Source organism: Canis lupus, chromosome 5, assembly GCF_048164855.1.
Source record: "Canis lupus baileyi chromosome 5, mCanLup2.hap1, whole genome shotgun sequence".
Lineage (NCBI taxonomy): Eukaryota > Metazoa > Chordata > Mammalia > Carnivora > Canidae > Canis > Canis lupus.
In genome coordinates, this window is record NC_132842.1 from 76637462 (window position 1) to 76743296 (window position 105835).

A 105835-nucleotide genomic window follows, 5' to 3' on the forward strand; every position below is an offset into this window, starting at 1 on the left:
GAGAAGCGCCTCTTTGCATCCACTTTCCCTTGGTGATCCTCATTGTTCACTCCTTCTAGTCTCTGGTCTCATCTCTCCCCATGACCTGAAACGTGAATTTTCCACTCCCTGGAACTCAGCCTCAACTCTCCAGAAGGTAGACAGATCAGAGAGCAGTGGAAGAAGCAAGAACTTTGACATTAGATAAGCTTGGATTCTAAGTCTGCTTGCCACTCACTAGTCATGTAACTTTGGGCATCAGTAAAATGGGAATAATGACACCTACTTGATCCAGCAAATATTTACAACATTCCTACTATGGACCAGATGTGGAGACAATAACTAACATTTAATGAGCTAAGACGTACTATGTGCCAGGCACTATTGCCAAATCCTTTGTATCCATCACCTCATTTAACCCATTTCTATAACATTATGAGGGAGGTGCCATCCCCCCCCCATTTTACAGATGAGGAAACTGAGGCCCACAGAGATTAGGCTATTTATCCAAGGTAGATAGCAAAGCCAGGATTCAAACCCAGGTGGTCTGGCTCCAAAGTCTGGATACATAACCTGGCTTCCCACCAAGTCCTAGTAAGGACAGAGAAGTCCCTGCTCTCACAGAACTTATGTTTCTTTTTTTTTTTTTAAGATTTTATTTATTTATTCATGATAGTCACAGAGAGAGAGAGAGAGGCAGAGACACAGGCAGAGGGAGAAGCAGGCTCCATGCAGGGACCCCGACGTGGGATTCGATCCCGAGTCCCCAGGATTGCGCCCTGGGCCAAAGGCAGGCACCAAACCGCTGTGCCACCCAGGGATCCCAGAACTTATGTTTCAATTAGAGGGAATAAATAATAAAACATAGGTAAATTAAAAAAAAACATAGGTAAATAAGAAAAGCAGCATGTTAAAAGGTATAAGAGCTAAATAGAAAACAGATTGAGCAGAGTAAGGGTGATAGAGAGTATGTGGAGAGACAGGTGACTACAGTTTTAAATGAGACAGAATCAGCATGTGGAGACAGTTGAGCTAAGTCTGGAAAAAAGCTGACGGAGTGGATCATGTGGATGTCTGTGGAAAAAGCATTCTAGGAATCAGCAGCAGCCAGTGTAAAGGTCCTGTGGTGAGTGTGTGCCTAGTACATTTAAGGAACAAGGAAGTCAGTGTGAATGGAACAGAGGTGGAGAACAAAGGGAAGAGTAAGAATAGATGATATCAGAGAGAGGCAGATGATGTAGGGACTTTCAGTCCATGTAGAAACTTGGCTTTTAGTCTGAGTGAAATGAGGAACTATTAGAGGCTTTATAGAAAAGATTTATTTATTTATTAGAGAGAGCAGGGGAGAGGGAGAGAGAGAATCTTAAGCAGATTCCCCGCTAAGCACAGAACCCAATGTGGGGCTCGATCTCATGACTCTGAGATCATGACCCAAGACGAAATCAAGACTTGGATGCTTGACTGAACCACCCAGGTGCCTCTCAGAGGGACCTGAAGCCCCTTAGAGGCTTTTAAGGAGTGAAATTACATGATCTGACATGATATTTTAAAGAATCCTTTGCTTCTCTGTTGAGAGTAGACTATAGCGGAGCAAGGGTAGAAGCCAAGAGACCAATTAGAAGGCTCCTGAAGTAATCCAGGCAAGAGATAATATGGCTTAAATCAGGCTGGGAGCAGTGAAGTGATGAGGAGTGGTGGATTTGGGATCTATTTTGGGTGTTTAGATGCAACAGATATCTCACTGTGGGGAAGCTTTGGGGAGGGAAATCTAAAGTTCAGCTTTGGATTCGGTAAGTTCAAGATGCCCCAGTTGTGTTCCAGGAGCACCAAGGAGGCGATGTAGGATGTAGGAGGCTGAAGTTCAGGAGACAGGTCCAGGGTGCAGTTAGGAGCTTGGGAATCATTAGGATCCAAATGATATTTAAACTAGTGGGACTGGGTGAGATCATCAAGGGACTGAACACACATCGGGCAGGAGATGACCGAGGACTGAGGTCCTCGGTGTTACAAAGCCAGAGAAACAATAAGAACTGACATGGGAGATTGAGAAGAAGCCACGAGGGAGGGAGGAAGAAAATCAAGACAGTGTGGTGTCCCAGAGGCCAAGAGAAGCACACATAGCACAGAGGAAGGCACCAGGAAGGGAGGCCAAGCAGGGGAGGACGTTGCACTGACTGCTAGGTCCAGCAACGTGAAGCACACCACTTACTGCGAACAGTTGCAGTGGCTGGTGGGAGCAAAAGCCCCAACAGAGGGAATTAAAGAGAATATTGCACTTCAGGTCTCTTTGAGGGACTCCTGTTGTCCCTCGTGGCTCCATGGAACCTGCTTCCAGGTCCCTCTGAGCTCATTTTCATCCTCCCCAGCAGTCAATCCCAGTGACATCCTGGGTTCTCCTCCTGACAGATGCATTTTGCCTGTAATCCCAAATCAAGCACAGTAATCCAATGATGCCACTGAATGATGTCGAAGCAGCTGCTCCCGACTCTAAACTACTGGGTGCATGCAGAAATGAAGAGAAGCTATCTTAAGAGGTTCTATTTAGAAGGTGATGACACTGAAAGAAAGCATTTGCATTGGGTACATCCTTACTTTTTTCTCCTCTATTTTGTTCCAGTATAAACATAATCTTGGGCACAACATGATACCCTGATACCCAACACCTATCGATTACCTCAGTGAGTTCCCTAAGCATGGAAACTTAGGGAAAATTGCAGTTTAATTGAGTTGCTCACATAATATTTCAACAAAAGCAAAAGGTTATTTTGCTGAAAAGAAAAATAATGGGGGAGAGGAATTGGATATGGTGAAGACAGCAGTGACTCTCGAGGACTCTACCTGCGAAGGGGAGCAGACAAATGGGGCAATAGCTGGAGGGAGAAGTGAGATCAAGAGGATTTGCTTTAGAGGCTCCTGGGTGGCTCAGCCGTTAAGAGGTTAGGCATCTGCCTTTGGCTCAGGTCATGATCTCAGGGTCCTGGGATGGAGCCCCATGTTTGCTCCCTGCTCAGGGAGGAGCCTGACGTCAGCTCCCTCTCCCTCTCTCTCTGTCCCGCTCATGCTCTCTCTCTCTTGCTCACTCTCAAATAAATGAATAAATACAATTTTAAAGATTTTATTTATTTATTCATGAGAGACAGAGAGAGAGGCAGAGACACAGGCAGAGGGAGAAGCAGGCGCCATGCAGAGAGTCCGATGTGGGACTCGATCCCGGGACCACAGGATCATGCCCTGGGCCGAAGGCAGGTGCTAAACCGCTGAGCCACCCAGGGATCCCCAATAAATAAAATCTTAAAAAAAAAAAGAAAGAGGTGATTGCTATATTATGAGAGCTGTTATGGCATGCATCTGTGCCGATGGGAGTGGATTTTCTGAATCGTCTTTTCTCCCTGCTTGGGCTCATTCTGGCCCCAGCTCCCTCACATTCTTCAGGGCTCAGCTCAGCTGTCCTTCCTTCTCTGAAACCTCTCCAGCTTCTCTGAGCCACACACCCAAAGGGCTCTCTCTTCCCCTCCCCACCCCTCATTCCCATAGCACCTCTTCAAGGGCATTTACAGTCTGGATCTTATGATTATTTGAGTGCAAGTTCCTTGAGAACCTCCCTATATCGTGCCAATCTTTATATCCACAGCTTCCCCCACTGCTCATTTGCCACTTAGGAATCCACCTGTAACAACCTGGTGAATGTTTGTTGAGTGAATAAGTAAATTTCCAGGAGTCAGATTTGTACAGATTGGTCTAGGGGCCTTGAAGCAGCTATTTTATAAGCAGAGTGTCTCCAAGTCTTCCCTTGAAATAGCCCTGGTAAAGTCTGAATGGTTTTGTAGGGTGGCCCGGGGAAATAATAACTTGAAAGAACTGGAAGTTTCCTTGAAGGCACATATTTTCTCTGAAAATTCCCCCAAATTTTGTAACCTACACTGATATAGTGCCGGGTTTATCTGATTTCCCTGAAATACTATAATTTATTTATGACTTATTTAATTTCCTCCCCAAAATGTTGAAATTAAACTTTGGTTCAGAAAGGGGCCCACCGTACTAGCACATGTCTCTCAGTCCGAGCACCTGACATAAGACTTGACATTGAAGTAGCTGCTTTACAAAATAGGAAGGAATTTGTTAGCCTGCAAGATATTACAACAGTATTTTGCCTCTGGTAGGTGGCACTTCTTAATGACAGGAGAGAATATATGGAACATTTAGATCTACTTCACTTGCAAGAGATGATATTTTCAAGTTAGGTAGCATAGCTTGGTGATTAATAATAATACAAAACGAGAACGGGCTTCCAAGTCAGGCAGACCCAGGTTGGGATCTTGGTTATATTGCTTGTTCATCCTGATTTTACATAAATTAATCTCTCTAAGCTTTAGTTTTCCCACCCATGACACAGAGATGGGCAAGAATAGTGTTACCTGCTTCACTGGGTTGTTGGGGGTGGGGAGTATTGAGTGAACCATTGCTTGTATAGCCCTTGGCATTGTGACAGGTACATAGTAAGTGCTCAGTAAATAAATAAGTGGGCCAGAGACCCAGATCAGCAAACAGGGCAGTACAGTGCACACTGAGAAGTGCTGTGGCAAGGTATACCAGGTCCTGGAGAAATCTCTAGGACGTTGGGGAAGGCTTCCTAGGGTTGAGACATTAAATGTGGGCATCTGAAAGGAGGTCGGGGAGTATTACAGGCAGCAGGCAGGATACTGAGAGGGCTCAGATCATGTCAGGGATGGGCAGTGGGATGAGAGATAAGGCTGCAATTGGCAGGAGCAACAAGATTGTGCAGGACCAGCTAGCCATGAAAAAAAAGTTCATCTTTCACCCAGAGAGCAAATGCAGACCATTGAAGAGTTCTAAGCAGGACAGTATCAGATCAGACATGCAGGGCTGGGGGCAGGGAGACCTGTGAGGAGGTGAGAGGTGGCGTGGCCTGGACTGGGGTTGGGCTGGAGAAGAAGGTGGCCATACTGGTGAGACCTTAGGAGACAGTGATTAAGACTCGATTGAGTGAAAGTTGGTGGAAGGAGATGGGGGAGGATGACCCCGAGGGGGTACATGGTGGTACCTTTGACCAAGACAGGGACAGGGAAGGAGCCAGGTCCAGGGGGCAGGGTACAAGATGGTGAGTTCAGTTTTAGACTTGCAGAGTTTGAGAGGTCCGTCTGTGAGATAAGCATGGGAAACCATACCATGGGCCATTGGATATACCGATCTTAAGCCAAAGAAGGGTCCGAGCTGGAGCTAGAGCCTTGGAAAATGGGGTTGGCTCAATCACAGCCCTCAAAGAGATGCAGGTCCTAATTCCTGGAACCTATAGACATTATCTCATATACCAAAAGGAATTTTGCAGATGTGATTAATTTAAGGATCCTGAGATGGGGAGATTATCCTGGATTATCTGGGCGGGTCCTAAACGTAATCACAAACGTGTTTATAAAATGGAGACTGAGGGAAATTTGACCACAGAAATGAAAGCGGTATGATATGACACAGAAGCAAGATGCCCTTGAAGATGGAGGAAGTTGACTATAGGGCAAAGAATGTGAGAAATGCAGTTCTAGAAGCTGGGAAAGGTAAGGAGAGATGGATGCCCACTTACTGTCTCCAGAGGGAATGCAGCCTTGCTGGTACTTTGATTTCAGCGCAGTGAAGCTCATTTCAGACTTCTGATCTCCAGAACTGTAAGAGAATAAATGTGTGTTACTTGCAGTCCCCACATTTGCAATAATTTGCTACAGCAGTTATAGGAAACTAACATAAGAAGCTTCAATGTCGGGCAGTCCGGGTGGCTCAGCGGTTTAGCACCCCATTCAGCCCAGGGCCTGATCCTGGAGACCTGGGATCGAGTCCCACGTTGGGCTTCGTGCATGGAGCCTGCTTCTCCCTCTGCCTGTGTCTCTGCCTCTCTCTGTTTCTGTCATGAATAATAAATATAAATAAATTTTTTTTTTAAAAAAGAAGCTTCAATATTAATGGTGTGAAGGAAGCTGGTGGGGATAGATCCAAGTCTCCAGGAAACCTGGGTAGAGAGAAAAGACTAAAGGGTGTAGCAGCTCCCAGTGATTCCAGCACTTAAGATACGTGCAGAGGAAGAACCCAGGGAGCAGCCACAGAGGGAGGAAGACCACCAAGGAAAAGGAAAACAATTGTCTCAGAATTCAAAGGAAAGACTGTTTCAAGAAGGAAGGAATGGTTAACCTTGCAAAATGCTCCTAGAAGTCAAGCGAGAGAAATGACTGTTGCATTTTAAGAGAGAAATCCTAGTTGACCTTGAAATAACACTAAAGGAATTCCAGCTGGAAACAGACTAGAGTGAGTTTAATTAAGGGTGACTGAGTTCTATTTCACAGCATATTTGCCCTGTTCCCTCCAACAGTCTATACACAGTTTTTCAACTATTAACTCTATTACACAAGTAGTATATGCTCCTTACAGAGAAGTCAGGGTATAGAAATTAGCCAAGAGAAAAAAATTACTATTCATAATATCCTCAGCAGGTAATATCTTAGTGTTTATTTTTTTGGTGTGTGTGTGTGTGTGTGTGTGTGTGTGTGTGTGTGTTTTCTGTCAAGTATGTAATACTCTTAATCACCTTATGGAGTAAAATACTATTAGGCCACTTTAAGAGTTGAACATTCAGGTTTGGGGCAGCCTGGGACTCTTGATTTTGGTTCAGGATCTTGGGGTTGGGCTCCCTGCTGGGCATGGAGTCTGCTTAAAATTCTCTCTCCCCCTGCCACACTAAAAAAAAAAAAAAATGAAGAAGAAAGAAAAAGAAAATTCAAGTTTAGAGAAGCTAGCAATCTGCTCAGGTGCGTGCAGCTGGTCAACAGCAGCAAACAGGATTGCAACTTAGACCTATCAGATTTCAAAGCCAATAGTCTTCACCGCAGTGCTTCCCTGATTTTTTTTTTTAAGATTTATTTACTTATTCACGAGAGACAGAGAGAGATGAAGCAGAGACATAGACAGAGGGAGAAGCAGGCTCCTCGCCGGAGCCTGATGCGGGTCTCCATCCCGCATCCCGGGATCACGACCTGAGCTGAAGGCAGCCCCCCAACCACTGAGCCACCCAGGCTCCCCATCTTCCCTGATTTTTTTACTAAAGGAATCCTTTCCATAGGGCTTCAGGCTCCAGAGCAAAACCTAAGTGGATTTCTATCCGGAACCCGAAACTTCATCCACCCAAGGATATACGTGGTTCCCGAGAGGCAAGGGTTAATAGTGGGAGGGAGTGGCAGTCTTCAGCCCCGTCGGGACGGTGAGCCGGTTTGAGGAATGAAAGGCACCATACTGAGCCCTAGAAGAAAGAGGGCAGGGTGAGAGGGTCCGCAGAGGGGGAGCGGGTTGCTCAGCGCTTATTCGGTACATGCACGTGTTAGGTTCTTTCCCTACAACATCACAATTTAGTGGGCATCATACTTCTCACTTTGCAGAGAAGGAAAGTGAGGTTCCAACAAGAAGGAATGTACTTTCCCCCAAATCCCACAACTACCCAAGGGCACCGAGCCAGACGGAACCCGCAGGGGCCGAAGCCAAGGGGCGAGTGGGAGGCTCCGGTGGAGCGCAGAGCCGAGGCCGAGGGCGGGGTGCGCGGAGCAAGGGAATGGTGCAATTGGGAGCGAAGGGGGGTGCCGAGACCGGGTGGGCTTGGTGGAGAGATGGGGGCCGGAGTCGGGGTGAGGCTGAAGGGGAGAGATCACGGGGGCTGGGAACGATTCCGTAGAAGACGCAGGGCGCAGGCAGGAGGCGCGCGGAGGTGGAGCACCCGGGCGGTGGGAGCGGGGCGGACTTGGGAGGCCCGGGACGAGGAAGAGAGGGGGCGTGGCCGTGGAGGGGCCGCGAGCGCGACCGGGAGGAGAAGCTTCCCGGGAGGCCGGGGGCGGGGCAGTGAGTCAGGGCCGGAGCTCTCAGGGGCTGGGCGAGCTGGGGGCGGGGCCGGAGCTCTCAGGGGCTGGGAGCGCTGGGGGCGGGGCCGGAGCTCCCCGGGGCTGGGCGAGCTGGGGGCGGGGCCGAGGGGCCGGGGGCGGGGCCGGGGGGTGGGACAGCGAGTCAGGGCCGGAGCTCTCGGGGGCGGGGCGAGCTGGGGGCGGGGCCGGGGGCGGAGCTGAGTCAGGGGGCGGAGCTCTCGGGCCGGTCGTCCTGGGGGTGGGGCTGGGGAGCCCGGCGAGGGTCCAGGGGCGGAGCTCCGGGGGCGGGGCCGGGAGCCCAGCGCGGGGCCGGGGCCCGGCTGACCCGGCTAAGGGGGCAGTGGGGGGAGAAGCTGCAAGGCCGGGGGCGGGGCCTAGGGGCGGGAGGGGTGGGGAAGCTCCGGGCTCCGGGGAAGAGGCGGCCGTGCGGGAGGCGGGCAGTCGGGGCGGGGCGAGCGGCGCGGAGGAGGCGGGGCGTGCAGAGGCCCCGACGGCGCTGGCGGCGGGGCTGTGAGGCCGCCCAGCTCCGTGCAGCGAGCGCCCCCCGCGCCCCGCTCCAGCAGTCCCGGCGCCCCCGCCCCGCGCCCGCCATGCCCGAGCAGCTCAGCGTCGCCGAGTTTCTGGCCGTCACCGCGGAGGACCTCAGCTCCCCGGCTGGGGCCGCCGCCTTTGCCGCCAAGATGCCCCGGTGCCGGGGGGCGGCCCTGGCGCGGGAGGAGGTGAGGGGGCCGAGGCGGGAAGGGTCGGGGGTCCCGGCAGGGCCTCTCCTCGACCTTCACGGGCGTGACCGGAGCTGCGATGGCCCTTACCGCGCCCCGGAAACCTGACCCCTCTCTAGATCCGTGAGAACCGAGTGCATCTCCAACATCGGCGCCCGCGCTGTGCGCTGTCGAGTCCGGGGGAGGGTCCGAGGGACCTGGGGGTGGGGGGGTGGCTTAGGTCCTCTCGATAAGGGACTTCACAGGTCGGGGTCATCACCCCAGCGCCCTTGTTCACCTGCCCGGTCGCACGCGAGTTTGTGCAGCGCCTCTCTGCATCTGTTTGGGGTTTCATCTTTGGAGCCCCACGAGTTTGCTCCCCGAGTCCCTCCCCTGCTGGGAAACAGGCCTTCCCGCCTCGGTCCTGAACTTACTTCTCCTCGGCTGCAGGGAGGCCCCCTCCCCCTGGCTGCTGGTTCTGAGATTTGGCCGGCGCCTGTGGAATGAATGCGAATGAGAAGGCGCCAGGAGCCGGGGTTCACCTTGGCCAGGCTGTTGGCAAGTTTGTAGTCTCCCTCCCCTCCCCTTCCCTCTTTGTCTTTCCCAGAAACGCGTCCCAGGCCTTCGCCCTTGCGGGCTGCCGCACCCCATTCCCGGCTGTACTGGAGTCCGGTCCTCCTCTGCCGACCTGCTGCGCTCTCCCGGGCCTCTGCAGGGGCAGTTGTAGGGCAGACACCCTGCCGCTTTGGGCCCGGGGAGAATAATGTGCTTGTGCAGCTCCCTTTCAGGGGATGCCCCAAACTGGGTGGCATTTTGGACCTTAGCAGGGACTCTCCTCTTCCATCTTTCACCATAGGGGTATTGAGTGCCTACTGTGTGGCAAATGCAAAGCTCAACGGTTCAAAATACCCCGGGCAATGTCTTGAGGAATGTCTCCTTCTCCGCCCCTCCCTGGCAGGCTGAATCCCCCATCCCAGAGTCTATGTGCATCTCTCTGTAGGGGGGATAGAGGATTGTGGAAAGAGCATTCACTTTGCCAGAGGCAGAGCTGTGTTCAAATTCTGGCCTTGTCGTTTGCCAGCTGTGTGAGCTTAGGTATGTGACCCGATCTGTTTGAGCCTCATTTTTGGCATCTGTAAAATGGGATAATAATGTTTACCTCACAGGGCTATGGTATTAGGGTGAGTCAGTGTGTATAAAGCATGCATCTTGATAAATGGAATGATTACCGGGTTAATTGATGGATATTTTTAGACAACGACTGAGCTTCTTTTGTCCTCCTTTCTCTCACAGAGCCTCGCCTAGTGCATTGCACCTAGTAGGGTTACAGGCTTTCGTTAAAGTAAGAAGCAGCCAATGACGTTTTGGCTGCTTTCCTTGGAGTCTACCACCTAGGAATGTGGATTCTGTTTTTCTGGGAGATTCACAGGGAAACTGTCATCCTGGTTGGGAGAGTGCTTTCTGAGGTTTGTCTTCATAGCCTCACGTTTCATGACCTGGAAGAGTTCAGTGCCATTTGCATCCCTAGGTCTTTCACAGTTCACTCTCCTCTCTGGGTTGTTCATTAAAATGTTAAATCAGAGCAGGAGCAGGAGCAGGAGAAGGGGCTGTACTATGAACGTTTCTCCAGGGACAGAAATGCCCATTTATGCCTGTGCATCTGGCCTTGCCTGGCTTAGTGTGTGTCAGCACTTGTGTGTGATGGTGGTGGGGTGCAGGGGGGGAAATTTCAGGGGGAGCCCTTGGAACTGGTCTGGAGGCTGTAGTAGACTCTGGCCAGGGCTCAGCTTTGTCCCAGTTCAGGCTAGACAAAAATCTAGCCTCCTTTGCCTTCAGGACTTTGGTTTGGTGCATGTAAGGGTTTGTTTTTGCAGCAGGAAAGTCTGTGACACCCAAACACAGCTTTTCTCTTCAGCATTTCAGTGTCAGAAAAGTTAGAATCTGACCTTTGGATTGGACTTTCCTGAGGTTTCCTGTTTGATTTTGCATTCATGTTTATATTTACATGCAGTTTGATGCTGGCATCCGCCTACCCCCCACCCCCCAGCTCCCCCACTCCATCCCTACCCCCATTCTGGTCATGACTAACCCACCCCCAGGCCTGAAGCTCCATTTGGCTGAATTAAAATACAACAAATTCTTAAAGCAAGTCTTCCAGTCCCTGCTGTCTTCCTGGGAGTTACTAGAGACTCTGTCCTGGGACTTGCAGCCCTTTTTTATTTTTGTAGTCCTACTAAGAAGGACCCTTGGCAGGCCACTGAAAACTAGAATGTCAGCATTGAGCAACCCTATAAGATAGAGATCACCTATCTTAAAGAGATCACAAACTCTCATTTAAGTTGGGGAAATTGATGTCCAGAGAGCACAAGAGACTTGTCCAAGCTCTACCTCTGAGTAATAGAAGAATTGGCATTGCTACCCAAATATTCTAATCCCTGGTCCTATTCTATTTCTTTCTGAAGTCCAACTGCCTATTCTCCCTATGTAGTGTCTCTGAACCTCAGTTATTCCACTCTTAAAATGGGTCTAATAATCCCTCCTTGATTGCCTCTTCTAGGTTGTTAAAGACTTTTGTTTTTCATTGTGAGACACTATACGAATGTGAGAGAGTATTAAAACAAATAATTCTGTCAACCACTCTTTCCTGTTCTGGGCCCCTTTACAGTCTTCATCTTATTGGCATTCACAAGAACACAGGTAAAAATGGGCCCAAGAAGGTTAAGGCAATCTCCTCGTGTCACATAGTGGGTCTGTCCAGTTCTCCATGCCATCTCTGGGCTAGGCACCAAGGACGTAAACATGCTGCTCTGGTTTGCTGGCTGTTTGGGGAGATGTGGCCTATCTTAGGGAGATAAGTAGGAATCCCAAGAATCTGTCCTGAGTGCCTAGAAAGAAGTACAGAAAGGTCTCATAAGAGGCCAGTGGGGTGGGGGAGTTAGAGAACAGTGAGGACTGGTGCAGTCAGGGAGAACTTTCTGGAGGAGGTGACTTCCAGATGGGTCTTGAAGGCTGGAGGAACTCCATCATTCAGTGGAGAGGGTGAGTGAATTTGGAAACTGGTGGGAAGAGAATATATTCAGGAAGCAAGTAAGCCATTTTGACCAGTGCTGAGAATTGATGCTATATTATGCATCTCAACTTGTGAACTTATATCTCCTACTAGATTTAGATAAAGTAGTCTTCCACAAATAGGAGATCTTCCAAGGCTTGTGTTTCATATATTTATCTGAAGGTTAATGAAGTTTTAATTGCACAAAGGGCAAGATAATTTTTTATTAAGTTTTAAATTTGGGCTACTGTGACTCAGGTGGTTAAGCATCTGCCTTTGGCTCAAGTCATGATCCTGGGATCAAGCCCCATGTTGAGCTCCCTGCTCAGTAGGGAGCCTGCTTCACCCTCTGCCTCTGCCCCTTTCCCTGCTTGGGCAAATGAGCATGCTCTCTTTTTCTCTTACTGTCTCTCAAATAAATAAATCTTTTACAAAGTTTTAAATTTTATTTATTTATTTATTTATTTATTTTTTAATTTTTATTTATTTATGATAGTCACACAGAAAGAGAGAGAGGCAGAGACATAGGCAGAGGGAGAAGCAGGCTCCATGCACCGGGAGCCCGACGTGGGATTCCATCCCGGGTCTCCAGGATCGTGCCCTGGGCCAAAGGCAGGCGCTAAACCGCTGCGCCACCCAGGAATCCCGAAAGTTTTATTTATTTTTTTATTTTTTATTTTTTTTTAAATATTTTATTTATTTATTATAGTCACAGACAGAGAGAGAGAGAGGCAGAGACACAGGCAGAGAGAGAAGCAGGCTCCATGCACCGGGAGCCTGACGTGGGATTTGATCCCGGGTCTCCAGGATCGCGCCCTGGGCCAAAGGCAGGCGCCAAACCGCTGCGCCACCCAGGGATCCCGGAATCCCGAAAGTTTTAAATTTTAATTCCAGTATAGTTAACATATAGTGTTATAAGGACATGATCATTTATAATTTAAAAATTTAAAAACATAACAGAAAAAGCAAAAGTCACCTCTGACCGAGCCTCACAACCCTTATACTCTCCCCAGAGGTAATTGCTGTGGAAGTGTGTGAGCTTCCCAGTGAATGTCCTCAGAGAAGATACATTATCGTAAGAGGGTGGTGCTTAGGAGGAATGTTTACTTCGGTTAGTACCGTGTCTTATATTACATAGTTCATACTTTATTGGAGTCAGATTTGTCTCTTCCATTGTGGCTTTTTTTTTTTTTTGGAATCTCGTTTTTACAAAGAATTTCGTCATTAATACTCTTGTGTATTTTATGTTCTGTTTCATCCTCTGTCTTTGTTTTATAAAAAATAATAAAAATCGTGTAATCTTAGAGACTGTTTGCAAGAAACATAAGCCTTCTCAAGCTGTTTCTGTTGAAGGGAAACTCGTTTTGAGGAATTAGAGGTGCCTCGTGGGACTGAAGCGTGGGAAGGAGGAGCAGAGCGCACCAGGGCCTCGCTTGAGGTGGGGAAGTAGTCAGGAACAAGGCAGCTGCTTCATCATTCTGGCTGCCTTGCCTCTGCTTCTTTCTGCACCTCTGAACAGCGCCTTTGCTCACTTGTCATCACAGGACCCAAAAGGTATCACCCAGTCTTCTTGGGAGGACAGGTGGCTTCAGCCCTCCAATTAATGTGACCTCGTGAGTCTAGTGTCTATAGGTAACCAAGCCAGTCTTGTGTCCCACTTTCCGGTTCCTGGCAGAGAGCTCGATCCAGCTTCTGGATTGGTTCTAGGAGTGGCTTTTCACCCCTGGTTTCATCAGCAGAGGCCATGGAAGGGCAGACTTGGGCAGGGGAAGCGTGGCTACAGACCTGTGCTTGGGAGGGAGCGCTGCTCAGAGAAGAGAGGCAGAGCCTGGAGAGCCCCTACTCCCCATGTGTCCATGGCAGTTGTGCTTTGTGTGGCACAGCCTTAGATCCAGGGAGAGGCACTGTGCTCATCCTGTTTTCTGCCTACTTGGTTATCCAGGTGTAGATGGACCTGTCTGGAAAGCTCAGGTTTAGTGGGATTAAAAAGATGGAGAGCTAAGGGCACCTAGGTGGGTCAGTTGGTTGGGCATCCAATTCTTGATCTCTGGGTCATGAGTTCAGGCCCTGCGTTGGGCTCTGCGTTGGGTGTGGAGCCTACTTTAAAAACAAAACAAAACAAAAGGACAGCTAGAGGGTGTAGCATGACTTGGAAGGCTGCGATTGCCAATTCATCACTTGGGCTTTTTGCTGGACAGTGAACCCAATCATAGTGTCCAAGGAATGGATGAAGCCAGTCCTGCTGAGGGACACAGCAGTCAGCATAGTGCCTGGGGACTGCTCCGTGCCAGGCCCTATATTACCTACTGGGTAGATACACTGCTTTTTCAGAGAAATACAGGCCTAAGCTCCAAGAGCTTACAAGTCTTCTGGGGAAGACAGCTAGTAAACAGATTAACAAACAAGGAAGTAATTTCATGTTGTGATAAATGGCATGAAGCCTCATCCTCCTGGTCAAGGCCTTCCCTGGGGTTTGGCCCTGGGTCCTCATTTCTTTGCATGCTAGCCTCTGCCCAGGCACTCTCACCCATACCCATGGCCACGGTCCTCTCTCATCTTTAAGTGACTCACTTACATTTATATATCCAGCCCAGACCTTCATGTTTAGCTGCTCACTTGGCTATTTCACTTAGACATCTCAGCGTGTCCAAAACCATACTCGTGACTTCCCCCAAAGGCTGGCCCTTCCAGTATCTCCTTCTCCATGAGTGGTACGTCCCTCTATTCTGTTACACCAGCCAGAAACCTTCTACCTCCTCATGCATCCTTCATCACCGGGGGGGGGGGGGGGGGGGGGGGGGCAACAGTTCTATAAACATCTCCACAGCCTACCCACTTCTCTACATCCTGACCCTGGTCCAAACCAGTATCACCTCTCCCCTGGCGCACTACAGTAGCCTCCTAACTTCTGTCTCCGCTTTTATTCTAGGTCAGTTCTCCATGATAGCTCTATATCTCTCCTTTGCAGCACACATCATGAATATATTTTGTATTTATTTGTATAATGATTTTATTAAAATTTGATTTCTTTTTTTTTAAAGATTTTTATTTATTTATTCATGAGAGACAGAGAGAGAGGCAGAGACACAGGCAGAAGGAGAAGCATGCTCTCTGTGGGGAGCCCAATGCGGGACTCAATCCCCGGACGCCAGGATTACACCCGGGGCTGAAGGCAGGCGCTCAACTGCTGAGTCACCCGGGCATCCCTAAAATTTGATTTTTCACTAGATTTTGACTTTCATGAGAATAGAACTTAATCTCACCACTGTACCCCTGGTATTTAGGAGTATTAATAGAGAATAATGATGTGAGGGTGCTCCGGATAGAGGGAACAGCTTAAGTAAAGGCCCTAAGGCAGTAAAGAATCTAAAGTATCTGTGACACTTAAAGGAGGCCAGAGAGGCAGAAGTGTAGTGATGAGTAGATGGAAGAGCATGACCAGATGAGTTTGGGAAGGCAGGCAGGGGCTAGGTCATATTCAAGCTTGTAGGCCCTGATAGCAGTTTGGGATTTTATCTATTTTGCAGGCAAGCAGCATGATCCAATTTCTGTTCTAGAAGGATCATATCAGGTGCTGTGTGGAGATTAGATTGGAGGGAGCAGGAGAAGACCCAAGGAGAAGACCTAAGACCCAGCTGCTGTTGTAGCTGCAACAGGTGTTCATAGAAGAGATGATGGAAGTGTAGATAGGGCCATGATTGGTGTAGGAGAGAGGTGGACAGATTCTAGAAGTATTTTATAAGTGGTAACATCAAAATTTGTTGATGGAGTGCATGTAGAGGGTGGTAAAAAAAACCAACCCCAGATTCCTAAGGAAGAGTGCCATTTACTCTTCCCTTGGAGGGGGAAATCTGGCAGAGAAATAGGTTTTGGGGGAAAGTCAGGAATTCTGTTGGTACAATCTTGTAGGTCTTTGAGACATCCAAGTGGAGATGTCAAGAAGGCATTTGGAGTTTGTGTGTTTATTTGTTTCGGATATATGAGTTCTGGAGATGAAAGGAGTGGGCTGGAGACATGCATTGGAGAGTTGTCAGAGTTGAGATAGTGGGTTTCAAACTTGCATCTATGTAAGAATCTCCTGATATCATTCCCAGCTGTATCTTTCTTAGGCTTCTTATTGCAAGCAACAGAAACCACCCTGAGCTGCTTTGCACAAAAAAAGGAGTTCATTGAAAGGGAATATTCAGTAGGTCACAGAATTTCTGGGAAGCTGGAGAACTGCAATGAGGTGGCTGGCAGGATCTCAGCCAAAATCATTCCACTGAGCCAGTTTGGTGAGGACACTGCTGCCATGCGCTAAATGCCACAACTTGTTATTATCCCTGTCCTTGGAGACTGGGCTTCTTCATTGCTGTTGCCACCGGCGTGAGAATGGGTCTTCCCCTCTCCACTCCTGATTCAGAGTCTGCTGTGAGTGCCTGATTGGCCGAGCCTGGCTCACACCCCTGTACCCTAGCAGCAAGGGAGTCTGGAAAAGCAAGAATTTGGTCTTGTCAGCTTTTGTAGGAGGTGAGCTCTGCCAGGACTTTCACAGCAAGTCATTTCCCAGATGGAGGACAGAGATTCAGATGCCAGATTGGCAAAAAATGACAAACGTCCTTGGCCAGTTTGCCAGCCTGCAGGGGGTTGCCTGGGAATCTGCATTTTAACCAGCACCCCAGGAGATGCTCATGCAGGCAATCCATGGACCACATATTCATGCATTGCATTAGCTGGTGTTTAAAGCTGAGGGAATGGATGTGATCACCCAGGGAGAGGAATGAACGAGGCCTGGGTCCAAGCTCTGGAGAGCTCCAGGGCCGAGAGATTAGGAGGGGAAGACAAGTTAATAAAGGAGGCTGAGAGGCGCCTGGGTAGCTCAGTGGGTTAATCATCTGCCTTCAGCTCTTGGTCATGATCTCAGGGTCCTGGGATCGAGCCCTGCATTGGGATCCCTGCTCAGCAGGGAGTCTGTTTCTCCCTCTGCCCGCCCCCCCACCCCTGGCTTGCGTGCACTCTCTCTCAAGTAAAGAAAATCTTAAAAAAAAAAAAAAATAGGGCAGCCTGGGTGGCTCAGCGGTTTAGCGCTGCCTTCGGCCCAAGGTGTGATCCTGGAGACCTGGGATCGAGTCCCACATCGGGCTCTCTGCATGGAGCCTGCTTCTCCCTCTGCCTGTGTCTCTGCCTCTCTCTCTCTCTCTCTCTCTCTCTGCATCTCTCATGAATAAATAAATAAAACCTTAAAAAACAAACAAACAAAAACTGAGGCTGAGAAGGAGATGTCAGTGGGGAAGGAGGGAACTGGAGAGAGTATAGTGCTGCAGGAGCCAGGAGAGGAATGTTTCGAGGAGGGAGCAGTGCTCAGCTCGGTCAGGTGCTGCCTAGATGTCCAGAGGCAAGATACGAAAATGGCAAACACAACCCCTGAGCATGGCCACGCGGATGACCAGGTTCCGAGCAGGGCCGGTGCTGGCTTCCCCTCTGTGCCGGCCTGGCCTGATGCGAGGAGTGGGCAGCTGGGCAGTTGTCCTGGGACGGGGAACAGAGGCAGGGGGTGATGGCTGCAGACCTGAGCCGAGAGGCTTTTCCAGGATGAGCTTAGACCACAGCCCTGTCTGAACCTCACCTCGTCCTGTTACCTGCCTCTGCACGAGGGCAACAGGTAGAGCCTCCTCCCCTCTGTAAACATCAGTCTTCATTGTTCGCTTCCTTGCTTGATGTTCAGCTGTTTTTGGCCACCGGGATGATGCAAGCGGGTTTGAGAACAGAAACTGGAACTTTAGGTCATGGCAGAAAGAAATGCTTTCCCCTAAGGCAGTTTGGTAGTCTAGCCCTCAGGCAGACGTTGTCTTGCTGGAAGATCCTTTGTTTGTTTAGATATTTATTTATTTACTGGAGGGGGAGGGATGGGGAGTGAGGGGGAAGGAGAGAGAACCTCAAGCAGACTCCCTGCTGAGCATGAGCCTGACATGGGACTCTATCTCATGACCCCAAGATCATGACCTGAGCTGAAACCAAGAACCGGGCACTCAACCAACTGAGCCACCCGGACACCCTGCTAGAAGATCCTTTCCATGGGCCTAGTGCCTGGGCCCAGAGCACATGAGGCAGTGAGGCCCATGGAGGCACCGTGAGTTCCCCAGACTCCAGGGCAGAGCCCTGGGCGCCCTCTGTCCTAGGAACATTGTGCCTGGGCCTCACTGGGGTCAGTGAGTGGGCCTCACTGTGGAGGGTACAGGAGGCTGACCTGGGAAGGGTTCTCGAACTCAGCTGGCTTTTGACCTTGACTGAGCTTTTAAGAACTTCAGATGCCATAGGCTCCACCCAGACCCACTTTTTGAGACTCTCCCAGGAGTGAGGCCTGCACAAGTGAGCAGTTCAGAAGTTCCCCAGGCGACTGCTGAGCAGTCAGGGTGAAAATGATTGTGGTAAGCTATGGCCTGCCCACGTAAGGTCATTGAACTTATCGAACACCTGCTGTGTGCAAAGCGGATTTTAGGTTCTGAGGGCACACAGATGAGAAGACAACGCCCCCATCTGGAAAGGATAAGGACTTACGCCCATGAAAAGCTGACAATCCACAGCATCTAAAGATGTGGCTGAGGTCTATGGAGAGGATCCAGTGGCTGATGTCAGACAAACCTGGGTTTGGATTCCTATTGGCCATGTGACCCCAGGCAAATGACTTCACCTTTCCGAGTCTCAGTTTCCCCATCTGTAAATCAGGGGCCATACAAACTATCTGGTGGGGTTGTTTAAGGCGATAACCTATAGAGTGTCTAGCATATCCCTGGCACATAACAGACACTTAACTTTCTAAAAGTCCCTTTTACTAAGAACACAATTACACCTGCACAAGGGATGACTAAAGAGATCAGGAACTGCAAACAGAAAATGAGATCATTGCAACAGGGATGAAGCCATTACTACGAGTGAATGCTAAAATTGTCCCAGTGGTGCTGGCACCAAAGCAGAAAGAGGAATCTTGTGTCCCCTGCGGGCGTCTAGGAGTGAAGAGCTGAGCCCAGTTCTGCACAAGGCAGATTCTTCCCTCAACTCTACCTTTTGCTGCCTCTCAACCGTTCATTTCTTCCTCAAATGGTGGTTTTTAAAAAAAAAAATTTTTTTTTTTTAATTTATTTGACAGAGAGAGAGCACAAACAGGGGAGGGGCAGAGGGAGAAGCAGGCTCCCTACTGAGCAGGGAGGCGTTTGGACGTGGGGCTGGGTCCTAGGATCCTGAGATCATCCAGGATCCCAAGATTATGACCTGAGCCGAAGGCAGACGCTTAACCGGCTGAGCCACCCAGGCGCCTCTCATCAAACATTTATTGAGAGCCTCCCGGAGTCTTAGTCCTGACTGTGCATTACAGTCTTCTGGGTTGCTGTTAAGTAGATTTCTTAAAATTAAGAGAAAATTCACTATTTTAACCATGTCAAAGCATGCAGGTCAGTGGTCATTATTCACAGTGCTGGACAGTCCCCACCACTTACCCCAGAACATCTCACCCCCAAAAAGAAATGCTGTGCTCCTTAGTAGTCATTTCCCACGGGCCCTCCCCCAGCCTCCTCTTCCCTCGGGATTTGCCTATTCTGAGTATTTCATATCAGTGGAATCCTACGATATGTGCCCTTTTGTGTCTGGCTTCTTTCACTTAGCGTAATGTTTGCAGGGTTCCTCCTTCATGTCCATCTGGGATGCTTTAAAAGCAATAAAAATAGGAACAGCAAACACACCAGGCAGTGCTGTAAGCATTTCCCAAATCTAAGCCCTGTAATCCCATAAGGAAATAAGGCACAGAGAGACAGACAGCTTAGTAAACAGGATCACCAAGTAACTTACAGGATGCCCATGCAAGATCTTTTACATATTTATCCTAAAAAAATTATTCCTTGATGATCTGAAATTCAAATATAACAGCATGTATTTTATTTATTTTTTGCTAAATCTGGCAACTCTACTAGCAGTAAGTAGCAAAGCCAGGATTGGGACTTGGGAGTGCTTGACCTCTCACTCCATGGGTCGTGCCTGACTGATTTTAACAGGTCTCAAGTGAGGCTCTGGTATCCTTACCTTTTTTTTTTTTTTTTTTTAAGATTTTATTTATTTATTCATGACAGAGAAAGAGAGAGAGACAGAGAGAGAAACAGGCAGAGGGAGAAGCAGGCTCCGTGCAGGGAGCCCGATGTGGGACTCGATCCCGGGTCTCCAGGATCACAACCCTGGGCTGAAGGCAGCGCTAAACCGCTGGGCCACTGGGGCTGCCCATGGTATCCTTACTCTTTGAAGTGCTCCAGGTGATTCCCCTGGCAGCCTGGGGATGTGGGTCACAGGGCCTGGGAGGACAGAGAAGATGTTCACTGGGCAGGAGAGCTACCCTGCTGCCCTCCCCGTCCGCTGGGCCCTGGGCTACTTGCTGAATGCCTGACTGCACTCGGTCCTGTGAGATTGATGCTGTTATTATCCCATTTGATGGATGGAGAAATAGAGGGTCTGAGAAACTAAGTCACTCGCTCCAGGTCACCTCAATAAGACTATCAAAAACAGAATTCGGATCTCAGAACAGTGTGATTGATGGAAGAGCTGGAGTCCTTAACCGCTGCTGCTGCTTCTCTGTTCCCATAGGGCCTTGGTCATAGTCATTCATTCGTTTACCCATTTATTCATTCTACAAATGCTTGCTGCTGCCCACGTGCCGGGCCCCGTGCTGGGTGCTGTCCATGCAAAGGCAAATGAGCTGATCCCTGCCCTTTGAGTCTTCAGCTCTAGAGGGAAGTCAGACATGTGTGGTACGTAAGAGCCACGAATGCCCTGATAAAAGCCTGTAGTGCACACAGGGTGGCACAAAGGCGGGTGGGATGAGTTCTGGAGGGGTCAGTTCTGTTGAGGGAGGGAGGTGGTGACCTAAGCTCAGTCCAGAAAGATGAAGTGCCTACTAGGTAGGATCGGGGAGGAACTCTCTGGCAGTGGGAACAGCATGAGCAGAGGTGTGGCGGCTGGCAACAGCCTGGCATGTTGAGGAAATGGCAGTTTGGTAGGACTGGAGTTTATGGGATCAGTGATGGATATCCAGTTGGGTGCAGGGAGGGGAGGCAGGTGACCCTTTGCTCCCCTATCCAGGGAGGCCAGGCCAGGCTGTCTGTCTGCAGAGTTGGGTGGAATTCAGGGCTTGGGGCCAGGAGCCAGACGGGAATCTAAGGCGATCGGGCCGGCAGAGTTCTTGCTCTCTTAGCTCATCACTGCCTAGCAGTCTCCCGAGAAAAATCCCAGCCAGGAAACTTGGGGTTTGCAGAGGCCTCAGCTTATGTTGAGGGTGCGGCTCCCTTCCTGAAACCCCTCTTCCTGCCCGCTTCCCACCACCCTACAAGGGGCAGCCCGTGAGGCCAAGCAGCTTCCCTGGCCGGGGAGACCTCTGCAGGGGCCCACAGAGGGGGCCCACGGCCAGTCACCGGCTCCAGCAGCAGGAAGGAAAACAGCGAGAGGCCGAGGGACCCTGAAATAATAAATGTCAGAGCTGGCAGGAGCCTTCCGATTCCCGCCCAGCCGCTCTGTTCCAGACTCCAGATGGGAGCTGAGGAGTCCGCCTGGGAGGGAAGAAGACCAAACCAGGTCACAGCAGGGGCTGTGTAGACCTGGGGCTGACCCTAGGTCCTGGCTCCCGGGCTCTGCAGTTTGGCCCATGCAGGGGCAGCAGGCAGGCAGGGCATGGGCATGGGAATGGGCCTCCCCAAGGTGGGTGATGCAGAGCTTAGCTGGCAAGGGCCCTGCCCTGCTCTCTGGCGCCTCCTTCTGACTGCCCCAACCTGGACTCTCGGACCCTGGGGGGCTGGGGCCTTGCCCATCCAGATGAAAACCATATGGAGACCTGCTCTTGTGGTTGGCTGAGTTTGGACCAGCCCTGCAGTATACAGGAACAGGACTCTGAGTCCCAGAGCATTGACCTAGAAGGGGATTTAGCACTCACGTCCATCAGCTCTAAGGTGTACAGATGGGGAAACAGAGGCACAAGAGGAAGGAACTTACTCAGACGGACACAGAGGGGCTAGTGGCAGAGGCACACCTAAAATCCAGTCGCTCTCTCTTCCCTCAAAATGTTTCTGCACTATCTCTCAAGATGCCTGGCATCCACCATTAGAAAAAATACGGCCTAATTTAATCTTCACGGTAGCGCTAACAGAGATAACAGGCTCAGCCGGGAGGGATTTACCTCGTGGTTTGCTGTCACATGATAGTGAGACAAGGCTCTGGAAGCTAAGGGCTCTACCCTTCTGGAGCTACCTACGTGACCTTGAGCCAGTTGCATCATCTACCCCAGCCTCGGTTTCCTCATCTGTAAAATGGGAAGGGTAATAGCTATCTCAGTGTCTCTGGGAGGAATAAATGAGGTCAACATAAAGTGCCTGCCCCAAAGCGATCACTCAGTAAGAAGGGGGGTGATTGGATTCGTGTTAGTAAGTAGACTCACTCTGGGACCTCGGAATCATTCCTTCCTGTTGTGTGAACTGCTTTGGGTTGGGCCAGTCTCTGTTCCACCCCCCTCGTGCCTGGGGGATGAGTCTACACCCTTTTCTCCCACTCGGCCATGGGTCTGCAGCCAGATCCTAGAGCTGATCATTCTACCACCAGAATTTACCACGTCACTCCTCTCTTGTCCAGAGCCCTGCGGGTGTTCCCCGTCACTCGTGGGGTAAAACCTAGGAGTCTGGTTCAAAGTATGGACTCTGGGGCAGCCCTGGTGGCGCAGCGGTTTAGCGCCGCCTGCAGCCCAGGGCGTGATCCTGGAGACCCTGGATCGAGTCCCACATCAGGCTCTCTGCATGGAGCCTGCTTCTCCCTCTGCCTGTGTCTCTGCCTCTCTCTCTCTCTCTCCCTCTCCCTTTCTCTCTCTCTCCCCCTCTCTGTGTCTCTATGAATAAATAAATAAATGATTTAAAAAAAAAAAAAGTATGGACTCTGGAGCCTGACAGCCCGGGTTGAGGTTCCACCACTTACTAGTTGTACGAGCCTGGGCAAATGCCGAAACTTCTCTGGACCTCAGTTTCCTTATCTGTAAGACCTCCTGGGGTTATTGACAGGGTTACATGAAATGGTACAAAGTAGGTCACACGTGGTAGAGCATGTGACTCTTGATCTCGGGAATGTGAGTTCAAGCCCCATGTTGGGGGTGGAGATTACTTAATAAATAAAAGTAAAAAAAAAAAAAAAAAAAGAAAAGAAAAGTATGTCACATGCTTACAACACAGCCTGGCACGTGGTAGTGATAGAAGCATCTGGTCAGCTCTCACTGCGAGCTTGGTCTCCCAGGGGGTCGTTCTGGGCCCTGCTTGGCCCTGACGGCTCACTGTAGGCCCTGCTAAGGTGCTGCTCCAGGAAGCTCCAGGCTGGTCCTCAAATGTGGGAAGCATTCCTGCCCAGGAATTTGCCAGGCACCTCTCCTCTCTTGGAGTCGTCTCTCCATGTCTCACTGTGCTCCACCAATGTCTCCTCGTTTTTTCAAGGCCTTGGAGAAGCATCACTTTATCTCAGTGTGGGGCGCTCACTCCTCATCTGTGTCCTCCCACAGCCTTCTCTCCTGTTCTGGGCTCCCCAAGGGCCTCCTCAGCTGTTTGCTTTTTGTCCTGTCTCCCAACACCAATCGTGTCCTGTCTCCAACCCCCTTGAGTTCAGGACCCGAGCTGACATCCCTCTTTCCCCAGCACCCGTGCAGGGCCTTGGTACAGCGAGGTGCTCAGTATGTGTGACTGAGCGCCTACTGTGTGCCGGGGACTCATTAGAGCCCTTAGCCAGGCTCCTTCCTCTGCCTCACTGGGTGGAGGTCAGGTTTGCAGATTTGAGCTTCCCAAGCAGACACTATTGAAGGCATGGAGCAAGCTGGGATCGCCCTAGAGGTGGGATGCTGGAAATACTTCTCAGTCCCACCCTTGCCCTTCCTTGCTGGCCACCCAGGAAGGGCCCAGGGGGGTTCCCTGCCTTTCTCTGGATCTGGTGGTCAGGCAGGTTGGACGAGAAACAGCCAACTTTAGAGCCTGATATGACCAGGACAGCTCACATTTGCGTGGGCTACAGGCTTCCCAGTCTTTTTTTTTTTTTTTTTAAGATTTTTATTTTATTTATTCATGAGAGACAAAGAGAGAGGGAGGCAGAGACATAGACAGAGGGAGAAGCAGGCTCTCTGTGGGGAACCCGATGGGGGACTCAATCCCAGAACCCCAGGATCACGCCCTGAGCCGAAGGCAGATGCTCAACTGCTGAGCCACCCAGGGGTCCCTGCCCCGGTCTTTAGATGAGTCTGTTCTCAGCGGAAAGTGATGAGCAAAGGGGACCATCCTTCCCATTTTGCAGGTAAAGAGCCTCCTGTTGGCCAAGAGATGCTGGGGACTTGCCCAGAGTCTCAGAGCGAGTGAGAAACTGGGTCTGGAATAGACCTGCCTCCACATCCTGTGTTCTTTCCACCATGTGCCCTTTTGTCACTAGGCTGCAGAGCCTGGAGGCTGCCTCTAGCCCAAAGGTCAGCCTTTACTCCTTCCTGCCCCTTGGAGACCCTTCCAGCTGATCCTTGCCCTCCATGGGCCCTGCACCCCCAGGCCCTTGGCCCCCCTCGGGCCAACTTCTCCAAACCCACTCTTCCATCCCATTCCCTTTGTTGAAAGCTGTGCCCAGACAGCTGTCATCAAAAGGTTCCACATACTAAGGGGGCCTGGGTGGCTCAGTCAGTTGAGAGTCTGGCTCTTGACCTTAGCTTGGGTCTTGATCTCAGGGTCTTGGTCTCAGGGTCATGAGTTCGGGCCCCACATTGGGCTCCACACTGGGCGTGGAGTCTACCTAAAAAGAAAGAAAGGAAGGAAGGAAGAAAGGATCCCTTGTCTTCTTGTTATTAACTCTGTACTGTAGAAATTTTCAAACACACAAGAGTAGACTCGCCCAGCTTCAACAACTATTAATATTTTCCCAATCTTATTTTTTTCATCTACTAGCCCTTACTTTTTTCTGATTATGGAGAATTTGGAATTGTCACAGAGACAGAACAAAATGATGAACTACCTCCATTTACACGTAACCCAGTCCTCCCCTCCCCACACCCCCACCTGTTTTCCTGACTCTTGTCTTATTTTGAAGCAAACGCCAAAAATTTGCTTAAATTCCAAACAGTTTTTTAAAAAGCGAAGTGAGGTCCATACGTTGCCATTTGTCAGTGTGTGTGTTTTGAGCCTCTTAACGATTTCTCCTCCATCATTTTGGTTTCGTTTTTTGCAATCCCCTTGTTAAAGAAATCAGTGACTTGTTCTGTAGTTTCACATGGTCTGTGCTCACTGTTGCATTCCCCAGGCGTGGCTTCACGAATTTCTCCATCTGCATTTCCTGTACGTTGGTAGTTGGATGCAGAAATGAGAATCCCTAGGGTTTTGTGTGTGTGTGTGTGGGGGGGCAGGGATGTTACATATTTTATATTATATCATTTCATTAAATGTTTTAAGTGTAACTTGGCTTGCTCATTAAAACGTAGTATTTTAACTTTCACATTTAATATGTAGTACATGGGGGATGCCTGGGTGGCTCAGTGGTTGGGCACCTGCCTTCGGCTCAGGTCATGATCCCAGGATCCAGGATCGAGTCCCACATCGGGCTCCCTGCGAGGAGCCTGCTTCTCCCTCTGCCTGTGTCTCTGCCTCTCTCTCTCAGTCTGTGTGTCTCTCATGAATAAATAAATCTTTAAAATAATAATAAAATGCAGTACATATAATTTAGCCATCTTTGTGGACGTCAAAGCTCAGAAGAGCCAAGATTCTGGCCCTTACAGGGTGGATCCCTTCTTAATGTCAGAGTTTCATTGACCTTCCCACGGAGTCATACTTTTAGTGTTGCTTGAGAAGTTTGTAAACGGACAAAAAGTTACCATGAATTCAAGAATGTTTTTTGTTTGTTTTGTTTCGTTTAAGATTTTATTTATTTAACAGAGAGAGAGAGAGAGAACATGCACAAGCAGGGGGAACAGCAGGCAGAGGGAGAGGGAGAAGCAGACCCCCTCCGGAGTAGGGAGCCCTACGTAGGGCTCCGTCCAGGACCCCGGGATCATGACCTGAGCCAAAGGCAGACACTTAACTGACTGAGCCACCCAGGCGTCCCTCAAGAATGTTTTTAAAGACTTTTTGTGGCTTTTTTAAAAATTTTTTTTTTAATTTATTTGAGATAGAAAGAGGAGCAGGAGAGAGAGAGCATGAGCAGGGGGAGGAACAGAGAAGAGAGGGAGAAGCAGACTCCCCGCTGAGCAGGGAGCCTGATTCAGGGCTTGAACCCAGGACCCTGGGATCATGATCTGAGCCGAAGGCAGATGCTTAACTAACTGAGCCACCTGGGTGCTCTGGGTTTTGTATCTTGTTGATCCTAACGCTGCATACAGGTTTGGAATGTGGTCATGCTAATCTGTGAGACTTGTTTTTTGGTCTCTAATGCTTTGTGTGAGTGTGGCTTCATGGGGCCTGGGGAGTAACTCTGTGGACATCTGGGGTCTGGGCAACTCGAAATGACAAGGGGGTTAGAGTCTCATGGTTCTGGTCCCAGGTGCATCTCTGTTACTTTGTGACCGTGAGCTCAGGCAACCTCTTTCACCTCCCTGAGCCTCACTGACTTTTCAGCCAGATGGGAACAAAGGCAGCCACTGCCTTGTTGGGGTGCTGTGGGTCTTACAGGATGGATGTGAAACTGCTTTGTAAACTGTAGAGTCTGTAAAAGTGTTGGTTTGTATTCTTTCCTTAGTTTGTTTACATTTCTGAGATCTGAGGCAAGAAACTCATCTGAGCCTTTGGTCTGCAGTCTGTAAGATGAGGAGGTAATGTTAGATTATCTCTAATATTCTGTGATTGAGTACTGTGGAGGTGGGCCAAAGCAAAGAAAGTGGTTTTTATCTCCTGTGCCAATTCTAGTTTAACCGGTAGAGGCTACCTGGGAGAATATTAGCAGAATGATGAACTAAGTCCAGGGTCAGTGGGAAAAATACTGAGATTGATTAATGATGCCACAAAAGTGGTGCCTATGCTCCATATTATACTAATCCAAAGGAGTGAATGTCTAATGGTGAAATTTAATCAGCAGCTCCCAACGCCCTAGCTTTTGCTGCTCTGCTCCCTTGCCTGAGTCGCCATGGTTACCACAGCTGGCTCTGGGAAATTACAGGAATGAAGAATGGGTCCTATTGATGAATCCTAACCCAGGAGGGGGGTATGCAGAAGGCCCTTCCAAGCAGGGCAGCTGGGCATGGCCCTAGTGCTGCCATCTGTAGTCTTTTGCTTGTGGAGAACACGAATCAGAGAGCCAGACACAGTGTGGGGAGGGGGGCCGGCTGGGGGAGGTAGGGGCACAAAGGGGCAGTGCCACCAGCTGGAATTCAGCCTTTGTCTAGGGCCAGCCAGGCTGAGGCTGCCCAAAGGACTCCAGCTGGTTTTCCAAGTTTAGGCACGTCCCTGACGGTCTTGTGTCTGCCCTGCCTCTGCCTGACGCCTGCCCAGGCTCCTGCATGGAGCCGCTGACCCTTAGCTTTGAGAGAAATCTAAATGGCCATCGCTACTAATCCCAATGCCAGTGCCTGAGTCATGGTCTACTCCCTGAAGTCCTTGAATACTTCAAGTGGGGGGGAGCTCACTCTCTCCAAGGGTCGCTTACTCTTCCTTAGGAACCTCTTCCTAAGCAGAAATTTGTTTTTTCTCCCTAAATTCCACCTCTCAGCCCTGAGAATCCTCCTCAGGCCCAACATGCACAAGTTGGGATAGCCCTCGGAGTATTTGCAGTTGGGGCATCATGGTCCACCCTCTTTTTTTGTCACAAGTCTCTACCTGCCCCGTCCCTGTTTGAGGGATGCTGAGGGGATATAGTAGAGGCGCTTGAGTTGGGGTTCAGATTCAGAGGTAGACCCAGTCCCTAGATCAAAGAAGCCATGCCCCTTAACCTCTGTGGGGCAGCTTTGGTGGTCGGGAAGGAGCATCAGCCCTGGATTTGGCCAGACCTGGGTTTCAGTTACAACTCTGCCAGTGTTCGGCATTATGTGACCTGACCATACCTAGACATGTTCTTTCCCCCAGCAGCTTCCTCTATAAAATGCCAGTGGTGATGCCTACCTCAGAGGGTGGCTGGAAGGATGACAAGAAACGTGCCTGGCACAGCACAGACGTTCACAACATGTACCATCTTGTTCTGTGTGACTGCCAGTGGCCCCTCTGCACCTGTCATTCACACAACTTGCTGAGCAGGATCATTGGCGGGTGGGGAGAGGATCTTTAATTAGCTCGAGAAAGGTTGAGAAATTCCTAACCAAATTCAGTTTAATTTTGGAATAGGTAACATTATTAGCTATCAAATAATGGTGTTCTAAGCATTTTGCCTATGGAATTCATTTCATCTCCCTAACAACCCTGTGTAGTAGAAACTATTATCATCCTCATTTCATGAATGGGGACATTGAGGCAAGAGCAGTCACAGAGCAAGTCCCTAATGGAGCTGAAATTCACAGCCAGGTAGTTTGGGGCCAGTCCCATACTTTCAGCTGTGATGATTTATTGCATCTCAAGGGTAGAATTAACCAGTGATTCGCAAACTTTAGCGGGCATTGGAGTCACCTGGAGGGCTTGTTAAAACAAATTGCTGGGCCTCAGCCCTAGATTTCCTGATTCAGCTGAAGAATTTGCATTTCTAACAAGGTCCAGATCATGCTGATGGTTCAGCGGCCCCACTTTGAGGATTTAAGAGACTTCCCTGAATCCAGAGACTGATTTTGTTTGTTTGTTTGTTTGTTTCTAACCTATCCAGTCTCAGACATGGGGAATGAGGGCTGACCTCATACAGAGGCAGAAAGCAAACCACAGTAAGATTCACACTCATTAATTTTTTCCAAATGCCTCAAGCCTTGGCACAGGCTGCCATGCCTGAGATCTCATGTAAGCCTCACCAGTAACCCTGAGGGTTCAGTGGAGAATATACAAATATTATATTATGTTTCTCCTATTTTAAAGAAGAGGATATTTGGAGATTGCTGTGCTAACATGGCCAGGAGAGGTAGTTTTGAGGAGACTGGGGCTAGAATCTCAGCCTGTGACTCATTGTGCTACAGTAACGTCATTACAGGAGTTCTGGAAACCACTGTGCCTTTCCCCAGATACCTTCCCATCCCCAGACTATGAGCAGAATTTTCTCCTTAAAGCTGTATTTCTTTGGCTTTAGCATTATATCATAGAGGGTGGATATTATCAGTCATTTATGCCCCAGTGTGAGTAGTATTCAGATATTCTCTTGAGAAAAGGGTGATTAGAATTCTCTTCTCTTGGGGCACCTGGGTGGCTCAGTGATTGAGTGTGTCTGCCTTTGGCCCAGGGCGTGTTCCCAGGGTCCTGGGATCAAGTTCTGCATCGGGCTCCCCATAGGGAACCTGCTTCTCCCTCTGCCTGTGTCTCTGCCTCTCTCTGTGTCTCTCATGAATAAATAAATAAGATCTAAAAAAAAAAAAAAAGAAAAAATTCTCTTTGAACACTTCTATATTTATACATCTGGGAGCCTCTTGTAAAAAGAGCCATGCCTGGTTAAAATGGGCACCAGTAGATGCTTGTTGGAGTGAACCAACGAATGGATGAATGAATGAACGAACAAATGAATGACGTTCCTCCCTTTTCCCATTCTTCCCAGAGCAAGCCCCCTTGTCTAGCAATCCTACCATTTATACCAAGTGCTCCCCACACCACCTCACAGTGTACCCTTAGTCTCTTTCCTGCCTGTCCCCTGCCTACAATCAAGATCACAGCTTAATAGCTTTTCCCTATTTCTCCTAAGGGCTATTCCCTATTTCCCCTGGGCTCCCGGATGCCTTGTCCACCTTCTATTATAGCTCTAATCACATTGCAGGTATCTACTTATATGGCTCTTTCTCCCCCTAGATAGTGATGTCCCTGGAGAGTTGAGACTGTGTCTTTTACAGAGTGCGAATGCATAGCAGACACTCAATAACCAGTTGAATGAATGAATGAATGAATGAATAGATGTGAACCTTGGTTGCTCAGAGCAGTAGGGGCAGGAATGGTATCTTGCCAAGAAGTCATTTCCTGATATATGTCTGACAAGGTCATCAAGTGGTAATTTGTTGGAAATTAAGGTGACTTGCTTGCCTGTACCAGCTAGAGCTAGCTTCAGTCACAAATGATAGGGCACCTAGCATAATGTGACTCATATAGATAGACATTTATTTCTCTTCCATATGAAAGAAGTCTTCAGATAAGTGGTCCAGGGCTGATAGAGTGGCTCCCCAATCACCAGGGACAAGGCTACCACTTTGTTGCTCCACCATCCACAACACATGGCTTCTTCCTCATGGTCCAAGATGGCTCTAGACATCACAAATGCATTCTAGCCAGGAGAAAGGTATGACAGAGGGTGCCCTTCCCTTTCTTCCTTTCTTTCTTCTCCTTTATTTTTTTTTAAGAGAAAGAGAGAGAGAGAGTGCAGGTAGAAGGGAGGGGCAGAGGGAGAGAGAATCTCAAGCAGGCTCCACACTCATTGTGGAACCTGATGTGGGACTTGATCTCATGACCCTGAGATCATGACCTGAGCAGAAATCAAGAATTAGATGCTTAACAGACTGAGCCACCAGGCACCCGACATCCCTCCTCTTTAAAAAATACTTAATTTTTTAGAGCACTGTTAGGTTCATAGCAAAATTGAGTAGAAAGTATAAAGAGTTCCCATATACCTCCTACTCCACAAACAACCTCCCGCACTGTCCCTGCCCCACACCAGAGGGGTACATTTGTTAGAATCAGTGAACTTACACTGACACATCATTATCACCCCAGATCCATAGTTAGGGTTCACTCCTGCTGTTGTACATTTCCTGAGTTTTGACAAAGTCATAGTGATATGTATCTGCCATCAGTGTCGTGCAGAATAGTTTCACTGCTCTAAAAATCCAGGTGCTCCACCTGTTTATCCTTCCCTCCACTGGCAACCACTAATCTTTTTATTGTGTCCATTCTTTTGCCTCTTCCAGAACGTCACATAGTTGGAATCAGACAATATGCAACCTTTTCAGATTGACTTCTTTCACTCAATAATATACATTTTCTTAAAGATTTATTTTTAAGGAAACTTTGTATAGCCAACCCGGGGCTTGAACTTACAACCCCAAGATCAAGAGTCACATGCTCCACCAACTGAGGTACCCCTCAGAAATATACCTTTAAGATTTCTCCATGTGTTTTGTGACTCGATAGCTCACTTCTTTTTAGTGCTATTTCATTGTCTTCCAAGTTTTAGCAGTTATGAGTAAAACTACAATAAACATCCACGTGCAAGTTTTTATGTGGAAATAGGTCTTCAGTTCATTTGGGTAAATACCAAGGAGCGCAGTTGCTGTATCATATGGTAAGAGTATGTTTAGTTTTGTGACAAACTGCCAAGCCGTCTAGCAATGTGGCTGCAGCATTTTGCATTCCCACCAGCAGTGTATGAGAGTGCCTGTTGCTCCACAGCCTCGTCAGCATTTGATGTTGTCAGTATTTTGGATTTTGGCCATTTTAATAGGTGTGTAGTCCCTCCCTTCCTTTTAAGAATACTTCTGAAAGCTAACAAATGAAATATCCACAACATGACATAGGTCAGCATTTAGTCATATGACTACATTCAGCTGCAAGGTAAGCTGGGAAATGTAGTCTATCTTGTGAGTGACCAAGTGGCCATCTGAAAAGTCAGGGATCTTATTGCTAAGGAAGAAGAAAGAATGGAGACTGGAAGCCAACCAGCAGTCTCTGCCACCCTGCAGGGAAGAGAGATTCTCTTAAAACAGCTTAAGCACAAAGACCCAAGGACAGGAAGTGTGGAGGAGCCTCTCAGGGTGTGGGGTCTGGAGATTTGCCAGAAACCAGAGCAGCCTTTTTCTTCTGCTTTTCTGCGGCAGCATGGGTCTCATTTGCTTCTTTCTATACATCTGCTTTGTTCTCTTCTCTTTGCGCATGGTGGGAAGGATGTCCCAGCTAAGTACTTCAGGTCAGTTAGCCAGCTTCCCAGAGCCCAATTCCAAATTCCTTGGAGAGAGAAGCTGTTTGGGCTAGCTTGGGTCAGGTGTCCAATCTGGTCCAGTCAACTCTGGGTAGAACAAACAAGGTAACAAGGACCCACCTCTGGGGGGGGGGGGGGGACAGTGTTCCGAGAATAGGTGTCATGGGATGGGAGACTCCCCGAAAAGAATCTAGAGCGTGGACATAGACTTCTCAGGTCCATGTCCTAGGACTTTGCAAGATGTCGTTCATTTAGGTAAACAATTATTGGGTATTTTCTGTATGCTAGGGACATGGATCTGCCTTTTAGGGAGCTTTCTTTTTTTAAAAAAAAAAATTTATTTATTTATTTATTTATTTGAGAGAGAGAGAGAGAGAGAGAGAGAGTGTGTGTGTGTGTGTGTGTGTGTGTGTGTGTATGAGCCGGGGGAGGGGCAGAGGGAAGGAGAAAAGCAGACTCCCTGCTAAGCGTGGAGCCCAATGTGAGACTCAATCCCAGGATCCCAAGATCATGACCTGAGCCAAAATCAAGAGTCAGAAACTTAACCAACTGAGCCACCCAGGTGCCCCCTTTCTAGGAGTTTTCTTTTCTTTCTTTTTTTTTTTTCCTTAAGATTTATTTATTCATGAGAGACAGAGAGAGGCAGAGACATAGGCAGAGGGAGAAGCAGGCTCCCTGCGGTGAGCCTGATGTGGGACTTAATCTCAGGACCCCGGGATCATGCCCTGAGCCAAAGGCAGATGCTCAACCACTGAGCCACCCAGGTGTCCCTCTAGGAGTTTTCTAAGTCTCCTAGGAATTCGTTCCGTAAATTAATCATGTCTTAGCTTTCCCTTTCAAGTCCCAAGATGGGGATCAAGGGCTTTGGTGAATGCGTGTTTCCTCGTCTGGATCCTCAGGGACATCTGTAGTGATGTCCCAGTTCTCCCCTCTTGTCTTTATTTCTCCGGTAGAGTGTCTTAGTTCCTTAGCTGATTCAGATATGGCCCTCTCTCCCCCCAGCTCCCTAATGCCTTGACTTTTTTTCTTCAGCCCTGGGATGGGCCTCCACTGTCCCAAAACCACATGCCCCAAACAGGAAATTGATACTCAGGGAAGAGAATGTTCACTTTCTAGTCCCTGTAGGAAAAGTACTCATAATTTGATGGACCCTTCTAGCGGCAGCAGCAGGTGCGGGTAAGGATCATATGTACGGTTCTTTGAGGACACACTGTGCTCAGCACCAGCTACACCCTCTCTGTGCATCATCTCCTCCCTGTAATCCTCATAACAACCCTGAGAGGCAGGCATCGTTTCGTCGGCCTTACCGATAGCTGATCACGAAGCTCAGAGCGAATAAGAGACTTGCTTGGGGTCATGCAGCATCTGGGCAGTGGAGCTGAGCTTCAAAACCAGACCCCTCTCCCTCCAGAAGCTTCCCACATGCCACGGGCTGCGGAGACTCTCCACATTACCCCTGACGTCCGCCCTGTGTGTGCCCTCCTGTGCGAATCACATAGAATCTTTGGAGAAACCCTTCTAAACATGTTTGCTAACCCTTGTTATGTTGAAGGTAACTCTTTGGCAATAAACTCCGCTCCCTTCTTAGTCACCAGACAAAATAGGTGGGGCTGGGGTCTGGGTGGGCCTGGGGAGGGTGGATGGGTGTGTGGATGGAGCACTGTACTGGAGCAGCCCCTGGAAGCCCAGCTAGGCTGCTGCCCCCATTTGGCTCTGGGCCAGGCCCTGGCCTCTCTAGGCCTCAGTCTCTTCATCTGTGGCTCTGTCAGCCCTTTCTCAGCCCTACCGCTCTGTGATTTCCAACTTAACTAAGCATTTCCTAAGGGGTCCGTGAGGTTGGCACTTCTGCACCCACTGAAAGAGGAGTGTGTCGGAGATTTTGATCTTGGGCTGAGCCTCCACTAAGGCCTGTGAGACCTGCTTCTCCGCCTCCCACCTCCTGGCCTTCCCCACCACCTGCTGTTTGTTATGCAACCCACAGAGGTTGCTTGGTGCTGTCCCACCAGTTCTTTCCAGTCAGGGCTGAGTGTGGCCCCTTCTGTTTATTGAACCTGGGATTTGATGAACAAGCCTTCTTTCATCTGTGTCTTCGAGAATACAGAGATGTCCACATTCTCTCCTTTGGTCTTTTCTAAGCATTTTGTATATATTTGTCACAGAATTAATACCCTCAGCACCTCCAAGAGTGCTGCATCTCCATTTTGCAGACAGAAGACACACTCTGTGCTCAGCACCCAGCTGAACCCTTTATGTGCATCATCTCTCTCTCTTTTTTTTTTAAGACTTTATTTACAGAGAGAGAGAGAGAGAGGCAGAAAGAGAAGCAGGTTCCAGGCAGGGAGCCCGATGTGGGACTCGATCCTGGGACCCCAGGATCACGCCCTGGGCCAAAGGCAGGCGCTAAACCCCTGAGCCACCCAGGGATGCCCTATGTGCATCATCTCATCACATAATCCTCCTAACAGCCCTGAGAGGCAGCCTTCATTTTCACAGATAGCTAATCAGGAAGCTCAGAGCAAAAGTCTGTGGTCTTCTTGGAGTGCTATGACTGATCTGTGGTGTCCTGTGTGGTCTGGGAGGAAGAGGGTGGTCCATTTATGTTTGGTGGGGGATGCAGGGGGACCCCAGGGAAGAAACATTATATGTGTATTTGAAGGGTGGGATCCTGGAGTCAGGCACCCCTCCCAGCCGAGCATCCCTGAACTCTGTCTGCATTTGCTTCCAGATCCTGGAAGGAGACCAGGCCATCCTGCAGAGAATAAAGAAGGCTGTGCGGGCGATCCACAGCTCCGGCCTTGGTGAGTGAGCCTGCTTGATGCCCCACCTGGCCAAGCAGCCCCTTCCTCGGCCCCTGCGTGGAACTGACTTTGCCTTTCCTTACCTCCACAGGCCACGTGGAGAATGAGGAGCAGTACCGAGAGGCTGTAGAGTCCTTAGGCAACAGCCACTTGTCCCAAAACAGTCATGAGCTGTCCACCGGCTTCCTGAACTTGGCTGTGTTCACCCGAGAGGTGGCCGCGCTTTTCAAGAACCTGGTAAGGCCCTGTTCCTTTCCCAGCCAGCCCTTAGCCTAGGCTCAGGGTAAATCAAGTGAGTCTAAGAGCCAACTGAGAAAGATTCCACCCTGCTCCAGGGTTGCCCTTGACTTCTGGTCTCCCTTGACCTTGACCAATGACCCAATTCCCTTTCCAGTTCTGACCTACCATTTGCATTCTTCTTCTCGGACTTCCCCTACGTCTTCTCTAGTCTTCTCTCACGCGCTCTCTCTCCATCTCCTCTGTGGTGAGTGTCCAGCCGCAGAGAGGAAGATGCCCCTCTTCATGGCAGGGAAGAGCCCCACAAAGAGAGGACTCCCCAGAGGAGGTTTGGGAGAAGGGAGGGCAGACTCCGGGGTTCCTGTCTTTGTGCCACTGCCTCCCCTTAACCCCCGTGGCCCTCTGCTTTCCCAGCTGCATCTGCTGTGTCCCCAAAGCCCAGAACCTACCCCCCATCTGCCCCCAACAAGCATCTTAGCTCCTGCACATGGCCCAGTGCCCTCAGGTTCCTGCCTGTGGTTTTTTCCTGAGATACAAACTCTTCCCGTGAACAGGCATGGTTCTCAGTACCTCACGTGTGTTAACTCATCCTGGAGCACAGCTCTGTGGGTTTGGTTTGATTATTGTCCCCACTTTTTGGGCCAGGAAACTAGGGCAGGAAGTCAGGTAACTTGCCCAAGCTCATATAGCCAGATCTGAACCCAGCTTGTCTGGTTCCAGCATCTGAACACAAGCCCGACTATGGCCCCTGAGGAAAGCCCATGTCTCACCAGGCTCCGCGGCATTTGGACTGGCTTTCATGGCTCTACTCGCTCCCTTGCGTGGTCCCTGGCTGCATCACCTCTGAGTGACTGAGCACCCGACCTCAGGCTTAGACTCAGGCCTTGAATCCCTGCTCTTCTGCTCCCTAGGTGTGTGACCCTGGGCAAGTCACTCAATCTACCTGGGCCCCATCTGTGAAATTGGGCTAATAATGGCGCCCACCTCACAGAGCTATGATGAGGTTTTACATGAGTTAAGTAAGCACTCAGTATTAGTTCCTGTTGCCGTCTGTCACTATTATAGCACTTTGCCTAGCCCTACCTCTCACACTGTCCTCTATGGAGGTCTTTTTGAGTTCAACTGAATTTGTGATTGCTTTTGTCTTTACCTCTTTTCTCCCTGCTTTGATCAAACTAGGGTTTGCTGAGGGTCTCCTCTGTGCTGGGCAGTGTCCTGGAGGGGGAGAGTGGCACAGGAAAGAGGCTATGCCTTTGAGAGCCATAGTCAAGTGAGGGAGGCAGGAACTCAGATGTGGGATGTCACCAAGAATGAACAGCAGTGCACCACAAACTCAAGAACCCAGGAAGTTTGGGATGCCTGGGTGGCTCAGTGGTTGAGCGTCTGCCTTTGGCATGGGGCGTGATCCTGAAGACCCAGGATCCAGTCCCACATCAGGCTCCCTGGATGGAGCCTGCTTCTCTCTCTGCCTGTGTCTCTGCCTCTTTCTCTGTGTCTCTCATGAATAAATAAATAAAATCTTAAAAAAAAAAAAAAAAACAAGAAGAAGAAGAAGAAGAACCCAGCAAATTAGGTCAGACACCTGGTGCTGCCAGAGTTCAGAAAAGGGAAGGTCATGGAGTGCCTGGGTAGCTCAGTTGGTTGAGTGTCTGACTTAGCTCAGGTCATGATCTCAGGGTCCTGGGATCCAGCCCTGTGTTAGGCTTCCTGCACAGTGGGAAGTCTGATTTTCCCTCTCTCTAAGCCCCTACCCCTACTTGTGCTCTCTTTCTTATTTATTTATTTATTTATTTATTTATTTATTTATTTATTTATTTATTTATTTATTTATTTATAAGAAAAAGGAAGGTCAGCATAGGCCATGTCAGGCCTGGAGTCAGTCTCCAAGTCAGGAAGGCTTCCTGGAGTAGAGGTGACCCAAGCTATGTACCTTGAAAGGTGAGCTGAACTATCAGACAGGCAGTTGGGATTATAAAATGATAGAACTTCAACTCAACTTAGGATCTTTTTTTTTTTTTTTCAAACTAGGATTTTTTAAAAAGGAAATTGATAGGCCCTTGTAATGGGAAATCCAGGTATGCCACTGGCTTTAGGCTTCTTCTCTATTAGGTAGTTTCTCTCTGTGTCTGCTCAGTGGACAAGATGGCCCAGCAGACCCAGATTCACAATATTATCAGAAGAAAGAGTCTTTCTCCCCTGACTTTAGCAGAAAGTTCCAGGAAGGATCCTGATTGGCTGGCTTGAGTCAGGTGCCTGATCCAGTCACTACAGCCTGAGGATGGGGCACTCTGGTCAGCTCTGACTCCTGTGTTCACCTCGTGTGACCACAGGGGGAGGGTTCCCCACGTGACAGGGGGAGACGAGGAGCTAGCCAGATACACACAACAGATGGGCACTTCAGGGGCCTTCAGAGTCAGAGTGTGAGGGGACAAGTGAGGGTACTCAAGGCAAAGGAAGAGATGGGATTGACTTGGATGTTCCAGGGCTGGGAGGTGAGGAGGCCGGCTTCCTCAGGGGCAGGGATAACAGCTCTTAGGGAGTCTGGCCTCCCGCCCCTGCTCCCTCCACCCTCACTTCTCTCTCCCCACCTCCTCTAGCCCTGGCGCTGTCCTTCACCTCCTTATGCTTCCCTGTGCCCTCGCCCCTTGGGGCTGGACAGATGGTCACCCAGGGTGGGGTATGGGGGGGGTCTCTGCTCTTTCCAGGTTCAGAACCTGAACAACATTGTCTCATTCCCCCTGGACAGTCTCTTGAAGGGGCAACTGAGGGACGGGCGACAGGTGAGTTCCCATTTGGGGAGTGGGGGTTCCCAAAGGCGGGAGGATGGAGACTGTAGGGGCAACAGGCCTGGTTGGGCTGAAGCAGGAGGTCAGGTGAGGCTGTCACGGTGGGAGTGCGGACCCCATTTTAGGGACCCTCGGAAGGAAAGGAAGGCCTGGCTCTGGGGTCAGCCTAGGATGGCTGACCTCCCATCTGCCTGGGCCCTTAAGTGAAATAGGTCAGCCCGTTCAGACAACAACACCCCGAGGTGGGTTCTGTAGGCACTGTCATCCCTCTTCTGCAGCCAAGGAAACCAAGGCTCAGGGAGTTTGGTAGCCTTACAGTTAACATAGCTCATCGGTGGAGGAGCCAGGGTGGGATCTGGGCTCCTGACTCCCATGCTTGGCTCCTCTCTGCACCTGGCAGCTCCCATCTCCAGGCAGAGCAGAACTCAAAGTAACAGAATAATCTCCCTGAGAAATCTGCCCCAGAGGCCCTGGCCAGAAGCTGTCCTCCCCCCACACCCCCAGAGGCTTCCCTCTTGCCTGAGGCCACCAGGGGCCTGGGAACCACCCAAACCAGCCAGGCAGCTTTTTCACCAGGCTGACTGGGGCAATTCTGAAGGGTGTGAGCTGTCCCACCGGATGAGGCTTGGGCAAACTAGGCCAAGGATCAGCGAGGTCTCCCTGGCTTGCAGTGTGGCCTTGGGTAGACTTCTTAGCCTCTCTGTGCATGTCCCTCTACCTGTCCCCTTCCTATTGAAAGGATGGTCTAGTACCAGGCAGGAGAAACGGGTGGGATAGAGTTAGGGGAGGAGTCTGACCTTCATCTTCCCATCCTCATCCTCATGGTGGTCTGCGTCTTCTGAGGGAGAGGACTTAGGGCAGACCCCCAGAATCTTCCCACACCTCAGGCCAAGGCCCACCAAGCCCAGCTGATTCTTAGCAACTAGGGGAGGAGAGGGTCTGCCTTGAAAAATGGGGCCAGTTGGATCTGTTTTGGGGGGGTGAGGTTTATAGTAAGGGCTTTGGGAGAGGGGTTAGTTGGGAGTATGGCTGAGCAGCATAGGGGATAGGGGAGCATGAAACTACAGAGTCACCCTAAAGGTAGCAAAGTGTACTGTTGATTCCAGACCCCAAGTCCTCCTTTGGGGAAATTGTTCTTTTGAAACCACAGGATTCCAAAAAGCAGCTGGAGAAGGCGTGGAAGGACTATGAAGCCAAAATGTAAGTGGCTGTGGTCAGGGTGGTTTGCCCAGGGGAGTAATACTGGTGTTGCAGCAGGAGGCTTGACACCGAGGAGAACTTCAATGCTGCCCAAACATGTCACCCCAAAGTGCACTCATCTCACTCTCTAGAGGTGTTTACCCAGGGTAATTTATGCCCAGGCCTGATGGGAGTCTAGGGGCTGGACCGTGAGACCACCAAAGAGGAGCAGTTATGAAGGGACCCCAGGATGCTACTCTCAGAGGCCTACCTGCCCAGTGGTGCCAGACTCGGGCAGAGGGAGGGAAAGAAGCCACTTACCGTTTCCTGAATACCTCTGCGTGCCAGCCACTTCATTCTCCCAACCACCAACCAGGAGGTGTTAGTGTCCCAGTTGTCAGAGGAGGAATTGGAGGCTCAGACAGGTTAAGTCACTTGCCCAAGGCCACACAGGTAGGCAAGGTAGAAGTGGGATTCACACTCCTTGATCCTCTTTCTGTAACACCAGGCGGTGTCTATGAACATTTAGTTGGGTGGACATAGAGGAGGAAAGGGAGTCAGTGTCATACCCAGGCCTCTTGGGTACACACCATACTCCAGACCTCTCACCAGCTACTGAATCATCATGGGGACAGAAGGAGCCAGTTCCCCCAGAGCAGAGACTCCTTGGGCTCTGTCTGCAGGACTCTGCTGGGGCTCAGGCAGGCCTACCATACCTCAGATCACCGTTTGCTGTTTGTAAAATTTTGTTTTCTTTGCATTTTGCAAAAGCCATATGGGTCCGTTGTGAATGACTTAGAAAATAAGGAGAAGCAAAAGAAGAAAAAAAATTTAATTATCCTTAGGAGAAGATGAGGGCCACCTGGGTACTAGCCAGTACTTCTCTGTTGTTTGAATATTTTTAGATAGTTTGGACAAACCCTGTCGTTTTATCACTTAAAAATGTGGGGGCAGGGGAAACTCCCAAAACCAAGAGGAAAATTCTTATTTTCCAAAACTAAAACATTAACATCTTTCTGGTCATTTTTCTATATATAAAGAAATATTTTTACAAAATTGAGGACATAATAATCATACTGGGTTTTTTTGTTTGTCTTTTTTACTGAAAAATACATCATGACCATCTTTCTACAACATTACATATTCTTATGCAACATCACTTGAATGGGGCACTGTGTGCCAACATATGCACGATCTGTAACGTATTTTGTCTCCCCTGTCTTTGGGGAAGCATCCTTGGAACTAAACCTTTGCTCCCACCCACAATTATTCCTTTTGTAGGGTTGATTCTAAGAAGTAGAACCTGGAGCTTTATTATTGTTCCTCCAGCCCCAGGGCCACGGGGACCTCCCGAGTTTGAAGGAAGCCCAGGACTCCCCATGCCAGCAGCATCTCCGTCTACACTGCAGTTGTGCATCTAGATTCTGGGGTGAAGGGTGTAAGAGCTGTGCTGGGCATGGCCATCTGCTTTCATTTTCATGAGAGCCCTAGGGAAGGGCATGCACAGGCAGGCAGTCTTTGTCCCTGGGATTTTGATGTGGGGTCACCACAGGGCCTGCATCTTCGTGAGTTACCCTGACTAGGCCCTCAGCTTCGCAGGACACCATCTACCAAATGGAAAGAATAAGCCCTGCTCCACTGACCTCCTCCAAGCACCTCTGCTTTTACCAGATTTCCATCTTGATCTCACCTGTAAGGGTTTGTTTAAAGAACAGACTCTGTAATTGATGGGGAGAGAGGCTTGGTGAAGGTTATCCAGTGAGTTATCACCAGGGTCTGGACTAGAACCCAGAGCTTCTGAGTCCACTGCTCTTCCTGCCATGCTCCGTGGCCTCCTGGCTCCTGCCGTGCACGTTACATAGGTTGAGCTACATTCCTGACACAGGTGTCTGTGTACACTCCTTTTTATGAGGGCTTCAGAGATAGCTAGTTGTTGGCGAGCCCTGGGTTACTGTGTCATTTCTACCTCATTCTTACCAAACCAGACTGGACAGCACCTGGAAGGCCCCAGAATAGCATCTGTCGGATACCACCAGGAGTCTCACTTCCTGGTTGCTCGTAGAAGAGGGGGTATCCCCTTTCTACCTGGAGCTGCTAAGAAAGGCATCCCAGGCCCTATGCAGGGGCCTAGTTTTTCTAGGCTGTTCCATGGGCAGGTCTGTTTCCTCATCTGAAAAATGGGGCCAGCAATAGCTTGTAGGGTTATGTGGAGATGAAATAAGCACAACGCCTCTTCAGCCCCTGGCACTGCAGGTCAACAAGTATTTATTCATCATCTTTCTGAGCCAGAACTGAGACCAGGATAGCACAGCAAGGGGCCAGGAGGCAGGAGCCTAAGCCTCTGCTCCTCACATCCCCCTGACCAGATGGGGACAATCCTCCTGACCCTAGGACAATCCATCACTTCCCTTCTCTGGGTCTCAGCTTCATCTTGTGTAAAACAATCTCTGATTGTGACCTTATCAGAAAATACGCTGCAGGGGGTTGAGTGAAACAGGTGATACGGATTAAAGAGTACACTTATAGGGCGCCTGGGGGGGCTCAGTCTGTTCAGCGACTGTCTCTTGGTTTCGGCTCAGGCGGTGAACTCAAGGTTGTGGGATCGAGCCCCAACTGGGGCTCCGTGTGGGGCTCTGCACTCAGTGGGAAGTTTGCTTCAGATTCTTTCCCTCTCCCTTCCCTCTCCTCCCACTCATACTCAATGCACTCTCTCAAATAAGTCAATAAATCACTTACTGTGATGAGCACTGAGCAATGTACAGAATTGTTGAACCACTATACTGTACACCTGAAACTAATATAACACCATCTGTTAACTATGCTGGAATTAAATTTTTTAAAATATATTTCTTATTTATTTATTTATGATAGACAAAGAGAGAGAGAGAGAGAGGCAGAGACACAGGAGGAGGGAGAAGCAGGCTGCATGCAGGGAGCCCGACGTGGGACTCGATCCTGGGACTCCAGGATCGCACCCTGGGCCAAAGGCAGGCGCTAAACCGCTGAGCCACCCAGGGATCCCCTGGAATTAAATTTTAAAAATTAAATAAATACATTTTGAAAGAAAGAAAAAGACACCATGCCTGTCACCAGCTGGAGGAGCCAGGCAGGGAAGGATGGATGGAGCAAATCTGAGGCACAGTTTTGGTTACTAGTGCCGTCCCTGAGGCCATAGCATCAGCATCAGACAGACCTGGATTCAAATCTTAGCTGTAGCACTTAACAGCTGAGCGATTTGTGACTTGTCCCAGCCTCAGGCTTCTCAGCTGTAAAATGGGGTTTTACATGGTTCCTGCCTCATGGGGTTATCACTTTAATACGTGAGGGGTTTGGTGGAGCACCCAGCACAATGTTAGTGCTTAAAAATAATAATTAGTCATAATGGCAGCTGATACTTATACTTACCTAAGAGCTTCCTTTTTTCTGGGAACTGTGATGAGCTCTTTACATCTGTTACCAGATTTACTTCCCTTGACTGGGAAAGGTGCTATTATTTTCTCCAATTTATAGGAAAGAAGTAAGGGGAAAAAGCACCACCACAATCCCTACCTTAGTGGATCCTGCTGGTTTGTAAGCAAGGAGAGGTGGGTCGATAAATGATGAAAATACAAAGTGATGGTGCCGTAGGTACAGTATCAGCACTGGGGTGGCAGAAAAGACAGGTAATTTTGTTGAGGTGCAGGGAAGGGTGGTTGGAGGAGGCATCGCAGGAGAGGCGGTTCCAGGTGTCAGCTTGGCAGGTGCAGGGTTCATTTGATTCCTTTCCTCTCCCACCGTCCTCCTCACTGACCCCCTCACTCCCCATCTGAATACTAGGCTGTTCCCAGTGTCCCCTTCTCCATTTTTCTTAGTCTCCTCAGTAACTAGCATTTCCCTACTTCTTGCTCACTATTCATTTTACTCCTCTTGCGGCAACTCCCTTCAAAGGAAATAAAATATCTCCAACATTTGAAATGTTCATAAAATACTGGTGAAACTTTGAGGGCAGAGAGGGAATAGGAGTTGCTCTTTTTGGGCCAGGGTGTGAGCGAATAAAAAGCATTCCCCAGCTAGTAGTATGAGGTGGCAGGTCATTTCAGGGGAATGTCAGACTTGGGAGGGTGAATCTCTGTAGATTACCTTAGCTGAGGCTGAGGGACAGAGCTATGGTAATTCATGGAACCATGCATGGTACTTTACAGCTTGTCTTCATCCTTAGTTAACTAGCTTCTGTCCTTTAATCTCCACTAGAGCCTATTCCAAAAAAATTTAAATAAATAAGGAAGCATCCTATGCTTAAAAAAAAACATTATTGAAAGGAATCATCAGAGGTGCCTGGGTGGTTCAGTCCATTGAGCATCTGCCTTCAGCTCAGGTCACAATCTCAGGGTCCTGGGATCAAGCCCCACATTGGGTTCCCTGCTCAGTGAGGAGCCTGCTTTTCCCTCTCCCTCTGCTGTTCCCCTTGCTTGCGTGCTTGCTTGCTCTCTCTCTCAAATGAATAAATAAAATCTTAAAAAAAAAAAAAGAAAGGAATTACCAGTGGTTATTACCAGAATCATCTATATCATTAGCATCATCATAATCCAGCTGTTTTGAGGGCTGACCATATGCCGGGGACTGTACCATGCATTACACCATCTGAGAACAAGGCATTATTTGTCTCATTTCTGACATGGGAGAACTGAAGCTTAGAAAGTTTATAAAGGCTAAGTGAGAGAGCTGCCATTCAAACCCAGACTATGCATTTCTACCCACTGTACCATACTGTGTTTCCTTTTTATCCATTTACTCTGGAGCAGATGTCTTTTTTATTATTTATTTATTTACTTACTTATTTATTTTTAGATGTCTTTTTAAAAAATATATTTTATTTATTTATTCATGACAGACACAGAGAGAGAGAGAGAGGCAGAGACACAGGCAGAGGGAGAAGCAGGCTACACACAGGGAGCCCAATGCGGGACTCGATCCTGGGACTAGAGGATCATGCCCTGGGCTGAAGGCAGGCACTAAACTGCTGAGCCACCCAGGGACCCCCTGGAGCCAGATGTCTTTCAATGTTAGTACATATAGAGCTTCCTTGTCCTTTTTTAACAGTTGCATAGTATTCCTCTAGCTGGCCATAGCATAATTATTTAACTACTTCCTACTAATAGATGTCTAGCTTAGTTTTCCTTTTTTACTATTGAAAGCTAGGGTAGCAACATATATGGGAGATTCCCCTGCCCCTTCCAGCCGCTTTGCCTGCTCTGTCTCCCGCGCTCCCTAGCAAGCTGCCAAGCTCACTGCTGACATGCTGCAGGCCTAGCCATCACCACTCTGCTGCTCATCTTCAGATCCCACAGAAAGCATCTGTTGTGACCCCCAGGCCCAGTGCGCAGGGTCAGTCCCCACCTCAACTTTTCCACTACCCTGTTACAGTCTCCCCTCTCAGGATATGATAAAGCCTTAGGGAAATGAAAAGTAGCCACTCTTAAGGAGTTTTTTTCTAGAAAACCTATAGAACTGCACGCTAAAGCAGTGGTTCTCACTCAGGGGTGATTTTGCACCCCCACCTCACCCCCAGGAGACATTTCTGGCTGTCACAACTAGAAGATGCTACTGGCAGCTTGTGGGTAGAGGTCAGGGATACTGCTAAACATCCTACATCCACAGAATTATCTACACCCACATCAAAGAATTATCTGGTCAAAGTTTCTTTAGTTCCATGGTTGAGAAACTACTCTATGGATCTCCAGGGACAGATTCTGCATATAAACACTATCCTGGAGGCCAGATCTCGGTAAGGCCTGGAACTTTAAAGCCAAAATAAACTATGCCTAGGCCACTGCTTCCCCAGTTTACAGATGGAAAAACTAGGGCCTAGAGGGACCTATGATAATAATAGCTGTACGATCTTCTGTGTGCTAAGTCTTTTGCATCCTCTGTCTCATCTGGGTACTGATTAGGATCCCCACATTTTGCAGATGAGGAGACAGGTTCAGAGAGGGGAAGTGATGCTTGTAATGTATCCCACAGCTGTCTTTGCTCAGGGCTGGCACCTACTTGAAAGCAAAACTGATAAGCAAGACATCTTCACGGAGGAGTTGCGGTTACATGTGCCCAGCCCCAGATGTGGAAACGCTTTCCTGGCTGAGAGTGGGTGGTATGATGGGTGTGGGATTTCCAGGAAATCATTTATGCACAGATCCACCCATCCCCGAAGAAAACGGCCAACCCTTGAGATCTGTGGGGGGAAGGCCCAGGTTACTTTTAGCTACAAGCACGGGAGGCATCTTCATTTACAAAGAAAAGAACAAGGGTTTCCTAAGCTTTAAATGGGAAGCTCTGTGGCTCAAATATGAAGTATGAAGGCACTTCGTGATCCTTTAAATCACGTGGTCCTAAATCCCTTCCAGCAAAATCATACTGGTCACCCCCAAACCCACCTGGTCCTCACCTAAACCCATCACTTCCTGCATTAAAACCTTCAACTCCTGCCCATTGCCCTTGGGAACCCTGACATGATCCGAATCAGGCCCTGCCTTATCTGGTGCCTCTCTGTACCTCCCCTGGAACCACTTTCTCCCCACGTCCACTCCCGAGCCCTGATGCCTCCTGCCTCAAGCTCTCACACAGTCTGAAGCTTCTGGCTTCCTCCAGGCGGCTTCTCAGGCTTCAGATCTCACCTCCAGCCGCACTTCCTGAGCAGCCCGATGAGGTCAGATCCCCATTTTAGTCTCCCCTTGCCCTCTCCAAGGCTGTGATTTGATTTGCGTCTTTCTCTACCACCAGCTTGGGGACTCCTGGATCATCCTCCTTGTTCACCCTCGTTCCCCAGCCCTGCCATATACACCGCTGGCATACAGAGGGCCCCCTCACTCTCGTGTGCTTGTGGCAGAAGGGAGCACAGAGAGGTGGTGGGACGTGAAAGGGGCTATAGCGAGAGTTGTACAGGCCTCTCTTTCCTTGGGGCCTAGGGCCAAGCTGGAGAAGGAGAGGGACCGGGCCCGGGTGACAGGAGGGAGCCTTGGGGAGGTGGCCCAGGACACGCAGAGAGAGCGGCGCGTCTTTCAGCTGCACATGTGTGAGGTAAGGGGTGCTGCAGGGGTGAGGGTGGGGTAGGATGTGTCTGTCTTCCCCGCCTGAGCCCCCAGGGGTCCAGTCACAGGTCCTGGCCAAGAGAGACATCACTAAGGTTCAGTGGTGGCGAAGAAGTTCAGTGATGGTGGCCCCTTGCCACTGCTGCTCACATTGCACCCTTGGCCCTGCTCTTTCCTCAGTATCTGCTGAGAGCCGGCGAGAGCCAGATGAAGCAGGGTCCCGATTTCCTGCAGAGCCTCATCAAGTTCTTCCACGCTCAGCACAAGTAGGTTTCTTCTCTGTCCGCACCCCCATTTCACCCCTTAACCCTTCAGGCAACGCAAAACGAAGCCCGTCCCCAGGCCCTTGAGGACTCTGTGTGTCCGTGCCTTGTTGGTTATGCTCTCTAGTGGGGGCTCACCATGTATCAGGCACTAAGTGCTTTACACATTTGCTCCTGCTCCATCCCCAGCAACCCTGTGAATGGGTAGTGTTATTATCTCTGTATATCCTCAGATAACTGAGGCTCAGATTTACTAACATCACACAGCTTGTCAGTGAGATCTGGACCCAGACGACTTGGCTCCAGAGAGCCGGCTCCTGGCTGGCAGGGGAGACTGCCCCCAGGTGCCCTGTGATCCTTGGAGCACCTCCTCCCACACTTCCTGCTTCTCTCATGCTCACCCTTTTCATCCCTTGTTTGGCCTCATACCTCTTAGCTTTTTCCAAGATGGCTGGAAGGCTGCTCAGAGCCTGTCCCCCTTCATCGAGAAGCTGGCAGCCTCTGTACATGCAGTAAGTTGGGCCTCACCCTTGGGCACCTGGTCAAGCCCCTGTCTTTCCAGGAGAATCTGTGGGTGTGGAGGGGCTGGCTGCCACCCTGCTAGTCTTGGTCTGGGCTGTGCACCTAGCACACCTGCCAGCTGATAGTGGGGCCCTGCCCTCTTTTGCACAGCTGCGTCAAGCCCAGGAGGAGGAGCTACAGAAGCTGACCCAGCTCCGGGACTCCCTCCGAGGGACACTGCAGCTTGAGAGCAGAGAGGTCAGCTCTTGAATCATCCCCAAATGAATACCTTCTCCCAAGGCCCACCGTGGAGGGGGGGAGAGAAGGAAGACCCCACTTCAAAGGTCCCTTGAGAAGTGTCCTCGAGAAAGACCCCTGCAGAATAAGGCTCTTCCCACCCAGATGCCCTAAGGTCTCCTTTGCCTATCCGAGGAACAGGAGAACCTGAGCCGGAAGAACTCAGGAGGTGGCTACAGCATCCATCAGCACCAAGGCAACAAGCAGTTTGGCACAGAGAAGGTGGGCTTTCTGTACAAGAAGAGTGATGGGTAAGTGACTCAGGGAGCTTGAGTAACTTGCCCAAAGCCACACAGCCAGTAAGTGACAGTTGGTGGAGCTGCCCAATGGGACTGTTCTCATCATTTGCATAGACTGAGGGTTCCAGGACCCTCCGCTCTGGCAATGCAAAACCATCAGAGTCCTAGGCACATGAGCTTCTGCTAGAAGTCACCATTGTTCCTAATATGAAAAAGAAAAGTGGCAGATGTCACTTACTGAGCACTTGTCATGCCCTAGACCTTCTCCAGGCCCTTACCCTTAACCTCTATAATATACTGAGTATGCCTGGAATATGAAAGTGTTGACTGTGCCTTGCTCCCTGGTTTAAAAAAAATCAGCGTATAGGGGATCCCTGGGTGGCTCAGTGGTTTAGTGCCTGCCTTCTGCCCAGGGCGTGATCCTGGAATCCTGGGATCAAGTCTTGCATCTGGCTCCCTGCATGGAGCCTGCTTCTCCCCTGCCTGTGCCTCTGCCTATCTCTCTCTGTGTCTCTCATGAATAAATAAATAAAATCTTAAAAAAAAAATCAGCGTGTGAAATGCAAAGGCTCCATGGGATGTGTTCAAGTTTCTACTTACTAATCAGTTTTTAATCAGAGGAGAATAGCTTTGTCATACTAATTAGTATTTACCTCTTACAGAGATATTTAGTAGCTTTGGATTGTGCGTTTGCTAATTTTATTTTTGGGGTCTCAATATTTATCTTGCTTTATACTTAATCATAATGCATGTGTTGTGGTAAAGAGTCTGATCCTCCTTTCAGACTAAGAGTTCCCTAAGGTTGGGAGCTGTGTCTCCTTATCAGACTAGAAGCTCTCAGAGGGCCAGTGTCACATGGTCCCCTTTAGAATAAAGATTTCCAGAGAGTGGGGGTATGTTTCCCTCCATCAGAAGGGAGCCCCAGAAAGTGAGGGGTGTAGGGGTTAGGAGATGGAAGAGGTGAATAAGTGTGGCTAGAGGTCATACAGGAGGGGCTGAGGAACTGGTCCAGGACTCTGTTTTCTGATACAGGGGAATTAGGTGTGACCCTTGGGTCAGTGTCTCTCTATCCCTCTGGGCTCTAGAATTCGAAGAGTCTGGCAGAAAAGGAAGTGTGGAGTCAAGTATGGCTGCCTGACCATCTCACACAGCACGGTGAGGCCTGGAGGGGTGGGGGTCTCAGGATACGATCAATGGGTCCTCTCTTCACTTCTGAACAAACAAGTGTCAAACCCCCTCTCTAGCCCTGGCCCCCAAACCTGAATCCAGGTTGCTGCAGACCCCCAACGGGAGGAAGGATAGGACTCAAAGCTCCCAACCTAGTCTTGGCCCACACCCCACATCCATGAGGTGCTGGGAGAGGGGAGATATGAACTGGAACAGGACTATTATGCCCATTTAACCGATTGGGAAATGGAAGCCGAAGAGTCTAGGAGATCCAGAGAGTAATGTGGATTTTCTGTCCTCAAATTCCCACAGATAAACCGGCCCCCAGTGAAGCTGACCCTGCTGACGTGCCAAGTGAGGCCAAACCCTGAGGAGAAAAAGTGCTTTGACCTGGTGACCCGTGAGTAGTCCCTGTTTCCTCCCCCACAACTACCCAGAGCTTCTCTAAGAGACCTATTAGCTCCTGGGAGGCTTCAGTTAGGGACCTTTGTCTAATTCCACATGTGTTTATCAAATAGCTGCCACTGCAGGCATCAGATACCTTATTAGGCCCTGGACACTCTTTTTTATTTTTAAAGATTTTATTTATTTATTCATGAGACAGAGAGAGAGGCAGAGACACAGGCAGAGGGAGAAGCAGGCTCCATGCAGGGAGCCCGACATGGGACTCGATCCTGGGTCTCCAGGATCCCGCGCTGGGCTGAAGGCAGCACTAAACCGCTGAGCCAAAAAAAAAGAAAAAAAACACTAAGCCACCCAGGCTGCCCAGGACACTCTTTTTAGAGGCTTCACTCCACATCCCATTAAACATTACAATGTACCTACATCCCACATAATATATGATTAATTCTGTAAAGTAGATATGAATGGATTATTTCTTCCAAATTTTCACTCTTCATCCTTTGGAGGCTTTTATGCTAGGCTTTACGTGGGGCCAGTGCAGGCCAAGAAAGACCTAGATCTCATCCTCGGGGAGGTCTCTCTGGCAGGGATGTGATGTGGGAACTCAGAACTGTAAAATGATGGGGAGCATCCAGAAGGTGCAGATATAGCACTGTCAAAGATAAGGGAGGGTAAGGCCTGCCCTGCTGTGGGGAATTGGGAAAGGCTGCTTAGAGAGCATTTGAGTGGAGCCTTGAAGGACACAGAATGCAGTTTAGGGGAGGACATTTCAGGACAGGATTGGCATGATGAAAGGCATGGAAGCAGGAGAGTGGGTCTGACCAGCACAACAGTCTGGCAGCCGGTACAGATTGGGCGGGGGGGAGTTGGAGAGCGGGGAGACCAGACAGGAGGCTGAGGACTCAAATGGGGTGGTAGCAGTAGGTTCAGAGGATAGCCTGACTCTAAGGTAGGTGGGGTCCTGTGCTCTGGGAGACCTCCCTAGACGCTGGGACAGAGGGCGTTGTTGGGATCCTCCTTTAGAGGTGACTTCTGAGAAACTGCCCATGCTGCCAGCCACTACCCTGCCAGCCATCACCCTCCCCACTCCCAGCTAGGCGCAGCCTGCCTCCGCAGGCACAAAAAGCTCCACCTGGACCCAGCGGTTTGGGTGAGGGCTCCTTGGGCCCAGGGCATCCACAGGATTTCTCCCCTTCTCCCCACAGACAACAGGACCTACCACTTCCAGGCAGAGGATGAACATGAGTGTGAGGCGTGAGTGACCCCCTCCCGCCCCCCGCATGGCCTGCTTGGGGGTGGGGTCAGGGGAGTACTAACTACCCCTAGCCTCGGGGGACCCCACCCCTGCGGGTATCACTCCCATGTCACCCTGCGTCCCCCTCTAGGTGGGTGTCAGTGCTACAGAACAGCAAGGATGAGGCCTTGAGCAGTGCCTTCCTCGGGGAGCCCAGCGGCGGCCCAGGACCCTGGGGGGGCGCCGGGCTGGACGGGGAGCCCCAGGACCTCACGAAGCTGCTCATCGCGGAGGTGAAAAGCAGACCCGGGAATGGCCAGTGCTGCGACTGCGGGGCTGCAGGTGGGCCGTCGGGGCGGGGAGGGGGGGAGGGGGCAGCGGAGGGGAGGGCCCCCCACCTCCAGGCACGAGTTGGGCTCTAACCTTGCAGACCCCACGTGGCTCAGCACCAACCTGGGCGTGCTCACCTGCATCCAGTGCTCGGGCGTCCACCGCGAGCTGGGCGTGCGCTTCTCGCGCATGCAGTCCCTCACCTTGGACCTGCTCGGCCCCTCCGAGCTGTTGGTGAGGGCGGGGCGGGGCCAGGGGAGGGGGCGGGGCCCGGGGAGGGGAGGGCCCGGGAGGGGCGGGGCTTGGGCCGACGGGCTCCGCCCCGGGGGTTGTGGGTCCTGTGGATCCGGGATGCCCTCGGGTGGGTGGGGAGGCTCGGGGCTCCAAGGGGGCGCTGTCCTAACCGCCGGCCTTACCCCCACCTCTCCCGCGACCCCAGCTGGCCTTGAACATCGGAAACACGCGCTTCAATGAGATCATGGAGGCCCAGCTGCCCGCACGCGGCGGCCCTAAACCCTCAGCGGAGAGTGACATGTAAGGGGACTCCCAGGTTGGGGGGAAGGGGGGCGTCCTGGCTGGGAATTCTGCTTCCTCAGGTCCATAGTCTCCGGAGGGTTCTGGACCAGAAGTCTGGGGAGAAGGGAGCCACACATCGGGAGGGGTCCAGGACATGGATGGTGGAAAGGAGACCCGGAGCTCCTGTGGGGTGGTTCCAGGGGTCGCTGGATGGAAACGGCCCTTGCCCTGAGATGGTGGTTGACTTCTGCAGGAACACACGCAGGGATTACATCGTGGCCAAGTACGTGGAACACAGGTTTGCGCGCCGGTCCACACCCGAGCCCCAGAGACTCCGGATGGCCATTTGCAACCGGGACCTCCTGTCCGTGCTGGAGGCCTTCGCTAACGGGCAGGACTTCGGACAGCTGCTGCCTGGGCCCGAGGGGCAGGTGAGGACCACCCCCAAGGGCCACTTACACCCCACCGACTTTCTACTCCCCAGTCCTCTTTGGGTCCAGGTGTCCCTCCGCCCTGGCCCGCCTCTGACATCTGCTTAAACCCCACCCCTCAGAGGGGTAACCAGGTCAGAGCACTTCAGTCAGACAGGCCGGGGCCAGAGTCCTGGCTGCGTGATCTAGGCAGGTTACTTAACTTCTCTGAGTCTCAGTTTCTCAACTGTGAAATGAGTTAATGATAGCACCCACAGGGTTGGAGTGAGAATGAAGTCGTGTGTATAAAGGGCCAAGCACATATTATGTGTGCAAGAAATGTTCATATCTTTCTTCTTGACTAGCCTTGGAAACGGGTAAGGGTAAGTCAGATTAGATCAGGGAACGCTATTGCATTGGTGATTCTAGTAACAAACATCACATGAGCGGGGGATGGGGGTAGGAGGGGAAGGGTATCAGAGATGTTTGAAAGGTTGAATTGACAGGAGTTGCTCACTGTAGATGAAAATTGATGTCCTGCCTTGGAGCTGTCTGTCTGATATCTTGGTGGGGCTGTCCAGTGGGCAGGGAGGGGCAGCACTTAGGTGAGGTAAGAATTTGGAACAGCCTGCAAATGAGTGATAGCTGAAAGCATGAGGTTAGCTGAGCTCTGGGTGGGAGAGCTTGAGAAAGAAGCACAGAGAGAGAAAGCCTAGTTTGGGAGGCACCTATTACTGGGGCGAGAGGAGACGGGGCCGCTGAAGGAAGCAGTGAAGCAATGGTCTCTCACCCTCGTCCCAAACATGAGGTACCAGCCCTGCAGTCTCTTCTCTTGGGGCCCTAGCAGCTTTATATCTGGAGGTGTCAGGGGCAGCCAGAGTTCAAGAGGATAGTGCTGGGCTGCAGGCAGGTGAACTGGGGGAAATTCAGAGGTCTGGACGTGTACCCAGGCACCTGGAGAGCTCGCCCTGCACTTGGCTGTCAGAATCGCCAGCCAGGCCTCCCTGCCCCTGGTGGACTTCATCATCCAAAATGGGTGAGAACCTCCCTGCCCATCTGCCCACCTCCTCACCCACCTCCTTATCCTCCCCCTCTCCCCCGTCCCTTTGTCTTCTCCCCAGTCCTTCCCCCTCCCTCTTTTTTCCCCTGACTTTGACCCCTTCCCCTGTCCATTCCCCCTCCTTCCTCCCTGACCCCCCACCCACAGAGGTCACCTGGATGCCAAGGCTGCAGACGGCCACAGCGCTCTGCACTATGCTGCTCTCTACAACCAGCCTGACTGCCTCAAGCTGCTGTTGAAAGGGAGAGCTGCGATTGGCACAGGTGGGTGGCCACCCACTCCACAAGACTCCCATCCCTACTGCCCCTGGTGGGAACTTCCTGCCTTCTTCCCAGACTGAGAGCCCTGGTAACAGGCATGGACTTTGCGGACAGACTTGGGTTCTAATCCTGGCTTGCCTCTGACTACCTCTGTGGCCCTGGGATTTGTCCACTCACCTCTTGAACCTCATGTATAAAATGGGTATAATATGACCTAGTAGACCTGCTGAGAAGATAAACATTCCTGAAAGTACCTAACCAAATAAATACTAGCTGAACTCAAATAATAGTGATAATGACAGCCACTACTTACTGGTTAACATGTGCCTTGTAACGCACCAGGTGCTCTACACATGGTAACTCATTTAATCCTCACAGCAGGGACGCCTGGGTGGCTCAGTGGTTGAGCATCTGCCTTCGGCTCAGGTCATAATCCTGAGGTCCTGGGATCGAGTCCCGCATTGGGCTCCCCATGGGGAGCCTACTTTTCCCGCTGCCTGTGTCTCTGCCTCTCTCTCTGTGTCTCTCATTAAAAGATAAATAAAAATCTAAAAAACAAAACAAAACAAAAAACCCTCACAGCAATGTCATCAGAAAGTTACAAGTATTACATTCATTTTATAGATAAGAAAATCACGGCCCAGGGAGGCTTAGTAACTTGCCCAAGTTCGTACAGCCAGGAAGTAGCAGAAGCAAGATTCAAACACAATCTGATTCCAGAGGCCCATCTTAACCTCTAAGCTATAATGCCTTTTGACCCTGACCATGACCCTTGACTTTACCCCTCACAGTGAACGAGGCAGGAGAGACAGCTCTGGACATAGCCAGGAAGAAGCAACACAAGGAGTGTGAGGAGCTGGTGAGGTCTAGGAAAGGAGGGGAAGCCCCTGACCCTTCCTCTCTCTCTGCTGAGCCCCTGACCCTCTGAACTGCCAAGGCTTTGTTATTGGCAGCTGGAGCAGGCCCAGGCTGGAACCCTCGCCTTCCCTCTGCACGTGGACTACTCTTGGGGAATCTCCACCGAGCCTGGCTCTGACAGCGAGGAGGATGAGGAAGAGAAGGTGGGTCCCCACCCCGTCTCTTGGGCCTTCGTTAGACAGCAGACAGAAAGAGCCAGACTGGACCTGGTGGGGAGGGGAGTAGGGCTGAATTAGAGGAACCAGATTGTCCTTTCTTCCATACTTTTGACTCTGCAGCGCTGCTCCCTGAAGCCCCCAGCCCAGGCCCGCTGGGCCAGTGGGAGGATCGACCTCAGCAACAAGACCTATGAGACCATCGCCAGCCTGGGACTAGCTGCCCCTCAGAGCCAGAGTGAGGTCGGCCCTCCACCTTTGCCGGTCAAAAACCTTTCTCGAACCATGGTCCATGGGCGTGCAGGACACGCCACTGGAGGTATGGTTGGCTGCCCAGAAAAATGCTCAGCATGCCATTCCTGAGGGACTGCTAGGTGCCAGTGCACTAAGAGGGCATGTGATAGTCCGTGCTACCCTCCTACCCTCACAATCACTTGTCAGGTCGAGGTTATCCTCCTTATGGGTAAAGGAACAGAGATGTCAAGTAACGTGTCCAAGATCCCATAGCTAATAAGTCCCCGATGTGGGAATCAAACCCAGATCTGTCTTATTCTAAATTCCTCAATGCTTTACTTAAATAAAGAGTGAAGGATTTATTGACTGTCCACTGTGTCTCTAGTATTTTGGGGATGACTGAGACACAGTCTAGTGGGGGAAATAAAAGCTGGAGTGCGATTCATTACAATATTCGACATAATGGTATAGAATGTAAATCCCACTCAACCTTCCCTAAAAAAAGAGTGTAAATCTCAAAAGGACAGGAACCTGAGTGTTCTGTTGACTAGTATTTCTCCTGCACCTAGTACAGCGCCTACCTGGCTGTCTCAAGAACTATTCATTGAATGAACAGGCTGGTTGTGGGAGCTCAAGAGAGGGAGGGGCATGTCCTATTGGGACTGACGGGTGGTTGAGGAAGGCATCCTGTCAGGGTAGCACCTGAGCTGAGCTGAGGGATGAACAGAGGAGTCCGAACTGGGGAGCATGGGGAGCAGAAGCAAGATAGTGCATCAGTGTGGCCTGGCTCTCAGAGCAAATGAGACAGAAGCATGGTGGGGAGACGTTGGCAGGGACACCAGACAGGTGGGTGAAATGGGGAGTGGGGGGCAGCCGTGTTGGATAGTAAGAGATAAAGACAGGCTTTGTCACTTTTGATTCCAGATCGTTCTGAAGTCCCCAGCCTGAGCTCAGAGCCCTCTGGGGCCCTTGAGAGCCTAGGCAGTCCACCCTGCACCACTTCCAACCTCACAAGCCCCGTGGAAGCTGCGGGTCCAGGCCAAACCCCATCCAGCTCTGAGGAGGGCCCCTCCCGACCCAGCCTGACATCTGGAACCACCCCTGCAGAGATGTACCCCCCAGTCAGGTTCAGGTGAGAGCCCAGCTATGCAACTGAGCAAGTTTCCAGACCCCTCTGTACATCATTTATTTCCCCACCTGTAAATGGTGCCTGCCTAAAGACTGGGACACCTCCCAGCTCAGAGGCCCATGACCAAGGCAATATGCTAGCCCTTAGTAGAGGGTGAATGGACCCTTTGCTTTCACACACCTGCCCCCTGAGTCTGGCCTGGAAAGCTGGGAAGGAGCCTGGGACCCAGACCGCTGCAGATGGAATAGAGAAGGCCCAGTCCTGCCCATGGAGCTTCCAGAGGTCCTCGGTGGAATCTTGGCTGTGTCCCTTCTCCAGCCCACGATCCAGTCCTCCCTGCCCTGCAAAGAACCCTTTCAATTTGGAGCTTGGGGAGTAGATACAAGAAAGCTCCAGAGCCCTCAGGAGGCTAGTTCCAGGCCTCTGCAGCCTGTAATGGACCCAGCTAGGAGCCTGGAGGACTCTCTACCCACCTGTCTTAGGCCCCAGCCTATATCTGAGCTCTTTCTCCCCCTCTCTAAGAGGCTGGCATGAGGTCACCTTGGCCTTTCCCTGCCTTCCAGCTCCGAGAGCACTCGTTCCTATCGGCGGGGTGGGCTGGAGCCTGGAAGATCGTCCCTCAACCAGGCAGCCTCTGCCCAGAAGGAGCATGCCGGTATGAGCTCTGGGACTGTGGTTTGAGGGGTGGTGGCAGGACCCATAGGAGGCAAGAGTTAGTCAACAGTAGGTGGTTGGGGTAGAGGACCTCTCCCTGTGACTGGGGTACATATGAGGCCAGGTGGCCACAGTTTGGCCAGTCCCTGTCCTGGTGTACCCCCTTCCCACTCCAGCCCAGGACTCATGAAGCTGGAGAGAGCCCAGGTCCTGAGGGACGGCAGAGGTGATGAGGCCCGAGCTCTGGATAACAGGGGAGGTTAGCAAACCTGTGTCAGCCAGGCTGGTGGCTCACTGCCCTGCAGATGAGGTGGGATTAGGGCAGCCTGTACCGGCCCATGGTTTGCCTAACTGTCCCGTTGATTAGGAGTCTCCTGGAATCCTCTCACGCTGCCAGCCCCCAGGCATAGAGATGTGACAGGGACGAGGCAAGAGCTGTCACCCTTAACCTGACTGAATCACGAAGTATCTCACAGTTACCCACAGTTAGTTGAGGAACCGGGGAGTGGGCACAGGACAGAGCCAGCGTGGCTGAGAATGAAACTCCTGCTCCGTGTTCCCCTGGGGTCCCTCAGGGGTGGCTGTGGTTGTCTGCTCTGGGAGTGGGAGACAGCAGGGCCAGGAGTTGGGTATCTCTGAGGAATTGGTCATCTTCACTCCATCAAAGTCAGGCACCAGACACCGATCTGTGTCTACAACCAGGTACCATCGCCCAGCATTTAGTAGATACTGGTCGTTCAGATGGGTGTGATAAGAAGAGCTCGGGCTGTAGGAGGTAGGGGCCTCAGAAAAGTGGCTTGGCTTCTTCAAGCGTCAGTTTCATTGTCTGTTAAATGGGGATGATTTCATGAATCTATCATAGGACAGTGATGGAACTGAGGGAGATAAACAGCTGGTGTATAATACAGGCACTCAGAAAATGTCAGTCTTCATTCTTCTCTCCACAGGCTGGCTCCACTGAAGGAGAGGGCCCAAGGATGGGGGTTTTCCTGGAAACTCTGTGCAGCTTTTACAAGACTAGCTCCTTGCTGGCCCTTACATGCCTGAACTACCCCCATGTTGGATCCCAATGTTCAGAGCTGGGACTTGAGCCCACAGGACCGGGGAACTGAAGTGTCTGTTCCCTTGGGTCTTGCTCTGTCTGTCCCTTGTGCATCTGGGGCTGGCCTTCCTCCCTGCCATGGGCCTACGCCCCCTGCAAGGATTTGGGATCCTTCCAAGTTAGGCCTGATGGCAGCTCTTCCTCTCTATCCCGTCACCACCCAGGGAGCCCTACGGCTGGGTCGGAGTGCTCTTGAGCTAGCTGTGGCTGCAGAACCCTCAGTCTCCTCAGACCAGAACTGTGTTTCTCCCATCAGTCTGGGGGCTACATAACAGTGGGACCAGCCCACCTTCATCATCCAGACCAGGGATTCTGGCCCCAAGGGACTGTCTTCTTGAACATCCATCGATCTAGTATTCCTTTACTGAGTTCCTCTCTATGTCCAGATGCCACATGAGTAAGATAAGGGTCTTACAGATGTGGTCCCTTGCTGGGACACTGATCCCAAAGGCTGGGCTTGGGAATGGGCAGGGCTGGATTCCAGGGAATGGTCCCAGGCCCAGGGGCAGACAGGTGATCAGCTGGCTTACACCGACGTGACATTACACCATCTACAGCTCACATCCATTCTGGTTGGCCAGTGCTCATGCGGTACTGGCTGTTAGGTAAACACTCAATAGCACTCCTTTCGAGGGACAGCACAGCCTTCCCGGGGACCTCTGTCCAATTCCCCAGCCAGGAAGTGTAGACTAGGAGTAACCCCTATTTGCCTACTCTCCTTGATGCAGCAGGAAGGAAAGGAATGGTCTGGGATGATTGATCTTCCCTTCTCTCTTTTTTCTTTGGTCAACTCAGGAGCCTTCCAGTCTTGGGGAAGGAAAGAGCTAAGAACGGAGGAAGGAGAAAATAAGAACAGGAGGGCAGGGACTGAAGGTTCTGCTTCCCAGTCCCAGAAGTGTCACCGTGACTTTCAGCCCCATATTTGAAAGCAGATACAGCTACGCCATCATCAGTCTCTAACACAGTTGTATGGGCACCGGGCGCTGGGCCCTGGCAGGGATGGGCCAGGCCAAACAGGAGAGGCCAGCGGGTGCCAATGGCCAACGAAGCAGTCTGGCCCTGGAGGCTGGGCTGTTTACCCTGGAGACCTGACTGGTCTGGGATCCCACAGGAGCAGGGCTGTCTGCTGGGCCCTCCAGTGTCTGGTTTTGCTCATCTCAGACTTGTTATTCCACACATCTCTAATAAAAGATTTTTTTAAATTAAATTCCAGTAGTTCCATTTGTGTGATCTGACGAACAATAGGGACTAGGTAGGAATCCTAGGGCCTGGAATTCTTTCTCTGGATCTACTAAGGAAGAGGGCGGGGTTTGCAGCAGTGCAAACAGTTTGTAACCTGGGGCAATTTTGCCCTGGGGGATGTTTGGCAATGCAGACTTTTTTTTTGGACCACTCCCAACTGGAAGGTGCTACTGGCATCTAGTGGCTAAAAGTCAGGGGTGCTGGTAACCATCCCATGGTACACAGGTCAGCCCCACAACACTGCATCATCCTATCCAGAATTCCAGACTGTTAACAGCGCCCAGGTGAAGAAGCACCAGTGCAGAGGAAATATGCTGTGGGGTGGGGGGGATGGGGAGACCAGCAGTTGAAGTCTGCCACAGTCCTTGTCTCAATTTGAGGTCCCCAGAGACAAAGATTTGGGGGCAAGTAGTTTATTATTTACAAAGTGATCCCAGGAACCATAATGAGGTAAGGACTGGAACAGTAGGTCAAAAAGCAATAGGGAGTGTGTTAATGAGAGGTTACTATACTGAACTAGGGTTTATCTTGGGGACCTTTGAGAGACGATGGATTAGAACATGTCTTCAGGGCGCCTGGCTGGCTCAGTCAATAGAACATGAGACTTGATCTCCGGGTTGTGAGTTCGAGCCCCACATTGGGTGTAGAAATTGCTTAAAAAAAAAAAAAACATATTTCTGAGTTGTCCCACTGAAAGTGACACTGGTCTCTCGCTAGCTGAGGGGTCTTTCCTGGGGGTGTTAATTCCCAAGCACCTCCAGCCTGCTCTGAAGCCCTCATTCCAAAACGTGGGAAGGTGATGCATCCAGGAACTGCCTGCTGTGACCTCTAAGAGAGGACGAGTAGACAGGGAATATGGTAGGTACCAACAGTGTCTGATACGGTTGAACTGTGCAACCCTGGGCTTCTCTGAGGCTCAGTCTTCCCATCTGTACAGTGGAGGGGTTGGTCTTTATGTTTACTTAGGGTCCTTTGAGTCTTGATGATGTAGATGTCTTGGCTTGTGCTGAGGTCATACAACTCAGGGTGGGAACTGTGTGGAAGTTTGAGAAAAATCAACTCTGTTTATTTTTTAAAATGGAATCTTGGAGCACCTGGCCGGCTCAGTCAGGAGTATGTGACTCTTGATCTCAGGGTTTTAAGTTTGAGCCCCACATTGGGTGAGGTTACTTGAAAATAAAATCTTGAAGAAGAAGAAGAAGAAGAAGAAGAAGAAGAAGAAGAAGAAGAAGAAGAAGAAGAAGAAGAAGAAGAAGAGGAGGAGGAGGAGGAGGAGGAGGAGGAGGAGGAGGAGGAGGAGGAGGAGGAGGAGGAGGAAGGAGGAGGAGGCAATCCTAAGTAACTGCAGACCGCTGTCCCTTCAACCCACCTGGGAGTTGCTCAAACTCCCATCCCAAACTGATAATCTAACCTCCTAAAAGTGGCCCCAATGCAGGTGTTGTCAGACCCCACTCATCTCTGGCTTTCTCCCCTATTTCCTCCCAAACCCACCTCAATGCTACAGCCCCACCAATATTTCAGTTCTTCTGACCCTGACACGCCAAGCACACTCCCATCCCTAAGCCTGGCACATTCAGAACTCCTGGAGGACTGTTTTGGTCCTCTGGATGCCCAGGGCTGGAACTGCTGGGCATGTAGTAGGTGCTCAATAAACATATGTCGAATGAATGTTCCTTCATCTCTTATGTGAACACTCCCTTCCTGCCCCCAATTCCCACCCTGCACTTCTGCCCAAAGTTTAAACTTCGTTTCTTCAGAGCAGATGACACCTCCACTGGTGCAGGTCCCCTCAGATGTGTCCTTAAGGTATCCTCATTTCTTTCTGACCCTCATCCCAGTTGTGATAATACAGAATTGATTGTGTCCAAATTTGCTTAGGTTTCCTCTTGCCCTTAGACTGCATCTCAAGCTTGCTGGGACTAGTCTGTCTTGTTTATCACTTGAACACTCAAAACGCATTTGTTTAATGAAAGAAAAAAAACCCCACCCCTTCCTACCATAGTCTCAGCAGCAGCAGTTAGAAGCCAGATGAGTGGTGATCCAGGCCGGGATGGAAAAAAAGTTCTCCCAGGAAAGTCTGGAGATGTCACGGAACACCCCAAGCAACAGCGCCCTACTGTGTACACGGCACTGATCACTTTTCACGCCTCCCCTGGGGGTCCCTAAGCGCGTCTCCCACTGAAAAGGATCATTTTGTGTTCATGAAGCTCACTAGTTCAGGACTCTTCCCAGGTCTGCCGGGGGCACGCTTGGAAGGTCGTTCTAGAGAAACACAGATGTGCGCACAGCCGTGGGGGGGGGGGGGGGGCACAATTCTGTTTGCTTCCTTTCACGGAAGATGACCCCTCCAAACCCAATCCCACTGGGGAGGTAGTAACCTGACCTTGAATAAATAACGGGCACCCATGCAGCTGGATCGGTATTTCGCAAAGTCTGGTGCATTAAGAATCTCCCAAACCCTCACTGCTCAGAAAGCAGTCCCAGGGGCAGCCCGGCCGGTCGCACTCGGAGCTTATTAGAAATACAAAACCTCCTCGCAACAAGCAAAATAGACGGAACCAGAGGGCCTGGAGCCACGTGTCCACAGGCCGTGTGCGCGGAGGAGCGAGCACCGGTGCAGCAGAGCTGGATTTAAGGACCGCGCACGAAACATGACCCGAGGGCACCGAGCAGCCCGCGCCGGGGCGCAGGACGGAGCTAGGTCCGCCGCTTCGAGCTGCGACGGTGCAAAGACGCGGGAGCCAGGACTCGTCCCGGGGCGCTGGGGGCCCCTCGGGCGCCAGGCTCCGGTGTCGGGCCCGCGGCGCCCCCGCAGCGCAGCCTCCCTTCGGCAGCAGGGCCGAGGCGGAGGGCCCCGTCTCGCGGCCTCGTCCCCCTGGGAGGCGGCCCGGCGGCGCGGGCAGACTTTGCCCGGGCGAGTCCTTGAGGTCTATATTTAGCGCCGTCACCCCTCCCCCTGCGGCCGCGAGGCGGGCGGGCCGCGGGGGTGTGGGAGGGCCCGGCCCCCGCCCCGGGCGTGTGCGTCCTGCGGGTTTGGGGCCCGCGCGGTCGCGCGCCCGCCGCCCTTGCGCTCCCGCGGCCCCGGGCCCCTCGGCCGGCCGGGCGTCGTGCGCCAGCATGGGCCAGGAAGAGGAGCTGCTGCGGATCGCCAGGAAGCTGGAGAAGATGGTGGCCAGGAAGAACTCGGTGAGGCCGCGGCGCTGGGGCCCCCGCCCCCGGAGGCGCGGCGCGTGCGAGCCGGAGTCCCGGGGGCGCGTGCTGGCCCGGCGCCCGGGAGGCGCGTGCGGGGCGCCGGGCCCGAGGGAGGCGCGGCTGGCGCAGGGCTCAGCGCCCCGGGGGCACTGCCGGGAGCCCCGGGGGGCGTGTGCGTGGCCCCGGGCGCCGGCCCCGTGGTGCGGGGCCCCAAACGGCGCTGGTGCACGCCCCTCTGGGAAAGAGGGGTCCAGGGGCCCCGGGCAGCTTATGCAGGGCCAGGCAAAGCGAGCGAAGAGCCGGGGGACCTGCGAAAGGACTTTGGAAGTCCCAGCACTCGAGGCGTGTGCAAAGTACCGGGAGTGGCGGCGACAGCGGGGCGGGGAGGGGGACGGCGGAGGGCGGGGGGGGGGGGGGATGGATTACAAAACCCCGGGTGGCCCGAGAAGGGGCAGAGGAACTTGAGCCGATGCGGGGTGCCGAGCCGCCTCTGTGCCTCTCACCCCACTAGTGGATCTGGGTCAGAGCCCCCCTTGTGACCGCGGGTCCCACAGCCTCCCAGCTGCGGGCGCCAGGAGCGGCTCTGCTCGCAGCTTTCCCTTAAGTTGGCCGCAGGGCGGGGCCCCGCGGGCGGGCGGGGGGGGGGCCCCGAACAGGTGCCGGGGCAGCCGCAGCGCCCTCGGGCCGCGGGGCGGGAGGGGCTGCGGGCCTGGGCTGCGGGGGCCCGCGGGAGGAGGAGCCCGACCCGAGGGGATCCCACGGCCCTACCTGCGGGGCCCTGGACTTGAAGTTAATGTTTGATCTTCACCGTGATCTTTGCCTCAAGCGGGCGGGCGGCCACGGAGTTGCCTGGCCAGAGCAAACTTGGCCTTGGGTCTCGGAGGGCCTGGGCACACCCGGGGAGGGAAGAGAGGAGAGCGTCGCCCTTGGGACTGCTCCCCCACCTCACCCTGGACCGGGGCCCTTCTCGTCCCACCATCCGTAGCCTCCGGCTGGAACAGGACCCGTCTTTCCAGCCCATTCTGCAAAAGAGATGGCCCCTAAGGGAGGTTTTAGACCAGGTTAGCACCAAGAATCACTAGAGCCCTGGAGTGTCCAGCAGCCCTAGAGCAGACACAGAGTTGGTGTCTGTATAAAGACCAGAGTCTACCAGCTTCCTCACCCTAAGAAGGAGATGAGATTATCTACCTCCTGGGAAGGAGTGTCTCTGCTTGGAGTGGTGAGGGTGGAAGAGATGGGAAGCCCTGGGGAGGACTGCACGGGTGCTTTCCGAGAGCTACAGAATGACACTTGGCTTTTGCACAGCCAGGCGGGACAGAGAAACCTGCGGGATGCTGGGAGCCCATCACCTTTACACGCCCAGCCTCCACCCACCCCACATTCCCAGATCCTCCAAAGCCAGTGAAACTGAGCCTGGAGTCAATGGGCACTTTCCCAACCAGGAGTCGTAGAGCTCAGCCCAGGTCTTCGGAGCTAAATTCCACATCACAGCCCTGTGCCTTGCTGACCCCAGGCTTGGGCCAGGAGATTCTAGGCTAAGGGGTGGGGGGGTGAGGGGGTACAGGGACACCTGAGGAAAGGCAGCTTGGGGGATTTAGAGCTCCGACTGAAGAGGAGGAGACCTGCCCTGCCCTCCCCGCCTCACGCCTTTTATGGCCCTACGCTCCCCAGTCTGCTTTCCCTTTCTGGGCCTCAATTTCTTCTTCTGTGAAATGGGAAGAGGAAACTGTATGTCTTGGGAATGGATTCCTGTGGAACTACCCAGAAGTCTCTCCAGGAAAGAGGCAGGTCTGGCCGCAGGGTCTCTGTAGCACAGAGCTCCTCTGCAGCCACGTCTGCGCCTGGGCTCTTGGCAGCATCTGGGTGGGCACAGAGCTCTGGGCCTGTGGCCGAGAGAGGTGGGGCCTGCTCTGGGAGCAAATGTGGGCCCGCCCAGCAGTGGTTAGGGAGAGGAGGACACACTTCCTGTAATAAGACGGATCCTCCACGTTGCAGCTCAAGCCTGGGACTCGCTTCCAATTGCTGAAGTCCCAGCAACTTGCTTAGGGCTTTTGTCAGATGCTGTGAGTGTACAACTGAAGCAGCTTCAGACATACAGCCAAACACCAACAGCCACAGCTACACATACACATAATTACACACAACAAACACGGCTAGGCACACACAGCCACGCACAGCAATAGCCAGACAAGCATCTATACACAGAACTGGACGTGAGACATGGCCACTGGTGCTAATGTGACAGACGCACTGACCATTATACTTCCAGGAAGACACACACGTGAGTGCACAGCACAGCCACCCCCATACATGCAAAGCTACAGATTTAGCAAACAGTCATACTTACACATTCAAGGATTTTAACACGGGCATCATCGCACAGAGATGGACACACTGCTTGGAGCTGCATATACACAGCTCCACACATACCAAAGGTACTGCTGGCTGCACATCCCATCCCTGTATACAGGTAGACACACCTGGCAACTCTTGCACCTGGCTTTGTAAGCCCAGCTCCAACCCGGCTCATGGCTGTTCTTTTCCAACATGACCCAGTTGTACAGTGTGACATACAGAGACACACACCCAGTGGTGAGCTGCAACCAGCATAATATCCATTGTTGATTTTTCAGGAATTTTGCAAGCTGGTTGTTAAATACAGCCATTATGGTATTTTCTTAATTGACTCTAGTTGACAGCCAATGTTACATTAGTTTCAGGTGTACAACATAGTGATTCACCAAATCTCTATATTATGCAGTGCTCACCACAAGTGTGACTACCACCTGTCACCATACGATGCTGTTAAGATGTCACTGACTACATTCCCTATGTAGAGCCATTTATTTTAAAAATTAAATGATGTGGGGAATCCCTGGGTGGCTCAGCGGTTTGGCGCCTGCCTTTGGCCCAGGGCGCGATCCTGGAGACCCGGGATCGAATCCCACGTCAGGCTCCCGGTGCATGGAGCCTGCTTCTCCCTCTGCCTGTGTCTCTGCCTCTCTCTCTCTCTCTGTGACTATCCTAAATAAATAAATAAAATATTTAAAAAAAAATAAAAAATAAAAAGAGAGAGAAAGATTACTTTCCCTCATGAAAGGTACTTTAAAAAAATTTTAAATGATATGCTTAGAATTAAATAAATTATATATATTTAAGATATTTATTTGACAGAGTGAGAGAGAGAGCGAGCGCAAGCAGGGGGAGCAGCAGGCAAAGGAAGAGACACAGGCTCTCTGCTGAGCAAGGAGCCCGGTGTGGGACTTGATCCCAGGACCCTGGGATCATGACTGAGCCGAAGGCAGACGCTTAACTGACTGAGCCACCCAGGCACCCCTGAATAGTTTTGTTTTATTTTATTTTATTTTATTTTATTTTATTTTATTTTATTTTATTTTATTTTATTTTATTTTATTTTATTTTATTTTATTTTATTTTTATGAATAGTTTATTTTAAAAACAAAGGTACTGGGTGTCTGGGTGGCTCAGTTGGTAGAGTGTCAGACTCTTGGTTTCTGCTCAGGTCATGATCTCAGGGTCGTGAGATAGAGCCCCACATCAGGCTCCACTCAGCTTGGAGTCTACTTGAGATTCTCTGCTTCTCCCTCTGCCCCTCTCCATGCTCCTGCACACATGCCTGCACGTGCACTCTCTCTCTCTCAAATATAAAATAAAATCTTAAAAAAAAAACAAAGGTAATAAACACTCCAAAGTCATCACTGCTAGTTATTTTACTACATTTCACTACCGTCTATGGTCTAGAGCTGATTTACTTCTATTACATCAATAGGGTGGAAATAGGGTTTAATGGTGTGGTACTGTACATCTCTCCCCAGTACCTCCTTTAATTCAGTGACATGTTGGTAGCCAGAAATTGGCCATGGGAGGATTGTTTACACTATAGATACTGACAAACATTACAAACCAGGCGGCTTTTCTTTTTTTTTTTTTTTAAAGATTTTATTTATTTATTCATGAGAGACCCAGAGAGAGAGAGAGAGGCAGAGACACAGGCAGAGGGAGAAGCAGGCCCCATGCAGGGAGCCTGATGCGGGACTCCATCCTGGGTCCCCAGGATCACCTGCTGGGTTGAAGGCAGGCGCTAAACCACTGAGCCACCTAGGGATCCCAAGGCGGCTTTTTTGTTTGAGAGCTGGGTGTTAAACGTTGAGCAACATGCCCCTGCTCTGACTCATGCTGCTACTCCGTGGTTGCACGTGTCTAAATAGCTGTATGTCCATACCTACACAGTTTGTATAGTGGTTAGAGCCATAGGGCCTGAGCTCAAATCCCAGCTCCATGCCTCGTAACTCTGGGCAAATTATTTAACCTCCTTATTTCTTGGGTTGCGGGTCTGTGAAAATGGGCTAATAACTCGGTAAGGATGGGAGTAGTAATAGCGTCTACCTGGCAGGGCAGGGCCAGTGTGAGAGTGAGAGCAACTAATGCAGGTGAAATACTTAGAGCAGGGCCCACCCAGCACAGAGTGAGCCTTGAATCTAGTGGGGCATGTAGAGTTGTGTGTCCACAGGTGTGTGTGTGGGCACGCACATCCACAGGTCACGCCTCCGAAAACACACTGCAAACCCAAGTTCCCAGGGAGGCTGAGGGCTTGCGGAGGGCAACCCTTGGGATATGGTCCTGGCACAGAAGACTGGCGGGGCAGGGAGCTGGCAGCTGGAACCACACAATGAGACCAGGGCAAGGGTCATGCCGGACACAGTCAGCTGGTGCTCCCCAGGGAACTGGTCTCAGGACAGGAGGCAGGGCTGGCCTCTAGAAAGTGGGTGGAGGAAGGAGAAGGCTGAAATGGGGTAGGGATTGCTCAGGGCCTGGCAGCCAGCAGATTTGCAGATCTGAGGTTCCTTTCTTCCCTTCCCACTCTCCCTTCCCGTCTCTGCTTTCTGCTTGAGTCACTCACTCAGGGAGCACTGAGCTGTGTGCTGAACCCTGAGGTTTCAGAGAGTAAAACAGCCCTCTTTACTCAAAAGAAATGAAAGTGTGTGTCTGCACAAGGACTTGTGCGTAAATGTTCCTAGCAGGTTCATTTGTGGTAGGCCCAACTGGAAACTACCCCAGAGCCCTACTGACAGGTGAATGCAGTATATCTCTATAATGGAAAACAACTCGGTAATAAAAAGAATTATAAGTAAGTAAGTAAAATAATAAATAGAATTATTGATCTACTCATCAACATAGATGAATCTCAATTACGCAGAGTGAAGGAAGCCAGATGAGAAAGGCCATCACAGTACTGTTTAAATAAAATCCTTTAAGGGACACCTGGGTGGCTCAGTTAGTTAAGCGTCTTCCTTTGGCTCAGGTTGTGATCTCAGGGTCCTGGAGCCTGCTTCTCCTCCTTCTCCCTCTGTCAAAGAGATAAATAAAATCTTTATATCCTTTAAAACGCAAGTGCATCTACAATGACAACTGAATAGGGTGGCCTGGGCCTGGGGTTCGGGTGCAGGGAGGGAGGGGTTACAAGGCGGCACAAGGAAACTTTTGGGGATGACAACTATGTTCTTTCCTTGATTGTGATGATGGTTTCATGGGTGTATACAAACCTCAAACGTGCAGTCTATTGCATGTCAGTTATATCTCAGTAAAGCTATTTTTTTTAAAAAAGGCACGATCCTCACAGTTGGGAAGCAGACACAGACACAAAAGCAATATCCAGAAACCATGAAGTAATTAATTTTAGAGAGAAGAGATGGGGAGAAGGGACAGTAGAAGGGACAGCAGAACTGTGGCCGGGTCAGGATGGGTGGTTAGAGCTGGGTGCCGACTCAGAGGGGTGTGAGGCCAGCTGGGTGGTGGGAGATGAAGTTAGGGAGCTGGTCTGGGGGCAGAACCTTTCCCCTCTCTCTCTCCCTCTTTCTGTCCCTTGCCTGTCCTTCGACCACTTATCTACCTGTATCCCGTAGCTGAGCAGTCTCCCCTTACCTCCTGTACCCCTCTTTCCTGCCAACACCACACAGTGTAGGAAGGGGCCTGGGACAGAGTCTATGGCCTCCGTCCTCACCTTGTGGCCTCCCACAGGAAGGGGCCCTTGGCCTGCTGAAGAAGCTGAACAGCTGTCAGATGTCCATCCAGCTACTCCAGGTGGGGCAGGAGTGGGGACCCTCGGGGGGCTGTGCCTGAGGGTTGGGGAAGAGGAAGGCCTGGGGTGGGGGAGACCCCCAAAGGTGGGGTCTAAGGTTTCTGAGGGGAGGGCCTGGGCACAGGAGGTCTAACACTCTGAGGGTGGAGACCGAGGCCCTTAGATTGGGAATGCCCGTGAGAAGGATTGATTTGCTTTCCTTGATACCCCAATACCTCAGCCCTGGGCCTATGGGATCCAAGAGGCCGGTGATCCAGGGAGAAGGAAAAGTCGCCCACTTTCAGACCCTCCCTGTGTTGCCCACACTGCCCAAGCATTCCCCAAAGTTCTTGGCCCTGAGAAAATCAGCACAGACCCAAGCTGTAGTAGCCAGAGCTGTGTCTTAAGTTGAAACTTGAACTCAGAGACACCAGGAGGTGGAAGTGGGGAGGGGTCCTCAGCAGCAGCCAAATCCACCACGGCCTCAGCTTCTCCCCCACGCTGGGTGGTCCACCAGTGCTGGGACCGGGCAGGTCAGAGCCTTAGGTACGGGACTGGGGTTGTTACATCAGCCAGGGCTCAGGGGAGGCTGGGGTTCTGGAGAGGCCGGGGCTGGGGAAAGGGTGTGTTGGGCCAGGGCAGGCCTTGCCAATTAGGGCGGCCAGTCCTGCGTGTCCCTTGTAAAACCAGCCCCTGACCCTCTCACTTTGCAGACAACCAGGATCGGAGTCGCCGTCAATGGGGTCCGCAAGCACTGCTCAGACAAGGAGGTGGTGTCTTTGGCCAAAGTCCTCATCAAAAACTGGAAGCGGCTGCTGGGTAAGAGCGGGGAAGGCCAACTTTGGCTGGGTTTTTCTCCCATTCTGGGTCTGGCTTATATAGCAGGCACTCGGTGTGTGTTTGTTGAATGACTTGATAAATGACAGATGGCCTCTTAAGTGGGGAATGCCAGTGTTTGTCTACACAGTGCACCATTTGTAGACGTGAGTTTTTGGGTACGTGTGCCTATCTATGTATTTCCATGTGCTCGTGTGTTCATATGCGTAGCACATGTCCATATACACACATTTGTATGAATATGGTATGTGGGCAGATGTCTTTCTCTCCCCCTATGTGAGCGTGGATTTGCACACATATGTACATGTTGTGTATGCATCTGTATATAAATGTGTTTGTGTGTGTGTGCAGGTGTGTTGGGGGGTGTGTGCAGCTGTCACTTTGTGCCCTTTGCTTCTCCCTCCCCAAAGCCATGGTTGGTTCTGTTGAGACAGAGCTGAGTTTGGGAACAATGCCATGCTTTCATTTTCAGACTCCCCCGGGCCCCCCAAGGGAGAAAAAGGAGAGGAGAGAGACAAAGCAAAGAAGGAAAAAGGGCTCGACTGTTCCAACTGGAAGCCAGAGACAGGCCTTTCTCCACCAAGGAAGAAACGAGCCGAAGAGCCCAAAGACAGGTATTTTTTTCTGGGATGAAGAGAAGGGGGCCCACACTTGTCATGTCCTCTGCCAGCGTCCCTGTTTATATAACTGGAATTAATCCTCATGTCCTGGGAGGAGGGACTGCTCTCATCTCCTATGTGTGGGGCTCCCTCTGGGGTCTTCTTGGGCTTTATCAGACAGACCCATAAAACCCAGATAGGCCATCCCCGGACTGCCTTCACCGGGAAGGACGCCGGGGCAGGAGGCGCAGCGTGCCAGCAGGGCAGGCCCAGGCATCTCTCATCTGCTCGGGGACCACACAGCCTCCAGAGCTACTCTCAGGCCCACCCAGGTGCAGGTAATGAGGCCACAGTGGAGGGGGGATCCCCTTAACTTAGAAGTCGAAGCTGCCAGGATCCCAGCAGGATTCACTGTACTCAGGGCAGCCCCCAAAATTTATGTTTTTCCACTAATTATTTATATTTCATTCAGAGCCCTTCCTGTCTAGACATAATTTACCAATCAGGGCTCATTTGCCATAAGCAATGTTGCCTGGTAACGCAGCTGACATCGCACCCTTGTCAGGGTTCCAGGTAAATGGGGCTAGGAACTAACTTAACAAAAAAGTAAAGTGTTTTGTTGGCTCTCTATTCAACATTTCCATTTAGTGAGGAGGAAGCCGAAGGTTGGGGAGCAGGGACTTTCCCAAGAACACACAGCTATTATGTGGCCGAGTGGGATCCCATCTTTGTCAGACCCCCAGACCTCTGCTGAGAAGAATAGAATAGTTGTTTGTCTTAACTCTGTGCCCATCCCCCCTTGGCCACCTAGCCAGGGTCTCCCAAACTGCATGACTTCAGATAGACCCAAAAGCCTTATATCCATGATAGTAGATAAAAGCCTTCATTGATGTATAAATCAATCTTACCTGTTCCCTATGTGACTAGAGCACTTAATTCCTCAAGTGGGTGGGAAGGGTCTGCAAGGACAATTGTTCACCTAATGGATAAGAAGGCAGTATTAGATAATACTGAATAGTATTTGATGGCAGATAATAGTAGGTATTATATGGATAATGTCATCTGTGATATATCGACTTTTTAAAAAGATTTTATTTATTTATTCATGAGAGACACACAGAGAGAGACAAAGACATAGGCAAAGGGAGAAGCAGGCTCCCTCTGGGGAGCCCAGTGCAGGACTCGATCCCAGGACCTTGGGATCACCACCAAAGCCGAAGGCAGATGCTCAACCACTGAGCCACCCAGGCATCCCAATATGTCAATATTTTTAATGAACATACTTTTTGACCTAGTATAGTCACTATAAAGAATTCATTTTAGGGTGGTCTGGATAGCTCAGTTGATCAACTCAGGTCATGGTCTCAGGGTCCTGGGATCGAGTTCCGCATCAGACTCCCTGCTCAGCAGGGAATCTGCTTCTCCCTGTACCTCTCCCCCGCTGCTTGTGCTCTCTCTCACGCTTGCTCGCTGTCTCTCTCTCTCTCTTTGTGAAATAAATTTTTAAAAAATCTTTAAAAAAAAGAGTTCATTTTAAGGAATTAACCAGGTTAGAGGCACCCGCTGGCTCAGTTGGAAGAGCTTGCAACTCTTGATCTTAGAGTTGTGAGTTCAAAAAAGGAATTAGCAAGATTAAAGCATAGACTAAATGTTGTATTTGTAACATTTTTCTGCTGGCATTTCTGAAACATTTTTAATCTCTGAACTCTTTTTATTTATTTTTTTTAAATTTTTATTTATTTATGATAGGCACACAGTGAGAGAGAGAGAGAGAGGCAGAGACACAGGCAGAGGGAGAAGCAGGCTCCATGCACCGGGAGCCCGACGTGGATTCGATCCCGGATCTCCAGGATCGTGCCCTGGGCCAAAGGCAGGCGCCAAACCGCTGTGCCACCCAGGGATCCCCGTCTGAACTCTTTTTAAATGAATGTTTATTATAATCCTATACAACAAATATTTTGCAGAAAACGCTTTAGGGAATGATGCTGTAGAAGGAAAGATCTTACCCAGGAGGGAGATATATCTCCATCACGCTACTCCCACTTTGGTCTGTGCAAATAGCTGTGGGGCAAGGATCCTAAATATCCTTCCATGCACAGAATAGTCCTATGCATTGAAAAATCACTTATTATGTTTAAAGAGCCGATAGGGGGCAGCCCTGGTGGCACAGTGGTTTAGCGCCCCCTGGAGCCCGGGGTATGATCCTAGAGACCCGGGATCGAGTCCCACGCCGGCGCCCTGTGTGGAGCCTGCTTCTCCCTCTGCCTATGTCTCTGCCTCTCTCTCGCTCTCTCTGAATGAATAAATAAATAAATCTTGAAAAAAAAAAAGCCGATAGGGCCTCCGTGGAGAGGCAGTGCTAGGTAGAAAAAAATCTAAAGACGTGAGAAAATGTTCACTAAGTATTAAGAAAAGCTGTGTGTGTATGATAGAGTATATACAGTATGATCCCAGTTTTATAAAAATTAAGTAAGTGAAGGGCACCTGGGTGGCTCAGTCAGTAGAGCGTGTGACTCTTGATCTTCGGGTGGTGAGTTCAAGCCCCATGTTGGGTGTAAGGTTTACAAAAAAAAAAAAAAAGTTAAATGAGTTTTATGTATATGTATAGGAAAAAAGATGAGAAGGATATATACCAGGATGGTGATAGTGATTATATCTGAGTGGTAGGACTGAGAAGTTTTTTTCCTTCTTCTTTTTGCAAATTTCTCTCTTATTTTTTCCAATAAATATGTGCTATTTTTTATTAAGTGTTCTTTTTTTAAAGATTTTATTTATTTATTCATAGAGACACACACACACAGAGGCAGAGACACAGGCAGAGGGAGAAGCGGGCTCCATGCAGGGAGCCTGACATGGGACTCAATCCCGGGTCTCCAGGATCATACCCCGGGCTGAAGGCGGCGCTAAACCGCTGCGTCACTGGGGCTGCCCTGTGCTAATTTTTTTTCAAGATTTATTTATTTATTTATGATAGACATAGAGAGAGAGAGAGAGAGAGAGAGGCAGAGACACAGGAGGAGGGAGAAGCAGGCTTCTTGCAGGGAGCCCAATGTGGAACTTGATCCCCTGACCCCAGGATCACACCCTGAGCCAAAGGCAGATGCCTAACCACTTAGCCATCCAGGTGTTCCATGAAACTGTTTTAAAGAAAAATATATCTGTGATTATAATTAGGAAAAGCTTCATATTCTGTCTTCTATGATAAAATTTTAAAATCTGTAGTTTTGGGTTTCTTTTCACAATGATCATTGCTTTTGAAATCAGAACAGATAGGGTTGCCTGGGTGGCTCAGTGGTTGAGTGTCTGCCTTTGGCTCCCAGTGTGATCCTAGGGTCCCGGATGGAGTCCTGCATCAGGCTCTCTATAAAGAGCCTGCCTCTCCCTCTGCCTATGTCTGTGTTTCTCATGAATAAATAAATAAATCTTAAAAAAAATAAATCAGAACAAATAATATTTTAAAAATAAACAAGTAAAGCGATAAAAATCAGTTGTAGAAATAATGGAAAATACAGAGAAAAAGGGAGAAAAATCACCCACATTCTCACCACCCAAAGACAGTCACTCAATATTTTGGTATATGGTCTTTCTTTCTATTTTCTTTGGCTGACTTTCTCTACAGTCATCACCAATTTTATAGTCTTCCTAAAATGGAATACTTGTCAAATGGTTCTGTAATCTTTTTGTTGTTGTTCTGTTCCTTTCATTGTGCTCACTTTGCAATTTTATTCTACTTGGAGAAATCCTGACATCTAACTTTTCATATGGCATGTTTTAATTTTGCAAAGGGGATAGAAGTTTGGCTGGAAGGGAGTTAATGTTTCCTGAATATCACTAGGCCAGCTCTACTAGTGCTTCCCCTGTGTTCATGCTCTGGCTGGTTTGGCCACATCTGGAGCAGGTCTGAGCATCTTGACCAATGAAGAACCAGGATGGAGAGGGTCTTATGAGATAAAATTGAAAAGACTAGAGGGTGGACCATTGGGAGAGGATACCAAATGGGATATGGGACTACCTAGCCTTTAGAATAGGGAGTATAGGCATCTGGGTAAAGGCAACAGCCTGAACACATACATTTCCTTTTGCTCCATCTCTGAATCCCACTAAAGAATAATTAAAGGGATTTTTTTTAAAGGCCTATAAGGATGACACGTATGGGAGATGAGACAATTAGAGAGAAGAAAGCCAAGTTCTGGACTGAACTTGGTCACTTGTTCACAACCTTAACCTCTGAGACTCAGTATTGTGGCCTGAAAAACGGGCATCATTTTCTCAGTTTTTTTTCCTCTTAAAAATAAAATGTTTTATTTGTAATATATCCTAATTATATTTATTGTTTTAATTTAACTATTTTGTATTATATTTATTTTATTATACAGGTAATTACTTGCTCATTATAGGAAGGTTTTTTTTTTTAAGATTTTATTTATTTATTCATGAGAGACACAGAGAGAGAGGCAGAGGGAGAAGCAGGCTCCTCTGAGGGAGCCCAATACAGGACTCCATCCTGGACTCTGGGATCAATCCCTGAGTCGAAGGCAGACGCTCAACGGCTGAGCCACCCAGGTGTCCCTGTAGAAAGTTTTTTTTTTTTTTTTAAGATTTTATTTATTTATTCGAGAAATAGATAGAGAGAGAGGCAGAGACACAGGCAGAGGGAGAAGCAGGCTCCATGCAGGAAGCCTGATGTGGGACTCGATCCCAGGTCTCCAGGATCACGCCCTGGGCTGAAGGTGGCGCTAAACTGCTGGGCCACGGGGGCTACCCCCCCCCCACCCCTAGAAAGTTTTAAAAATAGGAATGCCTGAGTGGCTCAGTGGTTGAGCATCTGCCTTTGGTTGAGTGTGATCGTGGGGTTCAGGATCAAGTCCTGTATGGGGCTCCCCACAGGGAGCCTGTTTCTTCCTCTGCCTATGTCTCTGCCTCTCTCTTTGTGTTTCTCATGAATAAATAAAATATTTTTAAAAAGAAAGTTTTAAAAATACAAATAAAATTTAAAATCCATTGTCCAGAGACAAGCATATATAATAATGTAGAAGTATCCCATGTTGGGATCCCTAGGTGGCGCAGCGGTTTAGCGCCTGTCTTTGGCCCAGGGCGCGATCCTGGAGACCCGGGATCGAATCCCACATCGGGCTCCCGGTGCATGGAGCCTGCTCCTCCCTCTGCCTGTGTCTCTGCCTCTCTCTCTCTCTCTCTCTCTCTGTGTGACTATCATAAATAAATAAAAATTAAAAAAAAAAAAAAGAAGTATCCCATGTTTAAATATATATATATCAAAAAATAAATAAATGAATTATATATATATATATCGTTTATGGGTGCCTGGGTGGCTCAGTTGGTTGAGCATACAACTCGGTTTTGGCTCAAAGCATGATCTCAGGGTTTTGAGATGGAGCCTGGAGTCAGGCTCTATGCTCACTCAGCGCAGAGTCTGCTTGAGATTCTTTCTCTCCCTCTCCCTCTGCTCCTCCCCACTGTGTCCCCCCCCAACACTCATACTCTCTAAATATATATATACATACATACTAAATATATATTTATCATTTATAATGATCATTTATAATTATATATATCTTTCCAGACTTTTTTGCATGCATCACACTACCCATAAAATACTTATTGTGTCCATAAGATGGAACTAGACTCTCTATATTATTTTATAGCTTTTTGCATGCATATATTTATATCAACAGTAAAGCATGTTTACTGTAAAAAGTTTAGAAACTCAAACACAGGTGATCCCTGGATGGCTCAGCAGTTTGGCGCCTGCCTTTGGCCCAGGGTGTGATCCTGGAGTCCCGGATCGAGTCCCACATGGGGCTCCATGCATGGAGCCTGCTTCTCCCTCTGCCTGTATCTCTGCCTCTCTCTCTCTGTGTCTCTCATGAATAAATAAATAAATAAAATCTTAAAAAAAAAAGAAAGAAACTCAAACACAAAAGAAAATAACAGAAATAACCACTGTTAATATTTTGATGTGTACCTTTCTCGTCTTTTTTTTTTTTTTTTTAAGACAGGCCTGATGGGTAGGGGGGAGAGAGAATCTTAAACAGGCTCCGCACCCAGCAAGGAGCCCGACCAAGGGCTCAATTTCATGACCCTGAGACCATGACCTGAGCCGAAATCAAGAGTTGGATCCTTAACTGCCTGAGCCACCCAGGTGCCCCTACATTTAACATCTTGACCGTTCTCCTGGGACATTATACTGTTAATGCTAGTTTACTTTTCTCTGTGAAATGAAGCTCTCACTGAGGCTAAGAAGGGAGTGAGGAGGTTGTCTCTCCACCTTGTAGGGAAAATTAAGTTGGCAGGGGTCTGATTTCAACTATATCGGTGAACTTTTCTTTAAAAAAAAAAGATTTTATTTATTTATTCATGAGAGACACAGAGAGAGAAGCAGAGACAAGGACAGGGAGAAGCAGGCTCCCTGCAGGGAGCCCGATGTGGGACTCGGTCCCAGAACCCCCGGATCACAACCTGAGCCAAAGGGAGATGCTCAACCACTGAGCCACCCAGGTGCCCCCGGTGAACTACTACCATTATTTATTATATAAATACTAACCATATTAGTGACATTTAAAATAAAAACGAGGGCCACCTGCCTGGTTCAGTTGGTGGAGCATGTGACTCTTGGTCTCGGGGTTTTGAGTTCAAGCCCCACGTTGGGTGTAGAGATTACTTAAAATCTTAAAAAAATAAAAATGAAAAAACATTTGTCCACAGTGTGCCACTTCCAACAATGAAATAGCTTTTGGATGTGCTCTTCTCTGCCAGTCCTGATCTACTCATATACATAATTTTTCTATTCCTATAGGCAGAGGGTACAATTATGTCCCTGTTGATCTTCCTGTTGTATTCTAAGCATTTTTTTTCTTGTTCCTAAATCCTTTTCATAATGATCATTTGCAATAACTGCAGAATCTTTCTAGTTTGCTCTAAAAAGGGAAGCAATGAAGAAGGGCCAGAAAATGATGAGTCTCAGGGGTTGAGGCTTATGTTTTCCCTTCTTTCTTCCATTGCAAGAATTCCAGCTTCCTGGGGCACCTGAGTGGCTCAGTCGGTTGAGCATCTGCCTTCAGCTCAGATTATGATCGGGGTCCCTGCTTAGTGGAGAATCACTTTCTCGATCTCCCTCTGCCCCTCCCACCGCTCATGCACTCTCTCTCTCTCTCTCTCTCTCTCTCAAATAAATAAAATCTTTAAAAAAAAAAGAAAAGAAAGAATTCCAGCTTCCCACTCTGGCCTGCACCTGTCCATCCCCATGGGGCATTCGAGGAGGAATCCTGCAGGGGAAGCCCCAGGATCCAGTGAGGGATTGGAGGAGCATGTGAAGAATGCCCTCTCTCTTCCCCTCTCCCTCTTTGCTGCCTCCCTTCTGTGTTGAAGCTGGGGTGAAGGTCTGGAGCCAAAGGAGTCTGGTCCATGGGATAATCAGGGCCAGCCCCTGAAGCTGCCTCACCCACTGTCTCCCACGCCACCTGGAGGGAAACATTGGAAATGTTTCCCGCTGGAAACCCGTGCGGGAACATTGCACAATCCAGAAAACCAGAAATCAGGTGCCTAGCTAGGACTAGTTTTCCACAGAGTGGAAAAACTTCTATGTTCTCAAAACCGCTGGAGGGACAGGAATGTCTTCTTCCCAGCCACCCCCAGGTGACTTTCTTCCCATTTGACAGGGAAGGGAACCCATACTCAGAGAAGACCTGCCCCGGGGGCAGGACCGGGATTGCAACTCATGCCACTATCTCCCTTTCTAGAATACCTGCTATATATGCTTGTATGCCCGAGGGAAAGGAACTGGAAGGAATGACCTCAAACAACGGTTGCCACTGGGGAGCTTCGTTTACCCACTTTTTTAGTTTTTATATTTCTGTATTGTTGGGTTCTGCAGCGTTTGGCAACAAATATATTTTTTTAAGATTTTATTTATTTATTCATAGAGACACAGAGAGGCAGAGACACAGGCAGAGGGAGAAGCAGGCTCCATGCAGAGAGCCTGACGTGGGACTCGATCCAGGGTCTCCAGGATCACGCCCTGGCTGCAGGCAGCGCTAAACCACTGCACCACCGGGGCTGCCCGGCAACAAATATTTAAATGGCACCTACTTTGTGCAAGGCATTCTTGTATTTGCTTGGAATAAGCCAGTGAATATATTAGATTGGATTCTGCAGAAGCAGACCCTGAGACACAGATTCAAGTGCAAGGGGTTTACCTGGGAAGCGATTTCAAGAAATGCAGAGAGAGGAGTGAGGGAGTAAGATGGGAAGCGAAGGGAGCCAGCCCAGGGTGTGTTAGTGGGCTGCTGCTGCTGGGCAGCCAGGCTTCAGTCCTGCTGGGGGACTCTGGGTGACAGTGGAGGACACACCTCACCCCCAGGAGGGCTGAGGACACTGTGGTATTTATCCACCAATTCCTGTGTGTGGGTTGAAGGCCGCTCCCAGGGTCATTAGCTCCAGGGCCCTTCCAGTCCACCAGGCCGCTGGCACAGGCTGGCACGGAGGACTCCCTGGGGCACAGGCCAGGGGAGCTCGTAGCGTGGAGCCCATGGGTCCCAGTGCACTGGGGGAGAGAGTGCCCAAGGGGATGTGGGCTCTGCAGGAACAGTGTCCGCCTGGTGAACAAGCCCCACCGCCGAGCTCTGTGCTTGCAGAATTTACAATGGGAGCTGGTCAGACAAAACACATGATCGGTAAGGCAGTGATGTAGTATGTTGGAGGAGGTGCTGCACCCGGCTTACAAGGAAGCCTGGGCGGGGGAGGGGGGCAGCAGTTAGCTGGCTCATCCCCTGGAACATGCAACTCTTGATCTCAGGGTCATGAGTCCAGTCCCACGTTGGGTGTAAAGATTACTTTAAAAAAAAAAAAAAAAGAAAGAAAGGAAGGAAGGAAGGAAGGAAGGAAGGAAGGAAGGAAGGAAGGAAGGAAGGAAGGAAGAAGGGAGGGAGGGAGGGAAGGAAGGAAGGAAGGAAGGAAGGAAGGAAGGAAGGAAGGAAGGAAGAAAGAAAGAAAGAAAGAAAGAAAGAAAGAAAGAAAGAAAGAAAGAAAGAAAGAAAAACAAGATAGCTTGAGTGAATGAAATGGGGAGTGATGGTTACAATTTACAGACTGATTGGCTACCTGGTGGCTCAATGGTTGAGCATCTGGCTTTGGTTCAGGTCGTGATCCTGGGGTCCTGGGATTGAGTCCCATATTGGGTTCCCCATGGGGAGCCTGCTTCTCCCTCTGTCTATGTCTCTGCCTCTCTCTCTGTGTCTCTCATGAATAAATAAATAAAATCTAAAAAAAAAAACAATTTACAGACAGATTAAATTTATCATAAAGAGAATGTAGCTACATGCATTTTGGAGAATAAAAACAAATTTTCACCTCTGATCCCATACCCTAATATAACCATGGGTGTCCTTCCTTTCTTTCTTTTCTTTTCTTTTCTTTTCTTTTCTTTCTTTCTTTCTTTCTTTCTTTCTTTCTTTCTTTCTTTCTTTCTTTCTTCTTTCTTTCTTTCTTCTTTCTTTCTCTTTCTTTCTTTCTTTCTTTCTTTCTTTCTTTCTTTCTTTCTTCTTTCTTTCTTTCTTTCCTTCCTTCCTTCTTTCTTTCTTTCTTTTTCTTCTCTCTTTTTAAGATTTTTATTTTATTTTTTTAAGCAATCTCTACACCCAATGTGGGGCTCCAACTTACAACCTGAGATCAAGAGTTGTATGCTATAGCCGCTAAACCGGCCAGGCTTCACGGTTTTATTTTCTTTGCATCTTTTTTTCCCTCCTGGGTGTTGGTTTTCTTGTGTGACTTTAGAAACCGTATACATCTAATTTTGTGCCCTATTTCACTTGCCATTTTATCACGGCTCTAGTATCTCCAAGGCCTATGTTCTTCTCTCTGCTTCTCCTAAGTAAGGTGCCTGTCAGGGGAGGCTAAAACTGATCTCCAGCTCCTTGGCTCCTCGTGAGAATAGGCAGTCCCAGGAATGCCAATCTCTGTGGACTCCCGCTAGCAAAGGCCTGCCTGAGAGCAAGGAGTGGGGGAGCCTGCTGAACATTAGATAAAATAATTAGTAATACAAAGTAAAGAAGGCGGGGTGCCTGGCTGGCTCAGTCAGTAGAGCATGTGACTCTTGACCTGGGGGTTTCAAGTTCAAACCCCAGTTTGGGTATAGAGGTTACTTAAAAATAAAAAAAATCTTTACAATAAAAGAAAATTAGTGGGACACCTAGGTGGCTGAGCAGCTGAGCATCTGCCTTCAGCTTAGGGCGTGATCCTGGGGTTCAGGATCAGTTTTGCATTGGGCTCCTTGGAGGGAGCCTGCTTCTCCCTCTGCCTATGTCTCGGTCTCTCTCTCTCTCTCATGAATAAATAAATAAAATCTTTTTTAAAAATTAGTAATACATGGCATAGCTCATGTAATGTATATGGTATGTATTAGGCTTCCTTCCCTTGATTGCTTCATTTGATGGAGGGTATGTGCAGGTGACTAGCCCATGCTACCTGGAGCATCACCCACCTGCAGCTGTGGTCCAGGTGGGCTCCATCATCCTCAGCCCAGCATGCCTGACTCCCAGAAGCTTTCTCTCCAGCCTCTGAGCTCTTTAGCATCAGTACTGGTGCTAGTTTACAAGAGTCTCATCTCCAGTTTCTCTTCTTTCAGGAGAGATTCTGTGGACTCCAAGTCTTCAGCCACGTCCTCTCCAAAAAGGCCATCGATGGAAAGGTAAAAGAAGTCCTGGGCTTCTCCATCCCAGAGGTCCTGTTCAGCACGTGTTCCCCTCTCTGCTTTCATGGGAGAAGCCCTGGGGCAGGGGAAAGAAGGAAGCCTCATTCATTATGTTGCTTCCAAATTCTAGGGACCACATAGTAAGACTGAATGGACTCTGAATCAGAGGTATGGCTCCTTCACTGGGGTGGCTGACCAGTCACTGTTGCCCCATTACTATCTAGGGAACATTTTCAAGGTCAAGTTGAACCCATGAGGAGAGAGGTCTTGAGAGTCTATACCTGGAGTGAGATCTCTGGGTTTAGTTACCTGAAATAGCATAACTTATCAAGTTGTTTATTCATCAAATATTTATTGAGGGGCAGCTATGTGCCAGGAACTGTTCTAGGTGCCAAGGACACAGCAGTGAGCAAAAGAAACATCCCTGTGGTCATGAGGCCTATATTCTAATATGGGGTGTTAGGCAATACATATAATAAATAAATCAGGCAATGATTTATTTTTTATTTTTTATTTTTTTTAAATCCCTAGTCTTTTTTTTTTTTAATTTATTTATTTATGATAGTCACAGAGAGAGAGAGAGGCAGAGACACAGGCAGAGGGAGAAGCAGGCTCCACGCACCGGGAGCCCGACGTGGGACCCGATCCCGGGTCTCCAGGATCGTGCCCTGGGCCAAAGGCAGGTGCCAAACCGCTGCGCCACCCAGGGATCCCCTCAGGCAATGATTTAGAAGGTGACAAGCATTATGGAAAACAAGAGAGCACAGTGAGGGGGGTTGGGAAGGATGGTCATCAGGGCAGTCAGGAGAGCTCTCTTTGAACAAACCCTTCGGGAAGCCTGGGCGGCTCAGCGGTTTAGCACCTGCCTTTGGCCCAGGGCGTGATCCTGGAGTCCCGGGATCAAGTCCTATGTTGGGCTCCCTGCATGGAGCCTGCTTCTCCCTCTGCCTGTGTCTCTGCCTCTCTCTCTGTGTCTCTCATGAATAAATAAATTAAATATTAAAAAAAAAAAAGAAAAAGAACAAACCTTTCAAAGAAATGAAGGAACTAGCCAGGCAGATACCGGGTTCATTCCAAGCCCAGGACCCTAAGTGGCAGGGTCAAGAAGTGATGAGGTGGCCAGGGCTGGAGTGAGGGGGAAAGTTGGAGGATGGACTGGAACGGGAGCCACAAGGTGGGGAATGTATCAGAATGGCTCTGGCTGCTGTGCTGAGCATGGGTTGTCAGGGCTGAGGGCAGGAGCAGAGACCAAGAGCAGAGACCAGCCAGGAGGCTTTTCAAAAGTTCAGGCAAGATATGATGGTGGCTTGGACCAGGGTGGCAGCAGTGCAGGTTGGGGAAGTGACGGACTCTAGAGATAGCTTGAGAGGAGGGGTACAAGAGAATCTGAAGCATCAAGGTGACTCCAAGACTTTTTGCTTGAGGACCTGAAAGGACAGAATGGGGGAAGATTGTTGTGTCAATCAGGCTGCGACAGGAGACGCTGGAGCTCAGGTTTTGGATGTGTTGGGTTTGAGGGGTCTCCTAATCATGCAGGTGGAGAAGTTGAATAGGTTATACCTTATACTTAGGTTATACCAAGCTAGGATTAAAGAAGAACATCTGGGCTAGAAATCTAAGATTCAGACCCATTAGCATGTATCTAGCATTTGAAGTCACAAAACTTGATGAGATCACTAAAGAGAGATTATGACTGAAAGAGGGAATGTGAACTGTGGTCCGGGGGAGATGAGAGGTTAGAGCAGGAGGCAGTGGATTAGAAGTGGATTAAAGCTAATGATTCGTGCCCAGGGACCATATTGGATGGTGGGGTAACCAGGTGTTGGCTTCTAGGAGACTATATGTGGAGGCGCACAGTTATTTTAGTACCAGTAAGGCTACCACTGGATCGAAAAGAAGAGGCACAAAAATTAGGCTGTTTAAGGCTTTCTGAAGATTAAACATCTGAAGATGTTGATGGGGCCTCTGGATTGCTTTGTTCCAAAATGGCTGCTGAGTGCGAGCTGGTGAGTGGAGGCTCCAGGAAGTTCTGCTTGGAGAAGGAGTCTGAGGCCACATCATGCCTCTGAAGAGAAGAGTTCTGTGGTCATTTGGCAATGTCTTCCATGAATGAGGCCTAAGAATGGAAGCTCCAGGGTCATCCTGGTTCTACACCAGTGGTTCTCAATAGGGAGTCATTTAGAAATTTGTGGAGGCATTTTTGGTTGTCATGACTTGGAGGGTATCTTAGTTCAGGCTGCTGTAACAGAATGTGGGCTAGGTGACTTAAACAACAGACATTTATTCCTCACAGTTCTGGAGGATGAAAAGGCCAAGATCAAGGTGTGAGCCCACTCAGTTCCTGATGAGGACCCTATCCCTGGCCTACAGATGGTCACCTTCTCACTGTGTCTGCACAACACACACACTTACAAAGCGAGCTCTGGTCTCTTTTCTTCTTGTAAGGACAGTAATCCCATCATGGGGCCCACCCTCATCTAAACTGAATTACCTCTCAAAGGCCTCACCGCCAAATGCTATCACATTGGAGGTTAGGGCTTCAAAATATGAGTTTATAGAAGACACAAGCATTCAGTCTGCAATGGGAGAGGGGAAGGAGCACAGCAGCATTAAATAGGCAGGGATCAGAGATGCTAAATGTCCTGGAACATGAAGGATATCCCTGCATAATGAAGAATTGTTCTATCCCAAAAGGAAGCTCTGACCACTAGTCCAGTCCTGGGTGTGATGTTATAATAAAAACAGTTCATGTTTGTGTAAGGATTTATACTTCCATACTCCTTTCCTGACTTTGCCTCGTAACCTTGAAGTCTTCTGACTCCCTCCCATAATGCATTCTTTTTCTGAAGGCCAGTCAAGCAGAATATGTTTGTCCTTAGAGCAGCTGTGCCATTTCGTGCTGGTTCTGTATTGGGGTGGGGAATCCAAAGGAATACAAGCATGTCTTGTAACTGCACCTTACCTACCACCCAGACTGTTTCCTGCACTCTCTACCTCTTGATTTCATCTTTCTCTTCCATTTTTCCATCCATCCACCCATCTGTCCATCCATCCATCCGTGCATTTGGTGAGCATGTTCGTTGAGCACCTCCTTGCAAACCTAACATCCTCCAAGGACCAAGGTTATGTGCACACAGTAGGTGACTGGTGGAGACCACAGCAGCCTGGAGGGTACTTGTCTGTCTGAAGGGGGCCGTCACTATCTGGCCCAGGTGTTTGTTGCTTTGGAGAAATGCAGGTCCAGCATGCCATGTCTTCCTATTTTTTAAGGAAAGCTGGACATCTAGATTTTCATATGAAACTTCCAATTTTAAATATTGACAATGTATTCATATTTTCCTAAGACACAGTAGGGCAAACAAAATACATTTGGAGCTCAACCAGGCGCAGCCCCTAAGCCCAGGCAAAGATTTAAACTCATGATCTCTGCCTTTATACAGCAGATCACTAACATAGAGGCAAGACACCAAAATATTTTTTTGTTTTTGTTCTTCAAATGCTTTTTAAGAATGTTTTTCAAAGATATAACATTCGATGGGAACATAGGAAGAGTGTCTCGGTATGACTTGAGAAGTCGAAGAAGACTTCATGGAAGATGCTGTATTTGTGCTCAGAATTGAAAGATGAGCAGTTTGCTTGGTAAAGGCAAGCCAGGAGAGGGCAGGCCCGGCAGTGGGACTGGAGCATGCAAAGGTGTAGTGATGTGAGCGAGCGTGGTGCTCGGGGAAGGGAGCTGGAGCGTCAGGGAGCAGACTACGAAGGGCACCCCCGGGTGGAGGAGGAAGGTTGCACTTTATCCGCTGCCCTTGCCGAGCTGTCTGAATTGTTCGCTTCTCACCGGCAGCGAGGCTTGCCTGGTGGTGTAGTGACCCCAGTGTCCTCGAGGTGGCGCGGCAGGAGCAGCGAGCGGGCCTCCAGGTGCCTCAGCTCCGACCTGGGGCGGGAGAATTTTTCTAAAGGCTTGATGATGTCAGATCCCAGGCTGGGGCAGGCGCTGGCACATCCGGGGAGCAGAAGGAAGCGGTTGATAAATTCGACGCCCCAGGGCAGTCCGGGTGGCTCAGCAGTTTAGTGCCGCCTTCAGCCCAGGTCCTGGTCCTGGAGTCCCAGGATCGAGTCCCCCATTGGGCTCCCTGCATGGAGCCTGCATCTCCCTCTGCCTGTGTCTCTGCCTCTCTCTCTGTGTGTGTCTCTCAGGAATAAATAAATGAAAAAAATTTTTAAATGCTTTAAATCCAACGCCCCACCCCCGCCAGGGATGCCCTCCCTGCAATTTGTCACAGTTTCCAATCCTGTGCAATGAAAGCAAAATGAGCGTGGCTTCCTGAAATGCAGGGAGACATGAATTCCAGCCAGCCAGCTCCTAGCCAAGGGAAGGGAGGGGGCTGGGAGTGCCCTGCCAGGAAGGTGGGGGGTGGAGTTTGGGAGGTGGGGGAGTGGTAAATGCAACAAGCAGTCTAACCTGGGAAACTTCTCAGCCTTTTAGAGACAATGTGTTGAAAAGAACTTGGAAGGCAGGCAGATCTAGGTTTGTGGTGTGACTCTGCCTTTTGGTGGTTGGATGACCTCAGATAAGTCAGTTCAGCTCTCTGAACCTCGGTCTATTGATCTGCAAAATGGGGATAATTATGAACCCCTCATTATGAGGATTAAACGAGGTATCAAAATGCTTAACACTGTTCCCAACCCATATAAATGCTCCGTATGTGCATAATGCTTGGTAATAATAGACTTAGTGCGGTAATCTATGTAGATTGGCTAACACTTCATTACTAGAATTCTCTTAGATGCTTTAATCCTCTCAGAGACTCTATAAGATGGGTACCGGTGTCATCCCCATTTCTAGCCCAAGGTAACATAGCTACAAAGTGGTGGTGTCAGGCCTTGAGCCTTGGAGCTTCACTCTGGAGCAGCTTGGGTTCTTAAGGAATATGCCACCCCATGTAGACATTCCCCAGATGAAAGTTGTTGTTCTCATGCCTCCCAAGCAGCATGCACCAGCTCCCCTGATGGTTCCTCACTGGTGAGTCCTGACGTCGCGGATGTGGTGATGGGCATGCAGGTCAGTGAGACCCAGTGCCAGGAGGAATCCGGGCCTCCATCACCACTGGGGATGGGCTGGCCTGGGTCGTGGGAGTTGGCACTGCCTCAGAGAGAGATCACTCCCTTCATTCCAGGGAGCAGGGTCACCAGCCTTCCAAAGAGGATGTGTCACCCACCCAATGCAACTGTATCTAGGCCCCTGGATGTGCCTTTTATCTCTTTGTGGCCAACTCCCTCAACTCGTCCTAGATTCATTCATTCAACAAAGATTGGTGGAGTGTTGGCCCCGAACGCTGTTCCAGGTGCTGGAAAACAGTGGTGAACCAGCCGAAGGGGTCCCTGTACACTGGAACCTGTCATCTGGAGATGGAGGCAGACAATGTTTATAAACACACTGCTTGTTAATTCTAGATTCTAGATTTGGGTGAGTGCTATGAATGAAAGAAACCAGGTCACGATGTGCTAGGGAATTAAAGGGCAGGAATAGGCTGTGTGGGGAGTGTAGTTAGGAAAGAGAAAGAAGCAGCTGGGGGAGGGTCTTCCGTGACCTGAAAGGGAGCATGGCATGAGATTAGGTCAGAGGGGAGGCAGAGGCCAATGTCGAGGGGCTGGGAGGCCACAGTGAAGAGTTAGACTTGATGCTGTTGAGGTTTTGAAAGGGTTCCCCCAGGATTCTGTGTGGCAAGTGAGTTATAAGGGGAAGAGGATGCTGGGAGACCAGCTTCGGGGCAGTTACACCTGTGCAGGTGAGAGCCTGGTGGCCAGGATCAGGGTTGAGTGCAGGGAGATTTCTTCTGGTTGCAGGCAGCCCCTTAGGCTCTAGAATCTACACCTTTTCCAGCCTGCCCTCACCCACACACCTTTCCCTCCCACTGAAATCTGACTCCTGCAGATTCCCAACCTTGTGCCCTGCTGCCAGGCCATCAGTTGTCAGGCAGGGTTGGGTGGAATCCAGGGTAAGTTCCTCTAGAACAGAAAGGTTCAAACTGCATTTAAAACATAAAGCTAGGAAATCCCTTTGGATGAAATTGTTCGTAATTCAAAATAGAAACCTTGCAAGAGCAGAGCCTTCCTTCCCCAGCCCACCTCAGTCCTGAGGCAGCACTGGGGCACCTTTGATGAGCCCCAAGGTTCCAGAGAACACAAAAGTCCCAGTGATCCAAGGGTGTCTGTGGTGACAGGGGGCATCCAAGGTCAAGCCAAACAGCAAGGGCTGAGGAACAAGGAGTTCTCCTGAGGAATCTACATTGAAGAGTGCCCAGCAGGATGTTGGATATTGGATCTTATAACCCCAGATTTTTAACACTGGAAAGCCTAGACTACTCAGTCAGCTTCACTCTCGGACATGCCTCCGTGGGTCTGACTTTTCAGAAGCTCAGCATCTTCTTCCTGAAGGGAAGAAGCACATCCATAGTTCCAGAGCTGCCTGGTGCAGCTGCCCACGCTGTGCACTGTACAACTCTGGGAGGTTCCCAGCTGACAATATGAATAGCGCTCCCTGGAATTAAGAAATGCAGCAGCCCTTTGGGACCTCCCCCAAGGGCTCAATGTGGTTAAGACTCTGGTGTGTAGGAAAGGACCCTAATTTCTTCAACTCCTATTGGTCAGTTTTTCCTAGGAGGCCTGTAGGCTGGCTGGTGGATCCTGGTGGGTTACTGAGATAAAGGTGGAGGCATCTTGACTGCCTGGCACCCACCGCAAGAGTAGTGCAGGAGCAGCTCTGAAATGGAGGGAGTTGTGCAACCGTCACTCCATCCTCTCATCTGTGAAATGGGGCCAGCAACTTGACTCGCAGGGTTATGGAGAGCAACAAATAGCAAACAGGCAATAAACGGTGGCTTTGGTTTTTACCTTCCTTAGCAAGCCCAAGTCTGTCGCGTCCCTTCTCTCCAGCCCCCTCCCCCCTCACACTCCAGCTGCCCTGAACATCGCCCATGCAAACCCCAGGTTTCCCTCGTCTGTGCATTTCTGCCAAGAGTGCATTTTCCCGTCCACCCCTCCAGCAGGCAGCTCTTGCTCCCCAGCCCTTGTGCAATTTGTTGGACTGCATTGCACTGCAGTGTGTGACCTCTTTGAGCTTTCTTAGGCCATGCGGTTACTGAGGGCTGGCCTGGTGATACTAATTGGCACGGGTCACCAATGGGATGCTGGAGGATGCCTCTTCCATTGCCCACCACCCTCTTTGCAAGGACTTGAGAGGGACCAACAGCAGCTGGAGTCTGAGTTTCAGCCTAGTTTTTTTGGTCACATATATCAGTACTTCATTTTCTTTTTTTTTTTAAACTTTTTTTATTGTGATAAAATATATATAACAAAATGTGTATTTTAACCTTTTTTTCCACCATAGGAAAAAAAAGATATTTTGTCATTCGAATGCATTAAGATTTACCAAAGACATAAAACAGATTAGGTATCATTGCATATTTCAAGTTGTATGGTTATGCTTATTCAGTGAGCTTCCTATATAGATTCTTTTTGTCAAAGTATACATGACATAAAATTTAGCCATTATAACCATTTTTTAAGTGTATGGTGGCATTAAGTACATCCACATCGTTGTATACTCACCACCACCATCCATCTCCTCAAACTTTCTCATCCTCCCAAACTGAAACTCTGCTCCATTAAATGCTAAATCCCCATTTCCCCCTTCCTCCACCACCCACGCCACCATCCTACTTTCTGTCTCCCTGGATTTAACTATTCCAGGTACTTCATACAAGTAGAATCACACAGTATTTGTCCTTTTGTATTTGGCTTATCTCACATATAATGTCCTCCATTCGTGGCAGTTCACCCATGTTGCAGCATATTTCAGGATTTCATTCATTTTGTGACTGAATAAATATGCCATTGTATTATTTTCCATGATATCTGTTCATCTTCACTGGATACATGAGTTGCTTCCACCTTTGCTGCTAGCTCCTTGAGAACAGGAAGACAGGAAACCTATCTGAGCCATCAGCTTAGAGTAGCAACTCCTGATAATCAGATTTTTTTTCAGATGTTTTTTTTTTAAGATTTATTTATTTATTTATGATAGACGTAGAGAGAGAGAAAGAGAGAGAGAGGCAGAGACACAGGAGGAGGGAGAAGCAGGCTCCATGCCGGGAGCCCGACGCGGGACTCGATCCTGGGACTCCAGGATCGCACCCTGGGCCAAAGGCAGGTGCTAAACGGCTGAGCCACCCAGGGATCCTCTTTTACAGATGTTTTTAAAAAAAACTAAATTGGGGTGCCTGGGTGGCTCAGTTGGTTAAACATTTGCCTTTTGGCTCAGGTCATGATCCTGGGGATTGACCCCCATGGCTCTCCCTTCCCTCCCACTCATGCTCTCTCTCGCTCGCTCTCAAATAAATAAATAAATAAATAAATAAATAAATAAATAAAATCTTAAAAAAATAAAAAAATACCAAAGTGTTTCTCATTACAAAAGTACATATACCATTCAGAGACGATTTATAAAATATGGATAAGCATAAGAAGAGATTGAAATCTCCTGTAACCCGGTCTCAGAGGGATAATTGCTATTATAAGGTGTTAGAGTCTGAATGTTCCTATGTTGAAGCCCCAACACCCAAATTGACTGTATTGGGAGATAGAGCCTTCCTTTATAGAGGTACTGAAGGCTAAATGAGGTCATGAGGGTAGAGCCTTGATCCAATAGGATTAGTGTCCTTCAGAGAGACACCTGCTCACCCTCTGTCATGCGAGGAGCTAGCAAGAAGGAGGTTGTCTACAAGGGAGAAAATTGAATTGAGCAGCACTTGGGCCTCAGACTTCCCTGTCTCCAGATCTGTGGGAGATATCTATTGTACGAACCATCCAGGCTGTGGTGTTATAGCAGCCCAAGCTAAGACACACAGTTATCCCTCCAGTCATCTGTACATGTATGTATATATGTACACACATGACCCGATGCAGGACTCCATGCCAGGCACCTTGGGATCACGCCCTTAGCCAAAAGCAGACGCTTCTGTATTTGTGAGTGGTTTTTTTTAAAGATTATTTATTTACTTATTAATGAGAGACAGAGAGAGAGAGGCAGAGACACAGGCAGAGGGAGAAGCAGGCTCCATGCGTGGACTTGATCCCAGGACCCCAGGACCACACCCTGGGCTGAAGGTGGTGCTAAACCACTAAGCCACCCGGGCTGCCCTGTATTTGTGAGTTTGTTTTTTTTAAGATTTTATTTTATTTACTCATGAGAGATACAGAAGGAGAGAGAGAGGCAGAGACACAGGCAGAGGAAGAAGCAGGCTCCATGCAGGGAGCCCGACATGGGACTCAATCCTGGGTCTCCAGGATCACACCGTGGGGCTGCAGGCGGCGCTAAACCACTGCGCCACCGGGGCTGCCCTGTATTTGTGAGTTTTTAAGCCCAAACCCAAATGAGGTCACTCCTAGGCACTGTATCACAGGAGTTAAGAGTAGACTTTGGAATTGGGCAGACCTAGGTTCAAATCTCAGTGGTGTAACTCTGTTTCCCCTCATCTGCAAACGAGGAGGAGAACAGTATCTACCTCCTAGGATTACTATGAGAATTAAATTAGAAAATGTTCCTGAAGTGCCTGGCGCAGTGCCTGGCACATGGTAAAAGCCAACCCTCTTCAGTGGTGGTAAATTCACTGTTCACTGGACTGTCAGCTCCTCGCGGGACGGAGCTTTCCTGACTTTTCTGCCCTACCCCTTGTTCTTAGCACATGACCTAGTAAATATTCATTGAATGAGTGAGTATGTGGTTCAATGAGATGGTAGAGCAGCTAGCATGGTGTCTAACGGATTGTAGCATAGTTTTTTTTTTAAAGATTTTATTTATTCATGAGAGACACAGAGAGAGAGAGGCAGAGACACAGGCAGAGGGAGAAACAGGCTCCATGCAAGGAACCTGACATGGGACTCGATCCCAGATCCCGGGATCATGCCCTGAGCCAAACGCAGACACTCAACCGCTGAGCCACCCAGGCGTCCCGGTAGCATAGTTTTGGGTGTAGTGATAATACTCTGTAACCAGCAGAGCAGAGTGATTGGTTAAGAGTCTGGGCACCAGAGTTCAACTGCCTGGGTTTAGGTTCTGGCTTCCAGATGTGTGACCAGAGTCAAATTATCCTAAATGGGACTATCTACAACTCACTTTAAAATGCAAGCCTAGGGCAGCCCGAGTGGCTCAGCGGTTTAGCACCTCCTTCAGCCCAGGGCCTGATCCTGACGATCCAGGATCAAGTCCCACGTCGGGCTCCTCTCCTGGAGCGGGCTTCTCCCTCTGCCTGTGTCTCTGCCTCTGCCTCTCTCTCTCTCTCTCTCTCTCTCTGTGTCTCTCATGAATTAATAAATAAATTCTAAAAAAAATTAAAATGCAAGCCTAATATGGAGATATGAATAGCAGGTAGCCTCATGGGGGCGTTGTGAGGATTAAATGAGATGATCCATGTCAAGTGCCTAAAAATAGCACCTACCTCATGGGGTTGTCATGAGGATTAAGGGAGCTCACCCATGGAAACATCCAGAATGGTGCTTAGCGAAGGCTTTATTAGCTTAATGTCAGAATGTCTGTTTCTGTTTGTCATCCTCAGATCAAACAGCAGCAAATCGAAAGCAGAGACCCCCAAAACACCCACCAGCCCCTCAACCCCCACCTTTGCCCCCTCCGTCTGCCTCCTGGCACCCTGCTATCTCACAGGGGACTCTGTGCGGGACAAGTGTGTGGAGATGCTCTCGGCAGCCTTGAAGGCCGAAGGTGAGAGGGCCTGGGCCAGGGGTGGAGGAGGGAAGGGTTTCCCAAGGGCAGATGAGATGCGGTCTTTCTCAGGAGTGGTACAGGACACTGCAGGGCGCTGTACGGGCAGGCGCCACTGCCAACACCATGTCTGGCTGACACCTGTGCTTCCCAAATCTCTTTTAGATGATTACAAGGACTATGGAGTCAACTGTGACAAGATGGCATCGGAAATCGAAGATCATATCCTTGAGCTGTGCCAGGGCTGTGGGTGCCTGGACTGTCCAGCAGCAGGGGCTCCCAAGTGCAAGGGACCCAGGACACTGAAGGGGAGGGGAAGGGTCCTGGAGACAGTCCCCTGCTCTGCCTCTGAACTGGAGTTTTTAATTCTAGCTAACATGTATTAAGTCTTGCACCTGCCAGCCTCTTGCTAAGCTGTTTAGAAGCAGTACCTCGTTCAAGGTTGAGAACAATCCCACAAGGTAGGTCCCCTGATGAATCCCATTTTACAAGGGAGGCCACTGGCTCAGAGAGGTTAGGTCTCTTGCCAAAGCTCATACAGCTGACAGTAGTGGTTGAGTTGGGATTTGAACCCAGAAAGTGTGACTCCAGAGCCTGAGAGCTCAGTCCCTGTGCCAGACAGGCCACATTGTCACCTGGCTGGGTTGCGATGTCAAGTATCAGAGTCGACAGGGAGTGCAGCCTTTCTCATCCTCTGCCTTCTCCTCTGTTCCATCCTCTGAAGGTTGAATCCCAACTACATACCAGGCATTGTTTTTTTTTTTTTTTTTTTTTTAATTTATGATAGTCACAGAGAGAGAGAGAGAGGCGCAGAGACACAGGCAGAGGGAGAAGCAGGCTCCATGCACCGGGAGCCCAATGTGGGATTCGATCCCGGGTCTCCAGGATCGCGCCCTGGGCCAAAGGCAGGCGCCAAACCGCTGCGCCACCCAGGGATCCCCATACCAGGCATTGTGATGGGCAATTGATGCTTCCTGCTTCTGGCAATTCTCACAGTCTCTAGGAGGCAGAGGCTGTTGTTTCCATTTTACAGATAAGGAGACTGAGGCTCAGAACTACTGGGTGTCAGGGCTTGATTGAAAACCCTGGCCTTTGGATTCCATGTCCTGAGTTCTTGCCCTCTTTACAAGGGGGCTTTGTAGACAGAGGAGGTGACCACCGAGTCATGTGGGCCCCCTGCACCAAGAGTGTTGTTTGGGGAAGAAAATCCCTCTCTGCAGTGTCCCACTGAATGAATGCATGGAATATCTTTTGCTGGAGAAATAAAGCTTTGCATCTCAAAGGGGTATAGAGGGAGGGGGACAAATCTCCCAGGGAGAGGGGTTCTGAGTGTCACACTGAGATGTGAGTGACCCTTTTAAGATGTGAGTGACCCTTTTAAGCCTCCTGGGCTACCCAGGGAGCTCAATCAGGTCTGCTGGGGAGGGTCCCTGGTCCAGTCTGGTCTGACCATGGTCAACAAGCTCACCTGCTGCCACATCCTGTGTGAGGCCTACCTGTATATCTTCAAACGTGCTTGCTGGGAAGTCCTCTCCACCATCATTTAATTATTAACCAGCGCATCTTGGGCTGTTCAACACATCACCAAGTACATTCTCATCAGTCCCAGTTGATTCAGGAACACAGAGCACAAGGTATCAAAACCCTGAGCTTCATATTTTCTTTTTTTAAGATTTTATTTATTTATTCATGAGAGAGAGAGGCAGAGGCAGAGGGAGAAGCAGCCCGATGTGGGACTTGATCCCAGGATCCTAGGATCCCAACCTGAGCCCAAGGCAGATGCTCAACCACTGAACCACCCACGCGTCCCCTGAGCTTCATCTTTTCCTCTCCAAGCGGTCGTTCCTCCAAACAGGTCCCTTCTACCTTCAAGCCCAGGTTGAAACAAAGGCCAGTGATTGGTACCCGGTGCCACTCCTGGCCTTTCCTCCTTCCCTTCCTCCCTCTTCTGAAGGACAGGAAATCAGAGCTGTATTAAGCCCTTTACCTCTTTGTTCTTAGAGGATGGGACGTGAGGGTGAGGGGGAGGATAAGCTCCAGGGCTTGAATGCTCTCTGTCCTAAAAAGATCTGCCCTGTTTGGAGTGACCTCGCACTACCGTACCTCTGAAGGGGTCAGTGACCCCAGGGCCTGTGCTCCACCTCGTCCTGCCTTGGGATCTCAGGAAACAGAGACAGAGTCAGGAAGAGGCTGCTGACAGTACTGCCAGGCCTGCTGTCCCCACCTATCAAGCAGATTCACACCTCCAGGAATCCCAAACACAGAATTTTTTTTTAAGATTTTTATTTATTTATTCATGACAGACTCAGAGAGAGAGAGAGAGGCAGTGACACAGGCAGAGGGAGGAGCAGGCTTCATGCAGGGAGCCTGACATGGGACTCGATCTTGGGTCTCCAGGATCATACCCCGGGCTGAAGGTGGCGCCAAACCGCTGGCCATCGGGGCTGCCCCCAAACACAGATTTTTTTTTTAAACAAAATTTTTGGCTTTTACATGCATTGTGGCATATTCTTTCTTTTCATGTTGTTATTATACAAACAACATTAAAACAGCAATAACAGACAAAATAGATGACACCACCTTCCCTCCCACCGCTTCTAGCAAGTCAGCTGTTCCACGTGTCCATATTCCCCACAGTCTCTTTCTCGTATATGGCTCTTCCCAGCAAAGGGTTTGTCTTCCTGGTTCTGCTTGGCGGAGGAGACCAAGACAATGCGCTGTGTTCCCTGGGCTCCTCCGGAGGCTAGAGAAGGGAGGCGGGGTGGGCGACCTGTCTGGGATGCTGCGCCCGCCTGCCTGGGAAGAGAAGTCCCTGCGGCCGGTGGTCAGGGGCGACTTCCTGCAGTGGGAGTGGAGGGAGCCTTACTGGCAGGAGGGGATCTGGCTTCCAGCCCTGTCTCTGCCGGGAATCTGCCCTGTGACCTTGAGCAGGGCCCTCATCCTTCCCAAGCCTTAGCTTCCTTATCTATTAATGAGAGAAGTAACTCTGACCAGCAATTCCCAAAGTGGGTTCCACGACCTGCTACTAGGTATTCCTAGGGGAAAAGGGGGTGGTGGGGGGGAGGTGGATCTGTGCTCGACTATGTTGGGAACACGACTGAAGATTGAACAAAATGGTGTCTTGATTGTAATACTTCTTTGAGCCTTTGACATGAGGCTCCTAATCTTATGTTTTCCTCTGATAGCTGGTTCCAGAGGCCTTTTGAAACTGGGGATGAGTTTTATCACTGTCCTCATCTTACCAGGCCCTAAATGTTGAGCACGTGATGTCCCAGACACCAGGCTGGTGCATCATGCTAGGTGTAGCTTGCTGAATCCTCAGAATAGCCCCATATTTTATAAATAAGGAAACCAAGGCACAAAGAAATGTGATTCATCTGAGTTATTCAAAAGGCTCAGACAGACCCAGGACGCCCATCCCTGGGGTCCCTGACACCATAGAGCTTGCTATGGCCTGATCTCACCATGGAAGCTGTTTCCTGTCCCTGATGCATAGCTGACCCCAAATGCCCGAGCAAGAGCTCCACTCTGGGAGTCAGAGGCCACATAGATGCCCAATCCCTGTTCAAGTCCAAGGAGGGGAACAGATGGTCCTGGGGCTCCTCGGGCTTCAGGGAGTGAGTGGCTCCCTGTCCTTCTGTGCCCTTCCATGAGTGGCTCGCTGGTCCTTGACCGTGTCACATATCTACCAGGAGCTCAAGAGCACGGACATGAAGTACCGGAACCGGGTGCGCAGTCGAATCAGCAACCTCAAGGACCCCAGGAACCCCAGCCTGAGGAGGAATGTGCTCAGTGGAGCCATCTCTGCTGGGCTCATTGCCAAGATGACAGCAGAGGTGAGAGTGGGGGCTGGGACCTCAGCGTGGTGGGGTGGGGTGGGGCCTGGGACCAGGTCCCTGCTGCTTTGCCCACGTCTGACAGGCAGCACCTTGTGGCTCAGAGGAGATGAGCTGGGGGCTTTTTCAGCCAGACCATCTCAGACCCCCCATCCCTCCAGGCTTCTAGACCATCAGGATAGTGGACACAGCTAATATGAATTAAGCACTGTGCTAAGTGCCTTAGGCTCATTGGCCAATTATGTCTTCACAGCATCTGAGATAGAAGTGTTTAGTATCCCCATTCTACAGATGAGGATATTGAGGCTCAAAGAGGTTAACTGATTTGTCTACACACACAGCTAGAAGATGTCAAAACCAGAGGCCCGGCTGACTCGGTTGGTGCAGCATGCAACTCTTGATCCCAAGGACTCTTGGGAGTTTGAGCTCCACGTTGGGTATAGAGATTACTTTAAAAAAAAAGAAAATCTTTAAAAAAAAAAGATTTTATTTATTTATTCATGAGAGACACAGAGAAAGGCAGAGACACAAGCAGAGGGAGAAGTAGGCTCCGTGCAGGAAGCCCAATGCAGGACTCAATCCTGGGACTCCAGGATCATGCCCTGGGCCAAAAGCAGATGCTCAGCCACTGAGCCACCTGGGTGTCCCAATAATAAATCTTTAAAAAAAAAAAAAAAGAAAAGAAAATGTCAAAGCCAGGAGGCAAGCCGTCTGGCCCCAGACCACCCAGTTTTTATGGCTTTGTTATCTGCCTCCCTCTTCTGTCTTGTTCAGTCCTGGTCCCAAGCCAAAACAGCCGTGCCTGTCTCTGTGAAACAAGGTCCAAGGTGGGGAGACAGGCATAATTTCAAATTTGTACAATACAGAGGTGGTAAGTGCCATGATAGAGCCACTCTAGGAATTTATAGCTTGAGAGGTCAGGAAGGGAAGGGAAAGGAAACAAGCCTGTTCAAGGAAGTATGCGCGCTGGTTACAAGCTTCAGGACTGTGCCAAACTGCATGGGTTTGAATTCAGCCTCTCTCACTTAGCTGTGTGATCCTAGACAAACTACTTAACCTCTCTGGGCCTCACTTTTCTCATCTATAAAACAAAATAATAATAAATATCATGGGGCACATGGGTAGCTCAGTGGGTTAAGCATTTGACTCTTGGTCTCAGCTCGGGTTTTGATATCAGGGTTGTGAGTTCAAGCCCTGTGTCAGGCTCCCTGCAGGGCGTGGAAACTACTTAATAATAATAATAACAATAATAGTAATAATAATAATAATAGCTATCTCATGAAGGATTGAATGAGTTAATATATATGAGTGTTTAGGTTAATATACGTAAAGCCCTCCCCAGAATTTGTATGATAGGTTTAGTTACTGACCATTTTGTGTAACCCCAAGCACCATGCTATGAAAAGGGAAATATTTATACCCATTTTATGGATGAGAAAAACTGAAGCCACCTACGACTAGGAAGTGACAGATGAGAATTTGAACCCAGATCGGTTTATTTCGGAGCCCTACCTCTTGGAAACCCCTTTTGTGCACCCTCAGATAATGAGTGGCCCTTTGTTGCCAGAGCTGATAAAGGAGATTCCCCACCCCCCCCCCAAAAAAAAGAAAGGAGATTTCCTGCAAGCCCCACTAAATCAAAGTGGCCCAGACAAGGGAAAGGGAAATGCATCGGGATCCTGGAGTCTGGCTGTGCCTCAGAACGTCTGGGAGCCCTCTGAAACTGTTGGCGAGGGTGTGCCTGTGTGTTTGTGGTATGTGTGCTGAGTATGTATGATGTGTGATGTGTGTGGGGTGTGTAATGTATGGAGTGTGTTTGGTATTTAGTGTATGTTTGGGGGGTGCAGGGGTGTGTGTTGGGGGAGAGATGTGATAGGTGTATGTATATTTCTCTCTTCACTGCTTTCCTCAAATACCCAAAACAAGAGTGAGCCCCGGCTTTAGCATAAAATAGGGGAACTTGGCACAGGTGGACCAGGGTTATCTTTCTGCTCAATTCAAAATATTTGATCTTTTTAGGCAACCAGCAACATATTCCCAGAGTTACAAATTGCAACTTGGCTTTACAGTGTCTTATCTTTCCTTGCAAGGAGAAGCTTTGACTTTTATGGAAACCTGGCCTTGTGTTTCCTCTTCCCTGTCCCCCACTCTCTGGCTCCAGGATCCCTTTACTTCTTTGTATGTGCTTTGTAGGAATGCTATCCAGAGACTCTTCCAGGCAATTCAAGGCTAGGGGAAACCAGGCCAGGAGAACCAAGAGCAAGGTCTAGGCGCAAGTCTGAGCCAAACCCAGGAAGTTCCCAGAAGCTAGAGGTCAGAATGGAGCTGAGTGTCTGGATTAACACAAAGGCCTCAGAAGTCCCAGCAAAGGAACTGGCCAACTCAGATATGTAGATGGTCTGGCCCCACCCAAGGACTATTCACTAGAACAGAACAAGAGAATCAGGTGGTCAACCCATGCCCAAGAAGAGGCCAACCAGACCAAGAGGAGCAAGCCAAGAACTTACCAGGCCTTCCACAGGGCCAGGCACCGAGGATCCTACCCCCTTGCTGGAAGCCTAGGCATCGAATGCAGAGACCTTCATCCTGAGGTCATCTTTTGCTCCAGGCAGGAAGTTTCTTTAAGAAATATAAGACAAAAAAAAAAAAAGAAAGAGAAAAGAAAAGAAAGAAAAGAAAGGAAAGGAAAGGAAAGGAAAGGAAAGGAAAGGAAAGGAAAGGAAAGGAAAGGAAAGGAAAGGAAAGGAAGAAAGAAAGAAAGAAAGAAAGAAAGAAAGAAAGAAAGAAAGAAAGAAAGAAAGAAAGAAAGAAAGAAAGAAAGAAAGAAAGAAAGAAAGAAAAAGAAAGAAAGAAAGAAAGAAATATAAGACCATTTTTGCTCCAATAAGAAAAATAACAGCTTGGGGTTGGGCGGCCTGCTGTGCTCTGGCTCAGGGGACAGGGAGCTGCCATTAGCAAGAGCCTGGGACAGCAGATGCCCTTGTATGGGGATGTCCCTCTCTGCATCCTGTGTCTTCCTAATTCTTCCCTCATTCTTCCTTCCCTCTTTCCCTCTCTACTCAGACGTATCCTAGAGTGGAATCGATTCTAAGATGAGCTTTAGACCTGTTGAGTGGATATACCATCAGCCTCACGAGGAGAGGGGTTTTATCTGTAACCTGCTCACCCAGCACTGAGACACTCATCCCTGGCATGTCAAAGCTGTGCAACATATCGGGTTCACCTTTAGTGCTCCTCCTCTAAAGATGTAAACACATGAGGACCAGTGTCCTCTCCCACTCCATTCTCATCCTCCTTTCCGTCCTTATTATAGTCCCATACTACACTGTAGTACTCTATTTATTCCATGTGGCTTTGACACTGCCTCCTCCCCGATGAGGCCAGGCAGAGACAGGTAAATGGATTGGTGAGTGGGTGTCTTTCTGTTCTCTGTTTCTTAGCTGGCACACAAGACCCCCTCTCCACAGTCTGACGCCCAGCCCCATCTCCCACACTTCTCATCTTGAACACACCCCAAACGTCCTTCCCCAAAGACCTGTTATTCTTGTCTGATCTTTTGTGTCTATTCTTCTCGGTCTCTAGAATCCTGTCTGTCTTGGGAACTCCTGCTTATCTTTCGAGACTGGTTAAGGCATCAACTTCTTTAACGAGCCTCCCCTGCCCCCAAGCAGCTGGCCATCCTACTCTGGGCTTCCCCCTGTACTTTGTATTCTTCCGCTCTAAGTACATCTCACGCTATCTCGCTATCTCGCAATCCTGTCTAAATACTTGGCCACTCTACCAGACTAACATGACCTGGGGACAGGAAACAAATCTTCCTATCTGAATCCTCAGGGCTCAGAAGTAGCCGTCTGAGGGAGTCAGTGCCTAGTAGCTCAAGAGAGGTGATTCCGTGTAGCTATTTCCAGCTCTGCATTCGATTACATGACATTAGTAGCTTGAAATTGGCCGTTGTAGGAGCATTTACACCATGGAAATTGGTGAATGCTACAAACCAGGCACCCCGAAGGCCAAGGCCCCATTCACCAGCACAAAGTGCAGTTAAAAGCATTCAGTAAATTGACATCCAATACATTTTGAATGAATGAATGCATTATGCCCTGGATTTCTCCCCAAATTAAAGTTAGTTGCTTTTTGCTTATATGACCCTGGATTGGCTTGTTTTTCTGTATACCCCTGCCAGTGGTTAGGACCTAGTCCTTGAACTTGATATAGTCGGACTTAAACATTTGGGTGCACCAGAATAACTTGAGGGCAGACTAGTAAAATTCCCGGGGGTGCCCTTAGGATTTTGGATTCAGAGGACTCTGCATTTCATCAGGAGGCCCAAGTGGTTATAATGCAGTGGTCAGCATGCTACAATCACTTGATCTTTGCGCCAACTCTGTTTTCCATGGTTGAAGGAGTCGGGATAGATAGCAACAGTGGAAATGTTTAGCCAGCACCAAGTCCTCATTTTAACATTAGCTCTGGCCATCCTCCCTCCCCCAAACCAACCTTACCTAGAGCTCTCTCCAGTTTGTGTTCCCTTCTCTGCTGTCCTCTGGCAGAGGCGTAAGGGGAGTCAAATGCCCAGGGAGATGGATAAAGGTAGGACCTGGATAATGCAAATGCTGAGTGTCTGCGGTGAGCTGATGGGAGACAGGACATTCTGTTCTATAGGAGCTTAAAGAAAAAGATGTTCTGTGATGCAGGTGAGCAGTTAGCTGTGTGAACCCAGGAGCTTCCGGTCCTGCTTGGGTCAAGGTGGCTGCAGCAAGTCATGGAGTGTTGAGGTCAAGGTTCCCAGCAGTCAGAATAGACTGGGCAGTGATTACAGTTTGGGCAGGCACTGGGCCAAGTCCAGACCAGATGGATAAGGGGAACATCACAGATCAGGGGGTCACGGCCCAGACAGCTCATGCAGGAAGGTTCAAGCAGGTACCCAAGGTCTTGGCAGGCAGGGTGAGCACCGGATCTGGGGAAATGTACACAAGATATTGACTCTGGGGCAGAAGCTATTTGCCTTCTGCTCTCCCACACGTGCCCTCCTGCTCTTGGCCCTGTCAGCCTACAGGCTTGCCCTTTCACCCAAAGCAGAATGGAGACTCTGGGTATAGCCCTTTCCCAGCTGGGGCAAGGCCAGAAGTCCAGGCCTCCCTCCTTGTACTCAATCCAGCATGTTCCCCTCTCCTCCGTTCAGGCTCTCTAGAAGCCGGGTGGGGCACAGGGTCCCTGGGACTCTCTAGCCCTGAAGGGGCAGACTCATTTCTCTCCAGGAAATGGCCAGCGATGAGCTGAGGGAACTGAGGAATGCCATGACCCAGGAAGCTATCCGTGAGCATCAGATGGCCAAGACAGGCGGCACCACCACTGACCTTTTCCAGTGCAGCAAATGCAAGAAGAAGAACTGTACCTATAACCAGGTGCGGGAGAGGGGGCAACGGGGGCGTCGGAGGTGGAGAACCAGGGGCAGCCTAGAAGGGAGCCCGGGGGAGAAAGGGCTAAAACTCCGGACTGCAGAGAGAAGGGCAGGTCTTAGTCCACCACCATGATGCACCTGTGGCTTCTAGAAAATGTTCTCCTGCATGTAAGATCACCCAGGCTTGTGTCTATGAGACATGGCCAGCATGCTCTAGCCTGACCTGTAGCAAGAATAGGACCAGTCACGGACTTCTGTAGAGTCACAGATGCTCAGAAAGAGACTTAGCCATAGAAAACTAGCTCCCTCATTTTATGCACAGGGAAACTGAGGCCCAGACAGGGGTCAAGGTATGCAGCTTTGTCCAAGATGGCCAAGACCATCATAAATGGCAGAGGTAGTAACAAACCCAGATCGAGACTTTTCTGCCTGCCTGCAGTACAGCCAACGTGGCAGCCAAGCTGAAGGCGTTTAGCCCCAGGTGTTCAGGCTGAGGACCACTGTCCCAGCACAGGGAGTCGCAGAAGGCTGTGGAGGCCCCTTCTCTGAAAGACTCAAACCCCAAGAACCACCTTCTGTTTCTGGGTGGTACATATTATGTTCTTGGGGCACCACTATGCTTGGATTCTAATTTATACCTGGTCATTCTAGAACTCTATTCATTCTTCCATCTGCTGGGCAAGCAAGATTTATCAAGAGCACCTTGCCCGCGGGAATCTGTGGCTGCAGCAGAAATATAGCCAGCCTTGCCATTCTGGAGGAGCGTCTCAAAGAATTCCCCTCAGGGATTCAGAGATGTTGGTGCAGCCTCCTGCTTTCTTCCAAGCACATTTCCATGTGCAACGATGAGCTTTCTGTGCATCTTTTTCCCCCCAGAAGTAAACCGCCCATTAGCCAAGTTTTCTCTGCACAGAGAAACTCCAGGGTTATCCTCCCTCCGGTGTTACCATTCTCCAGTAAGGCGGCTGCGCTAAGCTGTGGCCTCCTGGCCCGCTGCTGGGCTTGCTCAGGGCCCGGGGGACGGACTCCCAGCGCACGTCCCATTCAGAGCTGAGTGTCCGCACAGTAACATATCGTGGTCATCCAGGGTTGGCTGTAGAAAATCAGGACTGTCATTGTTAAATCTGCAAATCCAAGGGATTTGCTGTGGGAATCCCGACTCCTGCATCTGTCTGGTTCGGTTGAGGGCGTGAGGAACTAGGAAATGTGACATGAAACAGTCCTGGTGATCCAATGATCTTCAAACTGCTTTTCCTCTCTGGTCCTCAAGTCTTGGGGCTCAAGTCTTGCGCCTCTAACATAGGGAATGAGGGAAGGGCACCTGGGTGGTTCAGTCAATTAAATGTCCTTACTCTTGATCTCAGGGTCGTGAGTTTGAGCTCTGCATTGGGCTCCATGCTGGGTGTGGAGCCTACTTAAATAAATAAGCATGTAACTAAAAAAATAATAATAATAATAACCAAGTAACTAAATAAAGGAAAGAACTAGATGATCTTTAAGGCTGCTTCCAGTTCCCTGAAGTTCTGATCAGTGAGGCATAGATGATAGGGCGTGTTGAAAGATGAGTCAGAAAATAATTCCTGTAGGAGATGAGCCTTGAGGCAAGAGCAGAGAGATGGGTTTGGAAGGATAAAGAACAAAAGTGAAAGTGCAGAGGGCTTGTTGAGCCAGTGAGGTACTGGAGGTGAGCTGATGGCCCTGTCCGGGGAGGGGAGTATTACGCTATGGAGTTCTCAGTGATGAAGGAACGGCCGGAGTAGGGTGAGAATAACGGTGCCAAGCTCTGGGATTTGGACCTACTGCTACAGACAGTGGGAGCTATTGCAGGTCCTAGAGCATGGGGTGAATTCCTGAGTGGTCCAGCTCTTTCTCTCTCTCTGTCTCTCTTTCTCAGGTGCAGACACGCAGTGCTGATGAGCCCATGACTACCTTTGTCTTATGCAATGAATGTGGCAATCGCTGGAAGGTCTGTATGTCTCTAACTTTCTCCCTCCCCTGTCATCCACAGCTGCTGCCCCACATAAGGAGTACTATACCCACAGCCAAGAAGGGGGGCTCACCAGCCTGTGCAGAGTGGGTCTGCAGAGCTGGAGATAGTGGCGGGTGGTTGTTGGGGAGGCGGGGAGAGAGTGCATGTGCATGTTTTTGTTTTGGAAGGCACCCAGCGGGGGTGGGAGCAGCAGCCCACATTTTATCACAGGATGGGCAAGTCTGTCATCTGAGCACAGATGCAGTCAGCCTCCTGAGATCCACAGAGGGGAGGAAAAACAACAGCACTCTGCATTTGGACCGCACCTCTTTGCAGAGTGCTTTCACAGATGGGATTTCCTTTGAACCCTGCCACAGCTGGGGATGAGAGGAAGGCTGAGCCCTGTCAGGGACATTGCCACCAAATGCTCCTAGGTCATCCTCCCTTCGTAAGACAGCTCCGGAAAAGGCCTACATTACCCAAGACTATAATCTGGGCTGTCCCAGCCCCTGCAAAGGCAGAGGTTTTGTTTTCAGGCGTGGGAGCCAAACAAAGACTCCTCGCAGAGTGCTCCTTCCTGCCCCGTCTTCTGAAAAAAAAAAAAAACTCAATGCGATTATGTGATCAATGTCAGTTTCCTGCCACACACGCACTGCGTGATGCCTGGGCCACCTGAGCACCAGGCTGCAGGTGCTCCAGAAGCTCTGAGGCACTTAGCCAGGAGCCCAGACCGACTGGGAGTCGTTGGGAACACTGGTTTTAGGTCCCACTCTACCCTACTTGTTGTGTGGCTCTGAGCGTGTCACTCACCTCCCTGAGCAGAAGGGCGATGATAATGCCTTCCTCCCATGGTCGATGTGCAGGTTGTTACATACGCACACACTTTGCCAACAACTATGAGAAGCGTTCCTTACAATATTACTCTCACTTTCAGGCGAGGAAATTGAGCTACTGAAAAATATTTAGTGAGCATAAAGCCACACAGTTTGGAGCGCTGAAAGACAATACTCCAAATTCCCGATGGGTTGAGTTTTCTGCAACCTTACTAAGGGCCTTGATGGCCCTGAGGCTTCATTAGAACTGCTGTGTTTGTTAAGGTAAAAGTCAGGTGATTGTGTATTTTTCCTTTATTTGCCTATTGAGCACTTAGGGATGGGGCCAGGTTAGTGGCCCAGTGGTTTAGAGCATCAGCTTTGGCATCGGGTTCAGATTCTAGCTTTATCACTTACAAAGTGACTTTGCTAAGTGACCTGAACTCTCCAGACCTGAATTTTCTCACCTAGAAAATGGGGGTATTAATATCTAGTCTACAGGGCTGTTTTGAGGAATTAGGGAAAGTAATATAAATAAAGCATTAACAGGGCACCTGTTAGCTCCTACGTTATCTTTGTTAGATCAAATAAAAAAAGGTCTTCCTGCCTCCAAGTAGACATAGCCTTGTACCAGGCCACAGAGCTAGGCAAACATGGCAGGAGCTAAGTTTCACCCCCAACTTGCCCTGTGGCCAGGTCTCTTGTGCAGTGCACAACCTGTATGACCATACCAAAAAAAAAAAAAAAATCCCTGAGCACCTATGTGCTGGCACATAGGAACCACCATCCTTATTGTTCTGAGTTTGTTACCTACTAGTATTATGGGAGTTTGGGCAAGTCACTTAACCTGTCTGAACTGCTTCTTTACCTGTGAAAATGGGAGTGATATATGGTGATCACAAGGATGTAATATTACTCAGCCAAGAGTAAGTGCTCGATAAATGGTAGCTCTTATGATTATTACTGTTAGGAAAAGGACATTGTGCATGCTCTGAACCCAGGTCCTCCTCCATCATTCCTAGTAGTTGGAGAGGCAGGGTCCACTAGAGATGGCAGACACATGACTTCTGATAACATTTTCAGGAAGTATCCATTGCCGTATGGGAGGCCTAAAGTTTAACCAACTGATTAGTAATAATCACATGACATTTTTGACCATGAATTAAAAGCCCACTACATGCATCACATTTCCTATGATTTATTACCTGTTAGCTTCTTACATTGGCCGGCATTATGATCCCATTTCACAGATGAGTGTTTTGCTCAAGGCCACACAGCTAGTAAGGGCAGAGCTGGGATTTGGACTCTGGTTTCCGTGGCTCCAGACACTACTTTCTTTTTCGTGTCCCCTCCCCCTCCCCCTGGCTTCCTTGGGCGACACAGGGAGAGCTCTAAAATTGTATTGCCTTTTTGGTTTTGTAGTTCTGCTGATAGAACCGCCAGCCAGGATTTCAGTGAACAAGGTGAGGAAGAACAAAGAGAACGCACTAAGCCATTGTAGCTGGAGAAAAAAATAAAAATTAAGATGAAGAAAAATGCTGAACTCTGACTGGGGTCTTAGGGATCAGAAGGAGAATTCTTTTGCAAATTAATAATCAGTTATTAATATTCATTCGCTAATGGGGGAGCCTAACGGGGGTTCAAAGCTAAGAGTCTGTGTCGATAGACCTCTTGCAGAAACTCAGAGACTTCAGAGCCTCATGGCTGAGGTGTCATGTCAGGCTGTGGGCTGGCAGTCCCTTGCTTGGAGTCCCTTCCCTCACATCCCAACCTCTCAACTTTTTCTGAATTGAAAAATACCAGTCGGAAACAAATCTTACCCCATCCCACCCCAGAGTCACACGTGTGGAGCAACTGGCACACAGCTTGGCATAGGCAGATGGGACTCCCATGCCATATAGAAAGATCTCTTCCCAGACTCTCTGCTACTCCCCTGGTCAGAGCTGACTTCGGGGGCCTTGGAGGACTCCAGACCTGGTCCCTCAGGCAGGGAGCAGATCATCTTTGGCTCCAGCTTTCTGACTGAAGGGTACAGCGATGCCCAAGCCTGCAGCCTCTGGGAGATCCTGAGGCTCAGAACCTGCCCAGGCCCTGGTGATGCACCCTTCATAGCTCTATCTGTGGCCTGAGCTTCAGAGAAAGTCTGCAGGGCATAAGGGACCTTGTGCTCTTCCTGCAATGACACTGGCTTGCTTTTTAAGCTGATAAGCTTTAGGAAAACCTGGAACCTTCTGGAAAATGGTTGGGAGTGGGTCAGTGGGCATGTCCTGGGTCTCAGTCTCTGACTGTCCCTTGCCTTCTGACAGCCCCCAGGCTGAGCCTTCTGGACTCTGTGTTTCCTAAATGGCCTAAGTGCAGGAGTCCATGAGCTCCTGGGAGCTTGGGGAAGTCACCTAACCTCTATGGGCCACTTTCTTACCTGTAAATACAGGAGTGGCATGAGTGCCTACTTCACAGGGTGATGGTGCAGAGGCTCCTGGTTCTCGTACTCCTGGGTTCACTCTTAGGGCAGCTGTTGGGAGTGACTTCCGCCCAAGTTCCTTATATGCCCCAGCATCATCCAGTCTGGAATTGAACATTGCCCTCCTCCTTCTACCCATCAAGTGCCTCCTCCTCCAGGTGAAACCTGTCAGGAAACTGTGCCTAGAAATTTGCCACCATCTTCAGCTTTATAATAATCGGGTTTGGGGTGGGTCGTTCAGAAGGACGAAAAAAAATCTCACAAAAGACGAAACACACAGAACTTGTAAATGGCAGAACCAGGACCAAAACCCTGGCCTTCTGCTTCCTGTCATTGTGCTCGATGCTCTGAAAGCTCTGGAGCCGTACACAGTGCTTAGCCCCTACCTTCCAGGAATTCCTGGGCTGGCAGGGAAAGAAACCCTAAGCAGTCTTCCACAGGGAACAGGATGTGATAAACACCATGCCTGAGGTCTGAATATTACTCACAGGAGTGTGGAGCCCTCCTGCTAACACAGCCAGGTGCTTCCTAAACTTCAGTAGGGGCTGGAATCCCCTGGGGATCATGTTAAAATGCAGATTCTGCATCAGTGGGTCTCGGCCCTGGGGGTGGGGATGCTAAGATTTTTCTTTCTTCTTCCTTTTTTTTTTTAAACTTTTATTTATTTATTTATTTTTGAGAGAGAGAAAGAAAATCTGCACACCGGCAGGGGGCGGTGGGGTGGGCAGAGGGAGAGGAAGAGAGAGAGAATCTCAAGCAGACTCCATGCCCAACCCAGAACCTGTGAGTTGGGGCTCGATCTAATGACTCTGAGACCATGACCTGAGTGGAAATCAAGAGCCAGATGCTTAACTGAGCCACCCAGGCGCAAACCCCCTCCCCATTTTTTTAATTTTAATTTTGTTTTTTTATTTTAAAAAGATTTTTATTTATTTATTCATGAGAACCACATAGAGGCAGAGACACAGGCAGAGGGAGGACTAGGCTCCATGCAGGTAGCCTGACGTGGGACTCGATCCCAGGTCTCCAGGATCACTCCCAGGGCTAAAGGCAGATGCTCAACCCCTGAGCCACCCAGGTGCCCCTTAACTTTTATTTATTTATATTTATTTTTTAATTTTTTTGATACTTTTTTATTTTTTACAAGCTCCCAGGTGATGCTGATGCTGCTGGTCCACAGACCACACTTTGAGTAGTAAGGGCTTAGATACCCAGATTTTTCTTTTGCATGATCAAATCCTCCATCCAAATGTCTAGAAACCCAAAGCAACAATCACCAATTATAACTGTTGATAAATGTTACTTGGGGCTGTTTAAGGTGGCGCCGTTGGGGGTGACTTTGAGTAG

The 105835-nt window shown here is 49.7% G+C and overlaps 2 protein-coding genes across 8 annotated transcripts; both read left to right on the forward strand.

Annotated features, from left to right (window-relative positions):
- The first annotated feature begins 8406 nt into the window (after nucleotides 1-8406).
- On the forward strand, nucleotides 8407-57782 carry ASAP3 (ArfGAP with SH3 domain, ankyrin repeat and PH domain 3). 4 transcript variants are annotated; one of them, XR_012031739.1, is made up of 26 exons: nucleotides 8414-8605; nucleotides 34366-34438; nucleotides 34530-34675; nucleotides 37381-37455; nucleotides 38612-38661; nucleotides 45582-45693; nucleotides 45885-45970; nucleotides 46404-46479; nucleotides 46640-46726; nucleotides 46907-47016; nucleotides 48090-48159; nucleotides 48484-48571; nucleotides 49779-49827; nucleotides 49959-50149; nucleotides 50238-50371; nucleotides 50577-50671; nucleotides 50907-51084; nucleotides 52014-52099; nucleotides 52271-52386; nucleotides 53175-53242; nucleotides 53337-53444; nucleotides 53580-53775; nucleotides 54615-54822; nucleotides 55383-55474; nucleotides 56421-56972; nucleotides 57371-57411. XR_012031739.1 is itself a non-coding variant. In XM_072827852.1 (25 exons), the coding sequence occupies exons 1-25, from the start codon at nucleotides 8477-8479 to the stop codon at nucleotides 56432-56434; spliced, it is 2637 nt and encodes an 878-aa protein (XP_072683953.1). In that variant the 5' UTR covers nucleotides 8414-8476; the 3' UTR covers nucleotides 56435-57782. The 4 variants fall into 4 exon arrangements, 3 of the variants coding, with proteins under 3 accessions (XP_072683954.1, XP_072683953.1, XP_072683951.1); XM_072827852.1 differs by having other exon boundaries at nucleotides 56421-57782; XM_072827850.1 differs by lacking the exon at nucleotides 56421-56972 and having other exon boundaries at nucleotides 57371-57782.
- Nucleotides 57783-60425: 2643 nt separating this feature from the next.
- Nucleotides 60426-103563, forward strand: TCEA3 (transcription elongation factor A3). Of its 4 annotated transcripts, none has more exons than XM_072827862.1 (11): nucleotides 60426-60518; nucleotides 67049-67111; nucleotides 67802-67907; nucleotides 68398-68539; nucleotides 79164-79226; nucleotides 89846-90009; nucleotides 90175-90230; nucleotides 93690-93845; nucleotides 99104-99250; nucleotides 101141-101212; nucleotides 103450-103563. In XM_072827862.1, the coding sequence occupies exons 2-11, from the start codon at nucleotides 67091-67093 to the stop codon at nucleotides 103456-103458; spliced, it is 936 nt and encodes a 311-aa protein (XP_072683963.1). In that variant the 5' UTR covers nucleotides 60426-60518; nucleotides 67049-67090; the 3' UTR covers nucleotides 103459-103563. The 4 variants fall into 4 exon arrangements, with proteins under 4 accessions (XP_072683963.1, XP_072683960.1, XP_072683964.1 ...); XM_072827859.1 differs by lacking the exon at nucleotides 60426-60518 and adding an exon at nucleotides 60842-61003 and having other exon boundaries at nucleotides 90175-90231; nucleotides 93691-93845; XM_072827863.1 differs by lacking the exons at nucleotides 60426-60518; nucleotides 99104-99250 and adding an exon at nucleotides 60842-61003.
- Nucleotides 103564-105835: the final 2272 nt, after the last annotated feature.

Bases quoted from the DNA above. Each gene is read 5' to 3' on its own strand.
- ASAP3 (XM_072827850.1), top strand. From the start codon at position 8,477: ATGCCCGAGCAGCTCAGCGTCGCCGAGTTTCTGGCCGTCACCGCGGAG. The intron at 45,971-46,403 runs GTAGGTTTCTTC...CATACCTCTTAG, and splicing joins TTCTTCCACGCTCAGCACAA to CTTTTTCCAAGATGGCTGGA. The intron at 50,150-50,237 runs GTGGGCCGTCGG...CTAACCTTGCAG, and splicing joins CTGCGACTGCGGGGCTGCAG to ACCCCACGTGGCTCAGCACC.
- TCEA3 (XM_072827859.1), top strand. From the start codon at position 60,935: ATGGGCCAGGAAGAGGAGCTGCTGCGGATCGCCAGGAAGCTGGAGAAG. The intron at 67,112-67,801 runs GTGGGGCAGGAG...CTCACTTTGCAG, and splicing joins TGTCCATCCAGCTACTCCAG to ACAACCAGGATCGGAGTCGC. The intron at 67,908-68,397 runs GTAAGAGCGGGG...TTTCATTTTCAG, and splicing joins AAACTGGAAGCGGCTGCTGG to ACTCCCCCGGGCCCCCCAAG.